This window comes from Hyperolius riggenbachi, chromosome 6, assembly GCF_040937935.1.
Source record: "Hyperolius riggenbachi isolate aHypRig1 chromosome 6, aHypRig1.pri, whole genome shotgun sequence".
NCBI classification, from domain to species: Eukaryota; Metazoa; Chordata; class Amphibia; order Anura; family Hyperoliidae; genus Hyperolius; species Hyperolius riggenbachi.
This window is the reverse complement of record NC_090651.1, coordinates 45,558,638-45,680,533: the sequence shown is the minus strand read 5'-3', so window position 1 is coordinate 45,680,533 and position 121,896 is coordinate 45,558,638. Positions and strand designations below refer to the sequence as shown.

Below are 121,896 nucleotides of genomic sequence, written 5' to 3'. Positions count from 1 at the left end.
TACTGCGCAAGTGTAAATATGGCCGCACAGACCCTGTAGAACAAAAGCACTCATGCATGGGGGAAAAGAGCTGTGCATGAATGAATTTGTTATACTGGGTCTGCGGTAACCATACCCGCGCATATTCAGTGCGGACACGCTCGTTCAGGCTGCGCTCGCACTTGGAAGAAACATATTCAACCCCCTGTCTCTAACACGGTGAGCTGAAATGGAATGGAGTGAACAAAGATAATAAATATCCCCCATAGCGTCCATCCCTTTTCTAGAACTTAATAAGAGCACTATAGTTTTGTTTGTAAGCCTAAACTCTATTTATTGCTCAAGAATACATTTAAATTAAAAGACAGGAAATATTACAAATGTTTTTTTTTTTGGCTCCACCTGCTGGTTTGGCTGATAATGTAGCGTGTGCATAAAAGAGTCTTTCTTTACTGTGGGAGTAGTCTAGTTTCCACCATACCAAATTCAATATTCAAGACACCACACTGGATTAGAGAAAACAAAATCATATTTATTGTTACAATTTTTGCACAAAATGAGTGATTCCATTATTTCTAAGTAGGAGCTCAACTCCAACAATTTTACCTTTGAAATATGGCAGTTATTTATATTGTAATGAGGAATCTGGGTTGGGAGACTACGTTTTTGCAGGACTGCTAAAGCTGGAATCAGAAAATTCCTATCTTCCTCCTCAACTGACCTGGGTATAAACCCTCAACCTACTTCAGGGCTTAACTAAGCAAAAACAACGCTCCTCCCCTGCTGTTCCAATCAGCTGCAAGGGGAGGGGGAAGTTATATGAGAGCCACACCCTTTCCTAGATGTCCTAGCAGGAGGCCATGTTACTGCAGTGAAGTGGCAGTCTACCCTCCAAATGTAGGGCTCCCCAACTGTCGGTGGAACTTTGGGCGTCAGGGTGATTAAAACGGGGAGGGGTATGGGAGGTGACAAAGGAGAAGGAAAAAGTAAATTGGATTTAAAGATAAACCTTTTTTGCAGAATTGAAATTCATCCCAATCTGTGGCAGACACCCCCTTTTCCACGAGAAATCTTTACCTTTCTTCATAGATCATCAGGGATGCCTGTGAGGCGGATATAGAGGCGATGCCATGGACATGACAATTTCCTGTCTGTGAAGCTCGTTGCATTCTGGGAAATAAGGGCTGTTGTCACCTTAAGCAAGCAGTATCTCCTCCTGCGCATATGTACATATAAAAAACCCAGCCTTTTAGACTATCACATTAATAGTGGGTGTGAATATAGATAAGGGAGGGTTGCACTGTATGTTTTTTGTTCATGCCAGCTAGCAGTAAAGATGCTGACCTGGAGGCTGACAGTGGATCAAGCAACACATTACATGGTGAGTTTCAATCATTCCTTGAGCTCTCTTCTATTTTTGAACTTCTCCCCTTGCAATGTATGGATTTATTTTTCCTCCCAGACTTCTATCTTTCGGTTAAGTTCCCCTTTAAGTCCCTTACATCTGGTTTCAGACACACACCCTTCCAGGATGTGGCAGTGTCAGGTCACCTTAAGAACTCTCCAAATGTCCTGCAGTATAAGAGACACCCTTTAGAGTGCATTCCATTTAGATTTATTTTAATAATAAAGGCTGGAGTCCCAATTAGGTTTCATAATGAGTAAGGCGGGTTCTGTAAGTGAGTTCTATGGCAGCTGCTATGCCCTTATACGATCAACAGTCTCCTGGTGGCAGCATAGTCTGGGCCACACCTACAAGAAATATGTAGTCAGTGAAGTTGAACACTTAATCTGCATACTTCTTAAGGCAGTGATTGAGAAAGTATTGAAAAGTCAGAGGATCAGCACAACAGCTAGTTTTTTTAAATTTATTTTTTTGTTTTGGCTTCTTTAAAGTCAGCGATGGCTGAATCCATATACCCCTCACCGCTGGTTTACTTCAGTCTGAACGTCTATTTTGAAATATAGATAACTATCATCCATTATAAGTGCTAATGTTTAACAATTTTCTTTTTCTACTACCAAATCAGCACCACCTCAAGAGAAATATTCCTGGATGAATCACGAGTCGTTATTGTGTGAAATACAATCTTAGAGGACAAAGATCATCTTCCCAGTGGCTCCAGTGTTCTGTATGATGTCTTCGTGAGCCTGGACAGCTTTATCCAGGGAGTACTCTGGACCAATCAGAGGCTGCAACCAGCCGGTCTCCATTCCCCCAAACAGGGCGGCTCCTGCCTCAGCCCATTCCTCCTAAAGCCAAAGAAAGGTTGAATTAAACATGTATTTTCAGGCAAAAATAAAACATTCAACCTTACTTCTTAAAGTGAACCCAAGGTAGATATAAAGTGATGAGATAAACCATTGGATCTGTCCTCCTACTCCTAAAAATGTTTGTTTTTTTAGACATCTCGTGGTTTTATTTTATATATAAACATTTACAAAGCAGATTTTATGTTTTATTGTCTTTGCTGAATAGCAGTGCCTCAAGAGTCCCAGAGCGAAAAATACATGAACTATTGACCTTTTTATCTATCCCTTGCAGTCAGAAGCCCATTTATCTTATGGAAAGTGTTTTATAGCTGTAATTGGTTATCAGTGAGGGACGCTATAGCCTGACTGGGTCTGGAGAAAAACTGTCTGTTGCATAGCTAGATATTAACACTTTCAGGCAGGGAAAAAAGAAAAAGGAGCACAACATAAGTGTCTGTATGCTTGCCACTGTATATACACTTCTATCTCATCACGTCACAAATTCCCCCTTTGCTTAAAGAGCACCCGAGGCGGGGTTCTCACAACGAAATCCTAATACAGAGGCTGGGTCTGCCTATAGAGCCCAGCCTCTGTTGCTAGTCAGATTCCCCCTAAATCCCCCCTGCGCTCAGCGAGACCCCATAAATGACAACCGCGCTGCCGACACGCACCGTGTAAGCAGCGGCTGTGTTTACCTTTAGAACGTCAGTCTCCGCTCTCCCCCGCATCGCTCCGGTCCCGCCCGCGTCCCTTCCCTCCCTGATTGGAGGTAAGGGACGTGGGTGGGAGCGATGCAGGAGGCGGGGGGAGCGCCGAGACGGACGTTAGGAAGGTAAACACAGCCGCAGAGCGCGGCTTTGATTTATGGGGTCTGGCTGAGCACAGGGGGGATTTAGGGGGGATCTGATTAGCAACAGAGGCTGGGCTCTATAGGCAAACCCAGCCTCTGTATGGGGATTTCATTGTGAGAACGCCGCCTCGGGTTCTCTTTAATGAAAGGATGTATTTATCCATATTCCCTGGTGCGACTTTTTTTTTTTTAGTATATAATGCACTAGGAGAAGAGATAAAGGTCGGTCATTGGGAGTGGCTGAGATCCGCCGTGAACATCACGCCAGGACAGGAGGCGTAATATGATAAGACTCTCTATAAAATGATTGTAGCTGCCAACCAGGAACCTATACCCCTGGGGATGCCGTGAAGTTAAAACCGGTAAGGTGGAGCATAGGCAGCAAGAGCATTTTGAAATTGACAAGTGCTTGTATTTTGTCGGGTCCCTGTCATCAAGGCATGCAATGTGAGTTTTTATATGAAGAGATTGTAGATAGTTTTTAACTGCTGGGGGTAGCATGATGTGGAGCAGACACGGGCGGGCAGCCATTACAAAAAACAATGTTTGTTTACCATGCCAGGCCCAGCCAGATAGTGGGGGCGGTGCACAGAGGCAGAGTGATCATTGGCTAGCGGCACCTGCCTGTCTCTAGCCAATCGGGATCCATTTGGTGCTGAATGAAGTCACACTGAATCAGAGAGACAATCACATTTTGACGAATACAACACATGAGCCACCTAAATAACATTTGCCTGGGATGCATATAGACCTAATACATCAACAAAGAAAAGCCATCCGTATGGCAAAAAGAGTAAATAAATCCAAAACTCAAAATAAATGTAAATGCTTTTAATAATGAAGAACAACCATAAAAACTATTAAAAACCAAAGTACAGCGCATAAAGACGTTGTGAATGAACTATAAAGGTTAGCAGCAATCTTACAGTAACCAATAACAATGATAGTAGTGTACCTGGGGTCAGTTGGTAAGACAGATATAACTATAATCATCTGTGCCACAAAAAGACCAAGTCTCACACAAAACAAATGTCCGTAGGGACCAGCTGAAATGTTGTCAAAAATTATGTTTGTAAAAATGGAATCAGCAACATGTGAGCAAAAGGGATGGACACGAAGACCTCTATAAAAATAATAAAGTATAAACAAATGTCTTACCAAGAGATGCCCAGATGCCAACCGTCAACTGCGCTGTCCCTCACATGTATCGCAGCCGAACTGCTGCTTCTTCAGAGGATACCGGGGTACTGACATATTCCCCATTAAATACAAGCACTATCGCCGAAAACGCCCTGGCTTGTTTGCGTGACGTGGCCACGTCATGCTGACGCGTAGGCACAGCGCGTCATCACGTGACCCGCTGAGCCAATCGCGTCCTATCTAATTCGCGTCATGTCGTACGAATGGACGCATGACGCGTCCATAACGTACGTTGGAGAGCATAACATGGCGCATGAAACGCATGAAAGCGTGACATGCGGATATCCGGGATACATATGGGCGTTAGGCAAAAATTGGGTATTAACAATAACAAAAATACAGAATACATGAATTACTAGAAACTTGACAAATATAATTGTAAGTCATTTCTCGAGTATAAATACAATTTAGCAAGAACTAAAGTATTTCGGAAAAGAAAGACCGATATATTCCATGACAATATCACCACCTAGAGGATACAATATATATTACAAAACACAGTAAAAATAGTAAAAATAGTAAAAATGGGACCAGAAATATGACACTATAAGAAAGTGCATGGTGCAAAATACTAATGTAAAAGTGCATGGTGCAAAGACAAATATGATTTCAAACACTTGAACCACATTCAATAAACAACGAATAAAGCTCAAATAGTGAATCTTGATTGGTGCATCTTGTATAGAAGAATAATATAAGATAAGGTGCATCCTACAGAACCTATGAAAAATATATAAGAATGTACACATTATATAGTATTGCAATAAATTTGTGCATAAAATTGTGAAAAAGTGCCAAGGTGCTGTGCAAAACATGCAATTAAAGAGCGGCTATTGTCAGTACTTACTGCTGACAAACCGCATAAGTGACTGACTAGACCAGCAAGTGTGCATGCTGTTGGAACATGCACACACCAAAAGAAACGTGAAACCATGATGGAGTGCTGTGACCAATAAAACAAACCGTGAGTGCTGAAAAATGAAATGTGAAAAAATCATTGATGCCATTACTCACTCTGGCAGCAACGATACAACATAAGGAAAAGATAATCTTACGCCCACCTCTGTGTGCAACAAAACACCAAGTACTCCCAATCAAGGACTAAAGTGAATAATAGTAGCCATATGAAAAATATGTATGTCAGATCCCTCCTCATACTTACATTTGTACTGTGTGCAGAAATAATATATAAAAAAAAAAAAAGAATAGGGCCGTACAGTATTTCCTCACAATGGAAAATTTACCGGACAATAGAAAGAGCTTCATTGTGGAACTGTTACAATTCGTGCTCACGCATAACTACTTTGTGTTTGATTCCCGTTTCCACCTCCAGGTCAGGGGGGTTGCAATGGGTGCCAAGTGCGCACCGTCGGTGGCCAACCTGTTCCTGGGATGGTGGGAACGGGAGATTGTCTGGTCGGATGTGTTTGAGCGATACCACCCCAGCATTTTGGGGTGGTTTCGTTATATTGATGACCTATTGATTTTGTGGCAGGGTCCTCGGGATATGTGTGTACAGTTTCTTGAACAACTAAATGAAAATAATCTGAACATCTTCCTGACTTATCAAATATCTGATACAAACGTGGAATTCTTGGATCTACGCATCAGCAAGACCAACACGGGAGAGGTGAGAACACATACTTACAGAAAGCCTACTGCTGTTAACAGCCTGTTAGAATTTAATTCACATCATACCAGGCAGCTTAAAGAAAATATTCCGGTTGGCCAATTTATCAGAATCAAACGCAATTGTTCAGATATCAGAGACTTTGAGTCAGAAGCAGTTACTCTCAAAAGGAAATTTCAAGATAGGGGCTATCCACGTAAGTGCCTAAATAAAGCCATGCGACGGGCCCAATTTACACCCAGAACCTCTTTACTAAGGAATAACAAAAAAAGAGAAGGGCAGCCGAAAGTCAGACTAACAACTACTTATAATACAAGTTGGCAAGAGGTTCAACAAATTTTAAACCGACATTGGTCCATATTACACAATGACCAGTCTCTGAGTACCCATATCACTCCGAGACCCAGTCTGACAGCCAAAAGGGCCCCTACGTTACGTACATTACTCTGTCATAGCCATTTTCAAAGGGAAACCAGCTACAAAAAACCTTTAATAGGAAGCTATGCTTGCGGCAATTGTTCGGTGTGTCATAATATGCACCCAACCAAATCAATAATCAGTCATTCCAATGGGAAAAGGTTTCTCATCCGAGATTACATTAACTGTAAAAGTATAGGAATAATTTATATGCTGCAATGCCCTTGTGGCAAACAATACGTAGGACAGACAAAGAATGCTCTGAAAATTAGACTTCAGAAACATATTTCAGTAGTCAAGCTGGCAGCCCGCGATTTGGAGAATGGCAAACAGATTAATCTGATTGCCAAACATGCGTTGGAGATGCATAATGGCTCACTTAAAGATTGGGCCTTTTGTGGCTTAGAGCAAATTAAATTAAACATACGAGGGGGTGATATTATCACCAGGCTGCTTCGAGCTGAAATGAAGTGGATACACAATTTACAAACAAGGGACCCCTTGGGCTTTAATGAAGAATACAGCTTTGGCTGTTTTTTGCCACAGTAGTTCTGACTATTTTTCCTGTTTTATGCTCGCTCTCTCTTTTTTGTCCTCCTTATCGGTTATGGCTTGGCTCTTTATCCACTGATTCTTTGATCCACTGACTCTCATGTTTCTTGGATCTATCGGTTTCCTATGTTTATTTGTGTGGTAATCATGCACCTAAAATGTATATCATGGTTTGTTATTTATAATTTTGATATGTAATTCTTTTTGTCATCTAGTATAGGACTTCCTAGCTCTTGGGGATACGGATCTCGTGTATTCTTTTTTTTATATATTTTTTCTGCACACAGTACAAATGTAAGTATGAGGAGGGATCTGACATACATATTTTTCATATGGCTACTATTATTCACTTTAGTCCTTGATTGGGAGTACTTGGTGTTTTGAGGAGGGAAGTATGAGGAGGGATCTGACATACATATTTTTCATATGGCTACTATTATTCACTTTAGTCCTTGATTGGGAGTACTTGGTGTTTTGTTGCACACAGAGGTGGGCATAAGATTATCTTTTCCTTATGTTGTATCGTTGCTGCCAGAGTGAGTAATGGCATCAATGATTTTTTCACATTTCATTTTTCAGCACTCACGGTTTGTTTTATTGGTCACAGCACTCCATCATGGTTTCACGTTTCTTTTGGTGTGTGCATGTTCCAACAGCATGCACACTTGCTGGTCTAGTCAGTCACTTATGCGGTTTGTCAGCAGTAAGTACTGACAATAGCCGCTCTTTAATTGCATGTTTTGCACAGCACCTTGGCACTTTTTCACAATTTTATGCACAAATTTATTGCAATACTATATAATGTGTACATTCTTATATATTTTTCATAGGTTCTGTAGGATGCACCTTATCTTATATTATTCTTCTATACAAGATGCACCAATCAAGATTCACTATTTGAGCTTTATTCGTTGTTAATTGAATGTGGTTCAAGTGTTTGAAATCATATTTGTCTTTGCACCATGCACTTTTACATTAGTATTTTGCACCATGCACTTTCTTATAGTGTCATATTTCTGGTCCCATTTTTACTATTTTTACTATTTTTACTGTGTTTTGTAATATATATTGTATCCTCTAGGTGGTGATATTGTCATGGAATATATCGGTCTTTCTTTTCCGAAATACTTTAGTTCTTGCTAAATTGTATTTATACTCGAGAAATGACTTACAATTATATTTGTCAAGTTTCTAGTAATTCATGTATTCTGTATTTTTGTTATTGTTAATACCCAATTTTTGCCTAACGCCCATATGTATCCCGGATATCTGCATGTCACGCTTTCATGCGTTTCATGCGCCATGTTATGCTCTCCAACGTACGTTATGGACGCGTCATGCGTCCATTCGTACGACATGACGCGAATTAGATAGGACGCGATTGGCTCAGCGGGTCACGTGATGACGCGCTGTGCCTACGCGTCAGCATGACGTGGCCACGTCACGCAAACAAGCCAGGGCGTTTTCGGCGATAGTGCTTGTATTTAATGGGGAATATGTCAGTACCCCGGTATCCTCTGAAGAAGCAGCAGTTCAGCTGCGATACATGTGAGGGACAGCGCAGTTGACGGTTGGCATCTGGGCATCTCTTGGTAAGACATTTGTTTATACTTTATTATTTTTATAGAGGTCTTCGTGTCCATCCCTTTTGCTCACATGTTGCTGATTCCATTTTTACAAACATAATTTTTGACAACATTTCAGCTGGTCCCTACGGACATTTGTTTTGTGTGAGACTTGGTCTTTTTGTGGCACAGATGATTATAGTTATATCTGTCTTACCAACTGACCCCAGGTACACTACTATCATTGTTATTGGTTACTGTAAGATTGCTGCTAACCTTTATAGTTCATTCACAACGTCTTTATGCGCTGTACTTTGGTTTTTAATAGTTTTTATGGTTGTTCTTCATTATTAAAAGCATTTACATTTATTTTGAGTTTTGGATTTATTTACTCTTTTTGCCATACGGATGGCTTTTCTTTGTTGATGTATTAAATCACATTTTGACGGTCACATGGGTAGTAGCAGCAACACTGCAGGTTCACCAAGACAAGGGCGAGTCCGAGGCAAGCTTTCGTGACACTAGTATGGCAATAGGTTTTCCCTTTCATGTCAGAGTGTGTGTGTGCCTAATGGCACAGAGAGACACAGATATATTTGATTTGAATATGCCCCACTGTGCTCCCCAATGACTCAATGTTCAAGCTATAATGCAGTGACACATATATCTATCTCTATCTATCTATATATATTCCAAATATGCCCCCTGCGTTCCCTCTGTTACTGTACTCAGTGTTCAATGATCAATAATCCAGTGACATATTATATGCTCATAAGAGGACGCTCGCGCATGCGTAGTATGGAGCAGCCAGTCTTCGGGAGCCCGAGTGCTCCCGAAACATCCCTTCTGCAGCGGAAGTGGCAGTATTTGACCGAACTGGTCGAATACTGCCACGGGGGATCCTGCGCGGGACCGGGCACCGGGAGAGGAGAGGGAAGGCTCATTAGGACTGAGCCTTCCCTCTCCTTAGGTGAGTATCTGACTTTTTTATTTTTAAAGAGGTACCACTTTAAGTCATGCCCCTGCCACACATCTAGTGACGCAAAACAAAGATTTCATAAAAAAAAATATTCAAATCACACTGGTCCTTTCTATCCTGGTTCATTTTCCTTCATATTAACCACTTCACATCCAGACCTTTATTCCCACCGATGGACCAGAACAGTTTTAACAGTTTAGCTATGTCCTTATTTAATCAGAAATGACTTTATCCCTACTTACGACACAGAAATGAAATATATATTGTTTTTTTTCCAAGACAAACTAGGCTTTCATTGTATGCTCTTTTTTCCCCTCGAACAATTTTTTTTTCTATGAATTTTAATGGTAAAACAAAGAAAAAAAAAATAGAAACAACATTTTAGTTTTACTAATTCCAGTTTAAAAATAAAAAGTGCTACTGTAGATAAAAAACACAAATTTTGTTTGCCTATTCTTAAGGTGGCCACACACCATACAATTTTTAAAATATCTGTTCAATTTAAGAATTGCAATACATTTTTCTGACTGATTGTAACATTTCAAAAATCTGACCAATGTACCACACACCTATGTTCAATTTTTTCCCCAATTATGATAAAAATGATTGGAAACTGACAAAATTGCTAGGGTGTGTATATTAATAAGTTGACAATCTTTAGAAAGATTGAAGAAAAATATCTGGCATTCCGGATCGATAAAAGTCGAAGAAAACGGGAAATCCGATCGGATTTTTCAGTCGAATGAAAAAAAAAGCTTTCGATTTTTTCGGGACATCCGATCGTTTTTATCGAATTGCCGTAAAATCGGATCATTTTATTGTATAGTGTGTGGCCACCTTAACTGCTTATCACAAAACTTAGATTATGTTCTGGTCACAATTTATGGTGAAGATATTTGATTCTGAAACAATGCTACAGAGTGTATTTTTCACTATGAACTGAGAAAATAAAAGTATTTTTAATAGTAAAAATCAATCTCATTAGCTCAGGAAACATATATTCCCATTCGCCAATTAGTGCTGCAGCAGATATTGCCAGGGGTGTGCACAGGAGCAAGCTCAATCCTGCACAGCACTGCTTCAAGACATATCTACTAATTTGTGGTTTAGGTGAAGTCACAGAGGACGTATATCTACTGACTTGTGGCTTAGGTGAAGTCACAGAGGACGTATATCTACTGACTTGTGGATAAAGTGGTTAACGTTTAAAAATAAGAAATAAATCAATTTAAAAGTCAGGAATAAAGATGAGAGTCTATCACACATTTTCAGTAGAAAAATACATATATTTACACAGATCTCTACATCAGTCCTAAAAGAGGGACACATGAGGAAGAAAGAGGGACAGGGCTCCCAAAGAGGGACTGTCCCTCCAAAAAAGGTACAGCTGGGAGCTCTGCTAAAGGATTTTTTCCTGCCTCTGAATTGAACAGAAATTGCAGGTACACATGTTTGTAGATGTTTATAATCACGATAACCCTTTCTCTCTCCCTCTATGCCAGCAATGGCTAACCTTGGCACTCCAGCTGTGGTGGGACTACAAGTCCCATGAGGCATTGCAATACTCTGACAGCTCTCAGCATAACTCGGGGAGGCAGAGGCATGATGGGATTTGTAGTTTTGTCAAAGCTGGAGTGTCAAGGTTAGCCATCACTGCATGCAATGACTTACTTTGGATGAACTGAACAGCGACACACCAATGATGCTGGACTCCTTGGCCATTGTGTCCCGAGGGTTTATTTCGATAGATCCTCTGCAGCCAATAATCTGGTATAAAAAGGACAATGTACAATTAACAGGACCACACATATGAAGATTATGCAAAGGACGGTTTGCAGTGAACAGACAGTCAGATGCCTCAATCTATGGTAATACGGTTAGTAAGGGAAAATAAGAAAAAAATAAACCTATGTGGGGCTAGTTTCTAAAGATAGCCGTCTGAATCTAGATCGCAAAATTCTGGTCTCGATTTCTAAAATATAGCAGCCACTTACCCCACATCAATAGGATAAGGATCATACTTTTGTCAATACAGATAAGTGATTGACTGCTAGTACCCCTATTCTCCTTTCACTTGTATGGCGCAATAGACCATTACTTCTTGCTAGAAAAACTAGCGTTGCGTGGCCCTTGGACTTTCTGCACGGCTAAGTCCAGCTACTTTATGAAGATGGAACCTGCGGCAAATTGGTGGGCAGGGCATTGGACGCAAAGTTAGACACTTCTGTTCTCCTTTAAACGTTCACTGCTATGAAAGTTGTGGATACTGTCTGTTGATCTATAATGTGACAGCGTGATCGACACGTTATAAATATGGTGAATTAAGCTTAAAGAAAACCCGAAGCGGGAAAATAAAGTTCAGATTTACTTACTCTGGGAAGAGTTCTCCTGATCCTCTCAAGTTTGATGCTGCTATTCTCGGAAAGATAACCGACCGTTCATGCGTGGCTCATGCCACAAGGCTCCTCGATAGCTCTCTTGTGGTTAAAGAGCACTCTGTGCATGCGCAGTTTAAAGAAAACCTGTATTGAAAAGAGGGCCCCTGGGGGGGGTACTTACCTCGGGAGGGGAAAGCCTCTGGATCAGATTGAGGCTTCCCCCATCATTCTTCGTCCGACAGTGGTCTCGTTGGCCGCTCCGAACGGCGGCCATGTAAATATTTACCTTCCCTGCTCCAGACCAAAAGCAGACCCGACTGGGATCAGCCATTTCCACCTGATCTGGAGCCCCTAATCTGCCTACGCCGGAGCCTGGTAAGGTAAAGATTACAGGCGGTACTGCGTCTGCACCACAGCCTCACAATTTGTCGGCTGTGGCTTCAGAGGGGCCCAGCGAGGCCACCATGGGACGGAGGAGCACGGTAGAAGCCTCAATCGGATCCAGAGGCTTCCTCCTCCCGAGGTAAGTACCCCCCAGGGGCCTTTTTTTTTATAGAGTCTTTAAGTCACATGTGTCGAACTCCAGGCCTGGAGGGCCAAATCCATGCCAGTGTTTAGGATGGGCTGAGAAAGAGAGAAATGTGTTCTACCTGGTAGACCACACCTTTCCTGATTCAGACCCATCAATTCTTTTGAGCTGTGTCAAAAATGTGTGAGGGCCTTGGCCCTCGTAGGACCGGTTTGACATCCCTGCTTTAACCAGCTGAGCGGTCTGGACGAGCTCAGCTCGTCCAACACCGCCAGCGGCTGCCGCTCAGGCCCTGCTGGGCCGATTTTAATGAAATAAAAAGCAGCACACGCAGCCGGCACTTTGCCAGCCGCGTGTGCTGTCTGATCGCCGCCGCTCTGCGGCGATTCGCCGCGAGCAGCGGCGAAAGAGGGCCCCCCTAGCCGCCTGAGCCCAGCGTAGCCGGAACAAAAAGTTCCGGCCAGCGCTAAGGGCTGGATCGGAGGCGGCTGACGTCAGGACGTCGGCTGACGTCGATGACGTCACTCCGCTCGTCGCTATGGCGACGATATAAGTGAAACAAGGAAGGCCGCTCATTGCGGCCTTCCTTGTTTATTCTGGGCGCCGGAGGCGATCGGAAGATCGCCTCCGGAGCGCCCTCTAGTGGGCTTTCATGCAGCCAACTTTCAGTTGGCTGCATGAAATAGTTTTTTTTTTATTTAAAAAAAACCCTCCCGCAGCCACCCTGGCGATTTAATCAGAACGCCAGGGTGGTTAAGTCTTTGTGAACTGCACATCTACAGGAAGCTCCCGCCCACAGGAGCCTGATCAAGAAGACAAGTGGACGGGACTGTGCATGGGCAGTAGCTGCGACTAGAATTTTACTTGCGGATCTTTTTGTGGCGGCAACAGCACTCTAGAGGGGATCAGGAGGACTCAGAAGGACCTACAAAACTAAGGGGACTGAAAGAAGCCCCAGGTAAGTAAAAATAACTCCGCCCCCGCCACACATCCTTTAAATAACAGGTTTCTGGTGCTCATACAAAAGTAGATATCCTGGTGATCGACACCTGTACTCTACACCCCACTCACGTCTGTGCACAGAGGTATTGTGTGTAACAGTCACCAGCACAATGCGTTACATCAGGTACAAGAGAAACATGGGATGTAAAGCTGCGGTACTTACAACCACTCTGCCTCCAACTGAGAGGAGTTTCAGATCGTTACTCAGGTTCACGTTGGAGAGCATCTCAAGTATAACATTAATCCCTCCTCCTCCAGCCGCTTCCTATATAACAGGAGACAATAATGAACACCAACCAGTAACTGGTATTACAGGATATGTATACTAGCATCCATTCTGCAAACTTTTCATAACTAGTGTTGGTTTTCGAATTCAGCATAGCCGATTTAAAACATTCGTATACTCCCGCCTGACGCTGATCAGCACCGAACAAATGGACACGGTCAGGAGGAGCTCACTGGCTTGCGAGTCAGGTTACGTTTCAAGTATCTCTTCCTGACCCTGTCGGCTTGTCCAGTGCTGAGCAGTGTCAGACGGGAGTATTGGGGTGTTTCAAAAGTGTCTATGCTGAATTCGAACACCAACATTAGTTATAACATTCAAAGTGGTATGGCATGGCAACATTTGCAGTAGAAGAATGTATTCAACTATTCTGTATACCCAATTTTACATTAACTATCCTGGTCTTAGCATCAGAAACACTTCTTATATCTATATATTATAATGTAAACCTGCCTTTCTAGTAATGTTTATGCCTGGCGTATAAATCTGTGCACAAAACCTGCCCTACCTACATCTCAGAGCTTGTTCACAGGTATACACCAGGTCACCCCCTCCGATCCTCCAATGACCTTCGCCTCACCACCCCACGCATTTCACACTCCCATGCCACCTGCAGGATTTCTCAAGAGCTGCCCCCACGCTCTGGAATGCCCTTCCACCACCCATCAGACTTGCTCCCTCTTTCAACACATTCAAGCAAGCCCTCAAAACCCACCTCTTTATGATGGCCTACCCACCCCCTACCACACGGTAACTCTCTACTGAATATATCACAGACCCACCTAGTGTTTCCACCCGACCCTTTAGATTGTAAGCCTCTGGCAGGGTCCTCCATTCCCTGGTGTAATCTACAGGATCATGTGCTCCTGTCCTATGACAGCCTTGTACTTGTATTACTGGGCCTACCTAACCAGCCCATATCGCATGATCATGTATTTTGTACAATTTGCATGTATGACTTTGTTCTATGTTGTATAACCTTGTTATGTCTGTCATCCTTGTATCATTGCATACATTTATTGTCCAGCTCTGCGTAATATGTTGGCGCTTTATAAATACAATAAATAATAATAATAGGCTATGGAGTTATGTAGCCTTCTCCCAGTGCATTCTGAGAGACAAGGCCCCATACGCAATTAACTTTTTCTCCTGAGTTTTCTCCAAAGTGATATTTTTATATGAAATGCCTTTTAGATCTCCAGCAAGCAAGAAAATACTGAAAATAGTTTTAATACTACTTTTCCAGTAGCTTTTTGGTACTTTTTCAATTGGAAAGTGCTGAAAAGTTATTCTAAATAGAAGATGAAAAATTATCTCCCAGGAGAAAACTCAGGTGAAAAAATGAATTGCATATGGGTCAAGGTGTTGATTCTGCTCACTTCAGCACACACAACAAACATTCTGCAAAGCTGCACCTGACAGGAGAAAAGATGTCACCATCTGTGATACATTTCAGATGTATAGATAGATTTACATAAAGTAATGCTGTAAAAAAAATAAGCAATTGTATGCATAAAGTTACATTCAGTAAAGTTAAAACAAACAGGCATTTGGGGCCCACAGGTTGAGAAAAAAAAATATTCTGGTTTCTTTAAATTTCTTTAAAGAGAATCTGTAAAAGTAAACATACCAGTGCGTTAGGGGACATCTCCTATTCCCCTCTGTCACAATTTCGCTGCTCCCCGCCGCATTAAAAGTAGTCAAAAACCGTTTTTAAAAGTTTGTTTATAAACAAACAAAATGGCCACCAAAACAGGAAGTAGGTTGATGTACAGTATGTCCACACATAGAAAATACATCCATACACAAGCAGGCTGTATAAAGCCTTCCTTTTGAATCTCAAGAGATCACTTGTGTGTTTACCGTCTGTCCCCCTGCAGCTCTCACCCACTGAATACTAGTGACAGGCTGCAGACAGCTCTGCCTGTATCTAATTCCTCAGTATGTGTCAGCCAGCTCCTTTCACTCCTTGTGTCAGCCAGCTCTTCTGTCACTGATAAGAGAGCAGAGACCCTGCTGGCTTATGTAAATAACACACACACACTGGAGTGTGCATAGAGGGGCCTGGAGACTGTGCATAACAGATCAGCACAGAAGAGTTGGCAGCCTTCCAGACACAGGACAACAAGTCCGACAGAGGAAAGATACATTGATTTATTCAAGAGACGGTGATGGTATAAAGTTCTGCATTAAGCCAGAGCACATTAGAATAGGTTTAGGAACTTGTAGGATGGTAGAAAATAGCATGACATTTTTGTTACAGAGTCTCTGTAAAGGAATGTTGAAATGGGAGAAAAAGAGTTTTACTTACCTGGGACTTCCTCCAACCCCCTGCAGTCTGCCAGCACCGTCAGTGTCCTCCTGGCCCAATCTGCTGTGCTCCTGTGATGTCCAGCAGATCCAGCTGGGTTTGCAGGCCACTGCACATGCACTGTTCCAGGCTGAGCTCCTCCTCCATTGGGCTGTGAGCATTCTGCGTAAGTGTGGTAACAGTCTTAATAAACTGTATATGTGCAGATCGCTCCCAAATACGGCATGCGCAGTAGCCTGTAACAGAGCGGAGTCCCAGTCTTTAGGGGGCTGACAGGGGCATAGTGCATCAGAACGGGGAGGACATTGAGGGAGCTGACAGACTACAGGCGGATGCCCCAGGTAAGTAAAAATATTTTGCTTTCATTCATCTTAAAGTGTACCCGAGGCAACATGTGGCATGATGAGATAAACATAAGCATATATAGTGCAAAAACATTAATAGCCAGGCTTTTTTACTTGCTTTAATTTTGCTGCCTGAAAGAGTTAATTTCTAGACATGTGACAGCTTCTGCCTTATACAAGCTTGTTGGCAATATACTGCAGTAAACCAATGATGAGCAACTTACAGCCATAAAGGTTTTACTGGCAGAATACAACTTCTGAGAGCAAAAGGAGATGGTAAACGGTCATGTCTTTTTACTGTGGAACACTTAATAGGCGGCCACTGAGCAGAGGCAAAAAAAAAAAAATCATTCTCCTTTGAAAATGTTTATGTATAAAATAAAACCATGTGTTATCAAAAAAGTCATTTTTAGGAGTAGGAGGATACATAAATACAATTGTTTATCTCATCTGTTTATTTTCACCTCGGGTTCACATTAAGGCACATGACGTGATTCTTTGGAAAGATTTTTCGCAATGAACTTATTTTCGCAATATCATGCAACATGGTTTAACCAAAATTCGTTAAACAATGTTTCACGACCACCCACAGCGGTTGTTCGTTTTTGAATGACCGCCACGCTGGATTAAATCTCAGAGAATCGTTCTGATCCTCATTGACTTTTGTTAGTTTTGCTGCAATAGTGTAAACAATCGTTTACATGAATGTTCCTTTACAATGGCGCCAACAACGCTTGTAGATTCAGCCAGATGGATCAGGGAACCATCGTTTGTCGGTGGAGGTCTCTGATCCCTCCGGCCGTGGGTACTTAGCTTGAGGTACACTTTAATAACAGACCGATATCTCATGACGCACACAGGAACCCACCTGAATCTTCTCGATGTAATCCTGGTCTCTGTGGTTGAACACTTGGTGAGCTCCGTTCTGCAGCACCAAGTTTAACCCTTCCTGGCTTCCAGCGGTTCCGAATACCCGGAAGCCGTGAGCTCGGGCAATCTGACAAGCAGCTATCCCCACCTGTGAAATGACAGAACACGAGGGATGAATGTTGGATCCTACCACCATTCCCCTGTCTGTTCCGTGACAGTTCTAAAGTGAACAAAATAACTAACTTAGTCTACACATTTTTAATCGGAACTGAAGATATTATTAAAACAAACATTTTCACATCCCTGGGGCTTCTGCTAGCCCCCAGTAGCGGTCCTGTCCCATGCCGGTCCTCCACGATCCTCCGTTCCCTGCAGCCAGCTAATTTCGTTCCTCGACTTGTAAGCCGAGGGGCCAGTGCACCTACGCAGCCCTGCCAAGCGTTTCCATTTTCCGTGTTCCTGTCTGCAATAGCACTATTGCGGACTGGAATGTGAAGAAGGATACGCGTGGCCAGAGCTGCGCAGGTGCAGTGGCCCGTTGGCGAAACCGAAACTAGCTGGCGGCGGGGAACGGAGGATTGTGGAGGATCGGCACAGGACACGATGGCTGCAAGCCCCAGGTAAGTGAAACTGTTAGTTTTAATAGTATCTTCAGGTCTGCTTTAAAGTGAAATTCCACCTTTTGTTCAAATAAAACTGCTTTGACATGTATCAGTGGTATATTTTTATTTAAAGGATACCAGAGCCGAAAAGGTTTGGAGAAACGGGGGAGCAGGCGTATATGGGGAGTTGTCCTGATGGCCACTGTTCCCCATGTCCTCCTCTGCCCCCTCCTCACATACCTAAAGCTCCTCCGGAAGTCTCTTCCGTGGCCGGGAGCGATTTCCGCATGATGTCCTGACTATGTAATGCGCATATGCAGAGCGCTCCAAGACGTTTCCCCAAACCTTTTCTCGGCTCTGGTATTGTTTAAATATCTGGCCATGAGTGAAAACTGCTAGACCTGTTATAGTACTATAACCCTCTGTATATACAACCAAAATCGATCAATTTTCCTGTTTCTTTTTTTTATCAATAAAAATGATTGATTTTATGAGGAGTTGAAAAAAAATTGATGAGAATTTTTTTTTTTTTTTTTTTTTAGAACAAACGAATATATATATATATATATACACACACACACACACACACACACACACACACACACACACACACACACACACACGGCGTAGCAGCACCACCAAGGACCTTTCAGTATGCCAGCAACGTGAGGGTTCCTACCCTCAATATATCATACAAAAAAAAAAAAAAAACCAGGCGGTTGCGGCACACTCCTCTTTTATTGAGCTCAGAATTTCCAGCAATACAGCTTATAGCAACAGTTTCGGGTGAACTTCACCCTTTGTCAAGCTCGACAAAGGGTGAAGTTCACCCGAAACTGCTGCTATAAGCTGTATTGCTGGAAATTCTGAGCTCAATAAAAGAGCAGTGTGCCGCAACCTCATTCATGTATGCATGTATGTATGTATGTATGTATGTATGTATGTATGTATGTATGTATGTATGTATGCATGTATGCATGTATGCATGTATGCATGTATGCATGTATGCATGTATGCATGTATGCATGTATGCATGTATGCATGTATGCATGTATGCATGTATGCATGTATGTATGTATGCATGCATGCATACAAACATACATACATAGTATATACGATTGGGGTGTGTTGGAAAAGTCAGATAGCAAAATATAAAACTTGATATTATGTTTGATTCATTTTCTGGTAAAAAAAAATTATAAGCGTAATACATATTGGTTCAATTTTTCTGATTATTCGCTTAAAGAGACACTGAAGCGAAAAAAAAATTGTGATATTATGATTTGTATGTGTAGTACAGCTAAGAAATAAAACATTAAGATCAGATACATCAGTCTAATTGTTTCCAGTACAGGAAGAGTTGAGAAACTCCAGTTATCTCTATGCAAACAAGCCATTAAGCTCTACGACTTTCAAAGTCGTGAAGAGGGCTGTTTTCTGACTTTTATTATCTCAACTGTTAGTTAATTTTTTTACTTTTCCTCTGCCAGAGGAGAGGTCATTCGTTCACAGACTGCTCTGAATCATTTTGAATGCTGAATGTTGTGTAATCTGCACATATTAGAGAATGATGCAATGTTAGAAAAAAACACTATATACCTGAAAATAAAAATATGAGAATATTTTCTTTGCTGCTAATCTTCTAGTAATTATTCATAGTACACAACCAATTCATTATATCATATATTTTTTTTCGCTTCAGTGTCTCTTTAAGTGGAAAAATGGATCAGATTACTGTGGTCAAAAAAAAAAAAAAAAAAATTAAAAATGAACCCTAAAAAATTGAATCGGGTATCGCCACCTTTAGACTCATTGATCATCATTTACAGCTATGATGATCCAAAGGTAAACACTTCCAGTGCAAATTCAGAGAAACATTATGCTCTATTTTGAAAACACTGGCTGGTTTAGGGGACTCATATAGCTATAACTGTCACTGACCTAAAGAAGAAATATGAACTCCAGCATTTGGGTAATTGCTTCTTCCCTTCACAGCAGGCAAAAGTAAACAAATGGTATACTGTATACTTTAAATCAGATGTGCTTATTTCCCTTTGGTCACTAGATGGTGCTGTTCGTATTCCAAATACAATATTAGCAGCACCAGAAAAAAATATTTTTCACCCTTTTGAATATTGTTTTATGTATAGATGTACTGTATGAAGAGATCACAATTAACAGTTTAATTTTTGAAGTTCCATGTGATAGTGTTTGTGAGCAGACAGTCACTTTGCTGATGCATTACAAAAGGTCATTAAAGCTAGCTTAAAGTGATCCAAAGATGAACTAAAGTAAAGCTCTAATACTTACCCGGGGCTTCCGCCTGCCCTATAATCGCGCAGACCTCCCTCGTCTACTGCACATGCGCAGAAGGTCTGCTCATGTGCAGTAGACCCAGACTGGCATAGACTGAGCCTGTTACCAGGGCTCGCCGCGGCTGAAGGGCAAACCGCGGGAGGAAGGCGTGGGACTTAGACGTGTTTATGGGGCAGGAGGAAGCCCCGGGTAAGTATCAGAGCTTTACATTAGTTCATCTCTGGGTCACTTTAAAGGATACCTGTAGGGAAAAATGTGCCCTAAAGGGATACTCACCTGGAGAAGGTTTGTCAAACTTAACCACGTAAGTGGCCGAAATCTAAAGCACACTCTAGGTGTGTTGTTCATTAAGATTGTGTACCTAAGATGGGGCCCCTTTAAGAATGTATACATACCTAGGGCTTCCTCCAGACCCCTCCGGCCTGATCGTTCCCTAGTCGTCCTCAGTCACCTTCTCCTTCCCCCTCACCGAAAAATCCTTTAGCTGGTGCCAGCTGGAGAAGGCACAGGCCGGCCAGACGTGCTCACCCTTCTTGCTCCCATCGCATACTACGCAGGCGTAGACGCTCCAGGCGATGTGAACGCGGCCAGGCCTTGCATGCAAAGTTGGCCTTGGACCAGAGGACTTTCCGGGGCCAACTGCAGACGAATGGGGAGTCGGAAGAGGGCGGCGTGGGAGCGATCAGGCCAGAGGAAACCCCAGGTATGTGTTTTATCCATATTCGACCATCTCAGGTTCCCTTTAACTTTTATTGAACAGTCTCTAATAAAGTGGCAAAGCTATTGTGACCATGGGGGGCCTGAATCCCTGCTCCTCCCCTTCTGCAGAGCAGCTGTTTAATAGGCACACTCCCATGGCTCCCCCGTTTACTATTGGTTAGTTGAGACTTTTCCGGTTGGCAACAGGGACTACTGTAATTGCAAACTCTTTTGAAAAAAAAAAAGAAAATCCATATATAGCGCACCTGTAGCATTATAATCACAGAGTGTTACTTACGCCACCACTTGCACCGTGCACCAGCACCACTTCTCCAGGCTTGCCATGTGCTCTACAAGAGGAAGAAGATGCACATGGTTATGAGGTCAGATTTACAAGAAAATGTCACCAAATGCACTCCTCTTAGGCCTACAGGTAAAACTCAGGCTCGCTGTCCAAATCTGGCCCTCAGAGCCATTCAATTTGTCCCTCAAGTGGTTTCCCCACTTTGCATTATGTTTGGCCCTCTCTAGACCACCAGGGAAGCTATACTGGAAGTGAAGCCCTAGAACACCAGGGAAGCAATATGGGGGAGGTAGGTGAAAACCACCAAACACTAGCGATCCGTATAGGAGAGGGTGGGGGCCTCTAGACACCAGGGAACTGTATAGGGTAGGGAGTACCACTAGGCACCAGGGAACTGTATAGAGGAGGGTGGGGACCACTAGACACCAGGGAACTGGATAGGGGAGGGAGTACCACTAGGCGCCAGGAAATTGTATAGGGGAGGGTGGGGGCCTCTAGACATCAGGGAACTGTATAGGGGTTGAGGAGGGCCATTAGAAACCACTGAACATTATAAGGGAGGAAGGTGGCCAGTGGACATTGAGGTTGGCCCGTGACTAGGTCCCAGTGTACAATTTCGGCCCTCTTTGCAGTGGAGTTTGACACTCCTGCTCTAAGGTCTGTTTCACGCTGAAAGGTGGCAAACACAATCGCTAAGCAATTTCACAGCCATTTTGTTTTTCTGCGTTTCTATGCTTTTAACACAATCACTGTAATAATGTGTGCTGCATACAGTGCCTCTGTGGTTTAAAAAAAAAAAAAAAAGGAGTTGCTCTAGCTTGAAACGTCTCTTAGGATTGCACAGTCTAAGCGCTTTTTGAATGGCCGGCAAACAGAAACTCTCTTAAAAGTGTTTGCAGTGTGAAACAGCCCCTATCTATATGCTAATAGTGTTTTGTTATATGCAAGTCGTGGCTTATTTAAAACAGTTAAACCCAGAAGCAAAGCTCTACTTCAAGTTTATGTTTTTCATTTAAAGTGAATCTGAAGCTTTTTAAAAAAAAACAAAAACAAAAACAAACAAACAAACAAAAACAGATACCTACCTAAGGATGGGGAAGGCTCTGGGTCCTATAGAGCCTTCCCGTTCCTCCTATGGTCTCTTCGTTCTAGCGCTGTCACCCCCGTTAGTAGTCTCTGACCGATGGGTCGAAGACTGCTCTCTTCCGCTGTAGGAGGCTTTGAAAGTCTTCGGGAGCCGAATGCTCCCAAAGACTTAGTAGTGCACATGTACAATCTCTTGCTCATGCACAATACGGAGTTGCATGTCTTTGGGAGCACTCGAGCTCTCAAAGACTTCCAGAGCCTCCCCCGGCGGGAGATTTGAATGGGGGAGACATCGGTGGAACGAGGGGACCGTGAGAGGAACGAGAAGGCTCTATAAGACCCATAGCCTTCCCCTTCCTGAGATAAGTATCAGTTTCTTTTATTTTAAAAATGTTTCAGGTTTGCTTTAAGGCATACATGTCAAACTCCAGCCTGTGGACCACATCTGGCCCTTTGAGCTGTCAGATTTGTCCCTCAGGTGGTTTCCCCACTTTGCATTATGTTTGGCCCACTCTACACCACCAGAGAAGCTATATTGGAGGGTAGGGAAGCTCTTAGTGATTTTGTGCGGTCCCCTTTGTGATTATTCTCTTTCCAAAAAAAACCCCAAAACCACATTAATCTGGCGGTCCGCAACACTTTGGGTGGGTATCACCACCCTAAAAATTATGTATGTTACAATTAGTGTAGCGCTCAACACCAGCCAATGTAAAAATAACAGTGTAGGTATCTCTAGGCAGTTCATCACCACCTCAGGTCAATAACACCTTAAGTTAGGATGTATACGGCTGGGGCGCCCCAGCCGCAAACATCCTAACTTAAGGTGTTATTGACCTGAGGAAGCTGGCAGAGACCCGTGAAATGCGTTGTCTACACTTATATACCAATAAAGAACCTGTTTTGTATTAAAACTTCCAGACAGAGAATCAAGTGCCTCAACCAATATATGGCTAGATTTAGAAGGATGTAATAACCACTGATGGATTTCAAGCTTTTAAAGGAGGAAAACCCATAGGAGACCCAGGGGGAGATCTGGCAAATAAGCGCACATGCTGGTCTTTTATAAGGGCAGCCTGGAAATTTGGTGAGCGGATTATATGCTTATATCCACCAGGGTGTACAACTCAGAGGATTTTGCACGGTGGTGGACACAAGGGATAGTAATACGATGTATTTGCCTTAAACTGGTTCACGCTATGTCTGTTCCCCCTGTTTATGCTTTGAGCTGATGCTAGGAGGAAGCGCAGAAGGCTACGGGGACTGTATACATCTCATGAGTGATATATGCTGATTTAAATCTATCAGCCAACACATCTGGTGAGAGTATTGAATCCTATGTGTATAAGAGCTGGATTTGAAGGACTGTATGAACTTTGGTGCTTTCTTCAATTGAAAGGACACTATATGAACTGCCTAGAGATACCTACACTAATTGTAACATACATGTATTGGAGGGGAAGCTCTAGTTCACTAGAGACCAGAACTGTATAGGGCATGGAGGTGGGCTATTAGATACCAGGGAACTTTATAAGGGAGAGAGGTGGGCACTAGGCATTGAGGTTGGCCTTTGACTTGGTCCCAGAGCTCAATTTAGGCCCACTTTGTATTTGAGTTCGACACCCCTGCTTTCGGGGAACGTGAGGTGAGAGGGATATGGAGGCTCACATTTATTTCCTTTTAAACATAGCAAATTGCATGCTTGTTTAGGGTCCGTGATTCAGACACTACGGATGAAAGAAAGATCAGCAGGATTGCCAGGCAACTGGTATGGTTTAAAAGAAAAGTAATTATGGCAGCCTACATATGCTTCTCAGTTCAGGCGTCCTCTAATGCATATTGTGTGGAATATTTCACAATTACCAATGTACAGATTTTGTGCGCTGCACATAAGCCATTTTTGTTTTGTTTTTACTATTGTTGTCTTTCTGGTTGCATTTGGTGAATTTCTGTGTGAATGGTTGATGAAGTTTGGCTGCACCTAACTGCAAATTCCTCTCCCAATCCCATTACCAACAGGACATAGTCAGAGAAGAGCTTGGTTGACTGCAGCCAGCCTCTTCCTGTGAACACAGAGCTGACTCCTCCCATCCCCTTCCTGTACCACACAGTAGAGAGCAAAATCTGGGGTGGGGGTCATGTAATAGACTTTTCCAGAAGGGAATTCTCTCTACAGGTGCATCAAATCTGAAATTGGTATGACCAGTGGTATAGTTCTCTATACCAGCGTTTCCCAACCGCTGTGCCGCGGCACACTAGTGTGCCGCGGCATGTTGCCTGGTGTGCCGTGCGTTCCTACTGTATGTAGAACGCAGGAGGGGGAAAGCAGCGCTAGAAGGAGGGGCAGTGGAGGCAGCGGTGGGGAGGGGGGAAATATCCCCCCCCTCCCTCACCTGGGACCCCTCCTTCTGCCTCTCTCCCCCTCCATTTATGGGTGGCAAGTGCGGGGTCGGCGGCGGGGAGGCACGCGGAGAATTACTCACCACTTCCGCGTTCCAAGCGCCGGCAGCGTCATGTCGTCAGATCTCCGCCTTCAATGCCGCCCACTGTGCTTCCGCTAATCAGGAAGCACAGTGGGCGGCATTGAAGGCGGAGATCTGACGACATGACGCTGCCGGCGCTTGGAACGCAGAAGTGGTAAGCCTGCGCATGTCTCCCCGCCGCCGAGCCGCCCCGCACTTGCCACCGATAAATGGAGGGGGAGAGAGGCAGAAGGAGGGGTCCCAGGTGAGGGAGGGGGGGGATATTTCCCCCCTCCCCACCGCTGCCTCCACTGCCCCTCCTTCTAGCGCTGCTTCCCCCCTCCTGGGCATCTATACTGGGGGCAACTGTACTAGCTATACTGGGGGCAACTGTACTAGCTATACTGGGGGCAACTAAACTAGTTATACTGGGGGCAACTAAACTAGTTATACTGGGGGCAACTAAACTAGCTATACTGGGGGCAATTAAACTAGCTACACTGGGGGCAACTAAACTAGCTACACTGGGGGCAATTAAACTAGCTATACTGGGGGCAATTAAACTAGCTATACTGGTGGCAACTAAACTAGCTACACTGGGGGCAACTATACTAGCTATACTGGGGCACTACCTACCTATACTGGGCACTATGCTAGCTATGCTGGGCACTATACTAGCTATACTGGGCACCATACTAGCTATCTGGGCACTATACTAGCTATCTGGGCACTATAGTAGCTATACCGGGCACTACCTACCTATACTGGGGCACTACCTATCCATACTGGGACTATACTAGCTATACTGGGGTAACTATACTAACCATACTGGGGCAACTAAACTCCCTATACTGGGGCAACTATGCTAGCTATGCAGCCGCACCCCAGCCCCCCCCCCCCCCCCATAGCCTGCTACACACGGCACTGTCCACTAGGTCGCGCAAACACCGCGTGCCCCCCGCCGTTCCCCGGAGAAAAATATGGTCAGAAAGTGTTCCCCGGGCCGGAAAAGGTTGGGAACCACTGCTCTATACAAATAAAGGTCTTCCTACTGTTCTACTTCCTGTGACTATTAGAATGATTCACTAAAAACCTACCGCACCCAAACATCGCGGCATAAAAGTATTGTGCGCACGCTATCAGCGTAGCGTGCGCTCGGAAGTTACGCACGATTGTTCTAACTGCCACGTGATAGTGTTGAAACTAATATACTGTTCACCACTGTTTTTATAGCCTTTTTTTTATTGGACTTTTTGGACAAACAGGTGAGTAAAACACTTGGTTTGGTGGGAGTAAATTTAGGGGGGGAAATTGGAAGTAGAGGAGTGTAGGAAAAATGTGATTGATGACTAAACTACGTCTTTTACTCGACTTACTTTTGGAAGAGTGCTCTGTAGGCTGTGAAGTAGGGGACAGAGATGGCCGCACCTTGCTTGAAGCTGAGTTTCCCTGGAAGGGGATAGACTGTTTCTTCAGCGGCAAGTGTGTACTCAGCATACCCCCCAGTAATGGTAGACCTGGTAAACACCCGATCACCTTTCTGCAACAAAGACAACAAAAAATATTCTAAAAGACTGGGATTTCAAATGACGTACAAAAAACCAGTAACAGTATAGAAAATAATCAATCATCCTCTACAGAATTTCTGCATTTTGATGCTTCCCAATCCCAAATGAAGAATGAAGATACACTCAATTTTATTATTATTTTGTATTTATATAGCATCAACATCTTCCGCAGCGCTTTACAGAAAAGCTGTCCCTCAGAAGAGCTCACAATCTAGTCCCTATCATAGTCATATGTCCATTTAGTCTAGGGCCAATTTTAGGGGCAAGGCAATCAACTTATCTTTATGTTTTTTGTGATGTGGGGGAAACCCACACAGTGTGCTCAATGCAATGTATAACAGGTGGGATTTCACTGTCAGAGCAGGTTTTTGTGTATAAACTTCTTGACTAGCTAGAGTGAAATAAGTTACTTGTACCTGATAAGAAGAGGCGGTATCACCTGTTCCGTTCTGCCCCCATCAGGAGGGTACAGGTAGTTTTGCAGAGGCCCAAGAAGACAAGACTCAAAATTGAATCTTGCAGGGGTTGCCAAGAGGAGCCCAGAAATGCTCTCACACTATGTGTGGCCTGCACACTTCATTTTTATGAATTATGATGGTGGCCCTGCATGCTGCACAGCCTCTCAGAGCTCCAGCTGTGGTCTTCCCAGGGAACTATGTCTACCCCTCTACAGCTTAAACAACATGAAAATACCCACCTAAGCAGCAAACTCCATCCATACGAGCTTGCTTGCCCCATTGGCTGCTCCTCCTCACACAACCAACATTTTTAGTACAAGCTTTTTAACTGAAGAGACTCAACATATATTAAATACCTACCTTAAAACAGGTTACATTATTCCCAACTTCTTCCACTACCCCAGAAACGTCTGAGCCTGGAGTATAGGGCAGGTTTGGCTTCCGAGCATAAACACCGGCTCTGATATAAGTGTCCACCGGATTGATGCCACAGGCGTGCACTCGGATCAAGACCTTCAAAGAGACAGCAGAAGAGTAATGCAAAGACGTCGGTGCACAGTGCCCAGAGAATGAGGATGGAGAACAGATTCAATAGATCGGGGCATTACCATAAATCATACCGCCGCTCCCCCCCTCCCCCAGCAAAACTTTGTTGGGCCTATCCAACTTTTACACCCTTTCACTTGTCAACCCCTGGTGACCCTTATAGCCTGGGGGTCCATCTTGGAAGAGTCATAAAACAAGTGGGGCCATTAGACCTTCACACCCACAACAGGTGTAGCCACAAAAACACCTGATCTGAAGGATGGGCCCCTTTATAAGAGGGAGTAAAGGAATAGTTGGAGCCCACTTACTGCTCTGGGCCCCCCCTCCCCCTGAAATCACAGGAAACGCTGCCCTCTAGTTATACCCTTGAAGTAAATACAGGCACAATTTTTCTTTTTTGCAAATGACTTCCATTTTTGTGAAAGTCAGTGACTGCTGAGTACGAGAGTAATGACAAAGCACCCCATAGTGAATTCTGCCTGGTGTGACTGTATGCTTAAAGTGGGATGAAACATCACATTAACTGAAAAAAATAAATTCATCCAATAAGAGATTATTTAGCTTACTTTTTTTTTTTCACTGTAAGAATTAGGAGAAATGTAATATGAAAAAAGAAAAGCAGGTTTCTATCTTTACTGTTTTTCTATGCTGCCAAAAGTGACATCACTTCTGCCCTCTTTTTCATTCCAGCTCAGTGATCACTTTCCCTCCCTTCTAGACAACTGGCACTGCACAGTTCCTGCAGTTAGGCAAAGGCACCTGGACCAGGTAAAAAGAAAAAAAAAAATGGGGACGTATAAGAAAAGAATAAAAATAAAAAACGGGGTGGGTTTACAGCAGGGTTGTCTGGTGCCCCCCCCCCCCCCCCCCTGCAAATTAAAATACTCAACTAGTGTCCAGCGCCTGCCTCATTGTCCCTCCTAGCAACTTTCTGACATCCTCCATGCATGGTTCCCAGCATGTGAGCTGACCCATGTTGGGTGGTTAGGACACTCCAGGAGCCATATACAAAGTATGCCGGAAAGCTGCTAGGAGATGGCAATGGACACACTGAGTATTTTATGGCCTAATCTGCCCCCCCCCCCCCCCCCCATGTAAGAAAAACATCCCCATTCACCCCTCAAGCATGGTTAGTTGTGGTTTCCGGATAACAGAGACTTTGATTATGTACATATACGCATATATAGTCACTGCCACCAGAGGAGTGGGTGAAGTAAACATAACGGCTGACTATATTTTACGACATGCATACCTGGTTCTCCACCGGTGAAGGCACGGGGACATCTGTTAAGAGTTTTAGTACTTCAGGCTTCCCAAATTCCAGTACCCGGATAGCTCGCATGACTTTTCCTACTGAGGCCATAATACTCTATCAGAAAGACAAGATGATATCATTAGTCAATATTCAATACTTGTATGTGCAACAAGAGAACATGAAGAAGGTGATCATGTCTCAAATAGACAACATGTACATTGGAGGTCTGAAACCAATGGAGTTCCTCACAGGCCCCGATTTGCTAACTTTTTTTTTTAGGTTGAAGAACACCGGGAAACAAAAACCTCATATTTCAGATTGTCTGGCTTGGCACTGTGAGCTTCCATGGTGGGCAACTCCCATATATGCTCTTTATCGGTCGCCTTGGTCCAGTTTAATATGGCGTGTGCACACGTCAGATAAAAGGTCTTTGGAAAATGAAAGATCACAGACCAATTTTACCCCCTTCCAAGTAGTATGAGAGCAATACTCTACACAGTCTTTTCTATGGAGCTGAACTCCCCATCAGAAAAAATACGTTCCTGCAAAAGATACGTTCCTGCAAAATGCATTCAAAGCCTATGATATCTGCAGATCTCATACACACCTTGTTTAATGGACCATCATCTGCAGATCAGACAATTAACTGCAGATCTGAAGATCCAACCTGGTGGATCTGATCTGCAGATAACTGTCCGTTAAACAAGGTGTATATGAGATCTGCAGATATCATAGACTTTGCATTTTGCAGGAACGGATCTTTTGCAGATACTGATCTGTTGCAGGTGTACAGCATCTTTGTGTGCAGCATCTTGCAAAGATTTCTATCTGATGGGGAGTTCAGCTCAATACAATAGACTGTGTAGGTACGGGGGAAAATGAGTTGAACTTACTCGGGGCTTCTAATGGTCCCCCGCAGGCATCCTGTGCCCGCGCAGCCACTCACCGATGCTCCAGCCCCGCCTCCGGTGCACTTCTGGAATTTCAGACTTTAAAGTCTGAAAACCACTGTGCCTGCGTTGCCGTGTCCTCAATCCCGCTGATGTCACCAGGAGCGTACTGCGCAGATACAGACCATACTGGGCCTGGCAGGACGCTCCTGGTGACATCAGCGGGATTGAGGACATGGCAACGCAGGCACAGTGGCTTTCAGACTTTAAAGTCTGAAATTCCAGAAGTGAACCGGAGGAGAGTTTTACTTACCTGGGGCATCTACCAGCCCCCTGCAGCCATCCTGTGCCCTCGCAGTCACTCATGGCTCCTCTGGTCCCCAGCTGTCAGCTAGTTTCATTTTTGCCGACTAGGAGTCGGCACGCTGCCATGCGTACGTTTTTACGCATCCCTGCTGGTGCAGGAAGCTATTGCAGACAACAAGTACATTTTGACGCGTTACAGGTGTAATATGTAAAATTTTACGCATGACACCCGTAAAGAGTAAAAATGTACTTGTTGATGTCCGCAATAGCTTCCTGCACCAGCAGGAATGCGTAAAAACGTACACATGGCGGCCGGACGACTCCCAGTCAGCAAAAACGAAACTAGCTGGCAGCAGGGGACCAGAGGAGCTATGAGTGACTGCGAGGGCACAGGATGGCTGCAGGGGGCTTGTAGATGCCCCAGGTAAGTAAAACTCATTTTTTTTCTTTTTTACAGTTAAGGTTCCTTTTACGTTTGACATCCCCGCTATGAAGCCACCACCAGGTTAATACTCACCTATACCCCTGAAGTTCCAGCAAGTATTTTACACTAGAGTTTCAGTCATTTCTGAAAGTGGGATAGCTTTCATGCTAGTCACCGCCTCCCTTCGCTGGTCAGTGTCGAGGGTACTGAGATGCAGTTAGGAGGCCTGGGAAGGGGTGGAGTCTGAGCAACATGGCCCTAGTGAGCGCTGCCAACCTTTAGCACATGGCGATTTTTACAAAATCCAAGCCAACTAATGTTATCCAGTGGCGATTAAATCAGAGCTGAAATGTAAGTATCAGTGCTACCTGCAAATTCCGCAGGACCAGGGATGGATTTACAACACAGACATTCTGGAGCCATAACCCTAATCCCCCCCCCCCCCCCAAACATAGGCCACACCCAAAGTAAAAATATACTGAACTCTCATCCCGGTCTTATGTCACTAACTGTCCTTAGAATCTTACACCCTAATCACTGTCTCATATGATCCTTAGTGACATGAGACAAGGATTAGGGTGTAAAGGTGGCCATACACTGGTTGATTTGCCATTAGATCGACCAGCTGACAGATCCCTATCTGATCGAATCTAATCAGAGAGGGATCGTATGGCTGCCTTTACTGCAAACAGATTGTGAATCGATTTCAGCCTGAAACCGATCACAATCTGTTGAGCTGCTCCTGCCGCCTGTCCCCCCCTCCCCGTATGCATCACCTGAAGCTGGCTCCCGGGCATCTTCTCCGCGCTGCACGGCTCTGTTCCGGCTCCATCCCGGCGCTTCCTGTGTCACTCCGTGACCAGGAACTTCAAATAGAGCGCCCTCTATTTGAACTTCCTGATCACGGAGTGACACAGGAAGCGCCGGGATGGAGCCGGAACAGAGCCGTGCAGCGCGGAGAAGATGCCCGGGAGCCAGCTTCAGGTAATGTATACCTGATCAGATCGGCCGCCGCTAGCGACGCGCTCCCTACCCGCGGGCGATCGAGGGTAATTTCCTGCACGGCGCGATCGACGGACCGATCCGATTTCGGGAGGAAATCGGATCAGCGGGTGCGTTTACCGCGAACGATTGGCAGCAGATTCGATCCCAGGATCGAATCTGCTGTCGAAACGGGCCAGTGTATGGCCACCTTAAGTGCCTGAGGTCAGTGATATTAGGCAGGGATTAGACTGTTAGCTCCTGATGTCAGTGAGCTGAGGAGGAGAGGCCGCCTCTGCCACATAAGGCGCCTGTAAGCAAGTGCCTACAGTGCCTTATGGAAAACTCAGCCCTGCCCGGGACAAATACTGATGTGTCAAGAAAGCATTTCAGAACATTAATGGTAAATGGTTACACAAAGGTAAAAACAAGGAACACCAAGAGCCCCAATAGTGTAATATGTACTGGTAAATGGTTACTAGATAGAGTAAATATTAATACTCACAAACCAGAGTTACCATTAGGCAACCACTGTAAAAGCAGGTGGGGAGATTTTCCTGACCCCACTCAGGAATAAGTAGTCGATCTCTGTAGATGAGAAAAAGGAGGTTCAACCCTCCACCCAGGGTGGACTCAATATTATGCAGGAGAACAGAGGCGCCAAAAGGGTAAAAGGAAGCTAAATGAGTTTAAAAACCAAATTCTTGGTAAATAGAGGAGGTAGTGGTGGACTTACCTCCTCCAAGTAGACACACAACGACTGTAGTAAAGACAGTCAATATATTTTATTTATGAACTCCAAATATGCAACGCGTTTCGCAGGTTTGATCCCGCTTCATCAGGCAATAACAACGGAGCAACAGCATATGTGGTCAGTAGAAGAGCCAGGCACCTCACAGAGGTGCCCCCGGAGTATGAAAATAAACTTGTTGTATTTGAGAGGTGCCTGACTCTTCTACTGACCGCATATGCTATCGCTCCGTTGTTATTGCCTGATGAAGCGGGATCAAACCTGCGAAACGCGTTGCATATTTGGAGTTCATAAATAAAATATATAGACTGTCTTTACTACAGTCGTTGTGTGTCTACTTGGAGGAGGTAAGTCCACCACTGCCTCCTCTATTTACCAAGAATTTGGTTTTTAAGCTCATTTAGCTTCCTTTTATCCTTTTGGCGCCTCGGTTACACAGAGCTATCATTCTTGTTTCATCCATTGAATGAAGAAAACTTTAACTTCTACTTTTTTTGCACCGGTTTTAATAAATAGTAACGTTCCACTGTTCAAAGGAATCATTAAAGCGTTCCGTGTTCCCAGGTTTCAGAGCGCCATGAATGGGATAAAGTCTCATCTGTAAGCACTGTGTGGTTTGGCAATAAGTGCCAGATTCAAGCCAAAAATATTTTGTTTGCTCTGCTTAGTGGAAAGAAGTCACTCATATCACCCTGCGGCAAAGTGTGCCGACGGCCATATGCATAGTGTCGCCTGACCCCGCCCTTCCCTTAGTGATGTACTCCCTGCTGCACAGGAAATACGTCACTGGGATTCCTGGGTACCTCATCATATTTGCAGCGCTTCGCACATGCGTGTCACACCGCCGCCACCGACATATTTAAAATTTCAGCATTGCGCATACACTTTCATACATTCTGCCACCGATGTGTCGCTACGGAAGTCCGACCGCAACACACTGTTAAAAGAAAAACATAACTTGTTCTACCCATTTCAGGTTTACTTTAAAGCGGACCTGAACTCAGAACTTCCTCTCTGCTCTAAAAGATAAGCAACAGCATAACAACATTTAAAGTGAGCCTCCAGACTAAAAATCTACTCAGCAGCACTGAAAAGGCTTGGTGTTTCTTTAACAGTTTCACAGAATCAGAACTTTGTTTTTCTTACCCAAGCCTCATTTTTAGCTGCACAGAAGAAAACTGCCCGGGCATTTTTCCCCTGATGCTGTGAAAAGCATGATGGGATTTCTGATGATGTTGTTCTCCTTCTGCTGTTTTGGCGCAAATTTATTTTATGAAATTTTGAATTTGAGATTTTAAGCCTAGCGCATGCAGCTGGGAGGGGTGATCAGGACACAGGACAGTTGGAACTGCGTCTCATGCTTCCTGTCGCTTGTTTTCAACCAAAAAGATGGCTGCCCCATGAAAAAGATGGCTGTCCCCATGAAATCACAAACATTTGCCTGTTCTTTTAAAACAGGGTGGGTAAGAGATTATACTACCTACCTATTTTAATTAACTTAACTAATGCAACCTAATGACAGTATGTTTATTTAGGCTGAAGTTCCCCTTTAAAGAAAAAAACACATTTGTTACAGGACTCCTGCAATAAATTTGCAGTGTGCCTACTACCTGCTTTCATGGAAACAGGCCAAGGGTTAACAAGCTGTGTTTACATATTAGCTGTGTCTGCCAAGGACTGACAAACTTCTGAGGGGACACAGCGAAGATATCAAATTACACTTGTGATTAGTCACAGTTGAGGTGGAATTAGACCGGCTCTGCTCTCTAAATACATACAGGGTGCATTTCTCTCTGTTTTGTTTGTCCTGTGCAAGAGTCCTCATATTATGACACAGCTGGAGCGTTTCAATCTAGTCCCTGCATGACGCAGCAGAACTCTGCAATGAGTTATGAAAGGATCCAAGCCTAAATAGTTTGAGTAAATGATTGTCATTCAACACACATGACCTTTGCTTTTTTTCCTGCAAATGCCAATGTTAGTTCAGCTCTTTTATGGGTTTGGTGAACTTAGTCACCCAATGCTAAAGCTCAACACAGAGGTTATCCAAACACAGCATCATACATGATGTCTAGAGATAGGATTGCATTGCATAGCTACAAGATCAGATGCTGTGAGTCTGCATACTGTACCTGCAATGTGATATGCTCTGTAGTCACAATCAGTGCTGTGCAGTGACCTGTATCTAAACATACAGTATATTAACATATACAGTATACGGTACACTATACAATAGAAGTGCACTGAGCCAAAAGGGGAATGGTGACAAAAGTTGAAGTAGTGTGCACACACCAATATGGCCCATATCAAATTAACATTTTCTGTTGAGTTTTGTCCTTGGTAAAATGCGTGCGTGCATGTGTGGTTCATGAGGGAGAAGTCTAGGATACCAGGACATCTGTGCCTATAGGCTCCAGTGATGCAAATCCGGTGTGGTGTCAGATTTAGCTACATGTAGCTAAATCAGACAGCACAGTGTGTCAGGAAAAGCTACACTGTCTGAATTAGCTACAATGGCAAAAAAAACAAAACAAAAAAACCCCTGTGTATATGTTGCATAATATATCCGGTTCAGCACCGCAGTGCCGAAAATCTCATGCATCCGAGCAACGTTCACCTCCCATTCATTCGCCTATAACTTTATTGCTAATTATCACAATGAATTGATCTATATCTTGTTTTTTCCGCCACTAATTAGGCTTTCTTTGGGTGGTACATTTTGCTAAGAATTATTTTTTTTCTAAATCCATTTTAACAGGAAGATTAAGAAAGAAATGACAAAAAATTCATTATTTCTCAGTTTTTGGCCATTATAGTTTGAAATTAATATACGCTACCGTAATTAAAACTCATGTATTTGCCCATCTGTCCCGGTTATTACACCGTTTAAACGATGTCCCTACCACAATTTATGTTGCCGATATTTCATTTAGAAATAAAGGTGCATTTTTTCATTTATAAGCTTATAATTTTAGCCACCCTAGCTATAATTTTAGCCACTCCGCTCGTCCAGAAAAAAGTTGCTGCTAGTGTTTCGGACGAGCTCAGCTCGTCCAGCGCTGTCCCCACTCACCGCTGTGCAGCGCGTGCATTCGGCCGCCTTCTCTGTGCTGCTGCGGCGCTCCCTCTCCCTCCTGCTGGGCTCTGATCGCCGGTCCCCGGCTCCCCCGATCCTCCGGTCCCCTCTTCTCTCCGCAATTCTCCGGAGATCCGGCAGTCAGGGAAGATGGCGTAGCCCAGCCACTTCCTCTGACGCCGGCTCCTGCGCCCCCTAGTGTCTGTCGCGGCGACAGCATCATTAGATTACATAGGGAAACAAACTATGTAATCCAATCATGCTACTGTAATTCAAAAAGTTGTTTGCACAAACACAAACACCTGTCAGCTCTCAATAAAAGCCCTGAACCGTTACTGCCTCTCCCTCTTTCAGAGTCCCCAGCGTCCAGTGTTAGTCTGTTGTCAGCTATCATCTGTGATTTCTGTGCGATTACTGCTTTTTTCCAGCCTTAGCTTCGTTCATATTACTGTCAGATTGCGTATTGCTTTCCGTCTTTTTCAAGACGCTGTGATCCCTGTGCGTTTGCTTTTGCTGTTTTTTCTTTTTTTGTCGCTGCCCGTGACCCCGTACCCTGCTTGGGGTCATGGCCTCGTCCTCTCGGAGGCGTGTGCGTGACGAGGAGTTGCTGGATATCCTCGAGGCAAGCGACAGCGAAGACGAGCTCCTAGAGGAATCGACAGACAGCGAGGTTCCCGGTAACCTGTCTTCGGAGACGGAGACCAGTGATGAGGAAGCCGAGGAGCCAGTGGCGGTCGCACGCACCTGGTGTGAGCTGGGGAGCCCCACTCAAGCTCCGCCACCCAGGTTCCCCTTCACAGGGGCACCCGGGCAGAAGATCGCGTGCGACGAGGGTCCGCTGTCCTTTCTGGAGCTCTTCCTGACGACGTCATTCGCAAGATCGTTGAGGAGATGAATCGCTATGCAGCGCAAAATCAGCAGGAATCTTCTCTACCCAGGTTCTCGCGGAGCAGGAAGTGGGAACCTGTGACCAGCAACGACATCTGGGTGTTCCTGGGGCTCGTCATCCTCCAGGGAGTTGTTGGTAAGCCGCTGCAGAAGTGGTACTGGACCACTAATAAGATCCTCAGTACGCCCTTCTTTGGATCTGTTATGTCCGAGCCACGGTACACCCTCATCATGAAGTATTTGCACTTCGGAAACAACGAGGAGTTTGATGAGGCCACCCATCCCGCACCCAAGCTGAAAAAAAATTTGGGACCTATACCAGATGATTGTTGCGAACTTCAAGGCTGTGTATGTTCCAGATCGCGACATCACGGTTGACGAAAGCCTCATGGCATATAAGGGGAGACTGAGCTGGGTGCAATTTATTGCATCAAAAAGGGCACGCTTTGGGGTGAAGTCGTTTATGCTCTGTGAGGCCAAGTCCGGGTACATCTGGAACTCTAATTTACACGGGCAAAGGCACCAAATTTGCCCCTCAGTTCAGCCAGTTTGGGTGTGCCACCTCCTCTGTTCTAACCCTAATTGAGCCATTGCTGGATCAGGGGTACTGCCTGACGACAGACAATTTCTACAGCTCCCCTGAACTTTTTAATTACCTGGTCCAGCATAAAACTGATGCCTATGGTACCTTGAGGGCTAACCGTCGCAATCTGGCGCCGGCCTTTTCTGCCAGGAAGCTGAAGAAGGGGGAGGTCGTTGCCTGGCAGAAAGGCAAAATGATGGCTCTGAGGTGGAAGGACAAACGTGATGTATGTGTCCTCAGCACTATTCATAATGCCGAGACTGTCCACACCACCAACAGGAGTAAACAGGAGGTGGATAAACCGAAAGCCATACTGGATTACAACAACACTATGGGGGGTGTGGACAGGGCTGATGGAGCCATGACTTTCTATCCGGCTGTCCGCAAGCAGCAGCGGAAATATTATAAAAAAAAATTCCGCCACTTACTTGAGCAGTGCTTGTGGAATGGCTATGTGCTCTACAAGAAAAGCTGTGTAAGGCCTGTACCCCACCATGACTTTGTCTGGCAGCTGACGGAAGCAATCTGCATGAAGTACCCCCCACCAGAGTCAACATCTAGACCGGGGCGCAGGGCATCATATGTCGTGAATCCGGCACGGCTTTCAGGGAGACACTTTGTGGAGTACTTGCCACCGACCCCACAGAAAGCAAACCCTACAAGAAGGTGCGTTGTTTGCTGCAATAAGAAGGACAAGGATGGCAAAAAGATGCGGAAGGAGACCCGCACTTTTTGCCCCGACTGTGACGTGGCACTTTGCGCATTACCATGCTTCAAGATCTACCACACTAAAGAAGTGTTCTAAAGTACACTTGTACCCTGTATAATTTTGTTTCTGCCTTCATTTATTTATTTCTGCATTGATTTATTTATTTCTGCATTTTCTTTATATTTCTGCATTGAGGAAAAATGCAAGGTATTTCAGTTTGTCATTAATAAATTTTATTTTATTTTTGACAAGAATTAGTGTTTGACACTTTTATTATACTCAGAATGTATACTAAACTCTTGCTTGGCTCATTTTGGTAAGTTACAGGAAAAAAGGTGCTGAAAATTAAATGTACCGCTTTTTGCACAGAAATCCTTGGGAATCAGAACGCCGAGGTGGTTAAATAATATAATAACATACTCTTGACATGCATATTTAAAAAGTTCAGACCCTTGGGTAACTATTTATGTTGTTTTTGTTTTGTTTTTTATTGTATTTTTTTTTTTTTTATAAAAAATGTATGTGGGTAATTTTTGGTGTGGGAGGGAAACTTCTAATTTTAAATGTAAAGTAATATAATTGTTTGTATTAAAATGTATGTGGGTGCAGTTTACGATTTGGCCACAAGATGGCCACAGTGAGAAAAGTCCTGGATGCGAAAGATCTTGCATACAGGAACTAAAATGCAGAGGACAAGTTTCCTGGGGGCAGAAATACCGCGCTCTCTGGATAGAAAGCGTCGGTATTTCTGCGGGGAAGTTAGATCGGTGAATGGGAATTATATTCCCATTCACTGATCAGGGGGCTAGCGGCGGGTGCGCGCGCGGGAGCGCGCCCACCACGCAGGGAAAGCAGCAGTGCCTATCTGGACGAGGAAACTCGTCCAGATAGGCCGAACTGGATATTGTTTGACCTTGATTGGTAGATTACAGATCTCATGTAATGATAATTATTATGTTGGCTATGAAATAGCCAATATATTGTTCTTCTAGTTCAGCTCCTTCTTATTATTATTAATATTCTTATTAGCGCCCCCCATTTTCTATACGCTACGCCTCCCACAGTTTTAGGGGTACAAGCGCCAAACTTTCTACACTTATTCGTCCTGTAGCGATATATATATTGCTTGTGCTTAAACGATCCCACCCTCCGCGCCCCTGCGGCGGACCCCGGAAGACCCCTTTTTCCGTGTTGACTTTGACAGGGAAAAAAAATTTAAATCGCTGCCACTAGTACAGTTTTGAAGCTACACTCCCCAAACTCGGACCACATATTGTAGGTGTAAACCCCCTCCCCCCCCCAAAAAAAAAAATTATGTATTTTGGGGGGTCACCCTAAAGTGGGCGGAGCTAACAGTGGCCAATGAAAATTTGAAGTTACATTCACCAAACTTGGGTCATTTGGTCTTGGAGTGAAGCTGAAACATTTTGTCACATTTTGGGGACCCCAAAAAGTGGGCGGAGCCACAAACAACCAATCAGATTTTCCCTATTGACTTCAATGAGAAAATGTAAACAGTTGTAATTCTCACTGTATTAAAGCCAGAGTTCCCAGACTTGGCACACTGGGTCACTGATTGACTGGGGTTAAAATTTGGCAAGGTGGGTGGAGCCATATACAGCCAATCAGACACATAGCCAACATCCTGTGGTTTCTTCAGAAACGACACCATCTAGTTAATATTATTATTGGCGCCCCCCCATTTTCTATACGCTACTCCTCCGACAGTTTCACGGGTACAAGCCCCAAACTTTCCACACTTATTCGTCTTTAAGCCCCCACCCACATGCAGAGTAGCACAGAAAGGGATTAAGATGAAATAGGGCCCTAGACAAGATAGCACCTTTTTGGGCGCTAGTCTACTTTAGGGGACCCAGCAGGAAACCTCATAGGGAACAGTTCTCCAATCACAGCATCCCTTTACCACACAAAGCATTGTGAATGCAAGAGCATGCCGTCCATCCACTCACATTAGCTAGATTTCCCTATGAGGTTTTCTGCTGGGTCCCCTAAAGTAGACTAGTGCCCATTTTTGTGCACTGCTGATAGTCACCTGACTTTTTAAGTTAGATTTGGTGGGGGTAGCATCCACCAGGCCCCCAGACCAGACGCGTAGCTTGGGGTCCTCGCTACCAGGCAGGAGCAGCCAAGCTTCAGACCTCCGACCAGCCAGCGACCACTATGCGGGCGCTAGGACCTAGAGGACACCGCACTGATATGCGGAAGTGACATCACTTCTGCATTTACAGCGTGGCGTTCACCGAGATCGGTGCGTCCGCTCTAACTGGTCGCCGGCTGATACTGAGGTCTGAAGCTGGGCTGTCCCTGTCACTATCTAACCTGGGGGGCTCCTGGCGCTACCTAAACTGGGGGGCTCCTGGCGCTACCTAAACTGGGGGGCTCCTGGCGCTACCTAAACTATCTAGGCCAGCCAGCCCAACATCACCACCAGCCAACCAGCCCAGGGCCTCTGGCAAAAAGGCCACAGCATCACCACCAGTCAGGCCAGCATTTACTTCAACCAGCCAGGCACAGCCCAGCATCACCGCCAGCCCAGCCACAGCATCACCGCCAGCCAGCCCAGCCACAGCATCACCGCCAGCCAGCCCAGCCACAGCATCACCGCCAGCCAGCCAGCCCAGCCACAGCATCACCGCCAGCCAGCCCAGTCACAGCATCACCACCAGCCAGCCCAGCCACAGCATCACCGCCAGCCAGCCCAGCCACAGCATCACCGCCAGCCAGCCCAGCCACAGCATCACCGCCAGCCAGCCCAGCCAAAGCATCACCGCCAGGTATTTCAGCCCACACATCATCCCCAATCCAGACAAAGATAGTATTGCCAGCCAGGCACAGCAGCCAGTAGAGGATAATTCAGACGCCAGGTGAGAGGTGTCTACCATATTAAGGGGGCATTCTGCCCATTTATGTGAAATGCTGTCTATTTAAGTGCCTTATGACTGCTGAATTTGTCTTGTTGGGAGCCTTATGATTGCTGAATTTGTCTTGTTGGGGGCCTCATGATTTCTGAATTTGTCTTGTTGGGGGCCTCAAGATTGCTGAATTTGTCTTGTTGGGGGCCTCATGATTGCTGAATTTGTCTTGTTGGGGGCCTCATGATTTGTTGGGGGTCACATGATTGCTAACTGCGAGACTATGGGAAAAGCTGAATCATCATCATATGAGACAATAGCATTGAACCTACTTTTTTAGCTTTTTAAACCAGAAAATAAAACTGAGGTTCTAAAAAAATGAATACATTTTTCAGGAGTAGGATGGATGAAATTGTTTATCTTCAGTTTATTTTCAAACTTGGATTTTCCATAATGTTCATGTATGAGTTAAAATGTTTGTACTTAGTTTAAATTGCTGTTGGCACTTTGCGATAGATAAGTGACTTTTCGCCACCACTGTCCTAATCTAATGTCCCACCATTACTAAGTTCATGTAAAGTTGTCTCCACCCGTGACCACACCCACATTTTGGTCTATGACCACACACATTTTTCGCTACACGCGCTGCGCAACGTCGGGGGGGGGGGGGGGGGGAGGGGGCGTGACTGTGGATAATCAGCACCAAATACCCTAGGTACGCCACTGGCTGCAGTGTCTTTCTTTATCTATACATTTATTTTATCGATCCTCACCGCCAGCGGCACCGGGCCGGATCTCCCCACTCAGTGACGTCACACGTCACCGCCGCACAGCGTCCATATGGAAGTGGAACGGTGCGCAGAGCAGCAGTCGGCAGAGAGACAGAGACGCCGCCAGCAAGCCAGCCCCATCCTTCCTAGAGGCTTGAGGTTAGACAGCGTGCCGTGCGCAGAGCCCAGGGTAGAGGCAGCAGCCGGACCAGACCTTAAATCAGCCAGAGCCAGGTGAGGCAGCCCAGGACCAAAGGCAGCGCACACTGCACAGCACTCACTAGGTCTACAGTCTATACAGGCGGCATATTTGATGGTGAGTGAGCGAACTTGAAGCCTGGCAGAGGCAGGAGGGTGGGCTGAGCGTGAGCCTGGGGGAGCCTATAAACAGTTATGGAACTTGCTGGAAGGTACATACTGAGGGAGGGTGGGTGAGCGTGAGCCGCAGCCTTCACCTTAGGGGGGCGCATTAATAGTCTTTGTCCCCGGGCGCTGAAAGCAAAGTCCGAAAGAAAAAAAAAGTAGATAAGTGTATTAAAAGTAATAATCTTAACATACAGTTAATCTAAACCATAACAATATGCACCTTAATGCTTGTTAGGGGTTTCACATCTCTTGGTTTTCCTGTTCGCTGGCATTTGTCACATTTGGATATCTAAATCATAATTAGTATATTAGTAATTATATTCAATGTCAATATCAAAATAACTGAAACACAAACGATTTTATTCTGGTCACCTCTACATACCCAGTCCGCTATGTGGCTGCTCATACCAAACCAATAATGGCGCGCTGTAAATGATTTTCTGGTCTTCACCACACCAGTATGACCTCCACTTGGAGAGCAGTGATGGTCTTTGAAGAGTTCCTTAGCTTCTTCTACAGTACTAATGACTCGTCTATTACCACGATAGAAAAGCTCTTCTCCTAATAGGTTTCAAAAAATCTTTATCATCAAGTCAATCAAAAGCAAGAAAATGTATGGTGACAATAAAGTACATGTGTGCTCCGTGCAACCTTCATCTTACTTCCAAATTTGCTGTGCAATAGTAGTCGTTTAACTTTTAGATTAGCACATAAATACAAACCTTGTAATGTGAATCTTTCAGCATATCTTCGTAGCGTTAGTCGTTTGGTGTTATCGAAACCATCGGGATAAGACCCAAATCTTAGAAGGTTCAAAACTTCAGAATATCTCCTTAGCATCTCTACAAAAGACAAAGGAGGAAGTTAGCCTACAATATGTCCTGGCACTTAACAAGAGCTGTTAAAGTGAACCTCCAGACTAAAAATCTACTCAGCAGCACTGAAAAGGCTTTGTGTTTCTTTAACAGTTTCACAGCATCAGAACTTTGTTTCTCTTATACAAGCCTCATTTTTAGCTGCACAGAAGAAAACTGCCCGGGCATTTTTCCCCTGATGCTGTGCAAAGCATGATGGGATTTCTGATGTTGTTGTTCTCGTTCTGCTGTTTTTTGGTGCAATTTTTTTTTTTACATTTTGAATTTGACATTTGAAGCCTAGTGTGTGCAGCTGGGAGGGGTGATCAGGACACAGGACTGTTGGAACTGTGTCTCCTGCTCCCTGTCACCTCCTTTCAACCAAAAAGAGGGCTGCCCCCATGACAAAGATGGCAGCCCCCATGACAAAGATGGCAGCCCCCATGAATCACAAACATTTGCCTGTTCTTTTAAAACAGGGTGGGTAAGAGATTATATTACCCATCTATTCTAATTAACATAACTAATGTAACTTAATGACAGTATGCTTTTTTAGGCTGAAGTTCCCCTTTAACTAAGTAATCTAAACTATTCATGGTAATCTTACCAGAAGCAGCACACATGTTCTTTCTTTCAGTCTTCCTAGACATGACTGTGCGCAGTTTTGAAGCCAAACAGTATCAGGAAATAACTGAAAAACAAAAACCATAGAACATAAATCAGATCAGACAATGTTGCTAATTGCCCCTTTCAAAATGAAAGTAGGCCTGAAGCCATGAGTGTACCTTTCAAGAATTGGATCCTTTTTTTCAAAGGCGGTCCTCTTCCTGTACAGTTTGGCCACAACAAGATTTCTTGTTCAGGACTGTGCTTATCGTCATCAGCACTGTGATGTGAAGGTAGAATTCATAATGCCACTGACAGTGCCCTGTTACCAACAGTTGCTAACAGACTTTTTTTTGGAATAGATCGCCATTATCTTGCCGTAGCTTGAACATGTATTCTTTCCAAAGTGGATGCCTTTCTGATGGTCATCAATATACAATGTTGCATCCATGATAGCAATTATTGGTGTAAAATAGATAGATATGCAGATATAGTAGCCCTTGGCTGGTAAGCTGGTGATGATGGGGCTCTTCTGGGACCTTGGGAGACAAGAACAGATAGCCACTCTTTTTACCACTTAAGCTGGCCATACACTGGCCCGATTTGCCGCCGTTTCGACAGCAGATTCGATCACTGGGATCGAATCTGCTGCCAATCGTTCGCGCAACACGCCAAATTTCGATACATTTCGTCCGATCCCGTCGATCGCTCCGTGCGGAAAATTACCGTCGATCGCCTGCGGGTAGGGAGCACGTCGCTAGCGGCGTTCGAGTACCCGGCAACCGAGGCAATAGAGCCCGCACACATTACCTGCTCCGCCGGCACGACTGCCCCCGGTCACCGCTGCTCCGTCTCCGCGCTGGTCTGGTTTCCGGGTCCGGCATGCTTCACTTCTTCTAGCCCGGCAGGAAGTTTAAACAGTAGAGGGCGCTCTACTGTTTAAACTTCCTGCCGGGCAGGAAAACGTGAAGCATGCCAGAGACCAGAGCAGACCAGCGCGGAGACAGAGCAGCGGTGACCGGGGGCAGTCGCGCTGGCGGAGCAGGTAATGTATGCGGGGGGGGGGGGGGGGGGCTTGAGCGGCGGCAGCAGCACCACCACCACCACAACAGATTGTGAATGGTTTCAGGCTGAAATCGGTTCACAATCTGTTTGCAGTAAAGGTAGCCATACGATCCCTCTCTGATCGGATTCGATCAGAGAGGGATCTATCTGTTGGTCGAATCTGATGGCAAATCGACCAGTGTATGGCTACCTTAACTGTGTCGATCTGCGAAGCAGTTCATTTTGGCACGCTGCTCCAAGAGCCAAGTGTTAACGCTGGGCAACGTAATAGCAGCAATGCTATGCTGCCCACCCCGCATAACGTTAATTTGGGGCTCTGGCAGCTGCCAGACCAAGATACACACAAGCCACTGTCTAGACTCATTTTAGTCTGGATTGTATTTTTGCTTGTTTACATATACACAGGTCAAAGCAATTCAAACACTTACAGCCCAATATTCACACCAACAGGTAGCCGGCCACCTGCATAGGAGTCATTGTGGTCGGGTAATTGTCTAATGAAGTGTTTCCTTCCTAGAAGCTAGGTAGACATTTCCTAATTAAATGTACAGGTTCCTTTGCCTATTGAATGTAATGCAGACAATGGCATTTCCCTTGCTCTGCACTGTATGCAAATTTCAATTACATCTACATACATACACACATTAGCCGTTTCCTGGAGCCAGGCGACACCTTCAAAAGCCAGACACAAGAAGCACAATTCACCAAGGATTAACATGCCAAATACGACCGGCATAAATAAAGATAAATATTTTAAACTGTCACATTTAGCGCTTTTGCTACACAAACACTGAGCTCCTCATTAGTGGTCGATAGCCAGAGTATGCAATCAAAATACAAAGCAATAGGCAGAGATGGCCCGGAGAACTTTTGAGGGTGAAGATCAGCAGAATATGGGCTAGCAGTGACCAGGATGGGGAGAGCTAGGCAGCAGCCTAAAGATGGGCATGGATGGCCCAGAGCACTTCTGAGGATGAAGATCAGCAAAATATAGGTTAGGAAGAGATGGGCAGCAGCTTGAAGATGGTCAGAGTGGCTCAGAGAACTTTTAAGGTTGAAGATCAGCAGAATATAGGCTAGCAGTGACCAGAATGGGGAGAGACAGCCTGAAGATGGTCAGAGTTAGGGCCCGTTTCCACTAGTGCAGAAACCGGGCCGAATCCGCAGTTTCCCCGCAGGCAAATCGCGCGGGGAGACTCTCCCATAGGAAACTACGGCGCCGCTGGCCGAATCGCTTACCTTAGCGATTTGGCCGACATTGCCATCACTTTCCGTGCGGGAGGCTGAAGATATAGCCGTGCATGGCACAGCTTACGGGATTCGTTAGCGTTCCTGCAGAGGAGAAAGTACCGCCGCGTGTCTCCCAACCGCCCACGGCACTAGTGGTAACGGGCCCTAAAAGGTCTATTCCCACTAGCATGCTGCATTTTAGTAGCAGTAGAAATAAGTGTAGTAAGTGGTCGTGGTATAGGTAGCTAGAAAATAGGTGCAGCTGTTTAAAGTTAATTAGTTGATTCAGATCATTAGGTTAATAGCTCGTTTAGAGAACCTTTTCATGATATGCTAATTTTTTGAGATAGGAATTTTGGGTTTTCATGAGCTGCATGCCAAAATCTTCAATATTAAGGCTGCTTTCACAGTGGGACATTACAGCCTGTAATGCAGCCCACTGCACAGCAATGAAAAATCAATGGGCTGTTCAGAGTGCCCACGTTGCGTTACATTGTGACACAGCAGGTAAAAAGAAAGTGCAGCATGCTGTACGTCATAGCGGCTAAGCCGCGTTAGGCCGCGTTCACACTTGCGTTTTGGCAAGTAAACGGACCAGATCCTGACCTGATCCTGATCCGAACCGTACGGTTCCGATCCGGATCCGGTCCGTTTGTATCAGGCATGCATCAGGCTGCCATCCAGATCCGTGGGCAAAAAATAGCGAAATTTAAAAAAAAAAAAATGTTGGGGTCAGCAGAAGGTGCACCTGGTGCACCTGTAGAATCAGTTTCCTCCACTGTAGGCCTCACCTCCACCTCCGACATTCTGCCAAACAGCTCCAGCACGTGTGTCACTGCTGCTCCACTCCAGACATGCTTGGCCCATGTGTCCCCATCCGAAATGGCCGCTTGGATACGCATAGGAAGTGGGGTAGAACTTCAGGTTTTTGTAGGCAGTGTGTTCTGTGCCTTCCGTTCCCCATTGGTTTCTGTGTTCCTGATGGTGCTGTCAGGCTCAGGTCCGGCTCTGGTCCGGGTGCGTGGGCCAGAGATCCGGACCCAAAAAATAGCGCATGTTGGAAAAGAGTCCGGATCCGATCCGGCTCCGTACTGTACGGAACGGACACGTGTGAACGTCCGCATAGCCTTTACATTGCTATGCGGAACGTACGTTCCGTTTGTACAGTATGCGGTCCGGATCAGATCCGGAAAATCCGGATAGCGAACGCTAATGTGAACCGGGCCTTAGACTGTTTCCACATGCTCAGTGATGTTGTAGGAGGAGGTCTCCCCTCCTCCTGCACGGCCAGCCACATGGCTAATTAATATTCACTGCACTCAGTGACGTGCAGTGTTTACTTCCTGGAGCGGCCGCTCTGTGCGGCGATTGGCTGGCGGGACCACGTGATGCTGCATGTGTCCAAAAGTACGCATCACAGGACGCATGAAGAGTTGCATAACGCGGCTCAATCTGACGTCCAGCTTCAACCCCACTATGCGTTGCGTTAGGGGCACGTTATGCGACTTACCGTCGGATCTAACGCAACGTCCTAGTGGGGAAGAAGCCTGAAACAATAAAAGGCTTGAACTACTTCAGTTGTGTGTAATGAATCTAAAATATATTAAAGTCTAATGCTAGGTACACACTGAGATTTTCTGGACGATTTACTGTCAGATCAATAATTTCTGACATGTCCGATCTGCTTTCCGATCGATTTCTGAGCATTTTCCAATCGATTTCCGTTCATTTCAATAGGTAACCGATCGGAAAATGCTCGGAAATCGATCGGAAAGCAGATTGGACATGTCGGACATAATCGGCCAGAAAATCTCATAGTGTGTACCCAGCATAATGTTTATCGGTACATTACAGAAAATAATGAACTTTATCAGAATATGCTAATTTTGTTTAGAAAGACCTGTATATGGGGAAGCCTCAGAGCTAGCACTCTACATCACTACAGTCTATATACATCACTGGTGCAGATATATGTCCATACACCCCTCAGTCACATCTATATGGGGGAACCCTTGGAGCTAGCACTCTATATATACACATCACTTTATGGGGGAGGGGAGGCCTCAGAGCTAGCACTTTACGGTGGTGTAGTGGTTAGCTCTTTCGCCTTGCAGCGCTGGGTCCCTGGTTCGAATCCCAGCCAGGGCACTATCTGCAAAGAGTTTGTATGTTCTCTCCGTGTCGGTGTGGGTTTCCTCCGGGCACTCCGATTTCCTCCCACACTCCAAAAACATACAGATAACTTAATTGGCTCCCCCCTAAAATTGGCTCTAGACTACAGTATTTACCCTACATAATATAGACATATGGCAATGGTAGGGATTAGATTGTGAGCTTGTTTGAGGGACAGTTAATGACAAGACTAGACTATCTATCTATCTACATACACTGTACAGCGCTGCATAATACATATATGTCCATACACCCCTCAGTCACATCTATATGGGGGAACCCTTGGAGCTAGCACTCTATATACATCACTTTATGGGGAGGGGAGCCCTCAGAGCTAGCACTTTACAACCTTTATATACACACACACACACACACACATCACTGGTGCAGATATATGTCTATACACCTCTCAGTCACATATACATCTATATGGGGGGACCCTCAGAGCTAGCCCTTGTAGTGCAAAAATAACGATCACAGCTTGTGATCATCTGCTTTCAAAATGGTGTATGGAGCATATTTACAATACTGTAAACAGCACAAGAAGCATATACAGGGCAACTGGAAAACCAATTTCCATATTTGCTCACAGCAAACACGTGACTACTAGCAGCCTCAATAATATATCTACTGCTGCCCTTGCATTGATTTACCCAGTTTTATGCAGGAGGGATAATGGTCTCCAGTTAACATATTTTAGTGTTATTTTCTCATAGAAAACACAATACTAAACAGAAACAAAGGAAACACACATCAGCCTGCGGTATAGCACAAATCAGGGTACAGCATAGAAGAGATATATAGGCTGACAAGTATTTGGCAAGTAAACAGTCTGCTTTTCGGCTGTGAATTGCAGAAAGTCATCACAAAGCAGCTCAATCATATGTGCAGATGATGTGTATATACATTATTATATATGACAAGAGCCAGTCCCAGCAGGATATAAATAAATACTATGTGATTTAGGAAAATCCATCGGCTGAACTCACCTATTCAGCAGCAGCAGTAATAGCTAATGTGTGGCAGCAGGATGAATGGAGTGCCCCGCTTGTCAGCCCCACTCTCTGCTATTACCCAGTATCAGATGCACAGACTCTGCTGCAAATGATCTGTATACTATAGTAAATACCAGGGCTGTGGAGTCGGTCCAAAAATCCACCGACTCCGACTCCTCAGTTTAGGATTCCACCGACTCCGACTCCTCTAATTTGCATATTACAATTTTGTTGATTAAAAGTATGTAACATGAAATTCGTCTCTTAACTGCCAACGCTTAGGAATTTTACAAGACAACTGAAGTGAGAAGGATATGTAGACTACTATATTTATTCCCTTTAGACTAAAACTAGTCCTTGGTAAGAGTACTTGTAAAATGTACAAACCGGAACAAAGAACATCTATCAGGCCCTAGGCAATGTAAGTGTGGGTACATGTAAGTGTGATGTGCAGGTACTCTGCAGGGGAATGAGGAGATTTTAAACAGACAACACCTCTGTGTTCAATGTGCACAGCATTCTCAGTGGATTCCCTGCAGCTCTGTGGGGAGTGAATATGTAGAGTATAGTACTACTGTAAAATAAAGTAAACCTGAGACAGATGAAATTAAAGTTTTATACATACCTGGGGCTTCCTCCAGCCGCCTTCAGGATAATCAGTCCCTCGTTGTCCCCCTCCACCACCTGGATCTTCTGCTATGAGTCCAGGTACTTGAGCCAGTCGGACGTAGTGCGCATGCACACACTCCGCCGCCTGGAGCGTACTACACCTGCGCAGCACTATTGTGCAGGTGCAGAACGCTCCTGGCTGTGGGAGCGGCATGCGGCCGGACTGTGCTGACTGGCTGAATTACCAGGACTCATAGCAGATGATCCGGGTGGTGGAGGACAGCAAGGGACTGATTAGCCTGAAGGGGGCTGGAGGAAGCCCCAGGTATGTATAAAACTTTACTTTTCATCCATCTCAGGTACCCTTTAATTTGTAGTCACCAAACTAAATTTTAACATATCAAATTATTTGATTTCATCAGCAAAGGGAGTGCATACATTTGCATAAATCAGCATCAATGCAGAATTATTTCCATCTCATTGACCATCTCTATTAGTGACACAGCTACACATCAGGCTTTATTCTTACAGCATAGATGTTATTTAGTATATATGTTACGGCCAGAACCCGAAGTCTGGCCACTTCGGGTTCTGGCCGGTCACAACGCGAAGTGGCCGGCTGATCCAGCCAATATACAAAATGCCTGGGAATTTTTGACTTTGGCCGGCCAGAACGCGTTGTGACTTACCTTGGCCGGCCAGAACGCGTTGTGACTTACCTTGGCCGGCCAAGTCCCGAAGCTTCCTGTCACCGCTCCCCCGCCAGCTGCTCTCCTCTCCCCTCCCCGCTGCCGTTCTAGACCTCAGATCAGGGCGACCGGACCGGGGAAGCAGAGAGAGACAGAGCAGCTCACACGACCCGCAGGAGGCATACACTTCAATGCAGAAGTGACATCATTGAACATTTCCGCATTGAAGTGTATGGGTCCGGACGGGTAGCGCGCGCGCTGCTCTGCCTCTCTCCACCTCTCTGGTCGCCCTGATCGGAGGTCTGAGTACTAGTGCTGGCAGCCTCCAGGAAAGCCCCCCCTCAGCCCAGCAAAGCACCCCCAGCCTAAAAGGCACCCAGCAAAAGACCCCCCTGCCATGCAAAGCCGCCCCCCACCATGCAAATCACCCAGCAAAGACCCCCCCAGCCATGCAAAGCCACCCCCCCCACCATGCAAAGTGCACAGCTAAGACCCCCCAGCCATGCAAAGCCCCCCCCCCCCCCCCGACCATGCAAGTGCATCCCCCCTCATCTGTGACTAATCGCCACTGTAATTTGATTTCTCCTCCGTCACCTGACTGCCACAGCAGAGCAGCTAATTTAAAAGCACAGGATGTTAACAATATGTCTGCTCCCAAGAAAGCAGGATGTAGACACGCTGCAGATTTATTGCAGGATTTGCATCAGCTGTAACTAAGAAATGCTTTTCTTTAAAAAGATTATTATGCTGTTGTGTGTATTTCGGAGCAGAGAGGACGTTCCGAGTGCCATTCATGGTGCTGGACAGGACCCGGGATGTTCTGGGATTTCTGCCTTTTGGATTTTGGCCGACTGACTTCGGCCGTTTCTAGAACTGGCCGGCCAATGTCAGAAATTCCCAGCATTTTGGACTTCGGCTGACGTCAAATCGCCCAGTTCTAGAAATGGCCGGCCAATTCTAGAATTGGCCGATTTCTGGTTTTGGCTGTAACATATATAAGAGATTCCGGTACTTATCCGTTAGCCGGGTGTATCCGGCAGGTGGCGCTTATTACTATTCCCCCTCCAGGCCGACATGGATAGTAGGGAAAGATGTAACTCTGGTGGAGTTTTGTCGCCACCTAGAGGATGCGCCCGGCTAACGGATAAGTACCGAGATTCCTGTGTACACATCATATATACAGTCACAATCAGATATGCATATCTGACCTTAAAAATACGGGGACTGCTTTATTGAAGCAGCACAAGTAAGTAATTTTGATAGGTTTATTTTTCATTTTTGTGGACTAAGCACAGCTATTACTGTATATATAATGTATATATACATTATTTTTAATGACTATTATCTGAGAAATAGAACATTTTATCATATTTTCTATTTTAATTACAGTTACAAATTCATTAGGAGTCGGAGTCGGTGCATTTTTTCCCGACTCCAGGCACCCAAAATTGCCCGACTTCGACTCCACAGCCCTGGTAAATACAGTGATTAACTTTTTCAAAATACAGTTTGAACTTGGGCAGCGCGCTGCATGGGGACGAACGGGAGGGAGGAGAAGAGGAGGGATAGCGGACTACCAAGAGCTCTCAGCCATACAGACATACACTATACACTGCTATATACACTATCCATACACCATACATACTGTACACAGCCATGATAGCAGCAGTGAGTGACAGACATACACACAGCAGTACATACACTAGACTTATATAAACCAGCCATACATACACTTTATACAGCTATACACAATACATTAAAGTATCTTGGGCAGAGCGCTGCATGGGGACAAACGGGAGGGAGGAGAAGAGGAGGGATATCGGATCACCAACATAATATCCTTACAAAAATAGAATCTTTCCTTACCCTGCTAAAGTGCTAGCTCTGAGGGCTCCCCCAGCAGGCGTCCAAACTCTCCGAAATCCTGTTCAAACTGTCGCTCCGGTGTCCACGGGAGAAAGATGTAGTTATTTCGGACGACCCTCCCCCCCTCCTATGAAACGCTAATGGATGTGCACATGCGCAGTGCTGAATGTAGCTATCTTGGACGGAGTAGTGCTTTTCAGCGCTGCTAGCTTTGGGCGCAGCCATAGACTGTAATGGGAATCAGTCTATAGCGGCGCTCAGCGAGGAAGGTCGGCTCCGTCAGAAGACGGAGCCGAAGTTGCTTAAAAAACACAATAATTCGGCCTCCAGCAATCCCTGGAAGCCGAATTATTTCATTCCCCCACTATCCATGGCGTCCTGGAGGGGGAATAGTAATTAACACGGCCCGGACTTGCGCAGAAGCAGGACCATAACAGATAACAGCTGTATCCTGCGCCCAAGTCTACCAGCGCCGAATTCAAATGTACGCATTTTGGACGGATAGCCATTTCAGACGGCACACCGGGTCTGACAGCAGCACATTGCGATCACACACTGCTGCATGCATTTTTACACAACTACAGTACTTGATTTGTGGAGGCCCTAAAAAGCTTGGGGACCTGGGCAATAGCCCTGTTTAACCCTATGCAAGCACTGACCCTGGTCTCAATGAGTTTACAGGCAGAACTAAAAGATGGTGTGGCTGCATGCTAGTTTTAGCAGTTAGGTCACGCATTGCATAGCTAGGCAGGCATAGTATGTTCTGCACGGGCAATGCTTGCTGGGCAGCAATCTGGATCTATGCATAAACACAGGCGCCAATGGGTTAAACTAGAAGGCAGTGCAGGAGAAATGAGACATATAAGTACAGAGTAACATTGCAGCAGTAATTCGCCTATAGATAGAAGTCGAAACTCACCTCCAACTACAGCGCTGTCCAGTCTGTGACTGAGTTGTAGCAGCCTGAGGGAGGGAGTGTGTACGAGCAACGTGATCGAGGAGGTGTGCGTGGGTCACATGACTCAGGGGGGGGGGGGTCTGTATGGGTCACATGACTGGAGTCTGTGCAGTGGTCGCCATTTTTACTTTGGGCTAATCCGCTCCCATAGTTGCGTGCATTAGGAGAGGAGCGCAAATAAAACTCGTGGGTCTGCGGAATAGACAAAAAGGGAGACGGCTTGTACATGCGCTGAGCTTGCTGTGAGTAAATATCGTGTAAGAAAAAGTTTGGACTCCCGGAGAGATGCGGTGGGTGACGTTTGTCTTGCTTCGCACACCGTACACAACATGGCGGCTTCCAGGCAACAGGCATGCTAATCAGAGAAAAGAGTAAGAGTCTAGATATAATATTGGACACTGATGTGAATCAGACTTAGAGATGGGAAGTTCGGATCTTTTCAATGATTCGGATGATTCGAATCGGATCATTGAAAAGATCCGGATCTTTGATCCGAATCTCGGATCATTTTACTACTGAAGCATTCGGGGGTGAAATGACTAGCAGGACAGGAGAAGGGGAGGGGGGTGGACACATAGAAGGTGAGAAGATGGACAGAGGGCAGGGAGTGGACAGAGGAGGGAGGAGCAGAGAGCAGAAATGTTTGCACACAATACCCATGCTGCAATCATATGCTTTACATGTATTTCACCTATATGCTCATCTGTGTACTTAGAATGCAAACGTCACACAGTGAAAGAAAGCATTCCCAGAAGTGAAGTGCAGCTGTTTAGAGCAGTGCAGGAGGATCATATTGTGCTGCAATCACAGTGCCTGCAAAGTTACTGAGCTGTGCTGAGCTGAGCCAAAAGCTTCCAATTTGTTCACTGTGCACAACTACGGAACAGACAGCCTATAGTGAGCAGCACATTTCAGCCAATATGTGTGCTCTACACATATCTGGCAGTGGCACCTATGTCCCCTCTCTCTCATCTACCTGTCTCCCTGCAAGGCTGGCTCCCCTCCAACAGAGCGATCCATCTCTGCTCTGCTTCCAGGACGCCGCTGCCCGCGGAGAGGTGGCGTGTCGTTCCTGGCCCCGCCCCTTTTGCGATCCGAATCACTCATTTTGATAATTCGGATGATTCGACTCACAAAATAGATTCGGATCAAAGATCCAAATCGTTCATGATCCGGACAACACTAGTGAATCTTGGTGACTCATTTATGTGACTAAGAGACCCTCCTCAGCCTGGTGATCTTCTTTTTCCAGAGACCCACTTCAGCCTGGTGATCTTCTATATCCAGAGACCCTCCTCAGCCTGGTGATCTTCTATATCCGGAGACCCTCCTCAGCCTGGTGATCTTCTATATCCGGAGACCCTCCTCAGCCTGGTGATCTTCTATTTCCAGAGACCCTCCTCAGCCTGGTGATCTTCTATATCCGGAGACTTTCCTCAGCCTAGTGATCTTCTATATACGGAGACCCTCCTCAGCCTGGTGATCTTCTATATACGGAGACCCTCCTCAGCCTGGTGATCTTCTATATCCGGAGACCCTCCTCAGCCTGGTGATCTTCTATATCCGGAGACCCTCCTCAGCCTGGTGATCTTCTATATCCGGAGACCCTCCTCAGCCTGGTGATCTTCTATATCCGGAGACCCTCCTCAGCCTGGTGATCTTCTATATCCGGAGACCCTCCTCAGCCTGGTGATCTTCTATATCCGGAGACCCTCCTCAGCCTGGTGATCTTCTATATCCGGAGACCCTCCTCAGCCTGGTGATCTTCTATATCCGGAGACCCTCCTCAGCCTGGTGATCTTCTATATCCGGAGACCCTCCTCAGCCTGGTGATCTTCTATATCCGGAGACCCTCCTCAGCCTGGTGATCTTCTATATCCGGAGACCCTCCTCAGCCTGGTGATCTTCTATATCCGGAGACCCTCCTCAGCCTGGTGATCTTCTATATCCGGAGACCCTCCTCAGCCTGGTGATCTTCTATATCCAGAGACCCTCTTCAGTCTGGTTATCTTCTATATCCAGAGACCCTCTTCAGTCTGGTTATCTTCTATATCCAGAGACCCTCTTCAGTCTGGTTATCTTCTATATCCAGAGACCTTCTTCAGCCTGGTGATCTTCTATATCCAGAGACCCTCTTCAGCCTGGTGATCTTCTGTAATCTACAGGGAGTGCAGAATTATTAAACAAAATGAGTATTTTGACCACATCATCCTCTTTATGCATGTTGTCTTACTCCAAGCTGTATAGGCTCAAAAGCCTACTACCAATTAAGCATATTAGGTGATGTGCATCTCTGTAATGAGAAGTGGTGTGGTCTAATGACATCAACACCCTATATCAGGTGTGCATAATTATTAGGCAACTTCCTTTCCTTTGGCAAAATAGGTCAAAAGAAGGACTTGACAGGCTCAGAAAAGTCAAAAATAGTGAGATATCTTGCAAAGGGATGCAGCACTCTTAAAATTGCAAAGCTTCTGAAGCGTGATCATCGAACAATCAAGCGTTTCATTCAAAATAGTCAACAGGGTCGCAAGAAGCGTGTGGAAAAACCAAGGTGCAAAATAACTGCCCATGAACTGAGAAAAGTCAAGCGTGCAGCTGCCAAGATGCCACTTGCCACCAGTTTGGCCACATTTCAGAGCTGCAACATCACTGGAGTGCCCAAAAGCACAAGGTGTGCAATACTCAGAGACATGGCCAAGGTAAGAAAGGCTGAAAGACGACCACCACTGAACAAGACACACAAGCTGAAGTGTCATTTCTATTGACACCAAGAATGCTGTCTCCAACAAACTTCTTTCACTCACTTCCTCCTATGGATTCTCTCAGTGGTCCTCTACCTCAACCCACACTGATGGCCATACGCTTGACCTCATATTCACTCGTCTCTGCTCTGTCACTGACTTTACTAATGATCCACTACCACTCTCTGACCATAACCTACTTCGCTTCTCTCTCTCCTCCTCTTTTCCTACCACCCTGGCACAAGCACGCTCACATATTCGCAGGAACTATTGCAATCTAGACATGCAATCCGTCTCTGATGCCCTGGCACCTCTCCTCACACAATCCTTCACTGACCCAGACTCAGCTGCTATACACTACAACAGCTCCATTACAAAAGTCATGGATGACTTCGCCCCCCCTCGTCAATGTCCTCCCTCACCATGTCAGTCGCCAACCCTGGATGACCAAAGACACTAAACAGTTAAAAAGATGCTCTAGAGCAGCGAAAAGGCGTTGGAGGAAAAGTAACACAAATGAGGACTTCATCTCGTATAAAATAGCCTTGAACAACTTCAGAAACGCACTCTCTGTGGCAAAACAGTCCTATTTTTCCTCCCTAAAATCTGCCCATTTACACAATCCAAAACGCTTGTTCAGCACATTCAACTCCGTTCTCCATCCCCCTCCTCCTCCTCCTTCATCTTGCTTATCAGCTGAAGAATTTGCAACATACTTCACTGATAAAATTGACAGAATCAGAAGTGAATTCTCCACGCAGCCCTCAAATCCCACCTCCACACCTCTCATTGACTGCTCTCTAACTACCTTCTCTACACTCTCTAAACATTCTCTCTCCTCTATAATATCCAAAGCTAATCTAACCACTTGTTCTTTGGATCCTATTCCCTCCCATTTCATTCCGCAGCTATCCTCATCTCTCATGCCTGCACTAATATTGCTATTTAACCTGTCCCTCTCCACTGGCATCTTTCCGTCGCCACTCAAAAAGGCTGTTGTGACACCACTTTTTAAAAAACCATCTCTAGATCCTACCACACTCGACAACTACCGCCCAGTCTCACTTCTCCCATTTGCATCCAAACTAATTGAACGCCACATACATGCAGAATTAAGCCATTATTTATCAGCTAACTCCCTTTTGATCAGTTCCAGTCTGGCTTTCGCTCCAACCACTCCACGGAAACGGCCCTTACCAAAGTGGCCAATGACCTTCTTACAGCTAAATCAAAAAAACAAAAGTTTGCTTTCTTAAAACAGAAAGAATTTGCGATAATTCAGGTTGGAGTGAGCTTGAGAGGTCTCCCAAGGCATCACTGCTGAATAAATGCAAATTAACCATTGTACCCTTAGAAGCTAAACACACCTCCAGAACCGCTGGAATGCAATGATGTGTCAGCTTGTTAATTTGTACAGAGCCATAATAATCCAACATGCACACAGACTGTTTCGGATTGTTTGATCCTCATCCAAAGGTCAATTTTCCATACTCATCCTTCTTGATCTGTCATCAGCATTCGATACAGTCAACCACACCTTACTCTTACAAATACTTTAAAATGTAGGAATAAAGGGCCTTGCTCTCACATGGTTATCTTCCTACCTCTCTGGAAGGTCCTTCACAGTCTCCTACTCAGATCAGATCTCTTCTCCTCATGCTTTGTCTGTCGGGGTTCCTCAAGGCTCTGTCCTTGGTCCCCTCCTCTTTTCCATCTACATGCACGGTCTTGGGGACTTGATCAACTCATTCGGGTTTAAATACCACCTGTATGCAGACGATACACAACTGTACCTCTCGGACCCAGACCTTAACTCCCTCCTCAAATGTGTTCCTGACTGCTTGTCTGCTATATCCTCCTTCATGTCCTCTCTCTTCCTAAAACTTAATATGAGTAAAACGGAACTAATAATTTTTCCGCCGTCTCTGGCCACCTCTCTGCCTGAAGTAACTATAAATGTTAATAACACTCCCATAACTTCAGTTCCCAAAGCACGGTGCTTGGGGGTAATATTCAACTCTTCTCTCTCTTTTATTCCTCATCTTAACTCCATAACCAGCTCCTGCCATCTCCAACTCAAAAATATATCTCGCATCCGTCCCTTTCTCACTCAAGACACAACCAAAATGTTAATACATGCTCTTATAATTTCTCGTCTGGACTACTGCAACGTACTACTTTGTGGACTACCTTCTAACAAACTGGCCCCGCTCCAGTCGGTACTGAACTCAGCTGCTCATCTCATTCATCTTTCTTCTCGATCTTCCTCGGCTGACCCTCTCTGTCAAGCTCGTCACTGGCTGCCAATTAACCAGAGGATCCAGTTCAAACTCCTACCCCTAATCTACAAAGCTCTCCACAATCTCTCTTCCCGGTACATATCCTCACTAATTTCCAGATACAAACCCAATCGCAATCTCAAATCTGCACACGATCTACTGTTGTCCTCCTCTAGAATCACCTCCTCACATTCACGCTTACAAGACTTTGCACGCGCTTCACCCCTTCTCTGGAATCCCCTCCCACAACACATCCGTCACTCGCCAACCTTTGTTACTTTTAAACGCTCTCTAAAAACTCATTTGTTCAGACAAGCATATGCGCTACCTTAAAGAGACTCCGTAACAAAAATTGCATCCTGTTTTTTATCATCCTACAAGTTCCAAAAGCTATTCTAATGTGTTCTGGCTTACTGCAACACTTTCTGCTATCACAGTCTCTGTAATAAATCAATGTATCTTTCCCCTGTCAGACTTGTCGGCCAGTGTCTGGAAGGCTGCCAAGTTCTTCAGTGTTGTGGTTCTGCTATGAACTCCCCCTGCCTGTGTGATATTTAGATTAGTGCAGCTTCTTTCTGCTCTCGTATCTTTTACAAGCTGGATAAAGTGTCCTCTGAGCTGGCTGGGCTTTCACATACTGAGGAAATTCAGACAAGGGCAAAGCTGTTTGCAGGAAGAAAAGAGCAGCCTGAAACTTCAGAGCATGAGAGCAGAAGGGGGAAAGAAACACACAAATGATCTCTTGAGATTCAAAAGGAAGGCTGTATACAGCCTGCTTGTGTATGGATGTATTTTGTATGTGTGGACATACTGTACATCAACCTACTTCCTGTTTTGGTGGCCATTTTGTTTGTTTATAAACAAAAACTTTTTAAAACTGTTTTTAACCACTTTTAATGCGGCGGGGAGCGGCGAAATTGTGACAGAGGGTAATAGATGTCCCCTAACGCACTGGTATGTTTACTTTTGTGCGATTTTAACAATACAGATTCTCTTTAAGCCACTTCCCTCTGTCCTAAGACCAAATTGCACTCCTACTAGGTATCCTAAAACACACTGCCTTTATATATTTTATCGTATACTACCCCTCCTTTTATTTCCCCCATTCCCTTTAGATTGTAAGCTCGCAAGGGCAGGGCTCTCTCCCCCTTTTGTGTCTTGGAAATCATTATACATTTTATTCATCATGTTATTTTTATCACTGTCATTACCACTTCTGTATTTTGTATTCTGTATGCTGTATAATTTGTTGTATTTTGTCACTAATTATGTATCTTGTATATTAGTGTACACCATTGTCTGTATTATGTACCCCATGTTTGTTTCTTACTTTGTACAGTGCCACGGAATATGTTGGCGCTTTATAAATCAATAATAATAATGTCAAGACTGGGCCAAGAAATATCTCAAGACTGATTTTTCTGAGGTTTTATGGACTGATGAAATGAGAGTGAGTCTTAATGGGCCAGATGGATGGGCCCGTGGCGGGATTGGTAAAGGGCAGAGAGCTCCAGTCCGACTCAAGACGCCAGCAAGGTGGAGGTGGAGTACTGGTTTGGGCTGGTATCATCAAAGATGAGCTTGTGGGGCCTTTTCGGGTTGAGAATGGAGTCAAGCTTAACTCCCAGTCCTACTGCCAGTTTCTGGAAGACACCTTCTTCAAGCAGTGGTACAGGAAGAAGTCTGCATCCTTCAAGAAAAACATGATTTTCATGCAGGACAATGCTCCATCACACGCGTCCAAGTACTCCACAGCGTGGCTGGCAAGAAAGGGTATAAAAGAAGAAAAACTAATGACATGGCCTCCTTTTTCACCTGATCTGAACCCCATTGAGAACCTGTGGTCCATCATAAAATGTGAGATTTACAAGGAGGGAAAACAGTACACCTCTCTGAACAGTGTCTGGGAGGCTGTGCTTGCTGCTGCACGCAATGTTGATGGTGAACAGATCAAAACACTGACAGAATCCATGGATGGCAGGCTTTTGCATGTCCTTGCAAAGAAAGGTGGCTACATTGGTCACTGATTTGTTTGTGTTTTGTTTTTGAATGACAGAAATGTATATTTGTGAATGTTGAGATGTTATATTGGTTTCACTTGGTTTCACTGGTAAAAATAAATAATTGAGATGGGTATATATTTGTTTTTTGTTAAGTTGCCTAATAATTATGCACAGTAATAGTCACCTGCACACACAGATATCCCCCTAAAATAGCTAAAACTAAAAACAACTAAAAACTACTTTCAAAAATATTCAGCTTTTGATATTAATGAGTTTTTTGGGTTCATTGAGAACATGGTTGTTGTTCTATAATAAAATTATTCCTCAAAAATACCACTTGCCTAATAATTCTGCACTCTCTGTATATACAGATACTCTTCAGCTTGGTGATCTTCTATATCCAGAGACCTTCTTCAGCCTAGTGATCTTCTATATCCAGAGACCCTCCTCAGCCTGGTGATCTTCTATATCCAGAGACCCTCCTCAGCCTGGTGATCTTCTATATCCAGAGACCCTCCTCAGCCTGGTGATCTTCTATATCCAGAGACCCTCCTCAGCCTGGTAATCTTCTATATCCAGAGACCCTCCTCAGCCTGGTGTTCTTCTATAATCTATATGTAGAGGCCCTCATCAGCCTGGTGTTCTTCTATAATCTATATGTAGAGGCCCTCATCAGCCTGGTGTTCATCTGCACCCAAAGATCCTCTTCAGCCTAGTGATCTTCTTTAATCTACATCCAGAGATCCTTATCACTCAGCTTGGTGTTCATCTATACCCAAAGGCCAACTTCAGCCTAGTGATCTTCTATATGCAGAGACTCTTTTCAGCCTGGTGTTCTTCTATAATCTATATGTAGAGACCCTCTTCAGCTTGGTCTTCTATAATCTATATGCAGATACCATCTACAGTCTGGTGTTCTTCTGTATCCAGAGATCCTCATCATCTTGGTGTTCTTTTATATCCAGAGATCCTGGAGCTATAAAACCAGAGAAGAGATATTTTCCAGCTTTGTTCCTGATGAAACTCAAGGGCTGTCTTTAGTATGCCACAAAATTCTGGGACTTTCGTCCTGGTAAGAAATCACATGCCAAAAGGGCATATACAATCTAGTTATTGCGAAGACTTGGTGAGCTTCCAGATCTGAATCTCTCTCTTTTTTTTTTTTTTTTTTTTTTTTTTTTATAAAGACCCATATGACGTGACCTTTGCTTCCGAACTGACAACAAACAGCCAATAGGCTCTCACTGATCTGCCTAGCCTTCACACACAAAGGACCCACCTAAGCTTGCTCTAGTTGCTGCAACATGGAAACAGAATCTTCTTCCAGAAACCTCCAACCGTTCAATAGCCCCTGCAATCAAGTTTGCACAAAAATCAATGCAAGTTCAGAAAAGCAGCAGATAGAATCTTTTTCCCACTGGAAACTCCAGGCTTCTCAAAAGTCAGACCTCAGTAAGAAAGGCAGTGTTGACAAAGATATTGAAGAGACAGTAAGACATATCAACCTCCAGGACTGTTATTTCACCACCAGCTCCTGCTCTGGCAGAATCATCATCATTGATGAGGTGAGAGTCCTGTTACAGGTCCTTAACCTTTATTCCAGCAGGCTTAATTCTATCCTGCAATGGGGTCGATTCATCAACCATTACCACATTCAGAATGTCAGAAAACAGCTGATTTTACCGAGCACTTAGGAAAGTGTCAATTCATAAAAGCGGTTACCTCATGAAAAGCTGATATTCCCGAGCAGTGTGGTCAGTTACCCACTTGTTTGACAACACATGTCAGTAAATGTCAATTCATAAAAGTTACAACATGCAGTAAAGCACAGGAAAATTACCGTCAGGTTTGATGTGGTGAAATCAGAGTGGTTTCTGTGCGAGACTGGGCTGGGAGCCGTGACTCTGAAGTAGAAGCTTTTGTGAGCTATGATTGACAGGAGCAGGGCGCCAATAGAAAGAGCCCCTGTCTCCTGTAAGAACCCTGTGATCGTATCTGATTGGACCCACAGGCTTTTTCCGGCGAGTCCAGCATTCTACTCCCCATGCAGCTAGCAGAGAGAACAAAACAGGATGCCTCTTACTATTGTAATGCTGTTTCTGCACAGAGCAGCATGTAACAACACAGACAACTCACGCTCTTCTGCTGTTACCAGCAATGGGCTTTTGTAAATTACCAGACTTCTACTGCATCTGTGAACATTTTTATAAATTAGTCAATGTTTAGAAGGATATGCTGCCTAATTATGTTATTTATGAGGACACGCTGCTTAGTTATATTATTTGCAGCGGCTCCTGGTCTAATTATGATAATTGAGAGGACACTCTGTTTTATTCTGTTACCTTTTTGGGGGGGGGACTTGCTGACCCAATTATTTTTTTTGTTGGATTCTGTGCCTGATTTTGTTGCATTTTTCCTTTTTTTTTTCTTTTCCGTAGCCAGGCATCCTCTTGTTTGGGGGATATGTCTACTTCATTTTACCTTGTATTTTACAATCAAAGTAGTTTTATTAAGGTCCGTACACACGCCGGACTGGAGGCAACGACGGGTCCGTTGTTACCTCCCGCTGGGTGGGCGTGCCAACGACAGTCCGGCGTGTGTACGCACTGTCGGCGGACTGATACGGCTGTTTCAGAGCGATCCACCCGGCGGATCGCTCAGAAACAGCCGTATCAGTCCGCCGACAGTGCGTACACACGCCGGACTGTCGTTGGCACGCCCACCCAGCGGGAGGTAACGACGGACCCGTCGTTGCCTGACAGTCCGCAGATATCTCAGGAAGCTAATTGTTTTATTGAGCTAATTACCAAAAGGTAAACATTGCCTTTTCATCAACAAAGGGGGTGAGTAATTAGGACTGTTTCTTTGCGTGTGTCAAACAGTCCTAATTACCCACCCCCTTTTGTTGATGAAAAGGAATTGTTTACCTCTGGGTAATTAGCTCAATAAAAACAATTCGCTTCCTGAGATCTCTGCGGATGGTCAGGCTGCTGAAACAGGCTAATAAAACTACTTTGATTGTAAAATACAAGGTAAAATGAAAGTTTATTTTAATAATGAAACAGATTGTTGGCATGCATTTTTCATGTGCTATAGAAATGTCCAGAGTGCTAAAAAGGTGCTCGGTTCACTTTAATTATAATCAGACAGTACACCATCTATCTTATTTCCTCATATGGCTGTTTGTGTCATAGTGTTTTTGTGTCATAGTGATAGCCTAATTTTCCCTTTGAGTTGGGGGGCTTTGTCTGAAGTTTTATAAGAGGGAGGAAAGTTTGCCACTGATTTTCAGTTACACCTCTAGGTGAACCTGCATTATTTGGCCACGCCCTCAAACTGTGAGGCTTATGGTCACACCTTGCAGCACAATTCTAACTCCATTGGTGCCCCAAATCTTCTGGTGTCCTTGCTTTAAAGGATACCTGAACTGACATGTGACATGATGAGATAGACATGGGTATGTACAGTGCCTAGCACACAAATAACTGTGCTGTGTTCCTTTTTTTTCTTTCTCTGCCTGAAAGAGTTAAATATCAGGTATGTAAGTGGCTGACTCAGTCCTGACTCAGACAGGAAGTGACTACAGTGTGACCCTCATTGATAAGAAATTCCAACTATAAGACACTTTTCTAGCAGAAAATGGCTTCTGAAATCAGGAAAGAGCTAAAAAGGGGAATTGCTTATCAGTGAGGGTCACACTGTAGTCACTTCCTGTCTGAGTCAGGACTGAGTTAGCCACATACATACCTGATATTTAACTCTTTTAGGCAGAGAAAGAAAAAAAGGAACTACCTCATCATGTCACATGTCAGTTCGGGTATCCTTTAAAGTGTAAAAATACAAGATAAGGTTGAGACTGCAGCACTCACCAACCCAGTGTGCTGTGAGTGGTCAATGCTCCCCTCTCCTCTAATAGTGTGGAATGAAAACTGTCTCCAGTCTGGTGTGCTCGGTTGTAAATTATTGTTGCCGGATTGGTGCACATTTCTTCTTTACCCCAAAGTGTACCTGAGGTGGTATTAAAAATAAGATACTTTAGAGGGAAGACTCTGGATGCTTCAGAGGCTTCCCACGTCTTCTTGGCCCCCACTGTTGCCACATGCGAACCCCTGCAACCAGCGGGACTGAATTTGGACATCTTACTGCCCAAGGCCCACTGTCACCACCCCTGCCCCCCGAATTTAACCCATCATGTGCACCACCCATTTTGTGTGCTGTCCCTTTCCCATTTGTTTTCCTGGTCCTGTGCTCTCATCTTGTGCTCCATTGCTCGCCCCTGTGGAAGCAGGGCAACCACTGACTGGGTTTGTGACTGCCGGGGTTTACATGTTTGGCAGTTTAACTGCTTTAGTGTGCCAGACCACTGCCCGCCCCTTGCTTCCTGGTACCCGGGGCCATGGCCTTTGTGGCCTTGTCCCAAATCCGGCCATGGCAGCCAGGGGTTGGTACAAAAATCATCCGACTCCTCAGTTTTTGAAACTTCCGATTCCAGGTACCCAAAATTGCTCTAACTGCTTAGTCTAATTCTTACCAAGGCTATAGAGTTGGTACAGAAATCATCGAACTCCCCAGTTTATTGAAACTTTAAACTCCAGGTACCCAAAATTGCTCCAACTACACATCCCTGCCTGGAACATATCCAACAAGTGCTTGTCGGATATGTGGAGCAAAAACTTTAAAAGGGAACTTCAGTGACACTAAGGCACCCAGTTTAACTTATCTGGGGCTTCCTCCAGCCCCCTGTAGTCGTTCTGGTCCCTTGCTGTTGTCCTGCTCTGATCCCTTCAGCAGCTGTGCCTCTCTCACAGCTGGCCAACTAAGCCCATTGCGACCCCAGGCCACCTGCCTCATCATTTGCATTCACATTGCCGGAAGTGTTTGGTGTATGGGCAGTTGCAATTTTTAGAAACTGCGCAAGAGCAGAGTGATCCCAGCTACAGTAGCTGGATCAAGGCAGCCCGGGCCCCGCATGCAGCTTTCAGAGGGGACAGCTGCTGAATGGAACAGAGCGACCAAGATGACTACAGAGGGCTGGAAGAAGCCCTAGGTAAGTACACACTAGTCTAGTTTAGGGGACCCAGCAGGAAACCTCATAGGGAACAGTTCTCTAATCACAGCACCCTCTTACAGTACAAAGCGTTGTGATTGGCCAAATAGTGTGGGCGTAGTTTACAACAACCTATTGGAAACCTAGCAGTTCAAAAGGGTGCTGTCCACCCAATCATGTTAGCTGAGTTTTCCTATGTGCTTTCCTGCAGGGTCCCCTAAAGTAGACTAACGGTGGTAAGTTAAAGGACAACTGAAGTGAGAAGAATATGGAGGCTGCCATATTTACTGCCTTTTAAACAATACCAGTTGCCTGGCAGTCCTTTTGATCTCTTTGGCTTCAGTGGTGTCTGAATCACACCAGAAACAAGCATGCAGCTAATCTTGTCAGACCGGACAAGAATTTCAGAAACACCTGATCTGCATATGCTTGTTCAGGGTCTATGGCTAAAAGTATTAGAGGCAGAGGATCAGCAGGACAGCCAGGCAACTGGTATTGCTTAAAAGGAAATAAATATTGCAGCCTCCATATCCCTCTCACTTCAGTTATCCTTTAAGCTGGCTACCTTAGTGTCACTATAATTTCCTTTAAAGCGGACCTGAACTCAGAACTTCCTCTCTGCTCGAAAAGATATGCAACAGCATAATAACCTTCAAAGAAAAACCTTTCTTTGTTACAGCTGATAATAATCCTGCAATAAATCTACAGTGTGTCTACTTCCTGATTTTCATGGAAGCAGACATAGGGTTAATATCCTGTGTCTACAAATTAGCAACTCCTCCTGGCAGAGGAGATTCCTGAGCTGACACAACTGAGAGATCAAATTACACTTGTGCTTAGACACAGATGAGCAGGGATTAGACGGGCTAAACTCTCTAAATACATACAGGGTGCATTTCTCTGTTTTCCTTCTGTCCTGCACAAGAGTTCAGGTCCACTTTAAAAGGGTCTCATGCAGAGGGGGTTGTCTGAAGGAGGACATAGGGAGCTCCTGGAGGATCCAAAGGCATCCCTCTTCGTAGATAAGTAGCAAACCACCTCGGGTTCTCTTTCCAGCTCTCTTAGTTTTTTAATCTGTGATTCCAGTGGTGTAATGGTGATCAGGCTTGCATTTATACATATGTTATTTGTATTCTCTACCTTGACCTATTCATTCCCATACATTCTGTCTTCCCTTTAGAATCCTGACCTCTCCACAGTGCAGAAGGAGAACTGCTCCTGGCTTTTTGTTACCCATGAGCTGTGCAGTACAGATGATGTGGTGAGTACTAGACGCAGGTGTTTATTGCTGTTATTGATAATGTAAAATGCGTTTGTATTCACCCAAGGAGTTCTTTAAATTATGGTATAAGGTTTTGCTGTCTCAAAACAGGATGAAAGCTCATCTGAACTTTTGTTAGCAAACCCGAAGTACCAAAAATCTAACAAACTGTCTGCATATTGAATGGTGTCTGTCTTCAAATACGTCTTCAAACTATAATCAGAGAAAAAGCATGTGTGCATCAACCAAGTGAACCTGACAAATCTGGCTTTGCAAATTTGGCCTATTGGCTAATCACGAGAAATTGCTCATGCAAATAAGCATTTGCTTTCGCATGCCTAAATATGCAGGGTCAAAACCAAAAACCGCAAAACAATCGCCCTGCGGGAATTAGTTCATGCTATACAGCACTATCCAGGGGCGCCACGAGGAGGCTTCCCATTGCCCCCATACAACTGGGGGGCCGCGGGGGTCCCAGGCACTCTCACCGCCTGGAACCCACACAGCGGCACCCCGGAGGTGGAGGCCAGGGGGTGCAGGCGATCTCCCCAGTGTGGCCAGCGCCGGGAAGAGCCGCCCGCACACACCTCCCAGGATTAAAAACAGGCACTTACCTCAACGTCCATTGCGTTCTGCTATATGCGCATAACCTGGGCGCGACACATAATGGGCGGACAGGCGCAAATAGCCTGCTCCAGGGCTCTCACCTCCTAAAACAAGCCACTCACTACCTGCCCTCAGAAGAAAGAAATGCAATGCTAACTATAATCAGAGAAAAAGCATGTGTGCATCAACCAAGTGAACCTGACAAATCTGGCTTTGCAAATTTGGCCTATTGGCTAATCACGAGAAATTGCTCATGCAAATAAGCATTTGCTTTCGCATGCCTAAATATGCAGGGTCAAAACCAAAAACCGCAAAACAATCGCCCTGCGGGAATTAGTTCATGCTATACAGCACTATCCAGGGGCGCCACGAGGAGGCTTCCCATTGCCCCCATACAACTGGGGGGCCGCGGGGGTCCCAGGCACTCTCACCGCCTGGAACCCACACAGCGGCACCCCGGAGGTGGAGGCCAGGGGGTGCAGGCGATCTCCCCAGTGTGGCCAGCGCCGGGAAGAGCCGCCCGCACACACCTCCCAGGATTAAAAACAGGCACTTACCTCAACGTCCATTGCGTTCTGCTATATGCGCATAACCTGGGCGCGACACATAATGGGCGGACAGGCGCAAATAGCCTGCTCCAGGGCTCTCACCTCCTAAAACAAGCCACTCACTACCTGCCCTCAGAAGAAAGAAATGCAATGCTAACTATAATCAGAGAAAAAGCATGTGTGCATCAACCAAGTGAACCTGACAAATCTGGCTTTGCAAATTTGGCCTATTGGCTAATCACGAGAAATTGCTCATGCAAATAAGCATTTGCTTTCGCATGCCTAAATATGCAGGGTCAAAACCAAAAACCGCAAAACAATCGCCCTGCGGGAATTAGTTCATGCTATACAGCACTATCCAGGGGCGCCACGAGGAGGCTTCCCATTGCCCCCATACAACTGGGGGGCCGCGGGGGTCCCAGGCACTCTCACCGCCTGGAACCCACACAGCGGCACCCCGGAGGTGGAGGCCAGGGGGTGCAGGCGATCTCCCCAGTGTGGCCAGCGCCGGGAAGAGCCGCCCGCACACACCTCCCAGGATTAAAAACAGGCACTTACCTCAACGTCCATTGCGTTCTGCTATATGCGCATAACCTGGGCGCGACACATAATGGGCGGACAGGCGCAAATAGCCTGCTCCAGGGCTCTCACCTCCTAAAACAAGCCACTCACTACCTGCCCTCAGAAGAAAGAAATGCAATGCTAACTATAATCAGAGAAAAAGCATGTGTGCATCAACCAAGTGAACCTGACAAATCTGGCTTTGCAAATTTGGCCTATTGGCTAATCACGAGAAATTGCTCATGCAAATAAGCATTTGCTTTCGCATGCCTAAATATGCAGGGTCAAAACCAAAAACCGCAAAACAATCGCCCTGCGGGAATTAGTTCATGCTATACAGCACTATCCAGGGGCGCCACGAGGAGGCTTCCCATTGCCCCCATACAACTGGGGGGCCGCGGGGGTCCCAGGCACTCTCACCGCCTGGAACCCACACAGCGGCACCCCGGAGGTGGAGGCCAGGGGGTGCAGGCGATCTCCCCAGTGTGGCCAGCGCCGGGAAGAGCCGCCCGCACACACCTCCCAGGATTAAAAACAGGCACTTACCTCAACGTCCATTGCGTTCTGCTATATGCGCATAACCTGGGCGCGACACATAATGGGCGGACAGGCGCAAATAGCCTGCTCCAGGGCTCTCACCTCCTAAAACAAGCCACTCACTACCTGCCCTCAGAAGAAAGAAATGCAATGCTAACTATAATCAGAGAAAAAGCATGTGTGCATCAACCAAGTGAACCTGACAAATCTGGCTTTGCAAATTTGGCCTATTGGCTAATCACGAGAAATTGCTCATGCAAATAAGCATTTGCTTTCGCATGCCTAAATATGCAGGGTCAAAACCAAAAACCGCAAAACAATCGCCCTGCGGGAATTAGTTCATGCTATACAGCACTATCCAGGGGCGCCACGAGGAGGCTTCCCATTGCCCCCATACAACTGGGGGGCCGCGGGGGTCCCAGGCACTCTCACCGCCTGGAACCCACACAGCGGCACCCCGGAGGTGGAGGCCAGGGGGTGCAGGCGATCTCCCCAGTGTGGCCAGCGCCGGGAAGAGCCGCCCGCACACACCTCCCAGGATTAAAAACAGGCACTTACCTCAACGTCCATTGCGTTCTGCTATATGCGCATAACCTGGGCGCGACACATAATGGGCGGACAGGCGCAAATAGCCTGCTCCAGGGCTCTCACCTCCTAAAACAAGCCACTCACTACCTGCCCTCAGAAGAAAGAAATGCAATGCTAACTATAATCAGAGAAAAAGCATGTGTGCATCAACCAAGTGAACCTGACAAATCTGGCTTTGCAAATTTGGCCTATTGGCTAATCACGAGAAATTGCTCATGCAAATAAGCATTTGCTTTCGCATGCCTAAATATGCAGGGTCAAAACCAAAAACCGCAAAACAATCGCCCTGCGGGAATTAGTTCATGCTATACAGCACTATCCAGGGGCGCCACGAGGAGGCTTCCCATTGCCCCCATACAACTGGGGGGCCGCGGGGGTCCCAGGCACTCTCACCGCCTGGAACCCACACAGCGGCACCCCGGAGGTGGAGGCCAGGGGGTGCAGGCGATCTCCCCAGTGTGGCCAGCGCCGGGAAGAGCCGCCCGCACACACCTCCCAGGATTAAAAACAGGCACTTACCTCAACGTCCATTGCGTTCTGCTATATGCGCATAACCTGGGCGCGACACATAATGGGCGGACAGGCGCAAATAGCCTGCTCCAGGGCTCTCACCTCCTAAAACAAGCCACTCACTACCTGCCCTCAGAAGAAAGAAATGCAATGCTAACTATAATCAGAGAAAAAGCATGTGTGCATCAACCAAGTGAACCTGACAAATCTGGCTTTGCAAATTTGGCCTATTGGCTAATCACGAGAAATTGCTCATGCAAATAAGCATTTGCTTTCGCATGCCTAAATATGCAGGGTCAAAACCAAAAACCGCAAAACAATCGCCCTGCGGGAATTAGTTCATGCTATACAGCACTATCCAGGGGCGCCACGAGGAGGCTTCCCATTGCCCCCATACAACTGGGGGGCCGCGGGGGTCCCAGGCACTCTCACCGCCTGGAACCCACACAGCGGCACCCCGGAGGTGGAGGCCAGGGGGTGCAGGCGATCTCCCCAGTGTGGCCAGCGCCGGGAAGAGCCGCCCGCACACACCTCCCAGGATTAAAAACAGGCACTTACCTCAACGTCCATTGCGTTCTGCTATATGCGCATAACCTGGGCGCGACACATAATGGGCGGACAGGCGCAAATAGCCTGCTCCAGGGCTCTCACCTCCTAAAACAAGCCACTCACTACCTGCCCTCAGAAGAAAGAAATGCAATGCTAACTATAATCAGAGAAAAAGCATGTGTGCATCAACCAAGTGAACCTGACAAATCTGGCTTTGCAAATTTGGCCTATTGGCTAATCACGAGAAATTGCTCATGCAAATAAGCATTTGCTTTCGCATGCCTAAATATGCAGGGTCAAAACCAAAAACCGCAAAACAATCGCCCTGCGGGAATTAGTTCATGCTATACAGCACTATCCAGGGGCGCCACGAGGAGGCTTCCCATTGCCCCCATACAACTGGGGGGCCGCGGGGGTCCCAGGCACTCTCACCGCCTGGAACCCACACAGCGGCACCCCGGAGGTGGAGGCCAGGGGGTGCAGGCGATCTCCCCAGTGTGGCCAGCGCCGGGAAGAGCCGCCCGCACACACCTCCCAGGATTAAAAACAGGCACTTACCTCAACGTCCATTGCGTTCTGCTATATGCGCATAACCTGGGCGCGACACATAATGGGCGGACAGGCGCAAATAGCCTGCTCCAGGGCTCTCACCTCCTAAAACAAGCCACTCACTACCTGCCCTCAGAAGAAAGAAATGCAATGCTAACTATAATCAGAGAAAAAGCATGTGTGCATCAACCAAGTGAACCTGACAAATCTGGCTTTGCAAATTTGGCCTATTGGCTAATCACGAGAAATTGCTCATGCAAATAAGCATTTGCTTTCGCATGCCTAAATATGCAGGGTCAAAACCAAAAACCGCAAAACAATCGCCCTGCGGGAATTAGTTCATGCTATACAGCACTATCCAGGGGCGCCACGAGGAGGCTTCCCATTGCCCCCATACAACTGGGGGGCCGCGGGGGTCCCAGGCACTCTCACCGCCTGGAACCCACACAGCGGCACCCCGGAGGTGGAGGCCAGGGGGTGCAGGCGATCTCCCCAGTGTGGCCAGCGCCGGGAAGAGCCGCCCGCACACACCTCCCAGGATTAAAAACAGGCACTTACCTCAACGTCCATTGCGTTCTGCTATATGCGCATAACCTGGGCGCGACACATAATGGGCGGACAGGCGCAAATAGCCTGCTCCAGGGCTCTCACCTCCTAAAACAAGCCACTCACTACCTGCCCTCAGAAGAAAGAAATGCAATGCTAACTATAATCAGAGAAAAAGCATGTGTGCATCAACCAAGTGAACCTGACAAATCTGGCTTTGCAAATTTGGCCTATTGGCTAATCACGAGAAATTGCTCATGCAAATAAGCATTTGCTTTCGCATGCCTAAATATGCAGGGTCAAAACCAAAAACCGCAAAACAATCGCCCTGCGGGAATTAGTTCATGCTATACAGCACTATCCAGGGGCGCCACGAGGAGGCTTCCCATTGCCCCCATACAACTGGGGGGCCGCGGGGGTCCCAGGCACTCTCACCGCCTGGAACCCACACAGCGGCACCCCGGAGGTGGAGGCCAGGGGGTGCAGGCGATCTCCCCAGTGTGGCCAGCGCCGGGAAGAGCCGCCCGCACACACCTCCCAGGATTAAAAACAGGCACTTACCTCAACGTCCATTGCGTTCTGCTATATGCGCATAACCTGGGCGCGACACATAATGGGCGGACAGGCGCAAATAGCCTGCTCCAGGGCTCTCACCTCCTAAAACAAGCCACTCACTACCTGCCCTCAGAAGAAAGAAATGCAATGCTAACTATAATCAGAGAAAAAGCATGTGTGCATCAACCAAGTGAACCTGACAAATCTGGCTTTGCAAATTTGGCCTATTGGCTAATCACGAGAAATTGCTCATGCAAATAAGCATTTGCTTTCGCATGCCTAAATATGCAGGGTCAAAACCAAAAACCGCAAAACAATCGCCCTGCGGGAATTAGTTCATGCTATACAGCACTATCCAGGGGCGCCACGAGGAGGCTTCCCATTGCCCCCATACAACTGGGGGGCCGCGGGGGTCCCAGGCACTCTCACCGCCTGGAACCCACACAGCGGCACCCCGGAGGTGGAGGCCAGGGGGTGCAGGCGATCTCCCCAGTGTGGCCAGCGCCGGGAAGAGCCGCCCGCACACACCTCCCAGGATTAAAAACAGGCACTTACCTCAACGTCCATTGCGTTCTGCTATATGCGCATAACCTGGGCGCGACACATAATGGGCGGACAGGCGCAAATAGCCTGCTCCAGGGCTCTCACCTCCTAAAACAAGCCACTCACTACCTGCCCTCAGAAGAAAGAAATGCAATGCTAACTATAATCAGAGAAAAAGCATGTGTGCATCAACCAAGTGAACCTGACAAATCTGGCTTTGCAAATTTGGCCTATTGGCTAATCACGAGAAATTGCTCATGCAAATAAGCATTTGCTTTCGCATGCCTAAATATGCAGGGTCAAAACCAAAAACCGCAAAACAATCGCCCTGCGGGAATTAGTTCATGCTATACAGCACTATCCAGGGGCGCCACGAGGAGGCTTCCCATTGCCCCCATACAACTGGGGGGCCGCGGGGGTCCCAGGCACTCTCACCGCCTGGAACCCACACAGCGGCACCCCGGAGGTGGAGGCCAGGGGGTGCAGGCGATCTCCCCAGTGTGGCCAGCGCCGGGAAGAGCCGCCCGCACACACCTCCCAGGATTAAAAACAGGCACTTACCTCAACGTCCATTGCGTTCTGCTATATGCGCATAACCTGGGCGCGACACATAATGGGCGGACAGGCGCAAATAGCCTGCTCCAGGGCTCTCACCTCCTAAAACAAGCCACTCACTACCTGCCCTCAGAAGAAAGAAATGCAATGCTAACTATAATCAGAGAAAAAGCATGTGTGCATCAACCAAGTGAACCTGACAAATCTGGCTTTGCAAATTTGGCCTATTGGCTAATCACGAGAAATTGCTCATGCAAATAAGCATTTGCTTTCGCATGCCTAAATATGCAGGGTCAAAACCAAAAACCGCAAAACAATCGCCCTGCGGGAATTAGTTCATGCTATACAGCACTATCCAGGGGCGCCACGAGGAGGCTTCCCATTGCCCCCATACAACTGGGGGGCCGCGGGGGTCCCAGGCACTCTCACCGCCTGGAACCCACACAGCGGCACCCCGGAGGTGGAGGCCAGGGGGTGCAGGCGATCTCCCCAGTGTGGCCAGCGCCGGGAAGAGCCGCCCGCACACACCTCCCAGGATTAAAAACAGGCACTTACCTCAACGTCCATTGCGTTCTGCTATATGCGCATAACCTGGGCGCGACACATAATGGGCGGACAGGCGCAAATAGCCTGCTCCAGGGCTCTCACCTCCTAAAACAAGCCACTCACTACCTGCCCTCAGAAGAAAGAAATGCAATGCTAACTATAATCAGAGAAAAAGCATGTGTGCATCAACCAAGTGAACCTGACAAATCTGGCTTTGCAAATTTGGCCTATTGGCTAATCACGAGAAATTGCTCATGCAAATAAGCATTTGCTTTCGCATGCCTAAATATGCAGGGTCAAAACCAAAAACCGCAAAACAATCGCCCTGCGGGAATTAGTTCATGCTATACAGCACTATCCAGGGGCGCCACGAGGAGGCTTCCCATTGCCCCCATACAACTGGGGGGCCGCGGGGGTCCCAGGCACTCTCACCGCCTGGAACCCACACAGCGGCACCCCGGAGGTGGAGGCCAGGGGGTGCAGGCGATCTCCCCAGTGTGGCCAGCGCCGGGAAGAGCCGCCCGCACACACCTCCCAGGATTAAAAACAGGCACTTACCTCAACGTCCATTGCGTTCTGCTATATGCGCATAACCTGGGCGCGACACATAATGGGCGGACAGGCGCAAATAGCCTGCTCCAGGGCTCTCACCTCCTAAAACAAGCCACTCACTACCTGCCCTCAGAAGAAAGAAATGCAATGCTAACTATAATCAGAGAAAAAGCATGTGTGCATCAACCAAGTGAACCTGACAAATCTGGCTTTGCAAATTTGGCCTATTGGCTAATCACGAGAAATTGCTCATGCAAATAAGCATTTGCTTTCGCATGCCTAAATATGCAGGGTCAAAACCAAAAACCGCAAAACAATCGCCCTGCGGGAATTAGTTCATGCTATACAGCACTATCCAGGGGCGCCACGAGGAGGCTTCCCATTGCCCCCATACAACTGGGGGGCCGCGGGGGTCCCAGGCACTCTCACCGCCTGGAACCCACACAGCGGCACCCCGGAGGTGGAGGCCAGGGGGTGCAGGCGATCTCCCCAGTGTGGCCAGCGCCGGGAAGAGCCGCATGAACTAATTCCCGCAGGGCGATTGTTTTGCGGTTTTTGGTTTTGACCCTGCATATTTAGGCATGCGAAAGCAAATGCTTATTTGCATGAGCAATGTCTCGTGATTAGCCAATAGGCCAAATTTGCAAAGCCGGATTTGTCAGGTTCACTTGGTTGATGCACACATGCTTTTTCTCTGATTATAGTTAGCATTGCATTTCTTTCTTCTGAGGGCAGGTAGTGAGTGGCTTGTTTTAGGAGGTGAGAGCCCTGGAGCAGGCTATTTGCGCCTGTCCGCCCCTTATGTGTCGCGCCCAGGTTATGCGCATATAGCAGAATGCAATGGACGTTGAGGTAAGTGCCTGTTTTTAATTCTAGGAGGTGTGTGCGGGCGGCTCTTCCCGGCGTTGGCCACGCTGGGGAGATCGCCTGCACCCCCCAGCCTCCACCTCCGGGGTGCCGCTGTGTGGGTTCCAGGCGGTGAGAGTGCCTGGGACCCCCGCGGCCCCCCGGTTGTATGGGGGCAATGGGAAGCCTCCTCGTGGCGCCCCTGGATAGTGCTGTATAGCATGAACTAATTCCCGCAGGGCGATTGTTTTGCGGTTTTTGGTTTTGACCCTGCATATTTAGGCATGCGAAAGCAAATGCTTATTTGCATGAGCAATGTCTCGTGATTAGCCAATAGGCCAAATTTGCAAAGCCGGATTTGTCAGGTTCACTTGGTTGATGCACACATGCTTTTTCTCTGATTATAGTTAGCATTGCATTTCTTTCTTCTGAGGGCAGGTAGTGAGTGGCTTGTTTTAGGAGGTGAGAGCCCTGGAGCAGGCTATTTGCGCCTGTCCGCCCCTTATGTGTCGCGCCCAGGTTATGCGCATATAGCAGAATGCAATGGACGTTGAGGTAAGTGCCTGTTTTTAATTCTAGGAGGTGTGTGCGGGCGGCTCTTCCCGGCGTTGGCCACGCTGGGGAGATCGCCTGCACCCCCCAGCCTCCACCTCCGGGGTGCCGCTGTGTGGGTTCCAGGCGGTGAGAGTGCCTGGGACCCCCGCGGCCCCCCGGTTGTATGGGGGCAATGGGAAGCCTCCTCGTGGCGCCCCTGGATAGTCTTGTATAGCATGAACTAATTCCCGCAGGGCGATTGTTTTGCGGTTTTTGGTTTTGACCCTGCATATTTAGGCATGCGAAAGCAAATGCTTATTTGCATGAGCAATGTCTCGTGATTAGCCAATAGGCCAAATTTGCAAAGCCGGATTTGTCAGGTTCACTTGGTTGATGCACACATGCTTTTTCTCTGATTATAGTTAGCATTGCATTTCTTTCTTCTGAGGGCAGGTAGTGAGTGGCTTGTTTTAGGAGGTGAGAGCCCTGGAGCAGGCTATTTGCGCCTGTCCGCCCCTTATGTGTCGCGCCCAGGTTATGCGCATATAGCAGAATGCAATGGACGTTGAGGTAAGTGCCTGTTTTTAATTCTAGGAGGTGTGTGCGGGCGGCTCTTCCCGGCGTTGGCCACGCTGGGGAGATCGCCTGCACCCCCCAGCCTCCACCTCCGGGGTGCCGCTGTGTGGGTTCCAGGCGGTGAGAGTGCCTGGGACCCCCGCGGCCCCCCGGTTGTATGGGGGCAATGGGAAGCCTCCTCGTGGCGCCCCTGGATAGTGCTGTATAGCATGAACTAATTCCCGCAGGGCGATTGTTTTGCGGTTTTTGGTTTTGACCCTGCATATTTAGGCATGCGAAAGCAAATGCTTATTTGCATGAGCAATGTCTCGTGATTAGCCAATAGGCCAAATTTGCAAAGCCGGATTTGTCAGGTTCACTTGGTTGATGCACACATGCTTTTTCTCTGATTATAGTTAGCATTGCATTTCTTTCTTCTGAGGGCAGGTAGTGAGTGGCTTGTTTTAGGAGGTGAGAGCCCTGGAGCAGGCTATTTGCGCCTGTCCGCCCCTTATGTGTCGCGCCCAGGTTATGCGCATATAGCAGAATGCAATGGACGTTGAGGTAAGTGCCTGTTTTTAATTCTAGGAGGTGTGTGCGGGCGGCTCTTCCCGGCGTTGGCCACGCTGGGGAGATCGCCTGCACCCCCCAGCCTCCACCTCCGGGGTGCCGCTGTGTGGGTTCCAGGCGGTGAGAGTGCCTGGGACTCCCGCGGCCCCCCGGTTGTATGAGGGCAATGGGAAGCCTCCTCGTGGCGCCCCTGGATAGTGCTGTATAGCATGAACTAATTCCCGCAGGGCGATTGTTTTGCGGTTTTTGGTTTTGACCCTGCATATTTAGGCATGCGAAAGCAAATGCTTATTTGCATGAGCAATGTCTCGTGATTAGCCAATAGGCCAAATTTGCAAAGCCGGATTTGTCAGGTTCACTTGGTTGATGCACACATGCTTTTTCTCTGATTATAGTTAGCATTGCATTTCTTTCTTCTGAGGGCAGGTAGTGAGTGGCTTGTTTTAGGAGGTGAGAGCCCTGGAGCAGGCTATTTGCGCCTGTCCGCCCCTTATGTGTCGCGCCCAGGTTATGCGCATATAGCAGAATGCAATGGACGTTGAGGTAAGTGCCTGTTTTTAATTCTAGGAGGTGTGTGCGGGCGGCTCTTCCCGGCGTTGGCCACGCTGGGGAGATCGCCTGCACCCCCCAGCCTCCACCTCCGGGGTGCCGCTGTGTGGGTTCCAGGCGGTGAGAGTGCCTGGGACCCCCGCGGCCCCCCGGTTGTATGGGGGCAATGGGAAGCCTCCTCGTGGCGCCCCTGGATAGTGCTGTATAGCATGAACTAATTCCCGCAGGGCGATTGTTTTGCGGTTTTTGGTTTTGACCCTGCATATTTAGGCATGCGAAAGCAAATGCTTATTTGCATGAGCAATGTCTCGTGATTAGCCAATAGGCCAAATTTGCAAAGCCGGATTTGTCAGGTTCACTTGGTTGATGCACACATGCTTTTTCTCTGATTATAGTTAGCATTGCATTTCTTTCTTCTGAGGGCAGGTAGTGAGTGGCTTGTTTTAGGAGGTGAGAGCCCTGGAGCAGGCTATTTGCGCCTGTCCGCCCCTTATGTGTCGCGCCCAGGTTATGCGCATATAGCAGAATGCAATGGACGTTGAGGTAAGTGCCTGTTTTTAATTCTAGGAGGTGTGTGCGGGCGGCTCTTCCCGGCGTTGGCCACGCTGGGGAGATCGCCTGCACCCCCCAGCCTCCACCTCCGGGGTGCCGCTGTGTGGGTTCCAGGCGGTGAGAGTGCCTGGGACCCCCGCGGCCCCCCGGTTGTATGGGGGCAATGGGAAGCCTCCTCGTGGCGCCCCTGGATAGTGCTGTATAGCATGAACTAATTCCCGCAGGGCGATTGTTTTGCGGTTTTTGGTTTTGACCCTGCATATTTAGGCATGCGAAAGCAAATGCTTATTTGCATGAGCAATGTCTCGTGATTAGCCAATAGGCCAAATTTGCAAAGCCGGATTTGTCAGGTTCACTTGGTTGATGCACACATGCTTTTTCTCTGATTATAGTTCAAATACGTCTTCATCCTAGCACCTTCTGGGTCCATGATCTCTACATAATTGGCGTACGAGAGGAAATGGCGCAGGAGACTTGGCCGCGGGATACAGGCTGTATGGCTTATCCTGCTCCTGCACAAATTCCCATTGATTTTAAATACTATTCCCCCTCCAGGCCGCCATGGATGGTGGGGAATGAAATAATTCGGCTTCCAGCAATTGCTGGAAGCCGAATTATTGTGTCTTATAAGTAACTTCAGCTCCTGTGCTGGAATGGCAGTGTTCACCATAATTGGCCTCCATTCTCAATGAGTTAACAAATTCAATAACAAAATGTCAGAACGTGACCGAATGTTGTACAACCATGTTTACATTCACAATGTTTCCCACCTGAAATTACCATTTGCTGAAAAAGTGCGTGGAAAAAAAGTGATAAAACCACTGTAGCATGCTGGGGAAAAAAAGTATTTTAGAGGTAAATTCCATTTAAAAAAATATGGAATTCATAATGAAAAATGGTGCATTGTTTCATTGTTCGTTAACTTTTTTTTTTTTTTTTTTTTTAATCTATTATTATCACCTGTCACTATTTTTCTTTTCACACCAGTTATATGTATTCTAGAGCCTTTTGAGCTGTGTTTCATGGACTTTTTCCACAGAAAATAATATTTTACACACTTACGGTATTCTGCATTTTTACCAAACCTTTAAAAGGTACCTGAGACTGGGAGGGAGAAAAAAATCTATACATACCTGGGGCTTCCTCCAGTCCCCTGCAGGGTGATCGCTATCTCATCGTCTTCCTCCGCCGGCTGCATGGTCCGCACTTGACCCCGGAAAGTCCTCCAGTTGGGGCTGTCGTAGTCCAGCCGTGCGTGCTCCCCAATTGCGCTCCTGGCGACGGGATTGTTCTGCAACAGGAGTGCGCTGCCGGGGCTGCACATGCGCACAACGCTCAAGACCGGAGGACTTTTGGGACCAATGCCGTTTCCTGTACAGCAGTTGCTAAGTCTGACAATATAGTATGTTAGGCCCAGTGCACACCAAAAACCTCTAGCAGATCTGCTAACGCTAGAGGTTTTTGAAGCAGATTTCAGACGATTCTAGTCATGTTTAGAGAGGTTTTCTAAACATGCCTAGCGGTTTTGGAGCGTTTTTGTGTAGCAGATGTCTTATATTGTCACAGTAAAGCTGTTACTGAACAGCTTCTGTAACAAAAACGCCTGGAAAACCGCTCTGATGTAGCGTTTTTCAAAGCGGTTTTCTACTTTCCTATACTTAACATTGAGGCAGAAACGCCTCAAAAATCTAAAAAATGCTGTCGTTTGCGGAAACAACAAACCGCTCCGGTGTGCACCAGCCCATTGAAATATATTACCCAAGCGGTTTTCTATCCCCAAGAGTTTTTAAAAACGCTCATGAACCGCTCTGGTGTGCACCAGCCGTAAGTGAGTAGGGAGGCTGGATGCTACCTTACTATTTTGGCAGTTAAATTTGCGTTCATGAACTGCTTACGTTTTTTATTGGAGTGGTCCTTTAACTCCATTGTTATAGCGACTCAGACTGCTCCCAGTTGACATCTGAACGACGTGTCTGTGTTACCTGTTCTCTCTGATCAGCCAGATTTTTTTTCCCTTTATTGATTTTCCCAGGGATTATTACTTGATGTTCTTGTAAAAGTCCCCAGTGCTATATCACTCATGGAATTATCACAAAGTGAACTGGTCACTGGAGGCGTTCTATTGCATGAACCTCAGAAGAAGATTGAGTGGACATTCCTAGCAATGTTCTCGGATTGGTTTTACTTGTTCCCTGGCGTTGCTCTGTATGGATCTTCACATTACTGTCATGTCTTATTATTAAGCTGCTTTGTCTTCCGTGTCTTCAGCTTGCAGCTCTTCCCAAGGCCTCAGGAGACGCGGTGCTGAAGTTCGAGCCCTTCGTCTTGCACGTCCAGTGCCGCTCGCTGGAGGATGCGCAGCTGCTGGTGAGACAGTTCACATACCTCACAACTTTTAGAGATACGAAAGAGAGACACTTAAGCCACACCCCTAATCACATCTCCGGCACACCCCTAGTCATACATACCATAAAGATTTCATGAGAAAAATATGCTGTTTTATAATTTATACCAAACTGGTCTTTTATATCCAGGTCCATTTTCCCTCATATTAAAGTTAAAAAAATAAGAATATAGGGATTATCACTATCGCAGGACATGCAGCAGTTTGAGTGCGTTAGCGCTCAATGGAAAGTATATAAGCACTGCATAAATCGCTTATCAAAGCAATGATGCAGCGCTATGGGGGGCCAAGCGATTGCGATTAAAATAAAACTTTAAATACCCGTTGTCTTGATTTCCTTCTTCCGTCCTAGCTCCGCCCCCTAAAGGAAGAGGTCACAGGCGCTTCTCTGATTGGTCCTAGAGAAGCACCTATGACCTATTCCTTTAGGGGACGGGGCTACGGTCGGAGGAAGGACAGCAGGTAAGTATAATAAAGTTTTATAAAAAAAAAAAAAAAAAAAAAAAAGCAAGCGCTGTACAGTTTACTGTATGTGCTGTACAGTAAACTGTACAGTGCTTCCGATTTGCGATTCGTTGTTCTTAAATAAAACTTTATTATCCTTCTTCCATTCGTGTGCTGGGGAATCGCTTTCGCAATCACACTAGGAATCGCTGCACACAGCGCTGCAGCGATTCCTAGTGGGTTCCAGGCCTGACTCTGTAGGAGGTACAGCATGAATAGCTGTAGTGTACTGCACTGCAGGGAACCCAGTGTTGGACTCGGGGACAATAGAATGATCGAAAGTGCAAAGGAGAATTCCAGATTGTGGTGCTGGAGGTGGGTGTTGCCTGTATAATAAGAATGCTCATCGAGAAAGTTATCTTTCCATCTTAGCTAAACAAGCTTTGTTGTTTGTTGTTTTTATACCGGCAATTTACAGCAGCTATTTTAAAATCGAATACAGGCCACTTTTGCAATCTGCCACAAATCCAAAGTGCCCCGGTGGAAAAGAGACGCTGTAATTACCATGATAATTGTGCTTTTGCGATCGATGAATTGTGAAGATCCAAAAACACGATCGCTAATGCAGTCTGTGCAAAAGGGCCCTCACTCCATATACAATATAGAGATTTTTTTTGTGCACTTCCATTGTTGACACTCTTTGTGTTCCCATTCCTGCAGCACAATGTAGCCATCAATTCAGGATTCAGGAATTCTGGCATCACCGTGGGAAAGAAGGGTAAGATAATAATGGTGAGTATTGCTCCACCTTGTGGTAATAAACGGAATGCATCTGAGTTACTGGCATTGTAAATCTCTGTGTAACTGCTGCAAGTGTATAGCTCTTAAAGAGAACCTGAACTGAAAGTAAAAAGTCAAAATAACCATACACGGGTCATACTTTCCTCCTGTGTAGTCTACTCCCCAATCTCTTTCTCCTGTCCTGCGTCCTGTTTGTCCACTGTGATCAATGGAATTCTCCGTCCTACATTTTGAAAATGGCCATTACCCCATAACAGATTCCTGCTCAGCACACTGTTAAACTGTAATATGACCCACTTGGCCATAGGGAAACATGGACATTACCTTGCACATTCAGTTGTAACTGACAGCTGCTGATATTTAATTGACAGTAACTGGTATATTTCAGTTCTGACAAAATATTCTCAGAACTAGAAGGGATCACTGTAAGAAGAAAATGGTGAGCTTCTGAGAGGAACTGACGGTGAGGTATGTATGCAATATTCATGTGCAGCTATGTCATGTGTTTATTTTAAATCATTTTCCTCACTTCAGGTTCCCTTCAAAGAGGAACTCTAGTGAAAATAATGTAATAAAAAAAGTGCTTCATTTTTACAATAATTATGTATAAATGATTTAGTCAGTGTTTGCCCATTGTAAAATCTTTTAAATCCCCGATTTACATTCTGACATTTTTTACATGGTGACATTTTTACTGCTGGCAGGTGATGTAGCTGCTGCTTGCTTTTTTTGGCAGTTGGAAACAGCTGTAAACAGCTATTTCCCACAATGCAACAAGGTTCACAGACAGGAAACTGCCAGGAGTACCACGGTCCTCAGAGCTTCTTGTGGGAGGGGTTTCACCACAATATCAGTCATACAGAACCCCCTGATGGTCTGTTTGTGAAAAGGAATTGATTTCTCATGTAAAAGGGGGGTACTATTCTGTTAGCCGGGCGCAACTGAGATAAGTAATGTACCAATTCATGTTTTTACTGGCCGTCTTGCTGCGGCCAAATGTTTCAAAAGTGAGGTAATTTAATTAAATTAAGCCGGCGGCAATGTAACAGACGAAGCCGCCAGCTTCGGCTCTGCCTCCTCTGCATGAATCGGTACATTACTTAGATCAGTTGCGCCCGGCTAATGGAATAGTACCAAAAGGGGGTATCAGCCACTGATTGGGGTAAAGTTAAATTCTCTTTAACTGCCAGTGTATAACTGCTGCAAGTGTATAGCTCTATACTTCCTGTGTGTAACTGCTTCAAGTCTATAACTCCTAACTGCTAGTGTGTAACTGCTGCAAGTGTAAAGCTCTATACTGCCTGTGTGTAACTGTTACAAGTGTACAGATCTAGACTGCCTATTTGTAACTGCCACAAGTGTATAGCTCTACTTTTTAGGTTATTAAAGAAAACCTGAACTGAAAATTAAAAGTCAATATAAGCATACACAAGTCATACTTGCCGTCCGTGTAGTCTACTCCTCAGTGTCTTTCTCCTGTCCCACGTCCTGTTTGTTCACTGTGATCAAGGGAATTTTCCGTCCTCCATTTTGAAAATGGCCATTACCCATAACAGCTTTCTGGTCAGCACACAGTTAAACTGTAACATCGCCCACTTGAGCCATAGGGAAACATGGACATTACCTGGTACATCAGTTTTCCTCTCAGCTATAACTGACAGCAACTGATATTTTACTGACAGCAACTGATATATTTCAGATCTGACAAAATGTTGTCAGAACTGGAAGGGATTATTGTCAGAAGAAAATGCTGAGCTTCTGAGAGGAACTGATTGCAAGGTAACTATGTAATGTTCATTTGAAGTTACCTCATGTGTTTATTTTAAATATTTTTACTCAGTACAGGTTCCCTTTAATGTTTTATTGTGTCTGCTTAATGACACGGTCTTTAAAGTATGCCAGAGCTAAAATCAATGAACTATTGACCTTTTTTATCTCTTCCCTGCTTTTAGAAGTTTTTCTCTGCCAGGAATGAGTTTGATGTCTGTAATGTCTTTATAGTAAGGATCACACTAAGGCTGACCGGGGCACAAGTGGAGAAAAACTGTCACTTGCATTCCTAAATGTCTTTCAGGTAGAGAAAGAAAAAAAGGAACACAACATAGTTATTTGTATGCTTTGCACTGTACATACACACGTCTGTCTCATCCTGTCACATGTCCCCTCGGGTACATCCCAGATTATATGACAGCACAGATAAAATAGAACTCCAGTGTCCAGCTATAGAAATGAGACTTTTTAGTGTGGCCAGATGGGAATCTAGTTCCTTGCTTATACAGGAGATCCCGACATCCTCCAGTCTAAATTGTGGCTTTATTGCTCCATCTGACAGTGGAATGACTGCCTGAGGTGTTCTGTGTATTTCCAGGCTGTGCGGAGCACCCATTGCCTGGAGGTGCCTCTGAGTCACAAGGGGAAGTGTTTAGTGAGCAATGAATACATTGAATATTTGGTGCAAACAGCCAATGGGAAGATGGAGGAGAACAAGAAGAGGATTGGCAGGTAATACTTCTGCCCAACTGTTTATTGCAGATACATAATTACAATATGTTGTAAAAAGCTCATGGTAAACCAGAACTCCTAGAAGTGTGTAACGGGCTACAAAGGACCAAAAAGCCCTCTTACTAATATGTTTTGTCTTTTTAAAAACAAAGTGCATGTTGGGTTAGTTGGCTTTGTACAATTCACAAGCTCACACATCATTTGCATTCCAGCAGATCTGGAGGTGTGGTTAGTTTACAGGGACAACAAAGTTTGATTTGCATATTCAGTAGTGATGCATTGTGGGAGATGTCATATGCTCACTCCAACCTGAATTATTGCAAATTCCTTCTGTTTTAAGAGGGCAAACTTTTGTTTTGCATAGCATTTTAGTAAGAGGGCTTTTTGGTCCTTTGTAGCCCCTTACACACACCCATTAGAGTTGTGGTTAACCATGAGCTTGCTGGGCAATCTGTAACTTTGGTTGCTTCAACTCCTACCCCATAGGGCCACATTAATCCATGCCATGCACTGATGAGAACCAAGCAGTCTGAAACACTCTATGTATGCTGGTTTAGTGCAGCTCTGTAATATTAACAAGGTGACATATCGTTGCAGCGGTTTTGGAGGTGTGTTTAGCTTACAGGGGCAACAAAGGATGATTTGCTTATTCAGTAGTGATGCATCATGAGAGACATATGCTCACCCCAACCTGAATAAGTGTAAATGCCTTCTGTTTTACCCTTTAGCCAACCGCGTCACGCCAATTATCGTAAAGTCCTGGGGCTCTGATTTGCAGGAGATCGCACGCAGGCTGCAGGTGCATCTCCTGCTTGGTGGGTGGAGCGGAGCTCCGCCTTCAGTCTCCGAGCAGTGATCGCTGCTCGGGAGACTGTTAGATAGCGAAACTGCCGTCTATTTACCCGTACAGCGCTGCAATCTACAGCAGCGCTGTACTGGGGACAGCCGTGTGACACAGTAGCGATCCACTGTGATAGGCTGGCCAGGGGAGGGAGGGAGGGTAAGAAAAAAAAAAATACAATAAATATTAAAAAAAACAAAAACCTAGGGGCGATCAGACCCCACCAAGAGAGAGCTCTGTTGGTGGGGAGAAAAGGGGGAATCACTTGTGTGCTGAGTTGTGTGGCTCTGCTGCCTGGCCTTAAAGCCAAGGTTTAACACTGTGGTCCTCAAGTGGTTAAGAAGGCAAACTTTTGTTTTGCACAGATAAATAGAGTCACTAAGAAATAAGTGATTGCCTGTGTTGAGGAGGAGGTGCTCATACTGTACATATAGTAGTTTTGAACTTAAAGTGTATGGGAACCCATATTTAAATAAAAAAGTCAGATACTCGCCTAAGGAGAGGGAAGCTCTGGGTCCCATAGAGCATTCCTTCTCCTCTCCCGGTCCCAGTTGTTGCGCTGGCTCCCCCGTAGCGGTATTCAACAGTTTCGGTCAAATACCGCTGTTTCCCCGCCGAAGGGAGGCTTCGGAAATGCTTTGGGAGCCTAAGTGCTCCCGAAGACGGGCCGCTCTACACTGCGCACGCCCGAGCGCCCACTATGACGCACTCGCACGTGTGCAGTATGGAGCCGCCTGTCGTCGGGAGGACTCGGCTCCTGAAGTCTTCCGAAGTCCCCTCGGCAGCCAGCGCACCGGGGCCACCGGGAGAGGAGAGGGAAGTCTCATTAGGACCCAGAGCCTTCCCTCTCCTTAGTGAGTATCTGACTTTAGTTTTATTTAAATATGGGTTCCCAATAACTTTAAAAAGGCCCTGAAGTGAAAATAACATAATAAAATCACTTATTTTTACAATATTCATATATATATCGTAACTTATTTAGTCCGTATTTGGCCATTGTAAAATCTTTCCTTGCCCTGATATACATTCTGAAATTTATCACAGGCAGCAACATCTATAGTCTTGTCAGCTCTGTGGAATGTTCGGTTACTGAGAGTTCTGAAGCCAGTGAAAATAATGACTGGTCTCTCAGAAGCCTCTGGGAGTAAATTTCCTCATAGCTAAACAGCCTAGGTTACGTCTCACTGAGAATGCGGGGCTACATATGAATATTCAGAAAACTTGCTGCACATTAACTTCCTGCATCTCCTACAAGCTTATAGGACAACTGAAGTGAGAGAAATAAAGGCTGCCGTATTTAGTTCCTTTTAAGCAATTCCAGTTTAAACCCTGAACAAGCATGCAGTAGATCAGGTGTTTCTGACATTATTGTCAGAGCTGACTGACAAGATTATCCACATGCTTGTTTCTGGTGCTATTCAGACACTACTGCAGCCAAATAGATCAGGCAACTGGTATTGTTTATAAGGAAATTAATATGGCAGCCTCCATATCCATCTCACTTCAGTTATCTTTTAACTGCAGACAAGTGTAAGTTCAGGCACAACCCACCCCACTGCATAATAATAAAAAGCATTAAATGAACCACTTCCTGTCTGCCTATAGACAATATAAAGCCGGCGCATGCACAGGATCCCAGCACCACAAACTCTCCGCCAATCACCCCCTGCCCTCCGGGGCACCCGCAGGTATTATTGAATTTTTGCCACTGTTAACCACTTGATGACTACAGCGCTAACCCCCCCTAAAGACCAGGTCATTTTATGTTGTGCTGGACTGTGCAGGCTTTTCAGCCTCCTGCACAGCCCAGCTTAGGTGCCCAGCGATCGGACTCGCCTCCTTTTTTTTGTCCCTAAGGGGACATGCCGCCGGAGGGGTCCGATCGCTGCAGCAGTTTTTTTTTTTTTTTTTTTTCTTGTGCCTCTATGAGGCTCTCTCTCCTTCCCTCTTCCCTCCTCCCCTCCGGTGATTAAATTGGAACAGGACGGCGATCCGTCCTGTTCCGCCTCTCATAGGCGTCAGCCTATGAGAGGATGGTGCTCCCCGGCCAATCAGAGGCCGGGGATCGCCGATCTCGTACAGCGCTTCGGCCCCCGGCAGCGTTGTACGCTTGTAAACAAAGGAGATTTCTTTCCCCTTACGTTTACAAGCAGCCTCCTAGCCGCGATCGGCAGCTAGCAGGCTATTCACGGCTCCGTGAAGTGGCAGGGAACGATCGCGCATGCGCGCAGCCGTTCCCTGGGAAACTGCAGCCCAGGACTTGACGCCAATTAGTGTTAAGCGGTCCTGGGGCTGCCGCTGCGGTCACGCCCATTGGCGTGAGGCGGTCGTAAAGTAGTTAAATTAACATTTATAAAACACTAGCAGACTCAAGCCCATTTAAAAACGGGCTCTAGGGTCTGTGTTTCTCGCCGCTGCATGTTGCTGCACACACTTGTCCGCCCGCTCACACACCCGCCCGGCTCACTGGCCCCGCCCTGTCTCAATGGCTGTCTGAGTCCGTGCTGCGCACATGTGCAGTAGCAAAAAGCACGGACCCAGCTACACAGAGACAGCACACGCAGGGACACAGGGGTTTTATTATAGAGGATTCTGTTTGCATTAAAAAGTTAAAATGTCCATTTTGTTGGAAGTGCAATAACCTGGCAATTAGATTTACATTTCTGAAAAGGTTAGGCCCCGTTCACACTTGCGGTTTTGCGAAAACCGAACCGGATGTCCGGACCGCACCGGAGCCGGATCGGACCTGAACCGTACGGTTCCTGTCCGGATCCGGTCCGGATCCGGTCCGGTTGCATACGGTTTCCGTGCGGTATGAACACGGTTGCGGTCCGGATCCGGATTCTTAAAGCGATAACAACCTGTATAAATACCTGGGGTTCTGGGAGGTCAGCAGAAGCTCTGGGGTCATTGTTGGAGACAGCTGGACGTGTGGAGACCATCCTTGGATACAGAGACAGCAGTTGGGACCATGGATCCAGTCATTTTTTACGCTTATTACCTGGGAATTCTCTCCTTCCTGTTGTTTACCTACTACTATGTGGGGAGAAGGCGTGCTCCTCGCAGGAGATGGTGGGTGCACCCTCTACTAGCCAGGAGGCAGAGGAAGGGAGAGTTCCAGGCCCTCTACCGGGACCTCAGACGACACCCACAGAAGTTCTACAGCTACACTCGGATGTCTATTCCCCTGTAAGTATATAGGCCTAAATACACCAACCCCCACCATTCCTAAACACCCCACCCTCACCCCCACAACACCTCATCCCTGTATAGCTAGCTAAACACACCACCCTGACCCCCACACCCCTGTATACCTAGCTATACACTACACCCCCACCCTCCACAACACTCCCAAACCTCTGTAAACACACCTCCCCCATCCTCCACCCAACACCTTGTCCCACAACATACTTTACAGCTTCTTCCTTTACATCTCCTGACAGGTTTGATACCCTTTTGGAGATGGTGAAGGATGACCTTAGGAAGAAGGATACCACGTTCAGGAGAGCAGTCACACCACAAGAACAACTACTCATCACACTGAGGTATGTAAAAACAAAATTTTTTATTGCAAAAACAACCACTTTCCAACATGGAAACATTCTTCCAACATGGAAGACAAAAAAATAACATATCTATGGTATAGCCCAGTCAGTTTTAAGGAACACCAACCACCAACTTTGTGCTGGAAGAGTTGCAGGGCATAGCTGCCCAAGTGTCTTTCGGGGACACCAGGCCCTAATAAATTGAAGTGCTTCAAAAACCTAACCACTGGCACAGGACCCTCTGAGCCATGGGTGAAGGACACAGGTCAGTGAAAAGGCTAGGCCTCTCACCGACCAGTCAAGGTGTCCTTCATCCATGGCTCCAAGGGTCTTGTGCAAGTGGTTAGGAACAAGAACAAAGTGAGGAGCAAGAGGAACCGATGGCAGAGGAGCAGGACTACAGGTAGTGTCTTTTGGGGACAAAAGGCCCTAAATTATTATTGCTTCTAAACCTAACCACTGGCACAGGACCCTCTGAGCCATGGGTGAAGGACACAGGTCAGTGAAAAGGCTAGGCCTCTCACCGACCAGTCAAGGTGTCCTTCATCCATGGTTCAAAGGGTCTTGTGCAAGTGGTTAGGAACAAGAACAAAGTGAGGAGCAAGAGGAACCGATGGCAGAGGTGCATGACTACAGGTGCAGTGCAACAGGCACAAGGTTGTGACCCATGTAGTGTCTTTCGGGGACACCAGGCCCTAATAAATTGAAGTGCTTCAAAAACCTAACCACTGGCACAGGACCCTCTGAGCCATGGGTGAAGGACACAGGTCAGTGAAAAGGCTAGGCCTCTCACCGACCAGTCAAGGTGTCCTTCATCCATGGTTCAAAGGGTCTTGTGCAAGTGGTTAGGAACAAGAACAAAGTGAGGAGCAAGAGGAACCGATGGCAGAGGTGCATGACTACAGGTGCAGTGCAACAGGCACAAGGTTGTGACCCAGGTAGTGTCTTTCGGGGACACCAGGCCCTAATAAATTGAAGTGCTTCAAAAACTTAACCACTGGCACAGGACCCTCTGAGCCATGGATGAAGGACACAGGTCAGTGAAAAGGCTAGGCCTCTCACCGACCAGTCAAGGTGTCCTTCATCCATGGCTCCAAGGGTCTTGTGCAAGTGGTTAGGAACAAGAACAAAGTGAGGAGCAAGAGGAACCGATGGCAGAGGAGCAGGACTACAGGTAGTGTCTTTTGGGGACAAAAGGCCCTAAATTATTATTGCTTCTAAACCTAACCACTGGCACAGGACCCTCTGAGCCATGGATGAAGGACACAGGTCAGTGAAAAGGCTAGGCCTCTCACCGACCAGTCAAGGTGTCCTTCATCCATGGTTCAAAGGGTCTTGTGCAAGTGGTTAGGAACAAGAACAAAGTGAGGAGCAAGAGGAACCGATGGCAGAGGTGCATGACTACAGGTGCAGTGCAACAGGCACAAGGTTGTGACCCAGGTAGTGTCTTTCGGGGACACCAGGCCCTAATAAATTGAAGTGCTTCAAAAACCTAACCACTGGCACAGGACCCTCTGAGCCATGGATGAAGGACACAGGTCAGTGAAAAGGCTAGGCCTCTCACCGACCAGTGAAGGTGTCCTTCACCCATGGCTCCAAGGGTCTTGTGCAAGTGATTAGGAACAACAAAGTAAGGAACAAGAGGAATCAAAGGCACAGGTGCAGGACTACAGGTGCAGTGCAACAGGCACAAGGTTGTGACCCAGGTAGTGTCTTTCGGGGACACCAGGCCCTAAAGTTCAAGTCCAGCAAAACCAAAAGTTCCCTGACATGGTCATCTGAACACCTCAGAACCTTGGTTGAAGGAGATGGGGCAGGGAAAAGGTTGGGCTAAAAAGCCCTGTGATGGTATCCTTCCTCCGAGGATCGGAGGTATTCAGAGGAGCATGTCCAGGAACAATTTGACTTTTTTTTTCAAATTGTATCGGCACCACTACTAGAAAAGGTGGGAGTTGCTGCCTGGAAATCTGGACTCTCTTGGGTGCTGGTCGTGGATGAGCTGGACCCTGACAGCGGTGGCCCATATTGACTGCCTCTGTAGCCGGTGTATATCTGTGATGATTGCCAGGTGGGCACCGCTGTTGGTTGTGGGGGTCTAAAAATTGGTGGTTGCAATAATGGCGTGTCCATGTGCTGTTTGATCACCTCCGCAAAGTGGAATGGCACGCCATCATGTTTTGGGAAGGCACCTTTTCCAAATATGGTATTAGAGACATCACAGTGTGAAAACACGGGTGTGCCTGCAATTTCAGTAGTTCCTTGCTTTGTTGATGCATTTGCTGCATCATGTTCTGCAGCTGGCCCACCGACTGATGATGCTGCGCACGCAGTTGGTCGATTTCTCCTCTGTGCATCTCATGCATCATTTTAAGCTCGTCCCTGTAGTGCCCATGTACAGCGTCGAGCTCACATTGCAGTGAAGTGATGTGGGACTTGTACTGCTCCATGATATGGCCCCTGTCCTCATCTTGCAACTGCCGGGTTATGAGAGTTTGGTGGCCCTCCTCCTACTCCTCTCCTCGGGGAAATAGGTTACATCGGCGACGTCATCATCCACCAAGCTCTCCTCACTGCTGAACCGTGCCTCCTGGGTCGGTTCCTCTTGCTCCAAATTGTCTTCAGTCCTGTAGATAAAAACAATATTTATTGGTGTGCCAAACAGCATGTGGCGTCAATTCACAGAGCTAGCAAACACTAGCAAACACTTTATCAACCGTTTCTACCAAACATTTGATAAAGCTTGTGAGAAAAGTTCGCTAGCCATGGGAATTGAGGCCAGTTTATAGCAATACATGGCCGAAGTCATGGTAGTAAATGAGCTCTCAGTTCCTGCCCACAGTAGTGGTACTTACAGTCTAGGTTCCAGGCTTGCATTGATGAAAGACAATTGCTTGGCAAATTGGTAGTCTTTTTGTCGCTTTCCCCCGCCACTGCCACTTCGTTCGGCAAGTTTTTTCTTCCGTAGCCATTTCACGTATGCATCACGTATATTGCGCCACCTTGTCTTGAACCTTTCTCCTGTAACGACATGAAAAATTGATTTCGATTATTTCTCTTGTAGGTACATCGCAACTGGACAAACATATACATCGCTACATGTCACATTTCGTATTGGGAAGAGCACGGTGGCAGGCATCGTCGTGAGGACTTCGAGGATCCTTTGGACGCGACTGAGGGCCAGATACATGCCTGTGCCAGACACCACGAAATGGGAGGAGATCGCCCAGGGCTTCTGGACCGAGTGCAAGTTTCCTAATTGTGTTGGCGCACTGGATGGGAAACACATCCGGATTCAGAAACCCGTGGGGAGTGGCAGCCATTATTTCAACTATAAAAAATACTTCAGCATTGTTCTAATGGCAGTGGCAGATGCGGACTACAAGTTTGTGTACGTGGACGTGGGGTCGTACGGTAGTTCCAATGACTCTGGAATTTTCCAGCGTACGACCCTTTGCCGGCTGATGGAGGAAGGCAGACTGCGTCTCCCCCGTGACAGACCCTGGCCTGGGACAAGGGCACCGGCCTACCCCTATGTGTTTGTGGGGGACGAGGCCTTCGCCCTGTCCGACCATGTAATGCGTCCGTACCCAGACAGGGGACTTGATGCCAGCCAGCTACACTTCAATGCTCGGTTGAGCCGTGCAAGGAGAATGGTGGAGTGCACATTTGGGATCCTGGTGTCAAAGTGGAGGGTGTTCCACACGCCCATGCTGCTGAAACCGGGCAACGCAGTTGTCGTGGTGAAGGCAGCATGCATCCTCCACAACTTTGTGCGGCAGGAGGAAAGAGAGACTCCGGAACCCCCGAATGTGCTTCCACTAATGCCCCTGCGGAGGTATGCAACCAGGCCAAGGGTAGTGTCACTGCGGAACAGGGACCAACTGAGACTTTATTTTACCACACCACCAGGACGAGGGTGAATGTTTGGTTTTTAATATGTTTTGTTGAAATGTGTTTATTTTGGAGTTTCAAGTTTTTAAGTGATTTTAAATGTCTTAATTTTTTACAATAAATTGATGTTTAATAATTGGTCATTGTGTATGTTTTATGTGCACAGGTGGGGTACATCGCAGGTGGGTGGGAGACATCACAGGTGGGTGGGATACATCACAGGTGGGTGGGATACATCACAGGTGGGGTACAGGTGGGTGGGATACATCACAGGTGGGTGGGATACATCACAGGTGGGTGGGATACATCACAGGTGGGGTACAGGTGGGTGGGATACATCACAGGTGGGTGGGATACATCACAGGTGGGTGGGATACATCACAGGTGGGGTACAGGTGGGTGGGATACATCACAGGTGGGTGGGATACATCACAGGTGGGGTACAGGTGGGTGGGATACATCACAGGTGGGGTACAGGTGGGTGGGATACATCACAGGTGGGTGGGATACATCACAGGTGGGTGGGATACATCACAGGTGGGGTACAGGTGGGTGGGATACATCACAGGTGGGGTACAGGTGGGTGGGATACATCACAGGTGGGTGGGATACATCACAGGTGGGGTACAGGTGGGTGGGATACATCACAGGTGGGTGGGATACATCACAGGTGGGTGGGATACATCACAGGTGGGGTACAGGTGGGTGGGATACATCACAGGTGGGTGGGATACATCACAGGTGGGTGGGATACATCACAGGTGGGGTACAGGTGGGTGGGATACATCACAGGTGGGTGGGATACATCACAGGTGGGGTACAGGTGGGTGGGATACATCACAGGTGGGTGGGATACATCACAGGTGGGTGGGATACATCACAGGTGGGGTACAGGTGGGTGGGATACATCACAGGTGGGTGGGATACATCACAGGTGGGGTACAGGTGGGTGGGGAACAGGTGGGTGGGCAACACGTGGGTGACACAAATCCATAGCAAAAGTGGAATACATCACAAGCTAACCACAAGCCCCCCCAAAAACTTCTAGTCAACATACCCTCTGTGCCTTGCTGTCTCTTGCTCAAGTGCTCAAAGTCCTCCACATACAGATTGGCAATTTTTTTCCACAGGCCTCTGCATTTTTTGATGTTGCTGTGGTCCGCATCCCCTTGTCCCACAGGGCTGGTACCTGCTGCACCTGTAGGATGAGGTCTTCTGATGTGTAGGGCCTCACCCCCTCGTTATCAGACATATCGTCAGACATGTTGCTGCCAAACAGCTCCAGCATGAAGTCACTGCTGCTCCACTCTGTGAACGCTGGTGCCATGTGGTCCCCATCCAAAATGGCCACCATACCATAGAGTCAGCATAGGAAGTGTGGTATAACATCCGGTTTTTATAGCCAGTGTGTTGTGCGCTCTCCGGTTCTCATTGGTTTCCATTGGCCGGATGCAACATTCCGGCTCCGGTCCGGATACGTCAGCCGGACCAAAAAATAGCGCATGTTGGAACGGACGCCGGAGTCCGGATCCGGTCCGGCTCCGGTCCGGACGAAACGGACGCATGTGAACGGTCGCATAGACTTTCATTGCTATGCCGTGCGTCCGTTTCGTCCGGTCCGCATGCGGTCCGGCTCCGGCACGGCTCCGGCACGGCGATTCCGGATAGCAACCGCTAATGTGAACCGGGCCTTAGTTGTACTATGCAAATGTTTCATGCTTGTGTTGTGAATTAGTATACTTTTGTAAATTGATTGAAAAAAAATGTTTCTAAATATGAGGCTTCTTTTAACTATTCGATAATGTATTGAGAATTTGTCCTGCACCAACTCTGATTCTCCTCAAGGTGGCGCTGTTCACTCTGTTATTGCTTTGCAGATTCTTCAACTGCTTGCAGGCCGCTCTGCAGAAGAGAGGCGCTGTGAGTGAGAGTGAGTGCATGGAGAAGGAGAGCAGGTCGGTGTACACTCGCCGGAGGAGGAGGCGGGAAGCACCTGATGACCAGCAGGGTGATCTGTGTGAAGAATCTGTGGAGGATCCAGAGACAAGTCTATCATTCCTTCACATGACAGAGACATAATACTTCCTGTGTAATCTACCTCCACACCCAACTGGAAATTTACAGGAGAGACATTTCACATCAAGGCCTTGTATTCCTGTATGGAGTTGAAGGAGGACTAATGTTGAAAAATGACAGTATCTAAAACCCTGTATTTTACATTTGCCATTTGCTATGAATGTATGAACTTCAGGGCCGATTCCAGGATGCAATGGGCTTTAATGAGAACCTGAGCTGGCGTTGTTTTGTAAAAAAAAAAAAACATAATCGGGGGGGGGGGGGGGGCGGGTTGTAGGGGGGTGCGAAGCCAGATCAGGTAGTGTTCTTCACCACCACTCCCCGACTCCTCTGAAGTATGTAATGGCTTACTGTCAGGGGTCATGACACTGCATACAGAGTTCTGTGCTCTCATCCGAGAAGTACAGAGCTCAGAAAGGCAGGGAATGGGCGAGGGGATAGGCAGCAAAGGGCCATTGAGAGGAGGGAGGGGGCGTTCCTGACGCCCAGAGTGGGCATTTTGCCGGAGTGCCTTTCTTGCAAGGGACGCCCCTTTCCCCCGAGATTGCCGACAAGCTGCATGTCGGCAATTTTGGGGGGGCCACAGCCTGGAGCATGGGGGGGGGGGGCAAAAACCGGTGTGGAGGGGACACAGAAGGATAGCATAGAGCAAGGAACATGCCTTTGTGTTCATCTGCCCCCTCTAGATCTGCCTCTGGTACACTTTAAGGAGGAACCGTAGTGAAACTAACATAAAGAATTAAAATGCTTAATTTATTACAGTATTCATTTATGATTAATTTACTCAGCGTTTGACCATTGTAAAACCTCTCCTCTCCCTGATTTATATTCTGAAATTGATCACTGGCGGTGACATCTTTAGTCCTGCCAGGTGATCTCTGCGGAATGTTCGTAACAGAATCTCTTCACTGCGTTTGTTCCTGCAAATGTTTTGGGCAACTGCAATTTACACTTAAGGATCTACATCTAAATTCCACTTTAAGTTGCTAATAGAATAAAGTCCTATTTTTCAAGTTCTGAATGTGTAAACAGAACATCATTTTTACTGATTGCTTTAAAATGGTATTGAAGTTACATTATGCACATAATAAGTTCAGAAACCTGTTGGGGCCCTGGTGCTGGAGGGATTAATGTTTACAAGGGGGAAAATGCATCCCTACTAATGCTTCATACACACTTGAGATAAAAGTCTTTGGAAAATGAAAGATCACAGACTAATTTTACCCCCTTCCATGTAGTATGAGAGCCATACTCTACACAGTCTATTCTATGGAGCTGCACTCCCCAACAAATAAAATCTTTGCAGGATGCTGCACACAAAGATGGCCCGTACACACTCAAAAGATCATTATCTGCAAAAGATCTGTTCCTGCAAAATATCCATTCCATGCAACATGCATTCATAGTCTATGAGATCTGCAGATCATCATACACACTTGGTTTAACAGACAATCATCTGCAGATCATCTGCAGATCAGATTCAACAGGTTGGATTTTCAGATCTGCAGATGATTGCCAGATATGCAGATGAAGTCTGTTAAACCAAGTGTGTATGATTATCTGCAGATCTCATAGACTATAATGCATTTTGCATGGAATGGATCTTTTGCAGGAACGGATCTTTTGCAGATAATGATCTTTTGAATGTGTACGGGCATCTGTGTGTGCAGCTTCTTGCAAAGATTTTATCTGATGTGGAGTGCAGCTCCATAGAATAGACTGTGTAGAGTATGGCTCTCATACTACATGGAAGGGGGTAAAATTGGTCTGTGATCTTTCATTTTCCAAAGACTGTTATCTCAAGTGTGTATGAAGCATAAGTTCCTTTTTCTTTTAAGCTCCACCCTGTGTGTCTTTAGCAGCCGAGAAAAGGGCCATTTTGTAAGTCCTCCATGAATCTCATCCATTCATCTTACTTGATCGCCCACCTTACCTGCCCCCTCCTCTGCTAATGTTGCGGCAGAACATTCTTTACATCATTGGCAGCTCAAACAGACAACTTGTAATGGAACAGTGCATGCTGCTGAACAAACAGTTACTGGTGTTCTGCAGTCACGTGACAAGTAGTGTACAGAGAGAAGAGTTTAACCTGTAAGATGCAAGTTAAATTACATAGAATACCTGTGTGCCATATAAAAGAAAATGGCTGTTACTTTCTAATTGACCGTCGTATGATTCACTGTGTCTGTCCATGTAATCATGGTGCATGGCATAGTTTCTGATGTATCCATGACCTGGTTCTGTGCAGTGTCAGTGAAAAGGTCATGTAGGATGAGATTTTGCATTGTTACCTCAGCGCACTTATTCAAAACAGACATACCTGAAAGACTTCCATATACTGTATATCGGCATACATTGACATGTCCATTTATTTGGTCTTTTATCAAGTTTAGTTTGAACATAGCCTTACTGTGCGGCAGACACATTGTCAATAGATCAAATGGACACACTTTATGTTGTGTTAAATGTTATGGCTGCATTCACACGTGTGATTGACAGACTATAAGCGTTTTTCTTAGTGTTTTTTAGCCTCCAGTGCTTTTTGAGAGCTTTTTAAAAAATCAATCCCATTGACTTACATTAAAATCTATGTAAGATTGCGATAAAATCGTGCACATTTTACCGTGATCGCGATTTTACTGTGATTTTAATGAAAGTCAATGGGAGCATTTTTTAAAAAGCTCTCAGCTCCGGAGGCCAAAAAGCTCTCAGAAAAGCGCTTATAGTGTGTCTGAGCCCTTCTATTTTGGAAAGGTGGGTCTCTCTGACAATGCCACTTAAAACTTTTTCAGTACAACCATACCTTACCATAAATGTTTTAAATTTTTTGAATTTATTGTAACTTCTGAAATATCTGATCAATATATCACACACGTGTTTAACCACCTTAGCGGTATGGACGAGCTCAGCTCGTCCATTACCGCCAGAGGGTGCCGCTCAGGCCCTGCTGGGCCGATTTAGACCAAATAAAAAGCAGCACACGCAGCCGGCCGCGTGTGCTACCTGATCGCCGCCGCTGTGCGGCCATCCGCCGCGTGCATCGGCGAAAGAGGGTCCCCCCAGCTGCCCGAGCCCAGCGTAGCCGGAACAAACAGTTCCGGCCAGCGCTAAGGGCTGGATCGGAGGCGGCTGACGTCAGGACGTCGGCTGACGTCCATGACGTCACTCCGCTCGTCGCTATGGCGACGAGGTAAGCAAAACAAGGTAGGCCGCTCATTGCGGCCTTCCTTGTTAATTCTGATCGCCGGAGGCGATCGGAGTTACGTTTCCGGAGCGCACTCTAGTGGGCTTTCATGCAGCCAACTTTCAGTTGGCTGCATGGAATAGTTTTTTTTTAATTAAAAAAAAAAAACCCTCCCGCAGCCGCCCTGGCGATCTTAATAGAACGCCAGGGTGGTTAATATTTCCCCAATTATGAAGAAAATCCTGAAAACTCAGCTTGGGTTTATAATCAGATAAACTAATAATCTATCCCACACCATTCAATGTTCTGAAAAATTGTTTCGAATCTCCACCATTGCCGATCAACTCATATAAAAAAAAGAATGGGAAATTCGGGAAAAAATAAAACTTGATTTTTCTATACAACCGATTGTTTGTTTTCATTTTAAAAAAAATGAGGAAATCTAATCTTTTTTTGTCACCTTATACTATACAGATGTTTATTGAATGAGACAGAGCTGGCTGTGTTTACCTCTATAGTGTCAGTCTGCTGCTCTCCCCGCCTGCATCCCTTCCCTCCCTGCTGATTGGAGGGAAGGGACGGGGGCAGGGACCGGAGCTATGCAGGAGGCGGGGGAGCAGCTGAGACTGACACTACAGATGTAAACACAGCCTCACAGCACGGCTGTGATTTATGAGGGATTGCAGAGTGCAGGGGGACCTTAGTGGGGTTTGGGATAGCAACAGAGGCTGGGCTGTATAGGCAGATCCAGCCTCTGTATGCAGATAACATTCTTTAAACACACCTCGGGTTCTCTTTAAAGTGGACCTGAGATGTAAGATTATAAAGTTTTATACATACCTGGGGCTTCCTCAAGCCTCCTCCACACCAATCATAGAAGCCCGTTAGCTTGGCCAGTGGGCACAGTTCGTCCACGTGTGCCCCATCTCGCTCCATCGACTGGGAGCGTTCTGCACCTGTGCAGTGGTACTCTTAGGCGCAGAGTGCTCCCAGCCTTGGGAGCGTGGCAGGGCACGTGTATGGGGCCAGGCCGCGAATGCGTAGTAAGCCCTAAATGGCCAAGCTATAACGTGGCTTCTACCTGGCAAACGAGGAGGCGGAGGAGAACAGCGTGGGAGCGATCGGTTCAGATGGGAAAGCCCCATGTATGTATATTCTTATATCTCAGGTTTCCTTTAACTACCCAACGCCCACAGCTAACCTTTATTCTTAATCAGTTGCTCTCAGTTATATCTGAAAGAAAACTGATTTTCAAAGTAATGCCCATGTTTTCCTATGGCACCTGTCACACTTAACGTGTTGTAACTGAAATTATTTTTTACAACGCACTGCTATGGAAAAAACGCGTACTAACGCGTACCAACTGATTAAGTGTAAATGGGGCCCATTTACACTTCATCAGTTGGTATGCGTTAGTACGCGTAGGGTTAGGGTCTAACCCTCACCTCCTTATGACTAACCTTAACCACCCACCTCCCATGCCTCACCTTAATTGCCTTCAGCGGCAAAAAGACAATTATCCGGTACCTCATAGGCACCCATTGAAACTATTGGTATAAGTATGAAATTTGGGTGCCCGCAGCATATAATAGCATTTTTTCATTGCAGACAGCCCCGTCACCCACTATTTATCAAACACTGTGGGCGCCTTAATTTCCTGCCTCAGTCCACATGGCTTTGGCAATGAAGTGTAGAGTAGAAAGTTGACCTAGACCATTCTTTTCTCACTATACAGTATATGCATTTACTTTTCTTAGCCACTAGATGGCATCCCTTCATTCCTTTTCCTCCTCTGCCTCCTCCTTGTGTTAATTTGCTGACCATAATAAATGTTTAATGGCAGTCTTGTTTGTATTACGGTCTATACTGATGAAATTAAAGATTTGGAATGCATATACAAGCCCGCAGTGTAGGGTTACAGAGGGAAAGTGTTTAACTTAAATACAGCCGGCATGTTCTTTTGGATGCAGATGATAGCTGTGGAATGCCAGCGCCATATGTTTGTATGGGCCTAATCATGTACATCACGTGTGTTCCTATAGACATGTTCTGGGCCTACAGTGACCTTCTGAAGTCGGACTTATGAAATCTAATAACCGAACATTTGATTAACATGTTCAATTAGCGTTGGGTGCTGTCGGAAAGCAAGAGACGACGGTTGCTTTAAGACGTGATTCCATAATAAGATTCATGTGTGTTTGGATGTGCTTTCGGTTGACTCCTGCCGCCCCCCCAACCACCCGAAAAAAAGAAAAAATTCAATCCCGAACATTTCTGAATCTGGAACCACTAAAGTAACAACTTTATAAAATGTATATGTATATATTTTTTTGTTTGACTGCACTTTCCTACAATAAATTCCCAGAACGCTAACATTTATTTAGTGTTTGCAGATTAGTTTCGTGACCTGTTCAAGATGTTTATTTTCCTTCCTCTTTAGCCGTTTAGTTTAAGGGCTCCCTGGTTAGCGTACAAGTTTGGCTTGGCCTCCGCCGCCTCTTCCCTGCATTGGAGAGAGGAGCCCAGAGACTGCCAGGTTTAAGAAAGCTTAGATAGGGGCCATTAAGAAAAATAATACATAAAAATTTAGCGAGGCAAGTAGAGGGTTTGGTGGTATGGCAGGCTAGGTGTCTGCATTTGTGTTCTTTTATTTCCCAGAGGAAACTAGGGCTGACAGTGTTGTTTGGTCAATGACTTTCCTCTTGATGCAAAATTATTCAAGACTTAAAGTGGGGTATTAAAGTGGACCCAAATTAAAAATACAAGATTTCAGAAACAAAATCTATTTTCTAAATTATTATAATAAATAGCTGCCTTTTTTCAGCTGCATGATGACAAATATAAAATATTTTACATTTATTGGAGAAACCCCTCCCTTTCTTTCATATTGCAGGGACAGAATCCGGCAGACTGGTGGAGTAGGTGGTGTCCGGCAAATGAGGAATTGCTAATGGCTGACACCTGTATAACCCTAGTTATGAAAAGAGAAGGGTGAAAAGTATGCACTGAAATGCTCATAGGCTTGAAGGAGTGTTTATTTATCTTTGTATGTGTCAGGTGGTGCAACTAAATATTTTGAATTAAAAAACCGGTTTGGTTTGGGTCCACTTTAATAAAAATGTACATTTCCAGGGCTTCCTCCAACCCCCTCCAGGCTTATTGCTTCCTTGCTGTCCTCCTTTACCTCCTTATTGGTCCGCAACTGGCCCCGGTAAGTCGTCCAGTCAGCGCAGGCACAGTCCGGCTGTGAGCGCTCCCCTGCTGCGCTCCTGATGCTGGAAGCATTCTGCGCTTGCGCATTAGTACTGCGCAAGACACTCCTGGCTAAGGCAGTCTGCCAGGAATGCAACCGCGGCTGTGCCGCTCATGCATAGTTGGCCCTGGACCAGAGGACTTTCCGGGGCCAATTACAGAAGGACGATGGCGAAGGAGCGATAAGCCTGGAGGGGGATGGAGGAAGCCCCAGGTATGTAAAGTCTTTTTTTAATTCCCTATCTCAGGTTCTCTTTAAAACTCCTAACAAAAGTCCTAACAAAAAAACAAAATCATAAATAATTACAAGATTAATCGTGCACTCCATTTTTCCTTTACAGAAATGTTTTACTTATTCAATGTAACCAATACCTACTTTATTACAAAAATAAATAATGTTACCCGCAGATAGTACAGTGAGTGGTTCTGTAACAGCTTGTCAGCATAGTACCTGTGGTTCAGAAATGTGTATTTTGCAGGACTGTTATGAGTTCCAAACCTGATCTGGAATGTGCCCCTTCGTGGGTTTGTGGATCTGATCATCGAGATGATGTCACCTCATTGACTTTCCGACAAAGATCATGTGACTTATGCCCTGGAACTGGTCACATGATGTACCGCTGGGACAAAGATGAACAGCTAGGACTGTAAGACTAAAAATTATTTTTCTTTTTCTTTTTTTTACTCTGTTTCATGAAAGTACCCCAGCATTTTCAATGATGCAAAATCAAATATTGGGAGGGTATTATACAAGGAGTTTTGAAGGGTATTACACTTACACCTGTTAATCTCATCATGCGATATGCCACGTCACGTACATAAAGTTGTGGCCATTTGAATCCAGTCCCTGCTAACTTGTTTCTTCTGGAAGTTACTAGGTAGTTTACCTGACCATTTAACAATTGCAATTTTATCTCTGAGCCATTGTTTTATCAGCAAGGATAGGCTACTGTAAATGTTCATTGAGATGCTAGTAGTTCTGTCAGTTGTAACCTTCAGGCCTCATTCACACTTACAAACGCGGATGGCTGTGCAATCAGAACGCAATGCTCACGATTTCATGCCATCTGTGCTACCGCCCATTGCGCTGCTAATCTCATTCACTACAGTGAATGGTTCAGTGCTGCGCTTTGCCGAAAAATGCCTTCAGCAATGCGAAATTAAAAGTGTTGGGTATTTACCTTCAGCTCTGACCAGCTGGTAACTCACACTCTTCATGCAGTAACATATTGACAGATGTAGCAGACAGCCAATAGGGAGAGCAAGGCAGCCAGTAGGGAGAGCCGCACAGTCCTGCTTCTCACCTGATTTGGTCCGATACCCTGGAGGGCGGGACTTCACTCAGAACAGGGGAAGGAGATACTTTATAATGCTTTGCTGCATCCCTTTAGATGTGGATATCTGTATACTCTTATGCAGAAGACCTGCCCCTGGTGGCTGCAGCACATATAACCAGAGACGGATCTGTATTCTTTACCGCCCAAGGCCACTGTCACCAGTCGCCCCCCTTCAGTATAGGTAGCGAGATGAGCCCTCCCCGCTTCCCACTATAGGTAGCCTGATGACACATCCCCTCCTTCCCTCTAGTATAGGTATCCTGATGACCCTTCCAGTATAAGTAGCCAGTTAACCCTTCCTCCCTTCCCCTCCAGTATAGGTAGCCAGATGACTCCATTATTCCGCCCCCCCTCCCCCCTTTCAGTATAGGTAGCCAGCTCTCCTTCACACCGCAGCAGCCATCTGTGTCACTCATTTCTCCGCTCGTCTCCAGTGCAGAAGGTTCCTCTTCCCTTCCATCTCCAATGCTGCCCAAGTCCATAGCCGCAATTCAAATGTGCACAGAGAGAAAGGTGGCCGCTGCACAGGTGTCTAGCAGCAGAGTACTGCGGTCAGGCACTCTCCTGATCTCCCTGCATTGCAGCATTTGCAAGCTGCACCAAATGCTGCACCAGTTTGCCTGTTGCCTTGGTTCCCTTTCTCATGTTGTGTCCTAGGCTATGGCCTAGGTGGCCTTGCCCTAAATCCTGCCCTGCATATAACGGAATGCTGGGAATGCACTGGACAGACCCCCCCCCCCCCCCCCCTGACTCATGCAAATAGACTCACAGCTTCCTGCATGACCGCTGACCTGCTCCAGAGCTGGTAAGTGAGACTTCCTAAGAAGGGCTTAGTGAATTAAGGCATGTTTGTTCGGTAAATTATCGTACTTCTACCACATGCGGGAAATCTTAGTGAATTTGTTCTACCAACATAAATTATTTTACCGAACTTCCCTTGGTGAATTGAGGCCATTGTGAACATAGCCTAACACAGAAATATCAAGTGCAGGTAAACTGACATTATATAAGAGAAATGGTTGTTTTTACTGCCACTTTACAGTTTTTGTTAAAAAAACTTTACAGTTTTTGTTCTAAGCAAAAAGTAGTACCGGCGTATATGTTGAAAAACAGGCAGCTGTTCAAATAACCACTAAGACTAATATTATGCAAAACCAACATCCTCACAGACTGTGACCTTTATGCAATTCACTTTTTTCCTGACTTTTCTCCTAGGATATATGTTTTCATCTACTATTTCAATTATTTTTTCAGCATTCTGCAATTAAAAAAGTACCAAAAAGTAGGTGAAAAAGTACTATCAAAATTATTATGAGCATTTTCTTGCTTTCTGGTGGCTTAACCTCCTGGGCGATAACCCCGAGCTGAGCTCGGGGTATGTCGCGCAGGAGGAGTTCTCAGGCCCTGGTGGGCCGATTTGCATAATTTTTTTTTTGCTACACGCAGCTAGCACTTTGCTAGCTGCGTGCAACTTCCGATCGCCGCCGCTCACCGCCGAACCGCCGATACCCGTCGTGCCACGCAGCCCCCCCCCTCCCCGACCCCTTGCGCAGCCTGGCCAATCAGTACCAGGCAGCGCTGAGGGGTGGATCGGGACTTCCTCTGACGTCATGACGTCGGTGACGTCATCCCACCCGGTCGCCATGACGACCGGGAAGCCCAGCAGGAAATCCCGTTCTGAACGAGATTTCCTGCTTACTCTGATCACCGAAGGCGATCGGAGTGGGTGGGGGGATGCCGCTGTGCAGCCCTGGGCTCGCTACATGGTTTAAAAAATAAAAAAATTTAAAAAAAAAAGTGCTGCGCCCCCTCCTAGGCGATGCAATTGTATCGCCCAGAGGGTTAAAAGGCATTTTATTGGCAAGTTTAAAAATGTCAACTTGGAAAAAACTAAGGAGGAACAGTGAATTGCATATGGGCCTGTGTGTCTTTTCTTACCTACACCTGTAGAAGTTACTGCTACCGGTAGTTGGCTGCTCAGGATAAGAGCAAGTGAACAGACTGGCCCCTATTCAATTAACTTTTTCTCCTCGGATTTCTAGGTGAAATTTTCGCATATTATCAATAAAATGTCTTTCAATACACCTTCAAGCAAGAAAAAGTTTAGAATGATTTTGACAGTAATATTGCATCTACTTATTTGTAGTTTTCCGATTGCAGAGTGCTGACAAGTTATTTAAACAGAAGATGAAAAATTATAGTTCGATTTGTAGCTTTTCTGAAGTTGCATTGTGATGATTGATCCATGACTTTTTTTTTTCACTGTTATAGGTATTTTACCTCTAAGGCTACGTTTCCACTAGTGCAGTGCGATTCCATTGCGGAAAAGAATTTGAATGCGGATACGCATTTGTATGCAAATTTCAACATGAAAATGCACACGTTTTCGTGTATTTTTGTAAGCATGTGATTTTAACCATGTCAGTGCCTGTGTGCTTTTACAGTGATTTTACGCAAAAATGTAAGTGAATTTGCATGGAAAATTTGCATGGCGAAAACGCATGCGATTTTCCTATAAATTACATTACAGACGAATCGCACACTATGCTTGCGGTGTGCGAATTCTGATGGCTCTGCTCTGCAGATTTTTTTGCTAGTGGAAACAGGCCCATTGTTTTGTATTGGTTATGCGAATCTGCATGCAGAAAAAGCATGCTAATTTGCACTAGTGGAAACGGACCCTAAGGCAAGAATTGTGAATACAGATCGTAATTTTTGTTCAGCAACTGTTTAGTAAGAGAGATTAAATTTACCTACTCATATTATCTGTATTATATTAAATTCTATTCATCTTCGCACCCTTGTTGGTAAAATTGTATAAAGATTGTATCATGAAAATTGCAAAGCATGTAGCCAGCATTGAAGTTTGACCAGTGCAGTGAGAATCAGTACCATTAAACTAGCTGTTTTGTTTGGTTTAGTATTTTTTAGTAATTTAAACAACAACAACAAAAAAGTCTGATGGCTTTGCTAAAGTCATCCATCCACTGAGGACCAATCGCCCTGTTTAAGTGATTTGGCAATTTGTGCAACCACTGGAGAGTGCGTGTGCATGTAGACATTGCAGCAATAGACCTGAGAATTCCCTTACATGTGCACTTAGAAGTCGCAGCAATAGACTTGAGTATCCAGCACTGGAAATGAGGCAGTTGGTTGAACCAGAATAAAGTGCTCCCGTTGTTCTGGGCTGTGGTTTCTGAACTGGCCTGTGTCTGCTTTACCGTGAAGTGCTGTAGCCAGTAAAAACTAATCAGATTTCAGATCCGAGGAAGGCGATGATAGGATGACAAACACATGGTACTTCATTTTACTTTGTGCTTTGTAATATTAAATACAGGTAAATATTTCCACTGCTGCTCGTTTGCTGGAGAAACAGTTTACAAGCTGCACCTCTATCAAATAATGTCAGTGTATTTTAAATGTATGCCTTGAAAAAAAATCTTTATTGCTCTCTATTTCGCAAAACTTCTCATAAATGACTTATTTATCATCTAATTACTAAAAATACCCTGTCAGCACATTTACAAGCAAAATAATTACTCAAAGTAAGTTATTTCTGATTAACTTCATTTCAATATTACTTTTCTTACCTTAATTATATGATATTTTTGCTCTTTGAAAGCTTAAAAATGTAACATAGATAAGGTGAAAACAGAAGAAAACGGGTGAAAAAACGTTGTGAATTATGCCTATGAACTGGGCATTTTGAGTACAGTTTAACAAGCTTTAAAAATTAAGTTGAATAATGTCTATTTCACTTTGTAGATTTATGTTAAATGTTATAGCATAGACTTCTAAAGTACTATTATCTATTTTGTTTATGTATGTATTTATTTTTATTTTCAGATACATAGGGAACATGTTTTACTGATCTGCAACAGCTAAAATATTCAGTCTGAAAGATAAAATTGCTTTAAACAACATCAGCATTTAATCCCAATTGTGAAACATATCAGCGATTGTTTTTGTATTATAAGGTGCAAAATATTTTAAGGGTTAATGGCAAGCATATAGAGTCCATCTGATGAAACACTGCTCTGCCATTATTTTTTCAGCAAATGCTTAAACTGTAGATATTTAAATAATGATTCATACTTAAGATATGATGATGAGAAATCAAGAAATCAAACTTCTCTCCAGATGCACTGCAGGATCTTAAGCAGGAAGCAGGTACTTTTTTTTCTCTGAGATGAGATGCAGTAGATATGAATGGCATGTGTGTTTTATATATATATATATCTATATATCTATATATATATATATATATATCTATATATATATATATATATATATATATATATATATATATATATATATATATATATATATATATATATATATATATATATATATATATATATATATATATTCTCCTTATTTTCATTCAAGCAAGGAGAAGTTTTTATATTTTCCCCGTATACCTCTTAGGTTGATTGCTTACATGTAAAATAATTTGCAATACTGTAAAATTGTTGTAGCTATGTTGTTGTTTTTTGTTTTTTTTTTCAGTTTTGTTTTTCATTTTTCCATTTAGTGGCATGTCAGGTAGGTGGAATATTTTTCTTTGAATAAAAATGTTAAATGCTATTACACACAGAAACATTACCATAAATTGCATCTGTAAAAACATGTGCTGTGATTTAATCCATGACTTAAATCTGGTGTAATGTACTTAGATTTATGTAAATGAACACGACTAATCTCCATCTGATTCGTTACACATTTGTGCTGTAAACTATTTTCATCTGCAGTAGCTGGTAGAAATTTTGGTCTTACGGGTTAAGAATAGAACATTTTTGGAAAACAGGGCATTTGTGACACAACATGTAAGAATTACAAGTTTGAGGTTTGTATTTTTTTTTTTTTTACTATTTTTGCCTTTCCTCCTATTTTTCGCACAAAGGCCCATATGCAATTAATTTTTTTCACCTAGGTTTTCTCCAAGGTGATAATTTTTCATCTTCTGTTTAAAATAATTTTTCAGCATTTCATAATTGACAAAGTACCAAAAGTAATGGAAAAAGTACTATCAAAATTATTTTGTGTATTTTCCTGCTTGCTCGGGCATTGTATTGACAAGGTGGGGAAATATCAACTTGGAGAAAACTAAGGAGAAAAGTTTAATTGCATATGGGCCAAACTGTTTTAATAGAGTGTGTAAAAACCATAAATTCACCGAAATGTGACAAACTAACCATAGCGTAAAGCTAATTATTCATACCAAATGACCATTGGATAATGGTTTTACATTATATTTTCTGCTATTTTACATAATGTTTTTGACGATGTTAAAAGGCCACTGTACTGTTATTATTATCTTTTTATATAATAAGCCAACCTATTACTTGGTTCTGTGCAATAAATTGTTAGAGGTAGAATTATATACTTCTATACGTAACATTTACAAATCATAAGGTAAAATAAACTGTGATAAGCATTCTTATCATCTAAGAAAAAAAACATTTCAAAAATGTAACATCCACAAGGTAAAAAGTAATTATGTATAATGATGAGGATGTAAAGATGTGGGGATGTCTATACATCTGGTAGAAAATGACATTTGTATATTATCATACTAGACCAGATCTGCCACTGCCTCATTGCCCTTTATTTTTTCATTAAATTTGAGTATTGTGGCTGGAAATCTGAAATTTATGCTTAAAATAAATATTAAAAAGTTGCAAAAGTTTTACAAAAACCTCACCATGTCTGTAAAATGTTTTGTGTTTATTTTTTTTCTTTAACATTTGGCAAGGAACTCATACAGCTTACCCCTTGCAATTTAAATTGTATGCAGCAGTATATAAACTCCCATTGCTTTTAGAAATGTTTTTCTTAATCATTTTCTTTCTAATAACACCATTTTCCCACTTATATTATTATAAATTCACAACGCATGATAACAGAGAAAAATACAAGAAGCAAAATGTTCAAGTCAGAGGAGTTTATAGCAGGGTGCTGTGTATTAAATATACTTCATAAATGGCTATAGACAAATATATAATATTGGCTAAAGGTTTTGGCAGTGACACAAATATTATGTTTTACAAATTCTGATGCTTCAGCATTTTTAGATGATTTTTTTTATGGCATGCTGAAGAACACTTAAAAATGTTTCATGAGTTTCAAAAGCTTTATTTGCAAACACACCAAATTTATAAAAAGACTTAAAGAACCTCTGTCGCGAAAATCTTAAAATTTTAAATACATGTAAACATATACAAATAAGAAGTACATTTCTTCCAGAGTAAAATGAGCCATAAATCTGACATTACTGACAGATTTTGGAGTAGCCCATCTTCTCATAGGGGTTTCTCAGGGTTTTCTTTATTTTTAAAAGCACTGTGAATGGCAGTTGCTCCGTCCATCTGCCAAAGAAGTGTACAGTGAGCAGGGAGGCTGGCCAGCATCAGTGTATAAATCTTGCACACGTCCGCCATGCGCGAGCGCACACCCGACAAACACACTCGACCGCCACTGCATGCGCGCGCACGCCCACCCCTCCTGGCCCCATCCTCCCCTGCAAGTCGCGCATCAGTGTCTCTGCATCCCTGCACATGCACAGAGTGGAAAAACACACACACAGGGACATGGGACGCAGAGACACTTAGGCTTTATTAGGTAGGATAAAGGCCATGCTGAAAATCCCCCATGAAGAGATAGACGAACCCAAAACCTGTCGGTAATGTCAGATTTCTACTACCTACTGTAAGTGACAGCAACATAGGAGAAAAGTAATGTTTGGCTCATTTTACTCTGGAAGAAATGTATTTCTTATTTGTATGTGTTTAAAATTTTAAGATTTTCGCTACAGTTCCTCTTTAAGGCTCGTACACACATCCAACAAAGTGTGCTACCAACTCCACGACATGACCAACTGCCAGAGCGATTGCATCACTTGTACTTTCCATGCACCAATCAACTGAACAACCTAATCATTTGCAAACTGCGCGCACAAGAGGGCCGACGGACTGCACGATATGGGCACATTCAAAACAAGTACAAGTTGCTCAAATGACTTGTACACATGTGGTCAACTGCACGATATCAGCCTAACAGTCATGTGAGTTGATCTGCCAGTAGGATTGGGCAAACAGCCTGTTATCAGTCACTCGTCTAGTCGTTTGACACGCGTACGCACACCCAACTATCATCCAACAAGCCAAGTTTGGATGATAGCTGGGCAGGAATAGTTGCACGTCTGTACGAGCCTTTTCTGGCCGATTCAATACACTTTTTCTCCAATGTTTCCTTTTAGGTGACATTTTCACACCTTATCAAAAAATGCTCTTTCAATTGCAAAGTGCTTTGAAGTTAATTTAAACAGAAAATGAAACAATATCTCCTTGGAGAAAAGGTGAATTGAATAAGGGCCCATTTACAACGGAGACCCTTCTTCTTCATAACGTTCTGCAGTTCCCTCTGGCATATCAGCTTCTGTGCTAAGTCCTGATTAATGGTGATACATTCTTGCCTGTTTAGTGCTTAGAATTGATCACACTTTGTGAGCTTTTGGGGTTTTTTTGCTTGTCCATCCACTAGGGAGTTTCCAGGCCACAATCATGTGAGTGTTATGTACTCCAAACCATTTCATTATCACGTTTGCCTTGGGACGTGGTTTTCCATTCTGCTGGAAAATTAACAGAAGATGATCACCAAATTGTGCCTGGATTGTTGGGAGAAGTTATTCTTGGGGGACATTTTTGATATTATTCTTTATTCATGGCAGTGTTCCTCAACAGAATTTTGAGAGAGCACACTCCCTTGGATGAGAGGCAACCTCACACATGGATTGTCTCAGGATGCTGCATTGTGGACATGAAAAAAAGACTCATGGCAGCGTCTTGCTTTTCTTCTCTAGACAATCTATTTTCAAGATATCCCAAACAGTCATGGAGACTACTCATCAGAGAAAATAACTTTGCACCGGTCTTCTTCTGTCCAATCCTTATACCTCCTGCAGAACTTCATTCTGTCCTTGATGTTTTTGTCAGAAAGAAGTGCCTTCCTTGCTGCCCTTTTTGATACAAACATTTTGTTTAAAAGCCTTCACCTCAATGTCCATGTAGATGCACTCACACCCACCTGCTGCATTACAGAACATGCTTGGTGGCAAGGGTCTCCAACTCAATGTCCATGTAGATGCACTCACACCCACCTGCTGCACTACAGAACATGCTTGGTGGCAAGGGTCTCCACCGCAATGTCCATGTAGATGCACTCACACCCACCTGCTGCACTACAGAACATGCTTGGTGGCAAGGGTCTCCACTGCAATGTCCATGCAGATGCTCTCACAGCCACCTGCTGCTTATATTGAGCATTGCAGAGCATGCTAGGTGACAACACAATTCTGTAGCTGACGTCTCAGGAGTTGACCCTGGCGCTCGCTGGGCACACTTGGACATTCTGAAACTTTATTTACCGCAACTCAAACTGTCACTTCATTAAAGATCTGGTAAATGGTTCCTTTCAGGTGCAAAGCAATTTCCTAGCATGTGAGGTTGTTTTGGTGCAAAGCGATGAAAGCTGCACACATTTCTTTGAAGGTGACAATTGCTTACAAAAAAAAGATAATGATTTCAAGCAGGACAGGAGGTGGGCAGGCACCATCAGAAATGCTCAATCCATGTGTGCTCAGCATCTGCTGAAAGGACCAAAGAACAGTCTCATCTAACAAAGAAGGGAAAAGTAGATCCCACAAAACCGCACCACACAAATGAATATAATCAATAAAGAGCGTTATTAATGCAATGTGTAACAATTAAGCAAAAAAAAACAATTTAAAACACTAGCCTGTACCAAGGTGCAGGATACAAATAATATCATAATACAATGAAACAATGTGGTGATATCACACAGGCCCAGGAAACAGGCTGGATTAATGAACTTACTTGATGAACTTACTTGATACTCTAGCACTATTGCAATTGATACTCTAGCTCTATTGCCAGTAATGACAGATGTATGAGAATCAGGCAGTGAGGGATCCAGGCAGATTTGCGAGAGTTCATGCAAGTCCACATGCAATTTTATCCAACAGGCAGTGAATGCCCCAGGCAAGGAGAGAGTTCATGCAAGGATCGCATGTAAGGTTATTCAATATGCAAAGATTAGTTCAGGCTTACTTAGAATGTCCAGTAACTTAGCAAAGGTCAGTCCAGGCAGCAAGCAAGGGTTATCCAAGAAACGAGGCAGAGGTCGGTCCGGGCAGCAGGCAAGGGTTATCCAAGAACAAGGCAAAGGTCAGTCCAGGCAGCAGGCAAGGGTTATCCAGGAAACAAGGCAGAGGGCAATCCAGGCAGCAGGCAAGGGTTATCCAAGAAACGAGGCAGAGGTCGGCCCAGGCAGCAGGCAAGGGTATCCAGGAAACAAAGCAAGTGTTAATCACAGCAGACAGGAATCATCAATACAAGCCAAAGGTCAAGATCCAGTAATACCAACAAGTGAGTGCGCACCCAGCAACTAGCCAAAGCTCTGCTTATCACGGGCTATGACTGGGAGAACTCTGCAGGTTTAAATGCAACTTTCAACCAATCAGTGGCCGGCCACACTCCGCACATCCAATCACACTGCACTCAGCCTACCTAGGTGTCAGCTGACACCGTTCTGTCAGCTGACCGGAGTCAGCTGACTATTGCTTACATTTGCGGAGGACGTATTGCGAACGTGTCCTCCGCCTATCAGCATGTGCGGTTTGTGTCTCAGCAGTGACGTCATCAGTGGGGAACAAGTGTGGAGACCCGGAAGCGACGGATTCCGCCCGGGTCTCGGCGGAAACTTCAAAGACAGGCAAACCTTACAATGAGTTTGTGTACTTTGCTTGGTTGGCTTTAGTTGCACTTTTCTTCCTTTTGGTGCACTATGGCCTGTTAGTGCATTGCCACTTGTAGGGTCTATTTGGCTGGTGCTATGTGAGTAGGCACTGCGCATATGCATGAATTATTACTTTTTAAGTCTTTTTTCTATTTTTGTCAATGTGCATTTCTTTACCAGATGTTCTGTGAGTTAACATCTGATTAGTTGGTCTCTTGTCTATTGTAGTTTACCTGGTCGTGACCTTTTTTTGAGTAAGGTCCCCACTTGGCACATTATTACATCATTTTTATTGTGGGCCACCTTGTTGCTTAATCCCCCCCCTTTTTTTTATCCTTTTTCTGTTTCTATCTGTTGATGGGTCACCGACTACTCTACATTCATTTTTACTTGTCTGATTCATTCCGTGGCTGCTGCGTTACCGCGAAAGTCCGACGGTAACGCGCTGTCGACCTTGCAGCAGCTCAGGGGGCAATCGAGCACTTCTGGCGCAATGCGGTAAGTGTGCTAGGCCACAGTGCCTTGCATTGTCATTGCGTTACCCTGCAGTAAAATGTAAATAGGCTCTAGATGGTCCACAGGGTGAACACTCCAGTGCAGGAGACTTGGGCGCAGCAGTGAGTAACTTCAGCGCCGTCAGAAGACGGAGCTGAAGTTACTTGTAAAACACTATAATTCGACCTCCAGCAATTGCTGGAAGCCAAATTATTTCATTCCCTCCCATGCATGATGGCCTAGAGGTGTAATAGTATTTAAAATCAATGGGAATTTGTGCAGGAGAAGGATAAGCCATACAGGCTGTATCCTGCGCCCAAGACTCCTGCACCGATTCCTCTAATACGCCCATAGGGATACTATATCATATGCATATTTGAGTTGCACTAGTGAAAAAGGTATTTTCTGGCGGTGAGCATCGCTTTGGGCGAGCACATCCAAACTGTGCAGGCACAAGTAGCATCTACGCATGCCCAGTAGATATAGGTGCACATGCATGGAAGAGGAAAGTCATGCATGAACAGCAGACCTTGCTCAGGATTGCCTAATCTGGATACACTTGTCCATTCCATAGCCAGAAAATGAAGACCATGTGTTGGAACTCACCGTTTGACGAGGATCCAGGAAGAATCTGGACCAGCCACTACTGAGGTCTGACTTTTTTAACCACTTAATCCTATATTGACGGATATTTTCGCCCACATGGGTACTGCTTAATTCTATCTGGACGGATATATAGTGTTTAAGCAGCCGTGCCCGCGCACGCACAAAACTTGTGGCAGTTGGAGAAAGGAAGCATGGACTTCCCCGAACCAACCGCAGTGCCTGTGATGAATGGACATGATCCCAATCAGGGGCCATGTCCATTCATAATAAAGTACGTGAATGAACGGGGAAAAAATATGAAACACTTCCTTGTAAACCAGGCAGTGTTTCTAGCGCTATCTAGTGGCGATAAGTTAAATTACACAGTACACACTTTTTAAATTAAATATATTAAAATAATTTAATAATTTTCAAAGCCCCCCACCCCAATTGATTGAAAAAAAAACACATAAAAAAATCCATAAATAGTTGCCTTAGGGACTTTTTTTTTAATATGTATGTCATGAGGGTATAGTGCATAAGTGCTTACAATTGATGGGACACAAAAAACACAAAACAGAAAAAAATACACCTTTATTTCCACATAATATATTAACGCCATACATTCTGCTAGGGGCATAATTGAAAATTTGTGACAGCCGGGACTAATGGGAAAATAAAATGTGTGGGGTTTATGTATAGTAGAATTGCTTATTAAAACCTTAGGGGATGGAATTGGAGCAATTGTATATTTTTTCTTTTTTGTGTGTGTATTTTGTTTTTTGTGTGTAAAATGCATAGAAAATAAAGTAATTACTGAAAACAAGTATCGCTCACAAAAAGTTTAATCTGTGGCGAAAAAGTTATTGGCGGATGAATGGGAGTGGGCTGACAGGGGAAAATTGCTTTCATACTGAAGGTGAAAGCACCTGTAGGCTGAAGTGAATAAACTCACTCCAGGTTTACCATCATGCAACTAGTAGAGGAAACTTTGTAATAATGATCATCCTGAGAGGTCCCCGCTGAAAACCTAGCCTGTGTACAGCTATCTCACAATGTTGTTCAGTGATCCATCTCACAGGAAACCAAAAGGTTGACAAATACGCCGCCCATCGTCCCTCCTGCATTGACAGTACATGCTGGGGAACTATAGCTGAACAGTATGTCTGTACAGCACTCATATCCTGGAGTGTCTTAACAATTGTCAAACAGCGGTTAAGGATGTGCCTGAGGCTTCAGATAACATCATGCCAAATTAATGAAGAACAGGTATAGGTTAAGTTATAAGTTAAGTGTTAAGCCTGGTACACACATTCAATAATGATTGGCCAATCACTGACCAATTTTACCACCTTCATGCAGTATAAGGGTTAACCTACAGAATCTGCTTGTCATATTCAATATCTGTTGACCCACATACCACATGGAGGTGGTAAAATTGGTCAGTGATTGGCCAATCAAAATAAATTGGATGTATGTGTCCACCCTTAAAGATGTTAGGACCATTGTAGTCCCTTACACACTCCAATGAGTTCTGGGTCACCATGAGCTTGCTGGTTAGTCTGTCCACCCTTAAGGTGGCCGTATATCTAGCAATTTTGCAGCCTGATTGACCAGTTGATTTGATAATTTCTTTGGATCGGATGAAAATCGGTGCTACAACAAGCCTGCCCGATTAAGGATTTAAGCGATTTCAGTCTGAAATTGAACAAATGTATAAATCGAGCAAGCTGAAAAATCGAGCAAGCTGGAAAATTGTGTGCTGACATGGTCGATCGGGTGCTCGTGCATTCAAATCTCTCACTTGTCCAGCTGCCATGTGTGTCCAGCTGCTTCCTCTTCATCATTTGTGTCCCACGTGGCTGCACATGCACCATGTGCTATGCGTGGCATCACGTGGGAGGCGACTGGAGAAAACAGGAGCAGCTGGACACTAGCAGCAGCCGGACAGATAAGAGATTTTAATGCACCGGCATGGAGGGGGGTACATTAACCATTTCAGCCTGCGTGGATTTTTCACCTTATGCATCAGAGCAATTTTCACCTCCCATTCATTCGCTAATAACTTTATCACTTCTTAACACAATTTATTGATCTATATCTTGTTTTTTCCGCCACTAATTAGGCTTTCTTTGGGTGGTACATTTTGGTAAGAATTATTTTTTTATAAATGCATTTTAACAGGATTAATAAGAAAAAAATGGAAAAAAATCATTATTTCTCAGTTTTCGTCCATTATAGCTTTAAAAGAATCCACGCTACCATGATTAAAACCTATGTATTTTATATGATTTTTAAAATTTTGTCCCTATCACAATGTATGGCGCCAATATTTTATTTGGAAATAAAGGTGCATTTTTTCCGTTTTGCGTCCATCACTATTTACAAGCTCATAATTTAAAAAATGTTCGTAGTATAGCCCCTTCACATGCATATTTGAAAAGTTCAGACCCTTAGGTAACTATTCATGTTTTGTTTTTGTTTTTTTAATTGTAATTTTTTTTTCCATTAAAAATTTTATTTGGGTAATATTTTGGTGTGGGAAATAAACAGTTAATTTGTAATGTTATTATATGTGTACATTTTAATGTAAAATGTATGTCGATGTAGTTTTACTATTTGGACACAAGAAGGCCACCTTGAGTTTATTTTTTTCTCCTTGTGCTTCTCGATCACCGGAAGCACAAGGAGGACGGGGAAACTTTTTTTTGCAGAAAGACTGAAGCCTCTAGTAAGAGAGCTTCGGTTTTTCTGCTGGGGACACGGATCGGTGATCGGGAACCATGTTCCCGTTCACTGATCCGAGCGCTACTGGGGGACAGCACGGGGGTGCGCCTGCGATCGCACGCGGGAGCGCGCCCCGCAGCACGGCACCGCAGCAGAGCAGCTGCCGGGACGTGAGGATCACGTCCGGGCGGCTGAAATGGTAAACACTGGGGGGGGGGGGGGGGGCAGCAACAGTGGCGGTGTCACAAGGCCAATTCCCAAGAGATTTCATGCTGATATCGATCAGGAAATGTCCTGCATTGTATGGGCAGCCATCAGATCTCTCTCTGATTAGATTTGATCAGGGCTGTATCTCAAGCAAGGCACATGAGACCCATGCGCCTGGCATTACTTTGGGGGAGTGGCGGCAGCCTAGCTGTAAGTACTTTAACTTTTTTTCTTTTTTACAGTGGTGCCTGGGGCTCAGGGGAGCTGGTGGCTGCAGGTGGGTGAGGGAGTGGTGGTGCTGGTGCCCAGATTGAAAGCTCCACCCCCCAACTACAGCCCGCTTACTATTTCCAGGCAGTATTTATGCCGGGAGTAGCGCTAATATGTGTTTATGGTGGAAACACCTCGTACTTTCTTGTTTAAGGGTCACTTCACTCATATTTGGGGAGATAACACGGCCCCATTGACTTTGGGTGCACTTTTATTTGGAAATTTGCATTGGCCACTCCCACTGCCTTTTGTCCCCAAGCCGATTGCTTGTTGTGGTCAAGCCCACTTTGGACTATGTCCTTTCAAGGTGGGGGGCACATCATAAGTCTGAAGTGCCTAGGACAGCACAAACCCTAAAACCTTAAATACAGCCCCAGATTAGATCAGAAAGAGAGATCTATCTCTTGGTCGATCTGCCCATCATCTTCAGATATGTATGGATAAACCTATGAGTGTGATCGTCAGCGATCACAACAAATCTGCTGTCTTATGCAGCCATGCACATGCACAGCCATCTCCTCTCTGCCTGCTGTTCACTCTCTACAGGCCTTTCGGGTGAAATTAACAGACGGTACCGCTGCTTCAGAAATCCCCGGCATATTGCTGGCACATTGACTTATTACAGACAATTTGAGGCATTTAGGATAAATACTCAGAGCCCATCTATCGCCATTCCTGCAGATGAGCTGTCGCCGTTGGTGCAATTTATTTGTCACCAGCATTTTAAATGCTCCACTTAATTTCCGTCTGGCCTGATTAGTGACGGCTCGTGTGTTTTCGGCTGCCTTGTTCAATACGTTGGAAGTGTTTGCTGCGGTTACGTTACACGCGGGGGCTGCTGTTATTTTGTCGTCTTCAATTTGCTTTTTACTGGATAAAGAATGCAAGACAACAAACTGCAGCACCCGAGGGGAGGCGCAATAAATAAAACTTAATGGGCTGCGAACAGCTTACAGTGTTGATCCTAATAAGTCAACGCCTACAACATCCAAAATGCTGGAGCAAGTTTGTCTTGTTATCCTGTTTTTTTTTGTTTTGTTTTGTTTTCGTTTGTTATTTCATATTAAATGAGCCTGCCAATTCTGATTACCTACAAAATACTGCTTCTTTCTGGCTGCAATCTAAGGGCTGGTTCAGACGGACGTTTGTGTGACGTCGTGTTTGGGGGCGTTGCGGCGGCGGCGCGGTCAGGCTTTCAGTAGCCGTCGCGTTCTAATGCGGTCGCGTTTTTTATTCCCCTAGGGGGACATCAGCCGCCGCGGTTGGCCGCCCGCTGGAAGCTACATGTCGCTTCCAGGGGCAGCTCGAACACTAGCGAAAATCGGGACCCGAGTGCCGCGATCAAAAGCTCGGTGTAAACGCACCCATTCACTTGAATGGGAGCGTTAACCGCGACGTTCTGAACGCTTGCGGTAAACGCCCCGCAAGCGTCCGTCTGAACCAGCCTTTACTAATATTATAAATGCGAGAGTTTGGATGTTTGTTACTCAATCACGCAACAATGCCTGAACGGATTTGAATGAAATTTGGCACACACATAGTACGTTACCTGGAATTACATATAGGATACTTTTTATCCCCATAACCAAAAAGTGGGAGGAGACTAATACAAATTTCACTGGGAAAATGTAAACTGCAGCCATTCTTACACTGTTAATGTAGAGTTCTCAAACTTTGCACAGTTGGTCACTGGGTGACTGGAATTAATATTCAGGAAAGTGAGTGGAGCCTACAAAAGCCAATCAAAATTTACCTATTGATTTTCAAGAGGAATATTTAATTGCTGCCATTCTTGCACTGTTAATGGCACAAGCTTCAAACCTGGTACAGTTGGTCATTGGGCGACTGGGGTTCAAATTCAAAACAGATGCAAAAACTATGCACTAAACCTGAATCTAAATAAATTGAATGCAAATTGATACACATGGATGCAGCTAGCCGCAAGTAGACTTACATTTTTGTACCACAGGAGGAAATTGCCAGCTCTTCCAAGTGGAGGCTGCACCCCAATTGACCAGCTGCATAGATGTGCAGAGCCCACACACGGGCAGATTACACAACTTGCATTTAAAACAGATGCAGCAAATGGAGGACGTTATCTTCCAATAACAGTTTGCACGCAGATTGTTCCCAACTAGACTCTTCCACCATGTTGAGGAGTCCTCACGGAAGAGACCTAGCCTCTAACTAACAATTAAGCATAGTGTACATCTGGGCCAGCTAGCCACAAATGTTAATCCTCACCGGTTCGTGACAGACAGTAAAAGAAAAATTGAGTACATTGTTGTTACAGTAGTGCAAAATCTCCTCCAAGGCTTCTTGGGGACCTTCCCATATCAGCAGCAGATCAACTACACTAACCTAAAGGATTATTAGGAAAACTATACTAATATGGTGTTTGACCCCCTTTCGCCTTCAGAACTGCCTTAATTATATGTTGCATTGATTCAACAAGGTGCTGAAAGCATTCTTTAGAAATGTTGGCCCATATTGATAGGATAGCATCTTGCAGTTGATGGAGATTTGTGGGATGCACATCCAGGACACGAAGCTCCCATTCCATCACATCCCAAAGATGCTCTATTGCAGGGGTCCCCAAACGTTTTGGTTAGAGGGCCGGGTCAAAATACTTCAGACTGCTGGGGGGCCGGAGTATACATAAAATGATGTAGAAGTCTTTGCGGGCCAGACAATGAAGGATACCCAGGTGACAACCTGCAGTCCAACTGGACAGCAGTGTCCTCAACCTGATGTGGAAACCAGCGAATTACTGCTTTCTGGCTTCCATGTGGGTGGGTGGTGCCAGCACTGCTATTCTATATGCGGACCACCAATATTTAAAGATGTAGCTGACCGCAAACCTAAGTAATACATTTTGTGTGGGGGGGGGGGCGGTAAAAAGCCTCACGGGGGCCACAGTTGGCCCGCGGGCCTTAGTTTGAGGACCACTGCTCTATTGGGTTGAGATCTGGGGACTGTGGGGTGAGATCTGGGAACTGTGGGGGCCATTTTAGTACAGTGAACTCATTGTCATGTTCAAGAAAGCAATTTGAAATGATTCGAGCTTTGTGACATGGTGCATTATCCTGCTGGAAGTAGCCATCAGAGGATGGGTACATGGTGGTCATGAAGGGATGGACATGGTCAGAAACAATGCTCAGGTAGCCTGTGGCATTTAAACGATGCCTAATTGGCACTAAGGGGCCTAAAATGTGCCAAGAAAACATCTCCTACACCATTACACCACTACCACCAGCCTGCACAGTGGTAACAAGGCATGATGGATCCATTTTCTCATTCTATTTACGCCAAATTCTGACTCTATCGAGACTCATCAGACCAGGCAACATTTTTCCAGTCTTCAAATGTCCAATTTTGGTGAGCTTGTGCAAATTGTAGCCTCTTTTTCCTATTTGTAGTGGAGATGAGTGGTACCCGGTGGGGTCTTCTGCTGTTGTAGCCCATCCACCTCAAGGTTGTGCGTGTTATGGCTTCACAAATGCTTTATACCGTCATACCTTGGTTTAACGAGTGGTTATTTCAGTCAACGTTGCTCTTCTATCAGCTTGAATCAGTCGACCCATTCTCCTCTGACTTCTAGCATCAACAAGGCATTTTCGCCCACAGGACTGCCGCATACTGGATGTTTTTCCCTTTTCATACCATTCTGTGTAAACCCTAGAAATGGTTGTGCGTGAAAACTGCAATAACTGAGCAGATTGTTAAATTCTCAGACTGGCCCATCTGGCACCAAAAACCATGCCACGCTCAAAATTGCTTAAATCACCTTTCTTTCCCATTCTGACATTCAGTTTGGAGTTCAGGAGATTGTCTTGACAAGGATCACAACCCTAAATGCACTGAAGCAACTGCCATGTGATTGATATATTAGATAATTGCATTAATAAGAAATTAAACAGGTGTTCCTAATAATCCTTTAGGATATTAGTATATACTAGTCTACCTAAGCCCGTTTAAATTACTGCCGCCACTCAGAGCACGAGCGCGCACGTGCACCTGCCTGCAGCGAGCGCGCGCACCCGCCTGCCGTGTGCACACCCCCACCCTGCTCCCTAGCCCCACCTCCCGTCCCAATGGCTTTCTGTACTGTGCACATGCGCAGTACAAAAAAGCTTCAGACGGACAGACAGAGAAAGTGTATGACGCAGGGACAGTTAGGTTTTATTGTATGGGATACCTGCCATACCAGTACATAAAATTCGAAAAGGGGTTCTGCCCTCCAAAGAATACTGTATTTTGCTTTTGATGCATATTTGTACTTTTGTATTTTTGCACTTTTGCGTATCTTCCCTATCATATGTTTTTATACATGTTTTGCATGACTTAAGTCAATTTTAGTGATGTTTGTATTACATGTGTGTATCCCCCCCCCCCCCCCCCCCCCCGAGACTTCAATACACACATACTATGTGTAAGCAAAGCAGTATGGGAGAGAAGAGAGAAAGGTTGGTAGCTGAGGGGGGCAGTAGCTCATGGTTATTACTGCCAGTGCAGTTCATCCATCTGGGAGCAGCACTCCACTACTTCAATCTGACCATTAAATTGGAACGTTAATGACATACAGCAGAATGTAATATATTCAGGATATCTACCTTCTTACCTGAATTATCCTGGTTTCAGCACTCTGGGAGATCATGAGATGCTACTGCTCACTTTACTGAAGAAGAATAAAACTTAAAACTTTGCACAATGATTCACCTTGCCATCAATAAAGATACCAGCAAAAAAAACTATACATACCTGGGGCTTCCTCCAGCCCCCTTCATCTTGGAAGTTGCGCTTCCTTCTCCAATACAGTACTACTGCACAGAATACTCCCAGCCACAGGAGCGTGACCAAGAGTGCGCATTGCCAGACCGCGCATGTGCTGACTGAAGCCGACTGGGGGATTTACCAGGCCGCCTAGTGGAAGATAAAGGCAGCCTGGGAGGATGGCAAGAGAGATATCGGCCTGAAGGGGCTGGAAGGAAGCCCCAGGTATGTATAATTTTTTTCTTCCCCATCTAAGGTACACTTTAAGAATGTGAGGGGTGAGGTAAGATTTTACAATGGGAACAGCAAAAATTAAGAGTAGTGTGCAGCTGCTAACCCCGGGTCAGAGAAAAGGTAGGTAAAGTGAGTAAGGGTTGCCGTATGTAAGGGAACTTTCTGGCATCAAAGGCTGTTCCTACATTTCTGAGCCTCCCTCTGACTGCACCAATTGGGGGCAGAGGAGTAATTGCATTGGAGAAGGGAAAGGCCAGTCAGAAAAATGCTAGAGAACATGGATTAGAGATGCCCAGCCAGTGGCGTAACTACAATTCATAAGGCCCAGCAAATCTCTGATGGGACCACCAGTGCTCACACTCCTTCCCTTGCCTCCCCTTGGCGCCCCTTATGGCTTTGAGGCCCATCTCACAAGGATCATAAAACAACGGAGGCCAACATGATCGTCACACCCATAGCAAGTGTAGCCACAAATACTCCTGATCTGAAATATAGTCCCCATATAGAACGAATGGAAGGTTAGTAGTTGGGTCCTCCCTGACCTCTGGGCGCCCATGATCGCAGGGGCCGCTCTTCTCTAGTCACGCCCCATGTGCACACCCACTTCCTTGGCAGAGGCGGGCCATGAAAATAAGCAGAGCATTGAAAAAAAATTAGATTTTACGTGGTAAGGAAAGTAAACAGAAGCCGAAAACTTCTGCTTGTTGAGGAAACGCTGCTGACAACAAGACAGGGGTGTAAAGTATTTATTTTTCCTGCGGTTAAAGAGAATCTGTACTCTAAAATTCTTACAATAAAAAGCATACCATTCTATTCATTATGTTCTCCTGGGCCCCTCTGTGCTGTTTCTGCCTCTCCCTGCTGCAATCCTGGCTTGTAATTGCCATTTTTTGCAGTGTTTACACACAAAAGACATAGCATGTGATAGGCTGAGAGTAGCTCAGTCTGTGAGTCATACAGAGTGTGCAGGGGGCCTGGAGAGGGTGTGTATAGCTTCTATCCAATCACAAGCAGCACAGCACATTCCAGGCTGACTGCCTCAGCCCGACAGAGCCGACAGAGGAGAGAAGATTAGATCATATAACAGAGATCATATAACAAGTAGGAAAGGCTGCAGTTAGACAGAGCACATTACAACAGGTATAGGAACGTATAGGTTAGAAGAAATAAGGATGAATAAGTCTCTTTAAATAAAGCGGATTTTACATCACGCCATAGCCAGATCATCCACAAGGCAATCTAGGCAAGTGCCTAGGGCCTGGAGAGAGTCTTGGGCCTGATGGACACTAACCCCAACCAAATCTTACTAAAAAAAAAAGCTAGATGACCATCAGTGGTGGACAAAACCTGCTATCTTTCCCCGTTTCATCTTAATCCATTTCTGCATTATTTCTGCTGTTTAGAATTCATTCCCTCTGTGTACCTACATCATATCCATTCAGATTTGTGGATACAGATGAGACCTTCACAAGGGTCACTCAAGATACAAGTTGAAGAGAAGGGGGTCCAACACAACAATTGTCAAGAGAAGGCACAGGTCTCCTGCTGCTTGAGTAATAACATACTTTATCTTTTTTTTATTCAGATCCTTATCAGTAGACTAGATAGTAATATTTCAGATCAGCCTATGAACCAGACAGCTTGCTAATTGCAGCAGAACATCTTACTGTGAGGTCCACACGAAAGATATAATCCCTCATTACAGAGGAATTGTAAAGACATATAGTAGAA

The 121,896-nt window shown here is 45.5% G+C and overlaps 2 protein-coding genes across 5 annotated transcripts; one reads left to right on the top strand and one right to left on the bottom strand.

Annotated features, from left to right (window-relative positions):
• Positions 1–490: 490 nt before the first annotated feature.
• Positions 491–52,147, bottom strand: CRYZ (crystallin zeta). 3 transcript variants are annotated; one of them, XM_068239207.1, is made up of 12 exons: positions 42,514–42,595; positions 41,775–41,894; positions 41,435–41,613; positions 41,273–41,341; positions 28,433–28,549; positions 26,995–27,147; positions 25,985–26,148; positions 21,058–21,109; positions 17,141–17,290; positions 13,498–13,599; positions 11,097–11,192; positions 491–2,232 (listed from the first exon to the last, which is right to left on the bottom strand). In XM_068239207.1, exons 1-12 carry the CDS (start codon positions 42,554–42,556, stop codon positions 2,071–2,073), a joined length of 1,407 nt encoding a protein of 468 aa, XP_068095308.1. In that variant the 5' UTR covers positions 42,557–42,595; the 3' UTR covers positions 491–2,070. The 3 variants fall into 3 exon arrangements, with proteins under 3 accessions (XP_068095308.1, XP_068095310.1, XP_068095311.1); XM_068239209.1 differs by lacking the exons at positions 41,273–41,341; positions 41,435–41,613; positions 41,775–41,894; positions 42,514–42,595 and adding an exon at positions 52,058–52,147; XM_068239210.1 differs by lacking the exons at positions 41,273–41,341; positions 41,435–41,613; positions 41,775–41,894; positions 42,514–42,595 and adding an exon at positions 31,542–31,564.
• A 112-nt stretch (positions 52,148–52,259) lies between these two features.
• On the top strand, positions 52,260–93,532 carry TYW3 (tRNA-yW synthesizing protein 3 homolog). 2 transcript variants are annotated; one of them, XM_068239212.1, is made up of 8 exons: positions 52,366–52,467; positions 59,494–60,194; positions 60,310–60,687; positions 65,350–65,430; positions 79,050–79,148; positions 80,350–80,421; positions 82,799–82,932; positions 93,087–93,532. In XM_068239212.1, the coding sequence occupies exons 3-8, from the start codon at positions 60,427–60,429 to the stop codon at positions 93,286–93,288; spliced, it is 849 nt and encodes a 282-aa protein (XP_068095313.1). In that variant the 5' UTR covers positions 52,366–52,467; positions 59,494–60,194; positions 60,310–60,426; the 3' UTR covers positions 93,289–93,532. The 2 variants fall into 2 exon arrangements, with proteins under 2 accessions (XP_068095312.1, XP_068095313.1); XM_068239211.1 differs by lacking the exon at positions 52,366–52,467 and adding an exon at positions 52,260–52,338 and having other exon boundaries at positions 59,494–60,687.
• The last annotated feature ends 28,364 nt before the right edge of the window (positions 93,533–121,896 follow it).

What these genes read in the sequence shown, in the direction of transcription:
- CRYZ (XM_068239207.1), bottom strand. Translation starts at nt 42,556, where the DNA reads ATGTCTAGGAAGACTGAAAGAAAGAACATGTGTGCTGCTTCTG. An exon ending in GAACATGTGTGCTGCTTCTG is followed by an intron (nt 41,895 to 42,513) that starts GTAAGATTACCA and finishes TGTCTTTTGTAG; the next exon opens with AGATGCTAAGGAGATATTCT. An exon ending in ATTACATCGAGAAGATTCAG is followed by an intron (nt 13,600 to 17,140) that starts GTGGGTTCCTGT and finishes CCTGTTATATAG; the next exon opens with GAAGCGGCTGGAGGAGGAGG.
- TYW3 (XM_068239211.1), top strand. Translation starts at nt 60,427, where the DNA reads ATGGAAACAGAATCTTCTTCCAGAAACCTCCAACCGTTCAATAGCCCC. An exon ending in TGTGCAGTACAGATGATGTG is followed by an intron (nt 65,431 to 79,049) that starts GTGAGTACTAGA and finishes CCGTGTCTTCAG; the next exon opens with CTTGCAGCTCTTCCCAAGGC. An exon ending in AGAAGGGTAAGATAATAATG is followed by an intron (nt 80,422 to 82,798) that starts GTGAGTATTGCT and finishes GTGTATTTCCAG; the next exon opens with GCTGTGCGGAGCACCCATTG.